Source organism: Tasmannia lanceolata, unplaced genomic scaffold (genome assembly GCF_043159265.1).
Source record: "Tasmannia lanceolata isolate RefF3 unplaced genomic scaffold, GAP_Taslan_0.1 ptg000018l, whole genome shotgun sequence".
NCBI lineage: Eukaryota > Viridiplantae > Streptophyta > Magnoliopsida > Canellales > Winteraceae > Tasmannia > Tasmannia lanceolata.
In genome coordinates, this window is record NW_027518695.1 from 57,132,402 (window position 1) to 57,276,580 (window position 144,179).

Sequence of the window (144,179 nt, forward strand, 5' to 3'; positions counted from 1 at the left end):
AACGATTTCTCACCATGAAATCCTATAAAATGGAAAGAGTGGGTTGGATATGCAATTGTATTGCTCTTAGACGTCCAACCTCCTCTACTACATACACAATTCCCATTTCCCCTCTCTCTCTCTCACTTCTAGTTTTGAGAAAAACAAAAAGGGTGAAAGGATTTCAACATACACTTGGGATTGGATCTCAAGATCGGTTCTCAATATCTTTATCCTTCAATTCGTGCAACTCAAGGAGCCACTACTACAACTTCTAAAGAGCTTGTGTTTCAGAAACACCAAACACCAAGTGGTGAGTGGATCAAGTAGTGCTTATCTTTTCGATAATCTTGGGGTAAATTTCTCTTAAACTTCTGAATTTCAATTTGTCTGGGAAGAAAAAAATTTGTTTTATGTGATCGAAAGATTCTGCCGCGCGTAATTCTTCCCATGCCACCTTCCACCCTCTGCATTGTAGTGAAGAGAAATCAGACAATTTATTATCAGAAAGTAATACAATTCGAAATGATAAGTGAAGTTCAATGAGAATTGTTGTACTGATAGATTTCTTAGCATAGATAGCTTTGAAAGTTTTAATGGCAACTCTCCTATCAATGCATTCGAGGAAAGATGATTGCAAAGAAGTATATCATGGACCGGGTGTTGCATGAGAGAGCGGCCACTTAGGATGAATTAAATGAATAAGAAGAAAACAGAGCCTATGTGGTTGCTCTCTCATGCAACAGCCAGTCCTCGAAATGCCTTTTGTGATGGCCCCTAATAAATTCCTAATAAGATAGATGCATTAATCAATATGTAAAATAACAAATTTTAAACTTAATCATACTAAACATAATTAAAATATTAACTGATTGTTACCCCTAAAATTCAACAGAATGTTTGCCCATTGTTCTTGCATCAATGTGCGCTGCTATTCTATCTCATCTGTCTTTTCAGCTTCTGCAGTCTTTCTCTATCACTCTATAGGGCTCCATTCTCGGCCATGTCTCTCCTCTCCCATAACCTGAGAGAATACATCATCTCTTGTAGTTGCTCGTCGAATAGGCGGGATGATGAGTCTGGAAGTCCATGAACTAAGACTGAAAATGAAGAAACTTGATGTCAAATTTGTCTAGATAAACAAATTAGTGTATGAAACTTAAAATGTATATAGTTTTACTTGCGGGCTCACATGATAGTATAATAGGGCTTTACTTGTGAGTCTATATGATTGTATTAGTGGAGCCTACTTGTGAACGGTCAAATGAGATGGTGAATTAGGCTTACTTGTAAAGGCTACATGAAAGTAAACTAGGGTCAATATGTGAAACCTATTGTAAGTAGAAGTGCATCTGAAATATATAATACACTTTTTTATCGTTTTGTAAATCTCAAATACATAAGTTGAAGGGTCTGATATAAATGCAATATATTAGATTGACAATGATATGTGTAACGACATATGTTTTAACACCTTCATCAATATATCCATATCAAAGGTACGTCGTTGCATATATATGTCAATGCATCAATTGACACACCCCGATTTATAAACTGTGAGGGGCCTACTCTGGATGGGATCTGGCCCTTGTTATGGCTAGGCCATGCAACAAAATCAACTCTCATCGCGATTCTAACCTTCCCATGTGAGAACCTAATTCGTTGCTTCTTTGTTTTTTCATTGCCCACTAACAACCCCATTGGAGTATGAGAATTTTTCGGCGTGAGTAGATTTTGATACATGCTCCATCGTAACTAGGCCTAACAAATAAATTATTTGGATCATTGAACGGGTTCCACTTCACCTGCTCATAATTTTTCTTTAAATGGTTTGTCTGTGCATCATATAGAAACTCTCCAATGTACGGTTTGCAAGTTGTCTCAGGGAAAAAAATGCAAAGAAACCTTAAAATGTGATATTTTACGAGTAGATTTTTTTCAAGGAAAAACACCGGCAGCAAAGGTATATTAAAAGTGGGTGGTCCAACCATTCGGTGATCAAAACAATCTATCTATTGGTGTCGGTTGATGCTGAAATCTGGACTTGAGCCTAGGTTGAGCGTTGTAGATGAGCTTCGCTGTTTAGGATGACTTGCGATCACTGAGAATTCATTAAAGGGCCCGGTGTTTGGACACAGGAGCACGCTCTGATGCTCAAGTCAGAACGGAATACCAAACAGTTTAAATTAAATGCTAAAGCGAGGAGACCTTGAAGAGAAACAAATGGTGTGGTTGTGTGATGCATACTTTGGAGTTTGGTCCCCCTTTGAGAGACTAGTCCCTGGTAATTTGGAAAAATTAGCTTTAATGGAGTCCTTGTGATTGACCGACTTGCCTAAGAAGTCGGTTTCCATACATATCCTTGCCGCGAGCTAGGTTTCCTATTAGGGCACGGGTTCTATGATTTTTTTCTGGAAGAGGTGCGAAATGACTCTTGTGCCCTCGGTTGCCACTATGTGAACCTGAACGATATGTCTAGTTGACCGCATACGCGGTAATAGCCTCATGCTGAACAAACATCCCAATCAACAATTTTTTAGTAGGTCGGATCAATGGATCCTATCATATGAACATTGCACATTAAAAAAGAGCCTAAGAGACACCGTCTAGCAATTTCTTTCTCTTAACTCTAGGTTTGCAAACTACACATCTTGTCCATAAGATTAAAGCCTATGAAATCAATAGTTTAGGCATCTTTTGTTTTGGATTTTGAGAATTGACTGAGTCCAAAATTAATTATCCAACTAAAATTTTAACTCCATTCTGAGTCCAATAATCTGTTTTCGGACTCAACCAATTCTCAAAATCCGAAACAAACAGTCTAAATGAGGCCCAATAAAACGAAGAGGCTAAAGTCATTTGATCAAGGTGGGGTCGGATTGATGGATCCTATTACATGAACACATGTGGTGCTCACTTGGAACCTCCATTGATGAATATATCTTCCTCCTCGTCAATATTTCTAAATACTTCGAAGGGCGATGATAATTTGCACCCCTCTTGGATAATTCACACCCCTTTAACAGGAATCAACGTCAAAAGCCATTAAAGTCTTGCACATAACCTTCTTTTTTACGCTTTTTGATGTCAATTCATAGTAGAGGGGTGCGAATTATCCTAGAGGGGGTACGAATTTATCATCTCCCCACTTTGAATTTTGTACTCTAGTTGAATTAATTAGTTGTTGCAGATTTTGCATCTGTCAATACATTTCTAATGTCAACTTCGCGGTTATCTTATGCCCTGTTTGTGTTCGATTTTGAGTACTGATTGTGGGTCCAAAACTGATTAATGGACTAAAAATTAAACATAAATTTGAGTCCAATAATCAGTTTTGGACTCACAATCGGTTCTCAAAATACAAAATTGAGCCTTAGAGTTCTAATCTTGTTTTGGAGCTTCTCGGTCGATCTATACTTTTTTCCAATGTGTGGTGCCTCGGTGGCTAGAACACGTTAATAAGGAAGAATAATTATCGCTTCTTTGTCTTTTATGTAGTGTGGGCACAATCAAGCGTGCTTTTCATTAAGTCTGCTACTTTAGTGTGATGCTCCTTGTCGGCCATGACCGTAAGTACACAACACTTTACACAAGAAGGGCTCTGTTTGGTTGCAGGCTTACCTATTAGATCAGTGGTGTAAGTAGTCAATAAGGAGGAGAAGAGCGTTGGATTTACCTGGAACTTACCTCGTAGAATATTGGTAGTAGTTTTTGCTTGTCAACCAAGTAGAGTACTGGTAGGAGGTGTCATTACCAATATATAGATAGAGAAGAAAGTAAAAGAGAGAACGAGAGGAAAAACATAATTCCCATGTGATCATCATAGCTTGGAAAACTAAGCTAAGTTAATTGGGAGTGATCGACTAGTCACAATGGGGCCCGCTTCCCTTCATGTTGTACCATAATCCATAAACAAAGATGATCCCATACATCCACAGACTTGACTACACCTCTCTCAATTGTACCCTCGAAAATAAGTTCTCTAACGACTGGCTGACTCTTTTTCCAAGACTTTCTTTTGCAAATTTAATATTTCTTTGTTTTTGAGGAAAATTTAGAACTTGGTTGGTAAGCATGGAAAATTGTTCCTTGGATTGGTTTATTGTTTTTCTTTTATGATACTTATGAGCTTTTCCGTATGTCCCAACTGCCCTTGCAGACTTTGGATACATAAACTATCAAGATCAATCTTCTCATCAAAATCAGGTCACATATGGGGACTTTCGATTTGAAGGGCCACGAGGCTAGGCCAATGGTTATGGTGTCATGCTTATGGATTTAAATTCCGGTTTCAGTCCATTTCGGCCGAAATTTAGTGAAAAAACTTAATTAATCATTTAGGTAATTTCTATAATTTCAACCAAAATTTTGAAAAAATATTAAATTTCTTTTTAAAATATTAAAGTTCTCGAGATTTCAGCTGAAACTTCTGAAATTTCCAAAATTTTGGGAAATTGCGAAATTTCGGTTAAAACTATGCCCATGCCAAACATTAAGATTCATGCCCAAAAATCAACGACTTAGCTTTTCTTGGAAAGCCCTAAACATGATTGATTTAAAAAACAAAAAGAGTGTAAACATTATCAGGTTATAGAGAAGCTATTATCTTAGAGTTCTAATCTTGTTTTTGGAGCTTATCCATTTGATTCCAGTATTGATCCAAGTTTTGCCCAGTTATTTCTTGTGACCAGGGATGAAACTCGTACTAAGATTTTTTCTCTCTTCAAGTGAGCCCTCTACGCTGGCCTTTTTTCTAACGTGTGGTGCTTGTTGGCTTGAGCACGAGAGTGGGGTAAATGAATTATTGCATCTTGACTTTTAATTCAGTGTTGGCACATTCAAACTTTGCTTTTTTAAAGTGGGTTGCTATCGTTTGATTCTCCTTGTCGGCCACACGGGACACTGACATTAACTAATGCTCAAATGGGCCCCATTTGATTGGTAAAAATCTCTCTACTCGTGCTTTACTATTGAATTGAGATGGACGACTGGTATAAATTTGATGGGTCTTGCTATTTTTGACAGTCCATGTGAGGTCAAGATAGAAAGATTTGTATGAGTCTTGGGGCATGTAAAGGAGATCCAAAGCAAGTTCGATCAAGTGAACGGTTCAGATCAATTGACTATGTGGCCTACTATGAGATCCCTAGAGCATTATGGGTCCCATCTTTAACTTATGGGAGCCTGCATCCATTTCATACCAGTCCACGTGATGTCAAGAATCGACGATTTGCAATAATTTTGGGGCATGGAGATCCAAAGCAAGGCCCAACAGTTCAGATCAATCAAACTTACTTTTTCTTCCTATTGTTGGTCATTATTTCTTAGTTTTTGCAAGCAATAAAGAGTATTTTATTTTTCTTACCATGATAAGAACGTGTAGCTAGATTTTTTTTCCTTTGTGTGGTGCTCCATGGCTTGCTACATAAATCTCAAAGATGAATTATTGCATCTTTTTCTTTTTGGTCTGGCAGTCACAATCGAACTTACTTTTCTTCCTGTGTAAAATTTGTTTTACACCCATTTTACGTCAAAATGATGATCCATTACTTGTTTTTCCCCTCTGCAAGAGGTTCTCTATGCTAAATAAAACCAGAGGCTTTCAGAGTTATTATCAGTTCTAGAGAAGCAACCATCTTTGTGCTCTAAACTTGCTTTTTCTGAATCACGATTTGTTAGTTCGTTGCTTCTTTCTCTGGGTCTTGGTTGAACGAACATCCCAATCAACAATTTTTTGGTAGGTCGGATCAATGGATCCTATCATATGAACATTGCACATTAAAAAAGAGCCTAAGAGACACCGTCTAGCAATTTCTTTCTCTTAACTCTAGGTTTGCAAACTACACATCTTTTCCTTAAGATTAAGTCCTATGAAATCAATAGTTTAGGCACCTTTAGTTTTGGATTTTGAGAATTGACCGAGTCCAAAATTAATTATCGAACTAAAATTTTAACTCCATTCTCGGTCCAATAATCAGTTTTCGGACTCAAATCAATTCTCAAAATCTAAAACAAACAGTCTAAATGAGGCCCAATGGAACGAAGAGGCTAAAGTCATTTGATCAAGGTGGGGTCGGATTGACAGATCCTATCAGATGAACACATGTGGTGCTCACTTGGAACCTCCATTGATGAATGTATCTTCATCCTTATCAATATTTCTAAACTTTGAATGGCGATGATAATTTTGCACCCCTCTTGGATAATTCACACCCCTTTAACGGGAATCGATGTCAAAGAGCATTAAAAGTCTTGCACATAACCTTCCTTTTTACGCTTTTTTATGTCAATTCATAGTAGAGGGGTGCGAATTATCCTAGGGGGGTACAAATTTATCATCTCGCTACTTTGAGTCTTATAAGTTGAATTAATTAGTCATTGCAGATTTTGCATCTCTCAATACATATCTAATGTCTGCTTCGCGGTTATCTTATGCCCTGTTTGTGTTGGAGTTTGAGTACTGATTGTGGGTCCAAAATTGATTAATGGACTAAAAATTAAACATAAATTTGAGTCCAATAATCAGTTTTGGACTCACAATCGGTTCTCAAAATACAAAATTGAGCCTTAAAGTTCTAATCTTGTTTTGGAGCTTCTCGATCGATCTATACTTTTTTCTAATGTGTGGTGCCTCGATGGCTAGAACACGTAAATCAGGAAGAATAATTATTGCTTCTTTGTCTTTTATGTAGTGTGGGCACAATGAAGCTTGCTTTTCATTAAGTCGGTTACTATAGTGTGATGCTCCTTGTCGGCCATGACCGTAAGTACACACCACTTTTCAAGTATAAAAGAAGGGCTATGTTTGGTTGCAAGCAATTACCTGGAACTTACCTCGTGGAATATTGGTAGGTAGTTTTTGCTTGTCAACCAAGTAGAGTACTGGTAGGAGGCATCATTACCAATATATAGATAGAGAAAAAAAGTAAGAGAGAGAGAAAGAGAGAACATCATTCCCAAAAAAATCACATTTTTGCAGTCCTTTGCTTGTATTTTGTTAATAGAACTGTAGAAGACATGGGTGACATGTCACTGCACAAGGAGGATTCATTCGTCTAATGCCAACCAAACATAGCATATTGATGATGTGGCACCCAAAACTCAAGTAAAACTGGCTGCTACAAAAGCCAGGCTCTTGTGCAACCAAACAGAGACTTCTTTCCTATTTCACGAGGAGATCACTTGACCACTACTCTACCAAGACACAGGTAATTAAAAAAAACTAAATGGGTTCGTGAGAAAATAGCATTTAATTGATTCTACGTTGAAACATGACACCTGGATGGTCACATGTGATCATCATAGCCTGGAAAACTAAGCTAAGTTAATTGGGCGTGATCGACTAGTCACAATGGGGCCCGCTTCCCGTCCTGTTGTGCCACAATCCATAAACAAAGATGATCCCATACATCCACAGAAATACAGAATTGACTGCACCTTTCTCGATTGTACCCTCGAAAATAAGTTCTCTAAAGACTGGCCAACTCTTTTTCCATAACTTTATTTTGCAAATTTGAATATTTCTTTGTTTTTGAGGAAAATTTAGAACTTGTTTGGTAAGCATGGAAAATTGTTCCTTTGATTGGTTTATTGTTTTTCTTTTATGATATTTATGAGCTTTTCCGTATGTCCTAACTGCCCTTGCAGACTTTGGATACATAAACTATCAAGATCAATCTTCTCATCAAAATCAGGTCACATATTTGGACTTGCATCTACTATCTAGACCTTCGATCTAAAGGGCCATGAGGCTAGGCCAATGGTCATGGTCTCATGCCCATGGATTTAAATTTCGGTTTCGGTCCCAGTTTTGGCCTTCGTTGAAACTGAAATTTCTGCCGAACTTCGGCAAAAAAAAATAAATAAATTAATCGTTTAGGAATTTCGACCGAAATTTCATTATAATATTATTTTTATAAATTTTTTTTTTTTTTCGAAGTTTCCAAAATTTCGGTTAAAAGTTAAAACTATACCCATGCCAAACATTAAGATTAAGAAGGCCTAAATATAATTGATTTTCTGAAAGAAAAAGAGGGTAAACATTATCATGTTGTCGACTAGCTATTATCCAAGTTCTAAACTTCTAATCTTGTTTTTGCTTATTTGGGGCTTATCCATTTGATTCGAGTATTATCTAAGTTTTGCCCAGTCATTTCTTGTTACCAGGGATGAAACTGGTACGAGGATTTTTTCTCTCTTGAAGCCACCTCGGCTGTTTTTCTAACCTGTGGTGCTCGTTGGCTTGAGCACTTGAGTGGGGTAGATGAATTATTCCATCTTTGACTTTAAATGCAGTGTTGGCCACAATCAAACTTTGCTTTTTAAAGTGGGCACACGGAACAATGACATTAGCTAGTGCTCAAATGGGCCCCATTTGATTGGTAAAAATCTCTCCACTCTTGCTTTACTATCGATTCGAGATGGACGACTAGTATGAATTTGATGGATCTTGCTATTGTTGACAAGTCTATGTGAGGTCAAGATGGAAAGATTTGTATGAATTTTGGGGAAAGATTTGTATGAATTTTGGGGCATGTAGAGGAGATCCAAAGCAAGGCCCAACGATTCAGATCAATCTATATCCGATTGTTGGTCATTAATTCTTAGTTTTCTAATCTTCTGACCATGATAAGAACGTGTAGGCGATGTAGCTAGATTTTTTTTCCTTTGTGTGGTGCTCCTTGCTTGCCACATAAATCTCAAATATGAATTATTGCATCTTTTTCTCCTTACTTTTCTTTCTGTGTAAAATTTGTTTTACTCATAAAAAAAAAATTTGTTTTACACCCATTTTACGTCAAAAGAATGATCCATTACTTGTTTTTCCCCACTGCAAGAGGCTCTCTGTGCTAAAAAACAGAGGTGTTTTGAGTTCATAGTGATCTAATCTTGCTTTTTTGGAAGCACAATTTGTTAGTTCGTTGCTGCTTTCTTTGGTTTTTCTCTCCAATACAGGAAGAAGGTATGGCAGATCTATTACTGTTTTTGGAGTTTCTAATCTTGTTTTTGGAGTTTCTCCATTTGATTCCAGTAGTGATCCAAGTTTAGCCTAGTTATTTCTTGTTGCCCGGTATGAAACTCTACTAAGATTTTTTTATCTTTCTTCAACTGAGCCCTCCACCTTAGCTTGTTTCTAATGTACGGTGCTCATTGGCTTGAGCACGTGAATGGGATAGATGAATTATTGCATCTTTGACTATTAATGGCACAATTAAATTTTGCTTTTCTTAACTATTGTTTGATAACATTAACTAGTGCTTAAATGGGCCTCATTTGATTAGTAAAAATCTCCCCACTGGTGCTATGCTAACGATTTGAGATGGACCACTAGTATGATCCCATGAATTACATATTTTGGCAATATGATTGGCAATATGTGTCCCATCATTAACTAATCTGATCCATCCATTTGATGGGCCATGCTATGTGATGTCAAGATGGAAAGATTTGTATGATTTTTGGGGCATATATATAGGAGATCCAGAGCAAGGTCAATCAAGCCAACGTTTCAGATCATCTCACAGATGAATTATTGCATCTTTTTCTTTTTGGTCTTGCCTCACAATCAACTTACTTTTCTTTCCGGGCGGTGATAAATTCACCCCCTTCTATGTATGAATTCACCCCAATTTTTTCAAAATGGAAGGTACAGCCCATATCATAGGATGATCCAAACCGTCCATTTGATGGGCCACATGTAAATAGGTTGTGCCCCAAAAATCATTTCCATAGGATGATCCCAACTGTCCGATCTATAGAATTTTTCACAATTTGAGTCCCTCTTTAGATCTTGACATCACATAGCATGGCCCATCAAATGGATGGATCAGATTAGTTAATGATGGGACACATATTGCCAATCATATTGCCAAAATATGTAATTCATGGGATCATACTAGTGGTCCATCTCAAATAGTTAGTATAGCACCAGTCGGGAGATTTTTACTAATCAAATGAGGCCCATTTAAGCACTAGTTAATGTCATCAAACAATAGTTAAGAAAAGCAAAATTTAATTGTGCCATTAATAGTCAAAGATGCAATAATTCATCTATCCCATTCACGTGCTCAAGAATTAGATATTAATGAGTGTCCACAACTATAGTCATTGCCAAACATCATCGGCCTCCGTAGGATGAGAATTAGAAAGTGCCCTCTAATGCAGCAGTTTCCAGAGGGAATGCTCGACATGCTTACATATCTCTCAGTTGATAATGTTGAGATCTTTTCTAAAAACCTTACATCCCTCCAAACCTTGAAAATTTCTGAATGTTCACAAGTCGAATTCTCTCCAAGCATGCTACTGCCCCCCACGCTTAAAACCCTCAGTATCTTTTCTTGTGATAATCTGAAATCCCTGCCCAAGGGGATGTTGAAGACCCTCACCTCCCTCGAAACATTGACCATTAGTTGGTGTCCTCAACTCCTTTCCTTGCCGGAGGAAGGGCTGCCCACCACGCTTCTGGGATTAGGAATTTATGGCTGTCCGGAAGTATGGAAACAGTGTCAAAGGGACGGAGGCCAATATTGGCCCAATATCTCACACATCCCCAAAATAGAGATAAATCACTCGAGGGTTTGAAGACTACTCTGGAGAAGGTACACGACTGTCTCTCCTCTTGGCTTTTGTTTTATTTATTTTTGGTATGTAAGGTGGGATTGAACCTCCGACCTCCAGGTTGATGAAAAAGCCTTAACCATTGAGCTAGAGGTTCAATCCCAAATTAGGGCTCTTGGATTTTATTAATCATATGAATAGATTTCAATCCATTATTTATTTTAAAGAATAGTAAACCTCAATTTCTCTCTATCTCTCTTCATTTCCTCATTTTCTCTCTTTCACTTTCTTACAAAACAAAGGAAATAATTAATTTTACTGGAATTTCAGGTTCATAAAGAAGGACACTCATCCATGAAAAATTAAAAGAAAAGGCAAGTGAAAATTACCCCACTTTCTTCTCCCCAATCCAATCATTTCTTTAATTTTTTCATTATATCTCAATTTTTTTTGTCTTAGTCTTTGCCTAATATACAGTAGATTATGACTTGTTTGAGACAAAAGGAACCCTAACTGGGATGAATTTATTTTTTATGCTTCATTGAATTTATGCTCTGTTTTGGACCCGTTGATTTATGTGCCTTGGGTGGAGTGTTTGTTGTACTTTTCTTTGTTTTCCTTTTTCAACAAGTTTCAACTAATCCTTGAAAAAGGAAAAAAAAAATCTTTGTATATGTATACATTACTTGAGAATTTGATCAATGTATGAATGTGAGATCTGTGCATAATTAAAATTAACAAAGTCAAACCAGCCACCATGGATTTTTATTTTCCTTGCTACTCATTGGTTGTTCCTTGTCATTATTTCTTGGTATCATTCTATTAATTGATCTTGTGGCTGAAATTTTAGGCATTCAACTCTTCTTCCTTTTTATTAAGTGTTGGTTTGCTTTAAATGTTATTTGATTCGTGATTTCATTTGCAATTGATTACATTCCCTATACTTATAAGAAGATGAAATTGTGTCTACACTCTAAAGGTTTCCCTCTTGAATTTATTATGCCAACTTCTGTTAGAACTGAGCATCAAAACTCTGTTAATTTTTAGGTTGAGAGGTACATGCAAGATGTGATGCTAATAGAATGCTTTCTTTGTTAGTATGTCTAGGTTGAGATATTTTAATCTAAAATCAAATTCCAAATTAGTTGATGTGATGCTAGTAGAATACTTGTGTAAGAGATTTGCCGGACTCTTTGTTCTAGCTCTATAGATTAGAATGGAACAACATGATGCTGGAAAAAACATCTACTCAAAGAAATTCTAGATGCCCATACAAAATTCTGTCTTACATGGTTCAAAGTAGGTTAAATGTTTTTCTTTGTTATATGTCTAGGTTGAATTTTTATTCTCCAAAATCAAATCTGACATTAGTTGATATGATGCTATTAGAGTGGTTCTTACATTTTTCTTCATTTATTTTCGAATTTACTTACCCAGTAGTCTAGAATAAATTGTTACCTTTTTTGTAACAAAAAGAATCCAACTGGGATGAATTTACCGAGTACCCATCGCTGAATTTAAGCACTGTTCAGGCTGCTTTGGTTCTTATGTGTTTTCCTTTTCTTTTTCCTTTATTGGCTTTTTCCCTTGGTGTAGTATATGTTTTATTTTTCTCTGTTCTCCTTTTACAATTAGTTTCAGTTTCTCCAGAAGAAAATAACTGTCTTCATTAAGAATGTGATCAATATGTGTAACTAAGATCTATGCATAGTTAACTTTATTAATGTCAAACAAGCCACCATGGATTTTTATTGAGCTTTCTATTCATTGGTCGTTCCTTGTTATTATTCTTTGTATCTTTTTTATTGGTGATTTGATTTGCAAACAATTACATTCCATATGCTTATAAGAAGATGGAGTGGTGTCTAAAGGTTTCTCTTTTGCATTTATTACAGCAACTTCTATTATAACTTAGCATCAACATTGAATTAATTTTCCAACTTGCCTGTACCTCTGTCTCTATCTCTCCCTCTTTCTCACACGTGTGCACACACATTGAATTTTTTTGCTAAATAAGAAAAATTAAAAACACAGGCGCAAACACACTGGCATATTTACTTCTTTTTTGTTAAATAAGAAAGAGTTAAACACACACACACACACACACATGTTAACTTAAATTGCTTCATTGGACCTTTCTTAGTTGCAACTTTTTATTGCTCTAAACTTTCTCCAATTTCTTTCAAATTCTCATCTACTCTTTTAGCTTAGGGCTACAAAATAAAGAATGATAAAGAAGTTGGAGGTTATATCCTAGCTCACCTACCCAAAAAAAATGAATTATCCCTGCATGTTTCCATATGTTTCCCCTTCTCCGTCATATTTGGATGCCTTTATCCATTCACCGAGGTTAGTCAAAAGTCTCAGTTGGGGCTAAATGTGATTCTAAAGACTGTATCCATGATTTCTTGTACAAGAAAAGATAAATGGGGAACTGTGGTTTCTGCATTCAGAATTAATACAATATAGTAGACAACAAAAAGTTGACCTTTTACTTCTTCTTTGTAAAGAATTTCCTTTTGGGGGTCTATTTATGAAATATATTATGTTAGAATAAGCTTATTATTTCCTTTCATATAAACTCAATCCTATATTAGATAGTTTCTATAGACTGAACATGTTCTCAAGCCAATTTGGTTGGGAAGAGTTCATTTCATTGTCATCCATATTAAGTTTCTATATATGGATTTCAGTCCAATGACCAATTTGCTTTTGTAAAATTACATGCAAGGTTGTTTTGGATTTTTCTTTATCCCAAACTATCAACCACCCTACGCAATAATGTCAACTCATCTTGCTACATCTGGAGAAAATTGTCTTTCTTCCATCATAGTACCTCCATATCCAGTCTAGATTAAATTTCCTTGAAGCAGAGACCAGAAAATTTTCATAAAGAAGGAAATATTCCTTTATTCAAACCTCCAAATGCCTATACTATCTTCTCCAAAGGAGGATTATTGCATGATCCATTCATATTCATAAATAGAGTTCACCTTACATGACAAAATATAAAAATTAAGCTTCATTGGAAGGTACGGATCGTTCCTTTTTCCATATTTGTCTATTGATCTCAGTCTTAATGTATAAAAATTAATCCCAGTTGATTCATGCCAAGCCTCCAGAGCCCAATATGGAACATGATTGCTGAAACTTCAAACAGTGATTAGGAACATGCATATCTAGTAGTCATGATTAATGTATAACTGATGTAAATCAAAAGTAAACACAACATGAATTGGAAGATTTTTTTAATGTATGAAGAGAAACCAATGCTACAGCCATCTATTGTCAAAAAGGTGCTGCCCAAGGGGGTGAACTTCCCTCTCCTCATCATCCCCTCCAACTTGATCGATCAGGAGAGCATTATATACGATTATAATACTTTTCTTTCATTAATTCCCTGGTAGGGGTCCCCCAAACCCCAGCTTACCCACCCAAAAAACTTTAATTCGAACAATGAAGTAGAGAGATAGAAAATTTTAAAAATTCCTATAGAAATTTCCCAACAAATAAAAAAATTCCAAAATCATGAACTGTTTTTTCATAGAAGCAGTAAAAAAGATCCATTAAAATTAGCAATCATGAATTGTTTGTGAATAAAAATATCCATTGAAAGGAATAATCATGAACTGTTCCATTGAAAGGTTACCATGAATTATGTGGAGAGCCCTTGTACAAAAAGCTTCTTCTAATGTCTACACCATAACTTTCTAGTCCTAAACTGATAGTACTTTCTAAATGAACCCAAAAAAATGTCTCCTTGGTACTCTATAACTATTGAAACTTAAGTAAGTAATAATATTCTTTGCCTAGAAAACTCAGAAAAAACAACTTTTAAATTATAAAAACTATCGATTTACCTACTTCCTAGAAACAAACGATGACTATTTCTCCTATTACATGTTTGACGAAAATTCAAAGCTATCCAAATACAAATAGCTAGAACATGGGTACAAAGCACAAAGAAGGATGTGGAGGAGATAAAGATAATTTCAATGCCAACGATAAAATAACATTTAACACTATCCGGAAGTTGAAGGGAAGAAAGGCTGCTCGGCAATTCTATATTCCTCACAATTACCAGCTTTCAATCTTTTAAGTATAAATGTCATATCAATCAAAAGTTCCATACATGAACCATGAACCAACTCCCTTATCTGATATAGGCTATCATTGAAGATTTCGAACAACTTACAAAGAATAGCAAACTATGAAAGGTAAAGTTATGCAACCTACAATGCATGGAAAATTCAAATACTAACTGCATTCATCCTAGAAACAGTCTACAATGCATATAGGTCAACGATTGGCAACTCATAACTACCATTTGGACCCGCAATATGTGGTCACAGTAGATTGACCATCATTCTTTTCTCTATTCAAATTCCTTCTTTTTATGTTTTATTTTTTTGAAAAGGTAACAGATTTTTTTATTGCTGTAAGAGTAAATACAACAGAGGGCACGAGACATCCCACAAGTGTAAAAACCCATAGAGCATGGAGCCTGAAACTTCCAGTCCACCCATAAGCATACCAACTGATAGCAGACTCACCAATATGCCTCCTTTTTATGTTAACTTCCTTTTCGACTCTTTCTTTTATTCTTTTTAATTTCGTCCACTTTTATCATGGCAAAGATGGCCTCCTCCTTGTGAACCATGTGACTTATATTCTTTGGATGACATCATTCTCCCTTGCTTGGAAAGAAAGTCGCCATTGGGTTTCATTCAACTCACCATTTTGGAACTCCACACAAGTGAACATCTTGCCAAAAAACAAAAGTAGCTTGCATCAGAAGCCATCCAATGAGACTATTTTTTGCCTTGAATGTGGTCTTCCCATTCATTACCCGAGTTGACTCGGATTTGATCTAGCCACTTCTTAGTTTGACTTTGTTGAACATTCTATACTAGTGAGCATTTCAAACATGTCATCTATCTACGTCTATCCGTGCTTGTTGATTTCTGTTTATTATGGTATTTTAGTTTTTTGGTAATTTCTTTTATGCAAAATACATTGTCAAGCTCATTAATAGAAAAAAGAAAAACAGATTATTTTCCCCTATGAAGGATTTCTCCTCTCTCTCTCTCTCTCTTACATGATTTTAGAAGATATTACACCATTCCATTCAATAGGGATCAAGTTCCCTTAACAAGGGATTGAGTTTAACCTCCTATTAGATACACAGTTTTCCTTCTTACACCCTTCGAAGCCATAGATCCTTTTTCCTCTTCTATATAGTTCTCAATTCTATCTTCTTTTCAAAACCCTAATCCATCTCTCTCCAAAAATGGAAATCCCACACAGATCATACTCTCCTCTTTAAAAAAATTTACCAAAATATTTATTATTGTCTCACTGTAGACTCTTCCAACAAATTATTTCTAGGAGTACAAGGTCATTCAATTCTTTATTATTCAGTTATGTTTTTCTGAATACCCATTATCGTTTGAATTATCTACTTGTTTAGATGTTGCTTTAGTTGAACATGCAGCGAAAAGAATTTTCATCCTGTAGTTTTTCTACAACTTTACATTCCATGACTTTATTTATCTCAAAATTGTTATGTTTTTGTATTTCATCTAAGCAATAAATCAAAGACGTACCAAATTGACGCGAAGTTCAAGTAATATATATGTCAACTTACATGCTAATCTTTTCATTCAGGTTAAGCGAATTCAGCGGGCACCATTCTCTTATGGAACAATACAGATGGCATATTATCTAAATATGCAGTCTGGAACGGATCTTGAACATCATGTAAGTATAGAATTTAATAACCAATAGGTACCTCCGTACAAAAAAAGTTATGCTTGGTTACTATGCAATTCATGATTTCCTTCTTACCAACCACAAAGATAAATCTGCATACATTTTGATGTTTTCCTTTCCTTTTGTATTGTTATATTGGTCTGATGCTTCAGGACTTCCTAAAGGAGCCTCATGAACTGTCTTTTGACCCAATATGTGTTCGTTTTTTAGAATAGAACAAAAAAGGAAGAAGAAACAAGTTCAGAGAGTTGAATTGCAATATTCTTAATAGCTACCACAAATTCAAATAGCCAATAATGAAATCTCCATTACCAATTCTATGTAAAATGCCTCTAGATGCACAGCCAAAATTGTTTCTTGAAGCTCCGTCTTTGTTAACAATTTTTCTTTGCTTTGCTGGTGTGTATTGTGTGTAACTTTCTACTAAAGCATAAGTGGGCAGGGATTGCAATGCAAAGCCACTGGCTCAATCCCTAAGTCTTGTACAATCATTGAAAAACTGATGGTTCAGATGCAACCGAGCAACTGTAGTATGCTTTTCAACACCAAAACCATGTTTTGTCCGGCCCTAGAAATCTTACTAGTTGAGCTCTTTTGGATTCTTCATCTGTTGATCCTACCACAGATGAATTTAATGTTTGCATCATTTGATTGGAAGCTTTGCCCCCCCTAAATGAATAGGAGTTGTAGTTGTAGAAATCTTTTTTTTTAAGACATAGGATATCCCCACCCCAATTTTTAGGGTGGGACAATTCCCTACAGATACGGGCAATCACCCTACATGAATAGGAGTTGTAGAAATCTGACAGGCCTAATTCAATCTCACGTACAAAAGGAAACAAAAAAACTTATATAATGATAACACGAGTGTTTTATGCGGTTTGAAAATGGTGCCTACATCCATGGGAGAGACGACAATCTTGTATTATATGAAAAACATATGAACAAAAATTACAATAGATTAATGAAGTAGAACTCTTGGCAGCTCTTTGTATCTTCAAGGAAGAACTATTCGAAAATCTTATAGTCAAAGGTGATCCATGCCAATTGATGTAGTAGAAGAATGTCCTATGGACCTTGGAGATTAGCAAAATGGCTGTTAGAATTCTATCTATAAATATTTAGTCCAACATTCTTCAACTAGATTTCGACATCTGCTAAAGATACTGCAAATAGGAACCAAAGGAGAGAGCGTGGAGCGCTCTTCGCAAAGCATTGAGAACACCCTCCCCTTGCAGTAGTTCGTGGTACACGTCAGAGGGGTTGTTGTTCATGTCCGCGTCCTACTACATCTATCCAAGCAGCGAATGTTTCATCCATTTTGTGCTGCTGTTTTGTTTCAGGCACTATTTTCCTGATGGCAGGTTCTTTTAGATTTAGTTTTTTCTTAGGCATAGTGGTTGGGTTATAGAGTTGTTAGTACTTTTTAGTCACCTGCTTGGTACCTTCTTTGTTGGGACATCTCGTTCCATTTTGCTGTACCACATGGTTTTATTTTCAAATGATATATTTTTATCTTTAAAAATAATAATGTAGCCTAGGCATGTGGTTGTATTCAGAAAGATTACCACGTTTTAGTCATGAACTTAAGTTGAGTTGGCATGGCTAGTCACCCTACTGAATAAAATGGTGCACGACATTCTAAAATATTGGATAAAAATTATTTTACTTGGAGTAAAATAGGACAATAAATTCAAATACTCAATAAATTATTTTTTGATTTTTAATTTTGGAAACTTGGGGGGCCGATAACCCCATGTTATCCAAGCCTCAAACAAAGACATGGTTCGGAGCAACTGGCGAAAGTGTTGGGACCACTCTTCACAACCCTATCAGACAATATGTATCCCAATTGTTCCAATACTCAGCCATATGGGTGTGTGGCACTATGAGTGCATGGAGCTGGCATTCACTTTGTAACTTCTAATAATTCTTCGATATTGGCTTTACATTCAAGGAAACATTATTGTACTAACTGAGAATCTGTATGAATATGCTAAAAAAACGCATAATAGTGAGAGACTGCAAATTTTAGCAAATACAAAAATAATTTACTAAATAACAGCGTAAGTAGTGAAACAATTTGATTATGTAGCCTGTAATGTAACACTGAAATGTATTGACAATCCTGTATTCTTGTATATGAGAGCAGAGAAATATATTAAAATGCTGTCATTGATTACTTATTTTATTAGGTTGCATCAGTAAACAGAATTGGAAGTTCAAAAAGTTAAAACCTCTACATATTGGCCCATACCTCCTACTGACAAGTAGAAAAACTAAACTAAAGAAATCTAGATGCCAAACATGTAATCAACAATCCAGAGAGTTGCAAAATAAATGTTTGCATAACTTATTAAATGTCTTTCTCCTAATGATAGTACTTTCAGTACCCAATAGGTTAAGCATTGCTGCTTTAGGCACCTCTCAACTGGTGTGTTCTGTTAGAGCATAAGTTTGGACTTGAAGAGGACCCTATTGGGTTGTTGTACCATGAAAATTGCTTGATTTACGATTTGAAGTGGCTTCTTAGGTAATAATATAAGAGAAATGACTATTTTGTTGTACCCTGAAAATTGCTTGATTTATGATTTGAAATGACAATACTTGCTCTCTACCCCTTATAAGTTAGGCATTTCTCTTAACTCTATCCAAAATCTTGAGTTGTGAGATTAGCTAAATTAAGCTACACTCATCATTTATGATCCACGGCTCACTCAATTAGAGCCCTAACTACTTGAATGAAATGAGTTCCAAAGATGCTATTAATCGTTGCGCTGGAACAATCAGGTCGAGAGTTTGTCCAGTCATCTCCATGAGGAATTTAGCTATGCCACCCGCCGACCTTACACTATGAGTACTGTTGTAGCAAAGCCAACAGGAAGATCAGTCCCCGGGCTCAATCTAGGCTATTAGCCAGGGTCAAGATGGATGAAGGGGTTGTCAGGGAGCTTTATAAGGAATTGTAGGATCCATAGCTGAAAATACTGAATCTTCAAGGCATATACTTTTAGCTGCTCAATTTCATTTTGAAGGATTTCTGTTAAATTTTTTCTATCTTTCGGCCTTCGTTGAGTTCCTCAAGATACAATCTGATGGCTTGGTGATACGTATTCCTTCTTTGGATGCAAAGTTATATTATGGAAGGATTTGCTGCTCCTCATCCTTTTGGAGTTATGGAAGGAGAGGTATACGAGAAGGTTCAAAGAATGTTGCAAGTTATGACAATGGTCTGATGCTCTGATCAAACTTATTAAAGATGATGTCTCAGAAATGTCTACCAATACGAAGAAATTATGAAGATTTTCTAGGCGTTTGTCTTCCATAGAAAAAGCATCCCTTATGCCCTGTTCGGTTGCTCATTTTGGGGGGATTGTAGGAGTTTCAAATGCTTGATATCTTCCAAAGATCTCCCCAAAGCGTGTTCGGTTGTCATTTAGACCTTTGACCACTAGATAACTTCTAGACATCATTCTTGCTTTTTATCCTAGGTGGAGCCTACGTGGCGGAGATGCTCCCCCCATAATCTTCTCCCCAAATTTCACCATTTTGGTGGAATTTGAGGAGAAGATCTCAAGAAGTTCTTGTCTTATTCTCTTTTCTCCCTTTCTCTCTTTTCCACCCTTCATTTTGGTAATGGCACCCTACATCTTTCGCTAAACTTCTCGCGGATTGCCGCGTAACCGAACACCACCGGTCAATCTTCCACTATTCTTCTCCCAATCTAATCTTCTTGTCTTCTTCCCTTTGATTTCTTCTTCTCCTAATCCCCCACGGAACTTCCAGCAACCGAACAGAGCATTAAGATTTAGTTCTTTCGTCGTCAGGGACTGAAAAAAATTAACAAGCTTGCAAAATTTGTATCTATCCTTGAGAGATTGAATCTCTCAGAAATGGGCATAGTGACTAAACAGTACGTGCACCATATTCAAAATATTATGTCATCTTATTATAATTCTCAATATTTCAAGAGAATACGTCATCTTGCTCATATACCACTCATAGTCTAAGATCTGGTTGGATAGATTTGCTCAGCCTTTGTTGGGGACGTCAAGAAAAAGTACAGAAGGTTATATATTGTTTTATTCTTCACTAAATAATAGTGGGGCCAAATAATTTTCTTATCAGCTGCCTAACTGCCTTTGCAAGTGTTCTAGTGTAAAACTTATTTTGAATAGAGATTGGTGGTGATTAAATTCATTTTAATGTTATTTCTCTATTGGATACTTTCTGAAATATTCAGTTAGCTTTCCATTCAATACTCATTACTGTTTGAATTTGTCACTTGTTTAGATTTTGCTTCAGTTGAACATGACTATGTAAAGAACTTGTCGTACTGTAGTTTTTTCTCCACCTTTAGATTCCATGGAGTTATTTCTCTGGATATTCTATGTTTATGTAATATAGCTATGCAGCAAATCAGGGATGTATCAATTTCAGCTAAAATTAAAGTAATATAAATTCAACTTACATGTTAATCTTTCCATTTCAGGTTAGCAAATCTTTCCATTTCAGGTTAGCGAATTTAGTCGGCACCCTTCTCTCGTTGGAAAAAGTACAAAATGTGAGATTATGTGTATCTGCAGCCCTCTGTCCAGGAGATAATAATGTATGGTTATGTTTTCCCCCTACAAACTTAGCTATGATTTGTTTGTATGCAATTCATGATTGCAATATAAATATGTACGTTGTTATTCTTTTTGTACTGTCATATTGGTTTTATACTTAAATGAGACTCATAGATTAGCCTGTGATTGAATTTATGAAAAGAAAGAGCATGTTGTTCTTGTTTTTTAGCATAGGAAAAAGTCTAGACTGTTGCATTACAGTATTCTTAATAGCAACAAAAAAAAATCCAAAGGGCCAACAATGAAAAGGTTCGGATGAATGTATCTTTTGTACTATCATCCGATCAAGGTGGTCTTAACAACAATAGTGTGGATATGTATTCACGGGTCGGATGAATGTATCTTTTCACATCAACGAGGCACATGTAGGGCTCAAAATGTGGTTGTTGGAAATAGAAGAGTCCAATCAATAAACAGTTTTTTATAAAATAAAAAAAAAAGGGTAAGAGTCCAATAGACTGTTTTTAATATAAAAAAAAAAGTCCAACAGACAGTTTTTTGTTTTTTTTTGAACGATAGTCCAAGAAACAGTTATCTTAGCACCTTTCTATCCTGTCATCATAGTTCTATATCACTGTGTCCAATCTATTTGAGAATATTTCAAAATTTCCTGATGGTCGATACATTGGGACCTTCAAATCTTTGTTACAATATAGTGGGGATCAAACCTTTGTTACAATATAGTCGGCCTACCTCCACGTGATGGACATTCTCTCACCTCATTGGATTACTTGAAATGAATGATCGGATGTATCTCCCTTTCGGAAGAAGTTGTTCGAATTGCTCATTCTGTGATAGCTATGCCTATTTAGAGATTTTTTATTTTCTTCCCCATGACTTGGTTATGCTTAGTATTTTTTTATCTTTATTTTGGGGTTTACTCTCATATTCTCAGTCTGTAGGTTTATCCTTTCCCTTTTCTGTTTAATAAAAGTTATCCTGCCATTAAAAAAAACATATGGTGTTAACTATCACACAATAAAAACCAGAGAGAAAACTCGATTCACGGCCTATAATATGGGGAGTAAACTCCATTAGAATCCATTCAAATGGGAACGATCTTGTAGGAGGAAAATAGGAAGGAAAAGACCTAATTGGAAGAGGATTCATAGTCGACAATTATGGATTAGCACATGAAAAGATAAGCTTGGGTGAGAGAAGCAAGGAAAGGAATTGGCCTAACCACGTAAAATCTCAATGTTCATCTTGTGGCTTGTTTTCTTATTTTTACTTTTCTGTTCATTTGTGCACAATCGGATCGGATTTACCTAGCGGATTTTCTCAACATCCTGTTCGTTGAAACCGGGTCTAGCATGTCTTGTCGAAAGATTTTCCATTTATTGCTTCGCAGTTTTGACAGCAAGATTTTACATGTATTGTTGTGCATGTCTTCAAAAAGGATTTCTAACTATTGTGTTATCGAGATTTCTACTATTTAGAAATAACTTTTCTTGAGACCTGGACATTTTATTCATGAAAATACCAAAATATGTTTTATGACAAATTGTTATCTAGATTAAATTCAAGCATGTTTTTTGAGATTCTAATTTCTTATTTATGATAAGCTTCGGATATGTTTTATGACCATGATTGGGGAAAGTATTTAATTTGGATTTCATGTTATATCTCATGGAGGAGGCTATGATCTGATATCCCGCCAATGAGAAGCATATGTTGGCCCTGTCGACTTGTATTCTAAGAAACCGGTTCTTTAACCATCCTATTTATTCCCATTCTTGACATCAGAATCATTTTTTATTCTTTGGAATTCTTTCTAGAATCAGAATCATGCTTCTTAACTCATTTCTGAGAATTATTATTTTAATTCGTTAGAAAAAAATCATCTTCTCTGGTAATGAAAAAAATTTATTCTAGAGTATAATTTGTGACAAACCTAGTTTTATAGAATGAAAACATAAACTTTATAATTATGAAAGGGAAATGTTATCAGCACTACTATAATGATCGGAGGGTTGGGATCAACCTATGGAAATAGTTTTTGGGCACACCCTATTTAGGCTGTGGCCCATCTAATGGACAGTTGGATTATCCTATGGTGCAGACCATAACATACTTTTAATAAAGTGTGGAGTGCCCTCATTAATATATAGTAGTGCTGATAACATTTCCCTTAAGAATATGAGAAAAGGGTTCCTAAGGGTGCCCTCATATAGCTTATATGAGGTGGCTCTTTAAAAACATAGGGGCCCCACATTGTTAGGATGATCCGAAGCATTCATTTGAAAGGCCACATCATAGATATGGTGTGTACAAAAAATCAGCTCCATTGGATCATCCTAACCCCTCCAAAAGTGGGGGCAAAAATGGATAGACACATTTTGTCCACAAATCTGCCCATTTTTGCCCCCACTTTTGGAGGGGTTAGGATGATCCAATGGAGCTGATTTTTTGTACACACCCTATCTATGATGTGGCCTTTCAAATGAATGCTTCAGATCATCCTAACAATGTGGGGCCCCTATGTTTTTAAAGACCCACCGCAGCTAAGCTTAGCTGAGGGCACCCGCAGGAACTGCAAGCTCAAATAGAAAATAGGTGCCAATATCAATTCAAATATTTAGGGAATAATTACAATTGTAGTTATCAAAACATGTGACAATTTATGAGTTTATAAATAAAAAGTGGGTGTTATCAAAACAACATAATGCTAACTTTACCGTGTTGAGTCTAATAGCCCTAAGGCCCTGTTCCTTTCAACATAAAGCTTGAAAACACTTCTGTCTCCCTCCCTCGCATGTCATCAAAGTCCGGACCCAATACCGGAGAAATGATATATTCACCCTGTTTTTTACTAGGGAAATAAAAAAGGGGCGAATATATCACTTCTCAATTTTTCTCTCAAATTTCTTTTGCATTGGAAACAATTATTAGAATAAAACGGGTTTCTACCTTAGGCCCTGTTCATTTTAGATTCTGAAAACCGATTGTGCAAGTCAAACAGATTATTGGACTTAATTTTGAATCCAATAATCGATTTGGAGCCCACAATCGGTTGTCACAATCTCAAACAAACTGGGTGTTAGGGTTTTTATTGAAATATGAATTAATTTCCTTTTTTTCATTTCTATTCCGTTGAGGAATTATAAACTGAAGGGTGACCTTGCAAAAAATCATCTACAAGGGCACTTCCATTGGTCCATTTTAAAAAAAATTTGCACGATTTTTTCTCTCCATGATTTAGAAGGAAATGATACGCTTATGGTTAACTTATGGGGATATCATCATAGACTGAAGGTCCCTCTAAATGAAAATTGAATAGGGCTGGTTCAAGGAGAAATTATATGGTGGGCGACCGTAAAGTCCCGTCAAGATGGTACGTGAGACGTACCACCATATTTTATCCAACAGCGGCCTCTTTAAATTACTTAAAAAGTGTGCTGCTATTGGATCAAATATCAAGGTTGGCGGTACCGTTTTAACAGTACTTGACTGTCGGGCACCATATAAAAACTCAAGTTCAAGGTATCTTCTTTTTTTTCATATGTAAAAGTGGTAGGAAATTTTAGAAATACTTTTCCTTTCCAAACTTTTCCAGAAAAAATCCAAACAGAACCTTAGGGTGCGTTCTTCAACAATTCTGGAGATTTTCTTTCTAAAAATTAGAATTAATCTTTATCTTTTAGAGTCCTTTGGAATCAGAATTGTGTTTTTCTAATTTAGGGATAATTACATTTACACCCCCTCAACTATGGCCCAATTCCACTTCAGACCCCGTGGTATCAACTTCACTAAAGACACCTCCGAGGTTTCAATGGGTTTTTTAATGTGACAGAGTGGACAGAGAGGAGGAAATGACTATAATGCCCTCATCTTCCCAAACAAATAATTAGGGTTTTCATACATGAAAACTGAAAATTAGGTTTTCATTCAAACCCTTATTTATCAATATAAACCCTCGATGTAGGAGTTTTATTTGTCTTCATTCACATTATTATCATGATTTGCACAAAAACCCTAATATTTTAGGGCTTTTTTTGTTTTTATCAGTATTTTTTATGGAAACAATGTTTGATGTAGCCATGGGGTGGAGTTTCATTGTCGATGGTGGATGTGTCTTGTCGCTCTCTCTCTCTCTCTCTCTCTCTCTATATATATATATATATATATATATATATATATATATATATATATATATATATATATACTAGTGGGACACCCGTGCGATGCACGGGGCGACATAGAAAGGTAGGTTTTAGAAGTTTATTTTATAAAAAAGAAAGAGAAGAAATTGCATCTGTAAAGAAGATTACAAATTAGCTATGCTCCATTTAAAATGAGTAGTAAAAATTTTTGAAAAGGTAAAAAATGTAGTAAAACATGAGAGAGAGAGAGAGAGAGAGAGAGAGAGAGAGAGAGAGAGGGGGGGCTGGTAGAAGAAGGGCTTCCTCTTCCTCACATACATGGAAGAAGATCTGCTTCCAAGGAAATAAATAATTGTATCAGATTCTGCAATATAATCATGTCAATAAAGATTGCTAATTGGAGGAAAATAAAATAAAAATAGATACCAAAGATATTTTTTTTTTGAAAAGGTGATACCAAAGATATTTGATCATCTACAATAACCAATACCAAAAAACATTGATAGAGATATGCCTAAATATTACGTACCCAGTTATCATAGTTGTCCATGTCAATTCATCTTTGTCAGGCATTCCATCCATTGAACATTTAACAGACATGATCCATCGACACCACCCATTACGTAACATGAACAAGTGATAGCACTGAAGATGGAAACTATGGATTATGGCCAATTTACAGGAAAATAAAACCAAAACAGAAAAAAAACGAAACTCAATGAACTACTATGCTTAGCCAATATAAAAAAACATTGATAGATTCCATTCCTCACTTCACAACAGCACAATTTATCTAATCCACAAAAAATAAAACAGCTTTCAAATTTTCTTGAGAAGCCTTTAAGTAAATGTCACCGCATAATCTCTTGAACAAGGCTTAATCAAGGGGGTGACATAATGTATCATGATTGACAAACGATGATAGATCAAACTCTTTGTGACCCTAAATAGTGTAGGGAAACTGTCTTGGAATAATCTTTGAATAAATCAGGAGAAAATGCAGACTATTAAATCTGTATGTAAGGATATGACGATCACCAACAATACAATATACGATATGATTTTCTTTTTCTTTATTATCTGGTTTTTGAATCGCCTTTTTATTTCATAATATCATAGCCAAATAAAAAATCTTAAACAAAAGTAGCAATTTATAGCATATCAAGAAATAGCTCTAAAAAAAACTTGAAGAAAGAAGCTCTTTGGAGCCTCTGGGTTCCAATTTCAACATAACCTAAAATCAATCCATATAAAGCTCCAAAAAGACTTGAACAAAGAAGCTCTTTGCATGACTCAGGGTTCCAATTTCAACTTAAACTAAAATCCATCCATATAAGAAATCAATCTATTTGGGATAAAACAAACAAACAAATAAATAACATAAAAGCAAGACCTGAAAAGAAAAAAGAGAAGGTAATAGAGTCATGAGTATAAAAATCCCCAATAAAATCTAGAATCAAAGCTACAGTTCTTTTTGCATTGTATTTCAATTTTTTTTGGTCGGTAAGCTGGGTTTGAACCCCTGACCTCAGGGTGAAATAAGGCCCTGTTTGAACAAAGTTTGCCTCAGAGCTGACCATAAAGTTGTCAGCCCAGTCAATTTGGATTTGAACTGTATGGTAACCAAGTGCCAGATAAAGATTGAGGATTTTGTGAAAAAAAAGTTAAGCAGAACAAATTATAGAGAATAAGTATGAAGCATGTGATAGCAGTTGAATTTAAAATTAAAAGAAACACGAAACAAAAGAAAAAGAAAAGAGAAAATCATGAAAATGCTCAGCAAAAGTAAAAGATCTTATGATTATAATCTACTTTAATAGTAGGAGAGATCCAAAGCAAGGTTCACCAATTGGACGGCTGAAATCAATTATAGTCTAGCACGAAGAACTACAAACTGCCTATTATTTGACTCACCACTGTAAGATATAAAAAACAAGAAAATAATTGGAGGAAACATGATATTCTCAGTTAACAGGCTCTGTTTCGAGGAATTTCTATGCCGCGAGATAACTTTTGACAGGCGATTCCTATGGAGGAGATGGTGTCTAATATTGTGAGTCTGCAAATTTTGAGCTTATAAATTGACTAATAAAAAAAACTGAAAGAAAAAAATTACAAAAACACTTTTTGATTAAAAAACCCAACCAGATATTGATCTCGTTTTCATAAAATCTCTGAAACTTTACCGCAAAGTTCTGAAATTTACCGAAATTTAATATTGAATAAAATACCATTTTCTTTGTGGTACCGGATTTCGACCGAAATTTCAGGGTCCGAAACCGAAATTTGAAACCATGGACATAACAACTTCAAGTTAGTCCCATAAAATGAAAAAAACATTGATGCAGCCACATCATCATAAAATTTAGTGTTATTCATTCAATGTATATGTTTGCACCATTTTCTCATCTTGAATTCTTGATAGGTGGTGAAATTGAGTAGGAACTACCACCATTTTCATTATTACGTACCCAGTTATGATAGTTGTCCATGTCAATTCATCTTTGTCAGGCATTCCATCCATTGAACATTTGACAGACATGATCCATCGACAACACCCATTACATAACTTGAACAAATGATAGCACTGAAGATAGAAACTATGGATTATGGCCAATTTACAGGAAAATAAAACCAAAACAGAAAACAACGAAACTCAATGAACTACTATGGTTAGCCAATATAAAAAAAACATTGATAGATTCCATTCCTCACTTCACAACAGCACAATTTATCTAATCCACAAAAAATAAAACAGCTTTCAAATTTTCTTGAGAAGCTTTAAGTAAATGTCACCGGATAATCTCTTGATCAAGGCTTAATCAAGGGGGTGACATCATGTATCATGATTGACAAACGATGATAGATCAAACTCTTTGTGACCCTAAATAGTGTAGGGAAACTGTCTTGGAATAATCTTTGAATAAATCAGGAGAAACTGCAGACTATTTAAATCTGTATGTAAGGATATGACGATCACCAACAATACAATATACGATATGATTTTCTTTTTCTTTATTATCTGGTTTTTGAATCGCCTTTTTATTTCATAATATCATAGCCAAATAAAAAATCTTAAACAAAAGTACCAATAATTTATAGCATATCAAGAAATAGCTCTAAAAAAAACTTGAAGAAAGAAGCTCTTTGGAGCCTCTGGGTTCCAATTTCAACATAACCTAAAATCAATCCATATAAAGCTCCAAAAAGACTTGAACAAAGAAGCTCTTTGCATGACTCAGGGTTCCAATTTCAACTTAAACTAAAATCCATCCATATAAGAAATCAATCTATTTGGGATAAAACAAACAAACAAATAAATAACATAAAAGCAAGACCTGAAAAGAAAAAGGAGAGGGTAATAGAGTCATGAGTATAAAAATCCCCAATAAAATCTAGAATCAAAGCTACAGTTCTTTTTGCATTGTAATTCAATTTTTTTGGTCGGTAAGCTGGGTTTGAACCCCTGACCTCAGGGTGAAATAAATCAGCAACGTAAAAATGTGAGAAATTGAAAGTCAATAAGGCCCTGTTTGAACAGAGTTTGCCTCAGAGCTGACCATAAAGCTGTCAGCCCAGTCAATTTGGATTTGAATTGTATGGTACCCAAGTGCCAGATAAAGATTGAGGATTTTGTGAAAAAAAAGTTAAACAGAACAAATTATAGAGAATAAGTATGAAGCATGTGATAGCAGTTGAATTTAAAATTGAAAGAAACACGAAACAAAAGAAAAAGAAAAGAGAAAATCATGAAAATGCTCAGCAAAAGTAAAAGATCTTATGATTATAGTCTACTTTAATAGTAGGAGAGATCCAAAGCAAGGTTCACCAATTGGACGGCTGAAATCAATTATAGTCTAGCACGAAGAACTACAAACTGCCTATTATTTGACTCACCACTGTAAGATAAAAAAAACAACAAAATAATTGGAGGAAACATGATATTCTCAGTTAACAGGCTCTGTTTCGAGGAATTTCTATGCCGCGAGATAACTTTTGACAGGCGATTCCTATGGAGGAGATGGTGTCTAATATTGTGAATCTGCAAATTTCAACATGAAAATATATCAAATTTTGAGCTTATAAATTGACTAATAAAAAAAACTGAAAGAAAAAAATTACATAAACACTTTTTGATTAAAAAACCCAACCAGATATTGATCTCGTTTTCATAAAATCTCTGAAACTTTACCGCAAAGTTTTGAATCTTCTTCCGTGCTATTCATGAATTTGCAAGCATATTATTGTGTTAATCCTAGGTTTTACCTACAAAAAAGGAGATTAAAACAGTGAGAAATTCATAAACCCTAAGTTAATGTTATTAGATGGACAATTAAAACAGTGAGAAAAAAATGTAATTAACTGTACAAAACAGAAACTGGTGTTCTTATAACACATGTTCATTCAATCCTCAAAAACCACGCTCTCACTCTTCGTTGTTGCAGCACCTACACGACCGTAGATAAATAGCCGGATGGGGGAGCTGTCCATGTGGGCGTGAACAGTGAAACCCCCATCCTGCTATAATATAATAGATGGGGGCATGGTTTCTAAGCTCTAGCTCAAGCTGACCTAGAGCTTAGAATATACCATCTCCCATAGTAGTTTGACTCATCCCACCCATTCATTTTACACTACCTCACATAGATTGGGTGTTCCTAACAAACCAACTCCATAACATAATCCTAACCATCCGATCTATAGGACCATAACCATAACCTTAGCATAACCTATAAACTAAATGGGTTGGATGACTCAACCAACTATGGGAGTAGTGGTTTTTGTGCTCTAGCTCAGGCTGAGCTCGAGCTCAGAAACCTTTTCCATATATATATATACACTTTTATTTTTGTGTTTCAGAAATGGGTCATGGGTGGAAGAGAGGGTTTCAAAAATGAGCGAGATGGAGATGACGACGGTGGCCGGAGATGGCGACGGCCGCAGTGGCCGTGATGAAGGAAATGGCGTAACCCTAATCCCTCTGTAAATGGCTTAAAACTAGTGACGAAGGTATTTCTGTCTTCAAAATATTAACCATGGTTAATTTAAGTAATTCCGGCAGGTTAAACTAACGGACCGTCAATGGAAGGGGTCTACTTAAAAATGTTAGAAAGATGAGGGGGTGTCTTTGGTGAAGTTGATACCACCGGGTCAAAAGTCGAATTTGGCCAAAGTTGAGGGGGTGTAAATGTAATTATCACCTTAATTTATTTTTTAAAATTCTCAATTTTGTGTGGCAGGTGACGTGGAAAATGTGGTTTCACCTTAAGTGGACATGTTTCACACTAGAAGTTGAGAGTGGAGAGAGAGGGGAAGATCATGACATACAACTTTTGCTCCATAAAATAATTTCTAAAAATTAGGATGAATTCTTAGACGAGTTGTTGAAATTCCAAAAGAACAGAATTCTCATTTTTTAGGCTAAAACAATTGAAAATCGTTCTAAAAGAATGTTAAAGAACGCACCCTTAGTTTCCTCAATTGCATTAGTTAACTATGTTTTCCAATTAGATTCAAATGTGAGATGACGGAATCTTATCGACATGGATTTAAATAGGGGTGAAGCTCGGTTCAATATTTGGGAATTCGGGTTGAGCCTTTATCATAAAGTCGGGTCAAGTTTGGGTTAATTCTCATTCATTTTTTCAAGCAAAACCTCAAATCGACCAATGCAAACTGCACCACTAGATTTAAATAATACTCCAAGTTTCACTACTCCGATAAGAGCATACCGCTTTGCCTAGTAGCACGATGCTTGTATTGCTCTCCCAATGTGACAAAATCATTGATTGGATTGTTTTGTGAAGGAAACCCAAAGATCTCTGATTTTTTTCCTCAATGTTTTGACTCTTTTTAAAGTGACACTATGTGTAACGAACTAGGAAGACTCACCAGTTGTAAGGAGGGTCAGTACTAGAAAGAGGGAAGTGCCAACAAGGCTTAAAGATTAGTTGCAACTAACCGATTCGGTTGGACAGACTGGAAAAGCAGTTAACGACAGTTAGCATCTCAACAGTTGAATAAAATAGACAAGAGGAGGAAATACAGGGCTTGTTTTTTGTGTAGAACAGGAGGTACTGGTTCCTCGAAGCCAGCTAAATTTCAACTTTTCTTTCAGCAATTCAAGATTCTTCTTCTTCTTCTTTAGGTCTGACTTTAATTTCTGAAACTACATCTAAGCTCCTAACAGTGGTGCTTTCATTGACTTCTCACCTTATGGCTGAGAATACAAGATTGAAGAGTTTAGATGATGCAATCAAGAAATTGATTGAGACTACATCTCTCCAAGAAACTCGTTTACAGAATTACCAGGAACTAGCCATGGAGCAAAGAGATTTCTTGCTTAAGATCTCCAATAAAATTACAGTTTTAGATGGCCGGGTAACCAATTTAACAAGAAGGGTTGAACAGGGAGAAACTCTTACTGGAACTGGAACGAGAGATGGTACTCAAGGAGGACTGCGAGATGGTACGAGTCTTGGGGGTTTTCTGCAAGACAATTGCGATTAGAATTTTCCCAATTTGAGGGCACTGATCCAGCAGCTTGGATCTCGAAGGCTGAGCAGCTTTTTCGTTTTCAACACACTTCTGAAGAACTAAAGCTGGAAATAGCTTCTTTCCATCGGCTTTCCATCTTGATGGTAAAGCATATGATTGGTTTCAAGCAATGGAAAGGGAACAACCATTTGATTCATGGGAGAAACTCTCTGTAGCTTTACAAATCAGGTTTGGACCATCCATTTATGATAACCCTCAGGGCAAATTAGCTAAAATGATTCAACACTACTGTTGGCGATTACGAAGCTTAATTTGACGCTTTGGCCAATCGTACCAGTCATCTTCCTTCTCAATTTCTGGTAGATTGTTTTGTTTCTGGTTTAAAACCAGAGATCTGAAATGAGGTACAAATTCACTTACCAAATTCATTATCAAAAGCTGTAGGATTGGCTACAATGATCGAAGACAAGATTGATGATGCAAGAAAAATGACTTACAAAGGCAATTATAAGAATCCATTGCCTTCCATACCACGATATGGAGCTGGAAATTCTTCTGTGGCTTCTTCTTCAATGACTAACAAATTGCCTCAACAGGGCACTCCATTCAAGAAAGATGACCACAGCAGAATTGCAAGCAAAAAGGGATAAATGATTGTGCTATACTTGTGATGAAAAATACAATCCCGATCATAAATATAAAAACAAGCAACTCTTTTTGCTTATTAATGAGGAGGAGTATTAAGATACAGACGTAGAGGCCATGCATCTGATGCAAGAGGAGACATGTTTTCCTCAAGTTCTTGAAAAATCTGACAAGCAACCAAAAATTTCTTATTAGGCCTTATCAGGACAAACTAATCCTAAAACCTTACGAGTTCAGGCCAACATTAGTGGACGGAAAATCATTGTATTAATTGATGGTGGTAGCTCTAATAATTTTGTTCAAGAACGATTAGTACAATAATTACAAATTCCAGTTATTCATGGCATACAAGTTCAAGTTATGGTCAGTAATGGGGAAAGGCTAAAATGCTAAGGAATTTGCAGAAATGTCAGTTTGAGTATGCAAAATCATAAGTTACAAGTTGATCTCTTTGTACTTCCAATCATGGGGGCTGATATTATTCTTGGAGTTCAATGGTTAGAATTGGTGGGCCCAATTATTTTTCATTATAAGCGGCTCACCATGGATTTTCATTGGCAAGCTCAGGCGATTCATTTACAATGTGAAAGCCAAATCACAGAGGAGCCTATGCAATTACACAGTTTCAAACGTCTAGCTATAAAAGATGGGGTGGTTTTTTGTTTAAATTACAACTTCTTCAGTCCAAACTGAATGAAAGTTCTCTTCCAGTTAATACCGAATTGACCAAATTACTCGATGAATTTTCTGAAGTATTTGTAGAGCCCAACTCCCTACCTCCCATCAGATCACATGACCATGCCATTCCCCTAAAATTTGGCATTGGATCTGTTAAAGTAAGCATACAGATATCCTCATTTTCAGAAATCAGAAATTGAGAGATTGGTCAAAGAAATGCTTGACAATGGGGTTATTCAACCAAGCCATAGCCCTTTTCCATCCCCAATTATTTTAGTCAAAAAGAAGGATGGTACATGGCGGTTTTGTGTGGACTACAGAGCCCTAAATACTGTCACAATCCCTGGTCGTTTCCCAATTACAACAGTTGAAGAGCTTCTGGATGAACTACATGGTGCCAAATACTTTTCTAAACTGGATCTCAGATCAGGATACCATCAAATTCGAGTTAAGGTCGAAGATGTACCAAAAACTGCATTTAGGACTCATGATGGCTTATACGAATTCCTAGTTATGCCTTTTTGTCTTACAAATGCCCCATCCACATTTCAATCTTTGATGAATGATGTGTTTCGACCAGTTCTACGAAAATTTATTCTCGTTTTCTTCGATGATATTCTGGTTTATAACAAAACTTGGGAACATCATTTAGAACATCTAAAGATGACACTACACATCTTAAGAACTAATGAATTGTATGCAAAACAATCAAAATGCTCTTTTGGAGCAGCATCAGTGGAATATTTAGGGCATATTGTGTCAGCTGATGGGGTTGTCGTAGACCAATCTAAGATCGACGCTATTCTTCAATGGCCAACTCCTAAATATCTTAAGGAACTTTGAGGATTTTTAGGATTAATAGGGTATTACAGAAGATTCATTAAGCGCTATGCTCATATAGCAGCTCCAACGACAGAATTACTCAAGAAGGGGGCATTTTTATGGAATCCAGAAGCCAAACTTTCAGTTGAAGAACTAAAACAAGCTGCATCTTCAACTCCTGTCCTTGCTCTTCCAAACTTTGCAAAACCATTTGTCTTAGAAACCGCTGCCTCTGGGTATGGTATTGGTGTAGTTCTTTCTCAGGGATGCCATCCTATTGCCTACTACAGTCAAAAGCTTTCTTCCAAAATACAATCATCTTCTACATATGTACGGGAAATGTTTGCAATCACAGAAGCTGTGTGAAAATGGAGGCAATATTTACTGGGACAGAAGTTTATAATTCAAACTGATCAAAAAAGCCTCAAGTCTCTTCTTGACCAAACCATTCAAACACTTGAGCAGCAAAAATGGTTAACAAAACTAATGGGGTTTCAGTATGATATACACTACGGCTAGGAAAAGAAAACTTAGTGGCAGATGCTCTTTCAAGGAACCTACGATGGAGAATCAATACATGACTTTGTCAATACCATTATTTGATATAATGGATCAACTTAAACTGGAACATGCTTCTAATCCTCACATCCGAGAAATTCATGAGGAGATCCAACAAGAAGGAGCTGTTCTTAATACATATACTTGGAGACATGGATTATTGTTATGCAAAGGTAGAATAGTTATTCCAACTAATTCAGGGTTAAAAACATAACTTTTACAAGAATTCCATTCATCACCGATTGGTGGTCATGCCGGTTTGACTCGAACAATGGCTAGGATCGCTCTCAATTTCCATTGGCAAGATTTGAGAAAAGATGTCAATAAATTTCTTGCTGAATGTGTCATTTGCCAGCAAACCAAATGACAACATCTTGCCCCAGCAGGTCTTTTACAACCCCTACCAATACCTGACCAAATATTAGAAGATTGGGCCATGGATTTCATTACAGCCCTTCCAAATTCAGCTGGAAAAACTGTCGTTATAGTAGTCATAGACAGATTGAGCAAATACGCCCATTTTAGTCCCCTACGAAGCCCTATTACAGCCATATCAGTAGCTCAAACCTTTGTGAATGATGTCTGTAAACTCCATGGCATTCCCAAATCAATTGTAATAGAGATATAGTTTTCCTTAGTCGTTTCTGGCAGGAATTGTTTCGTTTGTAGGGTACTACTCTTGCCATGAGTAGTGCTTACCATCCCCAATCTGATGGGCAATCCGAAGCCTTGAATCGTTGTTTAGAAATGTACCTCAGAAGTTATGTGTGTGATTGCCCTTCTCACTGGTCAAAATTTCTGGTACAATACAGCTTTTCATTCAGCTGCTCAGATGACACCGTTTGAAGCAGCTTTTACTAAGAAGCCACTTACAATTCTACGGTATGAATAAGGGACTTCACATTTGGAGGCTCTGGACCAAGAGTTATTGCAACAGGATAGCTCCGACAGTTCAAAACCAATTTACACCAGGCTCAATTGAGGATGCAAAATCAGGCTAATAAGAATCGACGAGAAAAACATTTTGATGTGGGTGATTATGTACTTGTAAGGCAACAACCGTACAAACAAGCTTCAGTAGCACAACGACGCTCACACAAGTTTGGTTGTAGATACTATGGTCCTTACTTGGTAATTGAACGGATTGGATCAGTAGCTTACAAATTACAGCTCCCTGAAGAAGCTAAAATCCATCTAGTTTTCCATGTCACTTAAACAATTTACAGGGAACCTGTCTGTCACACAGGTTGCCTTACCCCAACTATCCACAGAAACACAACCACTTTGCTGACCTTTGGTTGTACTTGATCGGAGAGTTATTCAGTGAAAAGGAGAGGAGGGCATTCACCAACGCCTTATCCAATGGGATGGGTTACCACTCGAAGCTTCATCTTGGGAAGATCTATCTGTCCTCAAGCATAATTATCCTGATTTGAACCTTGAGGACAAGGTTCATTTTCATGGGGAGGCAACTGTAACGAACCAGGAAGACTCACCAGTTGTAAGGAGGGTCAGTACTAGAAAGAGGGAAGTGCCAGCAAGGCTTAAAGATTAGTTGCAACTACCGATTCTGTTGGACAGACTGGAAAAGCAGTTAATGACAGTTAGCATCTCAACAGCTGAATAAAATAGACAAGAGGGGGAAACACAGGGCATGTTTTTTGTGTAGAAATTTCCTTTTTCATTGTAACAGGAGGTACTGGTGCCTCGAACCAGCTAAATTTCAACTTTTCTTTCAGCAATTCAAGATTCTTCTTCTTCAGTTCTAATTTTAATTTCTGCAACTACATCTAAGATCCTAACACTATGACACTGGGTTGAAATTAGAAAAATGAAAACAAGAATACAAAGGTGACCAGCTTTAGCCATAGGAACTCCTCTTTCGTTCAGGTGTATCTCTATTGTCTCTTATTCTTAGGGGTGCAACTCGGGTTGATTTTTGAGAATTCGGCTTGAGCTTTTAGTATACAATCGGGTCGGGTTCAAGTTGATTCCAATCATTTTTAGCAAATCTCAACCCGAACCGACCCGAGTAGCACCCCTATTCATTCTCTCTCCCATAAGTTAACGAGCAAGGTTCAGGAACAGGACTAGAGTAGATAGTCATTGATGGGCAAAATCTCAAGAAGCGTACCAATCTCTTCTCATCTACCTCAAAAAAATCCTAGGGCTTAGCATGGATTGGATTGCCCGACTGAAGCTGTGGGTTAAAAATGCCACTGCCCCATTCTGCTATTACAATGCAATGGCTTCAAACTTTGGGTCTTCTTAAATGCCATCATGGATTGGCCTTTCTTTGAGTGTAGGAAATGAAAGACTGGTTGATTCTTGTTTTAGAACAAAAAAAACTCTTCATTATTCTATTTTAAGTGTTTTTTTTTTTTTCATTTTGTAGATTTATCCTGAAAGACTTAAAATATATACTTTAGATCTCCTTGGTGATAACTTTGTTCTGAAATTATAGTGATAGGCTTTTCATCATTGAAAGCCTCAAAACTTCGGATGCAAAAGAGCAATTAGACATCCCTTTGCAGGAATGTTTCGTATCTAATGTGGACCATTTTACATTTATTAGTGTGCAAGCTATCAATTTAACCGTTAGCATCATTTGTTAGGGAGACTTAAGGCCGTGGTCCACTACAGTAGGGCCCACTTTCGTACTGTGGGCCCTATGCATGTCATGTGGACATGATCGGGGCAGTCAATTCATTCATTTCCGTTGGTCCCACCTTTATCAGGGATTATCCTAACCTCTTGATATGTAGGGTTTCTACAAAACAGTTTTCAGGATATTAAATAATAAAAAAATGTGGCGGTTAAGAAGGGCACTTTTCTAATGAGACAGGCTTATCTCCTAAAGATGGAATTTGCTACTGAGACAAAGCATGTCTCCTAAGAGGGGAAGGGGCTCTAGATGACTCTTTCATTGCCCTGGCAATGAAAGGATCTATGGTTTAAGGTTACATATCTAATAGACTTGAAAAAGTTTTCTAAAGAAAAGGATAATAAGGGGGAAATGCTACAAGGACTATGCTAGTCCCCTAAAAGATGGGTAACTCAAATTTCAAATCTGAGCCATATGAAAATAAGGTATTCAAAATAAAAAAATGAGCAAAGCATTTCATTACACGATAATGGAGAACAGAACTCAAAGCCAAACCGTGTCGAAACTATTACTAAAGTAATATAAGTGAGTAATGTATGTCCTGAAGTGAAAACTTATCAGATAAACAAGATACAAAAACATTTCAGGTTTTTTTTTTTTTAAGATTATGATGTGCATAAGTTGATATTTAAATAAACAATATGACATGATGTTTAACTGTGTAAATCATAAGACATGGGGTTTTTAAAACTAATTCAAAAGGATCAAATATGAATAAGAGTAGGAGCCACGAGAGAATAATTCAGTCGAAAGTATTGCACCAATGACTTATTTGATTACATAAAACTGCTCAAGATGATAACTGAAATGCATATATTAGGGCTCGGCAAATGCTAAAAATTGTCTGAGAAAAGAACTTCATCGATTAGTGCATGCTAGTATGCTACTACTGTTTTGCCCTAACCATTACATTAGCATTTAACCAAAGGATGACTGAACTACTATTAAATTCAGATATGTATAAAAGCATACAGATTTCACAGGATAACACAATCACCTTCAACTAACCATTCATCACTCATAAATGAGCCACAAAAGCTCTTAACTTAACGCAATATAAATGACCTACAAAAGCTCACGCTTTAACACAATGAACATGAACTACATGAACTCTTAATTCAACACAATAACAATGAACTACACTGATTTTCAGTTCAGCTTAACACAATGGCAATAGACTACACTGCCTTTTATAGTTCAGCACAATGACATTTTCTACACTGATTTTCAGATTATTTCAACACAATGGGAATAGACTACACTACTTTCTATTTCGGCGCAATGACATTTTCTACACTAATTTTCAGATTATTTCAGCATAATGGGAATAGACTGCACTGCTTTCTATTTCGGCACACATTTTCTACACTAATTTTCAGATTATTTCAGCAGAATGGGAAAAAAATTTGTATTGAAATGACTAAAGCAAAATCAAACCAGCAGATTTTCTTAAGTAAAAGCTCCAAATCATGCATCAAATATTACTCAAGGACCAAAGTAAAATGGGTTTTGATATATAACAATGTTATGGAGAAACAAATAACTAAAGCCGACTAGGCTCAATGCCTCTATGCATGAGCAGGTTAATCATGTAACTAAGACAAATAGAAATGGAGTTATCTACTCTGTACAGATTCGGATAATACTATTATCAATTCTTGAACACAATAAAAGGAAATTCCTCGATAGTTCAAAGTATGTTATCCACTTACTATTATAAAGTCTTCTTACCTAATAAGCTACTCACTTCACCATATATGGTTTAACATATGATACAGAAACTTAAAGAATCAACTATATATTACATATACATAAGCAACTCTTACAAGGGATGCATACAAGGCTCAAAACTTATATACATCAACCTGAACTATATAAACTGATAACCATAAATGTAAAAAAAAAAAAAAAAAACTCAGCCAATTAATAGAGGCATATGAACACAGTCAATAAAGACGTAATCATAATTTGTAACTCAAGAGAACAAAATATTTGCACTACTATCTCATCTCTATCATCTACTCTTCAATACACATCAAAAGGAAAATACAACCTTTAAACAAAGCATGCTAACCTGTCAGGGTTCAAATATGAACATTTCATAAAAAATGAGAACAGAGAATATTTTCCTAGCTACATTTTGTCCGACTTTCGAGTACATTGCAGGATCAAAAAGTACTCATTGAATTATGCTCCAGACAAGATTCCATTAAATTGTACGGCAATGATATTATTTTTCAAAATTAAATAAATTAATTACTCCTATAAAATATAGAGTTATTTTACTGATGATCATCAATTCTCTTTCCAAAAGTTCTTTCTTCTTCTTCCTCTTCTTTTTAGGAACAAATTAGGAAATTTGTTCAGTTACAAACTACACAACAAATTAAGAGATCATAACATTTCGTAAATCATAGCAAATTAGGAAGTTAGTTCAATTCACAAGCCACAAATTTATAGCTCTTTATCCAATAATTATATATACACAAACAGTATCATGGAGTCAACACTAATTATCATCATACACCAATAGAGATTAACAAGAAGATAAACTTATGTTGCTAATCATCATTTCCTTTTGAAAATAACTGAAATAATACGAAATTTATGAAGTCTAACAGCAGTTTATGAAGCAATGTTTGTAAAATTTGTTCAAACTTTATAATCTAAACAAAAATGACAATATGATCCATGAGTATAACTTACCTGACAGAGTTGCCTACCAAAATTTTTGATAAAGACTCAATTTCAGCAAGAAATATTTAGAATTCTGAAGCACAAATAAACTAACCTGAGATTATGGAACTCGAAACTTCTTCTCTTTTCCTCCTCTTTCTTGTTCCTCTTTGCAGACTCAAACGAAGCTCCTTTCTTTTCTTCTTCTAAAATCTTCACTTGACAATCGAAATTGCTGTCTAAAGACTCGAATCTAAGGTTTAAAGATTCGATCTATCCAAAATAAAAAAAATCCTAGATTTTAAAGATGAGATCTGAGGTTTAAAAGCTAAAGAAGTTGCTGATTTAAGGTTTCATAGTGTGGATTTAGGATTTCTTGTGAGAAAACAAGGTTTGAGAAGACAAACTTAAGGTTTCTAGCAATACTATGGTTTCTAAGCTTGCTTTGTAAGCACTCAAGCAACAAAACACAAGATCTGATTCATCAAGGTCTGAATTTCACTGAAATTTGCAAAGAAAAAGGATCGGATCTACTCACTTTTCTCAAAACCTAAAAAAACCTCTCCCAAATGAAAGTCCAAGCTCTCTATTTATAGAGATTTGGCTTAATTTTTAGGCCCATTCGTTATATCAAGACACCCTTTTTATGTAGGTTTTAACTTGTTTGTGTGGAGAACAGGTGGTCCATGGAAAACTGATTAATGAAAATTAAAAGATTAAAATCCGGGCCCTTTAGTTTCCCAGGACAACCCCTTTGCTGAAATTAATTTAACTAGAACACAACTAAGCGGATAAACCACTCCCTTCTTTCTACACTATACTATGAATTACACTCGTCTTATTAGGCAAACTTTAACGGATTTTGACAAAATTTTAAAGGGATCTAATTGAGATCCTAACCTACCCTAAGGCAAATCTTGGGACTTTAGTTCACTAATTTGATAGGGTTTTAATCAAACGAGGTTATTTGGGGTTCGGTCAAAATGGGGTGTCTACAATCTCCTAAAAACTCTTAAATATAATGAAAAACTGGCGAGGAATAGAATCTTCTACTCCTAGTGAGGTGTTAATTTCTCCTCTAAAGAAGCAATGTCTTAAAGAGCGGGCAGCTGTTCATCAAAGAGTGGGTGTGTCCCCTTCCTAGGTCACCCTGAATAGTGAGGAGGAGCTTCATACGCCCCTCCATTACTTGCCCTTCTTTAACAAGATCCTAGAAAAGGAAAAGCGAATGTGAATGCATCTTTGGGAAGAGGAAAAACACCTGGCGATTGCAAATTTGGAATCTAAGCATGCAACATTGGATGAAGATATGCAGGGTTTAGGGCCAGGCAGCCCTGAGGTGGAACAGGGTCAGTTAGGGTAGCCTAGTGAATTAGATAGGCGAGATAAAGAAAAGGGAGTCTTGTTATTGAATGCTGAGGAAGAATCTGGGCTCCCAGAATTGGAAGGCTTTAATGATTTTCTAGCAATGAGTGATGTATTTGGGATCTCCTATCAGGAGAATCTAGGAAGGACAACAGAAATGTTTCGGGCAATGCAAGTAAGGGCTGCAAATGATACAATAAAGAGAGTTAAAGAGGCTGAACCAAAAGTTGGATTACAGGATTAAAGGACACACTTTGAGAGGTTAAGAGATGTAGGTTTTCGGGAGTTTGGGTTGTCTTCCAATGATTTCAGTTAAGGAGACATTGCAAGTTGTGGGGTAGTACATATGTCTTCTGATTTCAGTCTATTTAGACATAATGCTTTAGAGTTATTTAATTGTGCAGAGACAGGTTGGGAAGAAAATGATTGTAGGAAACTAGGAAGTCGATACCAAGAATGTGGAAATTGTGATGATGGTTTCAGTCCCATAGGTCGAGGTTATGACAATTGTTAGGAAAAATTCTTGAAAAGGTCATTCTTTGTGACAGTAATTCACGATCCTAGTTGCGCTAAAAGAAAGTTGTAGTCTCATGTTAGCTCGAGAGATTATGGTCTTTCGCTAAATGGAGGCATTCTGATATGGGAATCTTCATCATTACCCAATCAAGGAAATGAGGTTCGGAAAAAGATTGTAGGATGAATACCTTTAAATGTGTAATGGATAATATCATAATGATAGGATAGAGAAGGGAGGAAAGGGATAATCTTAACTTTTTATTCGATGTGTATACTTCATTGGCTACAGGTTTACCTGTGCCAATATTCATGTTATTCTCTTGTAATGCAGGCTGGGACCCCTGGTCCCAAATGCTTCTCTGAGAATGAATGAAATATGTCAACTTAAAAAACAAAAACTATCGGCAACTTGAGGGCTTTACAAAATTGGTTTAGAAACTGTTAGTACTCTCTTTAATTCAGAAGGAGACCTAACATGACACCCTACTCAAATGTTCTCCCATTTCCCTTTTTGAAACCTTTTAAAGTGGAAAAGCTCATGATTGTTAGTTTATAAACTTACTGATTTGAGCTTTAAAAAGTATAATCAAAATTAGTGGTAAAGTGTCTTAAAAATTCAGCATATATCAAAGTAGATAGGAATGGTCTAGAATGGAAGTTTTAGTTGTTTGATGTAGTTAACGGTCATTGTTGACATCAACAAGAGACCTTTCGGACCCACATTTCCTACCACACCTTTCTTCATCCTTTGTATGCATGTTTAAACAATTCTTTAGGACTTTTGGGTTTATGATTTGCATCACTAATTTTACATCCAGGCATACAAATGTTTTCTTTTTTCTGCAACTTTTCTAATCTCGGGATGTTAAATTTGTGTTAAAAGCTACTCAATTGGTGCTCATGCCTTCTTTTAAAGGAACGGTAGCATCACCTTAATTAAGATACCTAATTCATTTGGCCACAAGCCAACATCTAAACCATATTCATGTATATGCGCCTTCGCTTGTTACATATACATATATGCACTCTGATCTAGTCAGGGGGAGCAAAATTTTTATAAGACTGATCATGATATGCTTCGAATTGAAATATTGGTATATCTCAATTGACAAAAGGGGAAGATACATTACCAACCTAATTCACCCCACCTTTTTTATATGACAAAAGGGGGAGAAGTTTTGGAAAATTGATTATGAATCCCTGCACACTTATGCACACTTATAGATTCGATTCATTTACTAATGGGGAGTAGTAATCATATTACTAAGGGGGAGAAAATTTGCAAAAAGGAAAAGAGAACTTGAATTTGAATGTTTATATTTCTCTTATCTCATATACTTGTGCTTACATTGTTTATATTTATCATATTCATGATTACATGCTTATCATGCTATATCTTTTTTATATCTTTTCAATAAGCATTAATTATATTGATTAAGGGGGAGCATTAATTGTTTTTATCAACCCTTAAGGGGGAGGTCCTACCTCATAATCAATTTAGGTTTGTCATCATAAAAAAGGGAGAGATTGTTAGCCCAAGGGTTCAACCTTATGTATGTTTTGATGATCAACACACCAAAATCGATTAATTAGGGACTAATGGATATGCATGATATTGTGTATTGGACAGGTACATTTGGAAACCACAACTTGCACAAGAGGCAAAGTCAAAAGCTTGGAGATGAACCAAAGAAGGTGCCTCCTCATGCAACCCAAAGTGAAAGAATTCATCAAGTGGAGGAAATCACATGACCCATTCAAAGCTAAGTGTTCATTGAAGACAAACCAAGCTAAGAAGACCTTGAAGCCAATGCAATCCAAAAATCAATAGTTGTTTACATTTACTAGATTGTATGGAAGATCAATTCAAATGGTTTTGCAATTTCAAAGTGTCTTTGAACTGTTAGGGTATGTAAATGCCTAAGGGCATATTGGTCATATATATATATATATATATATATATATATATATATATATATATATATATTTCTCTCTTTGTATACATATATAAGTGAGGGGGAGTTTTCCTTAAGTCACAGACTCTTCTTCTCATTCTTTCCTCAACATGGTATCAGAGCCCTAGGGTTTTGATCCCCTGGGGACCCCCATAGCAACCCCCCTCCTCTTCCCCTTCTCCTCCCTCTCCTAACCCTAACTCTAACCCCACCCTAAGGCTTTTGATCTTTTAAGCACCTATCTGGCCATGGTGGGTCCCTCTTGCTGGACTATGTGGACATATGGTAGGTCCAACTAATACTCCAATTTGGAACTTGATGGGCACATGGGATCAAGTATACAAGGTAAGGCACGACCAACGTAACATAATGAGTGCTACATTCGGTTGATTCAGATTCTAGCTAGCAGGACAGACCATAGATGGATGATCCTAACCATCTAAGTAGACTGTCATAAAACATACAGGTGATACCCTTATAATTCTGTTTTCCCTAGTAATGATGAACTTCAACTTGAGGTTAGCCCCTCATTTGTTAGATTGTTAGGGAGATGATTAGCATTTTTAATGCATGACTTCCCTGGGAACTTTATGAGTCTAAAAACTTTATCCATCTTTTAGATATTTTGCTCATAATAACTTCAAACTTGATTTTGAAATTTGAGTTTTCTGAAATTAATTTTCCGTTTCAGACGAGGTATTTAATTTTGATCCACTTATCCTTTTGGTCACTGATGAGGTTTTATTTACAACTTAAATCTTTTTATCTTATTATATGTATGTGTCCTTTTGCAGGTTTTCAATGATTTTGTTCTTTGGAAGACCTATTTCCTAGCAAGAGTCTGGCAGATGGTTTCAAGAGGGTTCAGGCCCTCCGTATTCTTTCTCAACAGGTAAAACGTGAAAGCCTTTGGAACTGCATCAGGTTTTATCATGGTTTATTTGACATTCTTCATGCTATTAGCCAATAATGAGAACTATACAGCCGTAGCATATAGCTCTTATTAATTTTCAGTTAACTGGTATTTTTTACATTGTTAAGGACATCAATTCTGCATCTCTGTTTGATATAGTTCACAATGCCTCTTAATGTTGTTTAGAACATTCGCAATGCCATGTCGCCCGCTGGTTTGTGGCATATGAATGATCCGTGTGAGCCGAATAATGTTTTCACAATTATTCTTCTCTTTCATTTTTCTTGACCCTCATAGTTCTTTCTACCAGAATATGTCAAGTTCATGAGGTTTAGGTTTGTGGTTAGTAAAAGTGGCACCGAAATGTCAGCCTTTTGAGAAAAAAATAAAAGGTTTCCTTGTTTCATTACGTATTTATTTCTTGAGTAATCCTCATACTAGAAGGTGATATGAATTATGTTACTATTATAATGCTCGGATATATTGTTTAAGCTAAGAGCTCATCTGACAGACATCTGTTTCTATAACTGAATCTATTCACTCTGGTACTTCACATTCCTCCATTTATAGTTTATGATATAGTGTCTTCTAATATTATTTAGTTATATGTAGTTATTCTACTAGACTCTAGATGATTTTGTGCTTGCAATTACACTTTTTGAAAGCTATGTAACATGCTTGCTGTCATTTCCTATTTCTAACTGAATTGTTATTGTCTTAGACGCTATACAGACTGTATTGTGTCTCCATTGTTGTTGGGAATCCCCCGAGGCCTTATCATATCGACATGGGTCATGGGAGTGATTTAACGTGGATATAGCATGACGCTCCATGCACTAGCTGTGCCAAGGTACTCTCCAATTGGCAGTTCAAGATTCTTATCAAATTCCAATTTCTTCATTTAATTAAAGTTCAAGTGGTCAAACTCGTAAACATTATTTTTTTTGTCCATCTGGACACCATGGTGTCGAATTGTGTCAATGATGAACTAGCACTTAATAGGTGATATCACACTCTCTAAGATTTAATTCCACGATTGCTTTGTTGCAAGCATGATAATCTTTGATAGTGAGAAGAATGATGGCCACATTTGAAGCAATTTATCAGCCTTATCCTCTTTTATAGGTCCCTGTGTACACTCTGGATATGCATGGTCTGTCTTGCTTGTTTTGTTAGGCTTGTACAAGTATTGTTTACTTCGTCTCTCGCTTGTCTGAGTTGACAGGTAAAATGTAGACATGGTCTTCTTGCGATAATTGGTTTCAGGAAAAAAAAAAAAAAACATCACTCATACTCTAATGGAGACAATTTATGTAGGGACCACATCCTCTTTAAAGGCAGAACAAAGGGAAAATAGTGACCGCGAGGGATTCTTTGAGCCTCAAATTTCAAAGAGATCAGAATCATGGATGTTGTCTCTTGTCAAGGCGACTATGCGATGGAATATTCAGGTAATAGCTCCTCCATGGATCATTAAATGAAAGTTAATTCATGTATTAGGTTGCAATATTCATTTATAGGTGTGCATATGGTCAGCAAGGTCAAGTTTTAGTCTCTTCTGCAATGACTGATGCGATTATTGGACTTAGCGGACCAGCACATAGCTTCCCTTCTTAGCTGGCAAGTCAATGTATCATCATCAATATGGGATACTTGGGCATAGCTTAGTTTCAATGTATATTTTGATGTGATATATAAGGGAGATGAATTGAATGAGCCTATTTCTTGACTCTTGCATTACATAAAACAAAATATATAATCTACGCAATGTGTCTCTTTTGTAAATATGGCCATTGATGTTTTTAATATTACTTGTGTTTCTTGTGGTCGTATAAATGTGCAACGCATGCATTTTTTCTACTATATGTTGTAGTTGTTTCCGTATCATTCATTTTGAAGATCATTCATTCTGAAAGCGTAATGTATGCTGTGTATTCTTGTATATATAATTTTTGCGGAGAATCGGCTAAGAACTTCTTCTTTTTAACTTTTTGTTTGGTAGGATATGTCACATACCGTTGCTCCTAAAGAGGTTCAGTGCCTGCAGAGCCATCCATCTCAAAGAGTTCAACATTCAACTGAAAATCACATGGAGTTCTGGAGTAATTGATGATGAGGATCGAGGAGATGATGAGGAGATGATGAAGATGGTGTTATATAAATCATTAGATGATGAATGTTTAACAATGCTGTATTTTGTCAAGTTCAGTTGACGGAACAATATCGAGACTTTTGTTATTAATGAATTTTTGTAATTTTAAAAATATTCAATTAAAATAGTTAAGTTTTTATATATTTGTATATTTTGGGGGAAAATGGATGTTATAACTGTGGAAATTTTGATGTTATATATAATGTGTGTGAATGTACAGATCCACTAGGTCACAAAGAATTGATATTTAATGGATTAAAAAAATAGGAAAGGCTATCCCTACGGATTTATTGTTGAAATTCAGTAGGGAAAAGCACATTTTCCCTACGGCTTTTTTTTTTTTTTTTTTGAAATTCTGTAGGGAAAAGAACATTTCCCTACTGATTATTTTGAAATTCCGTAGAGACAAGGCTGTCCCTACGGATTTTTTTTTGGAAATTTTGTGGGGAAAAACACAATTTTCCCTACGAATGTTTTTGAAATTCCGTAGGGAAATATGATCTATGCCTACGGAAAAAGCCGTATGGAAAAGTACAATTTACCTACAGTATTTATTAACTTCCGCAGGGAAAAGGCTTTCCCTACCCTCACCTAGCCTACGGAAGTTGTGCAAGCTAAAATCCGTAGGGAAAAACCATTGCCTACAGATTTTGGTACTTTTCCCTACGGATTTGTCCGGAAGTTTCAGGTATCATAGGCACAATGCATGTCTATAATTTGGATGGCTTAGCGGAGGATGATAGCTGGTCCTTATTTACACAATGAGCATTCACAGTGGGAAGCTCAGATGTACCTCCAACCTTAATAGCAATTGGTAAAGACATTGCAAAAAAGTGCAAAGGCTTGCCTTTGCCAATGGAAGCTCTGGGAGGTCTCTTACGCACAAACACTAATGAGAACAGGGGGAAGAATATACTTAAAAGTGACATGTGGGAAATATCAGAGATGGAAAAGAATATTATTCCAATTCTAAAAGTTAGATATGATAACTTTCCTGCATGTCGGAAACAATGCTTTGTGTACTGTTCTTTATATCCAAAGGATTATAAGTTTGAGAAGGACACTCTAATCCAGCTATGGATTGCAGAAGGATTTATCCAACCTGAAGGAAGGAAGTGATTGTAAGATTTAGGGTCCGAGTATTTTGATGAATTGACGTGGAGGTCCTTTCAATATTATGATGAAAAGTACGGATCATGTTACAAGATGCATGACTTGATTCATGACCTTGCACAATCCATTTCTGGCAATGAATATGTTAGAATGGAGGACATTAACTCTTGCAATACCCGTGCAAATGTTGCATTCCTTAGTGATGTGGCCCCACGATGACTTCTCACAAATTTTTGAGACCTTTCATGAATCGAAGAGAATGCACACATTTTTATATTGCTTTACAAACCACCACACTTATCTTTCAAGACCATCAGTTGTGGTAATCTCATGTCCCTGTCCAATGATTTGCTCAACCTCACATCCTTCAATCAATTGCATATTGCTGAGTGTTCACAACTGGAGTCATTGGAGAGGCTACCCGCTATGCATACATCTCTCGATATCATCAGTTACGATAATCTCAAATCCCTTGATGAGGCATTGCAAAACTTCACCGATTGAAAATTACAAAGTGTCCTCAAGTAAAGTTGTTGCCAGAGGGGATGCTCAACAAGCTTACACACCTTGTAGTTGAGAATATCGAGATCTTGCCCAACAACCTCACCTCCATCCAGTATTTGAAAATTCATGACTGTCTGCAACTTGTGTCCTTACCAAGAGAACTGCTTCCTACCATGCTTATAGAACTCGCTATCCGCTCATGTCATAATCTCAAATCCCTTCCCAAGGGGATGCTAAGGAACCTCACCTCTTAACATCTCACACAGCACCCAAATATGGATAAATCACAAGCTGATTTAAAGGCTACTCTGCTGAAGGTACATTTCTGTCTCTCCTCTTGGCCTTTAATAATTTTATGAATGGTTTTCACTCCATTATTTATTTTTAAAGAAAAGTAAACTTACACAGTCTCTGTATCTACTTTCACTTCCTCATTTTTTCACTTTCTGTTCTTACAAAACAAAGGAAATAATTAATTTTACTTGAATTTCAGGTGCATAAAGAAAGGATACTTGTCCATGAAAAATGTAAAATATGAGACCAAGCGAAAATTGCACCAATTTCTTCTCTAACCCAAAAATTACCAGATTTTCTCATTAAATCTCAAAAAAAATTATCTGAATCTTGCCTAATCTACCATTGATTATTACTCATTCGAGCAAAAAAGGAACCCTAATTTGGACGAATTTACCTCGTATACTTCGTTGAAGTTATGCTCCGTTTTGGATTCTATGGTTACTTCTTATGAGATTTCTTTTTTTTGTTTTTTACCATTACGAGCTTTTCCGTTGGTAAAGTGTTTGTTTTATTTTTGTTGTTATCTTTTTTCAATAATTTCCAGGTTATCCTGAAAAAAGAAGGAAAAATCTTTGTATAAATTACTTGAGAATTTGATCAATGTATGAAAGTAAGGTCTATGCACAGTTAACTTTAACAAAATTAAACCAGCCACCATGATTTTTATTGACCTTATTAATCACTGGCTGTTCCTTGTCATCATTTCTTGGTGTATTTCATATATTTGATCATGTAGCTGAAATTTCAGACATTCAACTTCTCAGTTCTTCTTCCTTTCTTAGTGTTGGTTTGCGTTAAATGGTATTTGACTGATGATTTCGTTTGCAACTGGTTGCATTCTCTTACTCATAAGTCATAATAAGATGAAATGCTATGAGTGGTTTCTCTGTTGCATGTATTACACAAACTTCTGTTAGAACTTAGCATCGGTAATTTTCCATCTTGCATGCACCTCTCTCCCTTTCTCACACACACATTGCCCTTTTTTGCTAAATAAGCAATAGTAAAAACAGAGGTGCACACATGCATATTGACTTCTTTTCTTTCTAAATAAGTAAGAATTAAAAGCGCACACACATGTTGACTTAAAATGACTTCTTCTCTCATTCTCACACAAACATAGCCTTTTTTGGCTAAATAATCAAGAGTTAAAAACATAGGCACACACAGATATTGACTTCTTTTCTTTCTAAATAAGAACTTAACATGCACACATGTTGACTTAAAATGCTTCTTTGATTCTTTCTTAGTTGCAATTTTTTACTAAACTCAAATTTCTCTATTTTATTACAAAGTCTTGTATACTCTTTTAGTTTAGCTCTACCAAATAAAGAATGATTCCTACGTTTTACTTATGTTTCCCCTTTGCCATCCCTTTTGGAGACCTTTATCCATTCATTGAGGTTATTCAAAATTCTTGCTACTTTGGACTAAATGTGATAAAATTAGGAAAAACTTTTTCAACATCATGTTAGAAAAATTTTACAGAATCAGAATCAATACGACATGAGAGACAACAAGAAGTTAACCTTTTATCTATTCTCTGAAAGCATTTACCGCTGGAAGCCTATTTAAGAAATTGTAATATGTTAGGATCAACGTGTTGTGTAGTTTCATATAAACTCTAACTCATTTTAGATAGTTTCAAGTTTCAACATATTGAATAAGTTTTCAAGCCTCTTGGTTGGAATCACTGCATTTCATATTGGGATCCATAATATGGTTCTATCTTGGTATTTCAGTCCAATGACTAATATGCTTGTGAAATCATGTGCCAAGTTGTTTTGAATTTTGCTTGTGCCTAAACTATCTGCCACCCCATCCGATAATAACCAAACTGATCATCTTGCAGAAGCTGAGGAAAATTGTCATTTTTTATCATGATTCTTCCATATTCAGCCTAGAAAAAATTTCCTTGAAGCAGAGACCACACAATTTCAATAAGAGAAGTTTTCCTTCGTTCAAACCTTTAAATTCCCAGAATTTTTGTTCACGGATATGACTTTCTAGCTTACCCAACAGGGATATCATTGTGGTAGTTTGTTATTTTTGTAGTGTTGGAATCAGAACCTTTGTTTCTAATTATCTAATTTTCCTTTTGGAAGGAAGATTATAACATGATCACTTCATATTCAAAAACAGAATTTATCTTCCATGACAACAGATAAAAATCAAGCTACATTGGAAGGGACTGATCGTCCCATTTTCCACATTTGTTCACTGATCTCAACCCTTGTGTAGATATTTGAAAGTTTGCTTTATTTGATTCCCAAAATCATAGAAATTCATGCAGGAATTTAAAATAAAAATTCCAAAAATCATTAACTACATTTTTTAGCTGCAAGAAAACATGTTCAATAAAATAGGTAATCAAGAACTGTTCCATTCAACCCTACCGGTGAAATATGTAAAATCCTGGCACAAGAAGCTTCTTCTAAAGTGTAAGCTATAATTGTCTAATCCTAGACCAATAGTACTTTCTAAATAAACCCAAAACACATTTCCTTTGTGCTCTAGATTTCTAAAGTTTAGTAACTAGTAGTTGCTTTGGCCTAGGAAACTCAAAAGAGAAAAGCAATTTCTAAACTCTTGAAACGATTAGATTTAGACTTCCTACTTCCGAAAAACAAACAACGACTGTTTCTCCTATTGCAAGTTATGAATCTCATCATACATACAGTACTTCCCAATTAAGTAAAAATTCCAATTTAGAAAGAACAGAGATTTTATGCAAGTAGTTCGTAGACTATTAGCAACTTTAGGGCCTTATAGAAATGGTTTAGAAACTATTAGAAGTCCCTCTAACTCAAAAGGAGATCAACATGAAGCCCTACTCAACCCAATTGAATTTATTATCTCCAAATTTTCTTTTTGGAACCTTTCAAACTGGAAAAGTTCATGATTGCCAGTTCAAAAACTTACTAATTTGAGCATTTTTAAAAAATATTCAAAATTGGTTTTAAAATGTTTTGAAAATTTAGCATACATCAAAGTAGATAGGAATGATGAGGAATGGAAAGTTTTAGTTGTTTGATGAGGTTGGGAGTTATTACTGACATCAACAAGACAACATAATGTTTCATCAGTAACGTTCGCTTCTGGATCCATGTTTCCTACGACACATTTCTTCATAATTTGTATGGAAGTTTAAACAATTCCTTGGGACTGTTGAGCTTTACGTTTGAATATCACTATCATACATCTTGTCATATAAATGTTTTGTATTTCTTGAACTTGCTGAATCTTCTATTGTTTAATTTGCATTTGAGTGTTACTTGATTATATATTTATGTAATGTACTAAGTCTCTACATCCCATTGTTATAGATTAATATACCTCATTGAAGTGCTATCTTCAAGTTCTATGTATGTTTGCGACTGGTGACTATACTAGCCTAGTCTTCTCTATATTTTCAGGCTAGGAGCCTCATGTCTTAAGTAACCAACTTCTTGAAGATGTTCATGGGTAATTCTTGCAGCCCGGTATCGAAAACTTTATGGTAAGTCTTTTCTCTTTATATTTTATGCCTAAAAACCACTTCATGCCTTAATTCAACAAGTATTCAAAAACTTGACTACCATATCCTCCCATAACATAATAGTATGGAAGAACTAGCACCATTGTCATAAAACCCTTGTATTTGTAAAGACTTCTTAGAGTGAACAGCTTCTTTGGCGAAGCTTTAGATTTAGCATAAAATTTTTCTTCAATCCAGCAGAACCAGTAAGCCGCTTTGGTTCTACTTCCTATAAGGAGAAGGTTATAATAGTGGCAGTATTTAAAGTCGTTTGCTAATTGTGTAAGTTGAAGATAGGGAAGAAGTGCTTCATTTCCTGCGCATCCATAAAAAATTCATTAAGACATCCTCTTGGCCAAGAATTTTGTTTCACTAAAAAGTTTAGAGAAACAGGCATATGAGTTTTATTTTATTTTGAATGATAAAATAGGCATATGGATATTGTGTTCATCTATGAGTTTCACATTGATATTACTTCCATTTTTTCCCTTATGAAGATCTCTGCTTTAATCAAAGCATTTAAATAGGTTTTAATGTGAATTTGCCACTGGAATAACAAATGCAGCTACCGCCACCTTTTGTTTTACTCTCTCAATAGACAAATATGAGTTAAATATATGGATTGTTGATTTTTCCTTACCTAATAATAAGACATTAATATTATTTTGGTTCTTCTAGAAATCTTATGTAGAAATGAATTTATGGCAGCTTGTAATTACCTGTAGTTTGTGAAAACATGTTGTTCAACAATGTATCATATCCTTCAAATCTCAAACTTGTGCTTGGGAGGTGGAACTTAGATTTTAACTTGAATACATTTCAATGTTACCAATGCCTCTCTATGTGTTCCATACATCAGTTGTTAAATTGCTTGAAAATAAATGGATTTGTCCATGACCTTTGCCCATTCATAGGTGACATTAGAACAACAAGCTAGATTCAGACAAGAACGGTAGGTTTATTCTATCACCATCCCTTATGGGCTATCTGCGAACATTTGTAATAGGGATTTTTGCATATTGGCACCTGTACTATGACATCCTCGATGTCATTACAAGTACATTAACCAAATTTGATAATTAAAAGATCAAATACACTTTAAGATAGCAAAAAGGAGCCAACTTAAAACTTTTCACATTTTTATACAAAAACATGTCCAAGTAAGAACTATACAAGTCATGCTTTTACATCCCACATAAGTTTCATTCTTTTACTTTATGCAATAGTCCTTCAACATAAGGATTTTACAAAAAAAAAAAAAAAAAACTACAAATCCTAAGAAAACACAAACAACCTGACTTGTCCTTGTAATTCCCAAAAACGGCTCTCACGTGCAATGGTCTTCAGTATCACTGACCTGTAAAATAGTCATAAGACGTGAGATGGGCGACACAGCTCAATAGATGCTCAACTTAGTCAAAGAGCGAAGTACACTTTAACGACTCAGATTTTTGGATAGCTCTAAACCCGGACTGTTAACAAAAGACAACAATTTTTTTTTTTTTTTACAAATTTGAAAACTCATTTAAAAGCTTACTAAAGAGTATTTAACATAATTACCAAAAACAGAAATAAACTAAGAATAAGACGAATAGCCGCCAAGGCCACACGGCCACACCGATTACTCTATCCTCGCTCTTGTTGGAAATAATCTTGGGGTCAAATAGATTAGTTCAACAAAACTAGTGATATATTTAATTGAAATAAATATATAGAAAGGGTTACCTTTGATGATCCCGAATGTAAACTGCAAATCCGTAACCAAAGATCAAAGCATATATGTGAGAAATTGAGAAGAATTTAGTGGTAGAGGCACGTTACGGAATAACGTTACCCTTAAGATAGATAATCGCCCCCACCACGCTTGGTATGCAATCGGGTTCTCTTGCGACCTATCTCCAGGATACAACACCACTTTCTTTATCGTTGACGGTGTGCACGCACAGGCTCAGACCTTGTGAACAACGATTTATGCCGAAAATTTGCCCAAATAAAATATAGTTTTACAAAGGCTTGCAAAGAAAGTTTTAAACTTGTAAAAATCACAAGTATATAAAAATGAATAGATAGAGCAAGAGAGAAGAAGTTCTGTTTTGTGCATGTGTATATGCACAAGAGGAATCACACGGATGAATTATTGTATACACAAAGGAAGTATATATAGCCAACTATTCTTCCATCCCCAACGTCTCTCTCTTCATGGCAAAAAGGTTACAAAAAAGAAACATTAAAAATATTAAAGAGTGAATAAATTAGCAATTCAAATTATGCAAAACGTATATAATATTAAAATATAATAAATGCTAGTGAAAAGTTTGGGTTTTGATTCAAACGGTCAAGGCTTTTAAAGCTTTAAAATATTAAAATATCCAACAATCCCCCACATGAATCAAAATTCAAATCAAATATATTAAATCAAATATGGGCAACTTTGAAATATCATGCAATGGGTGAAGGTGTCTTGTGGACTTGAACCTCCACTTAGTGTTTATATATTTGAGTCTATTAAAGTTCTAAGTGAACTACGTCTTGAACTAAGAACCTTGAGTAATAGACCTTACACACGATATCGGCAATGTAATCATGTTCTATCGGGGTAGCACATTTCGGCCATGCGCTGATCCTGTTTCATGAGCGCTCTAGAGAACAAGCCTTAATTCTCATAGGAAGCGGCCCCACTTCCACACTCATATAGGTGAGTCCATCAAGGGTACCTGTAACCACGCACTCCGCTTATAAACAGCTATAGACCCATTCAGAGCAAAGCTCTTCTTCCATATTGTTACAGTTAGTACTATTTACATCTTAAGGATAGGCCAAGAGAAGTCTTTCATTCTCTTGAAAATTTAAGTATTGTGCTTTCACCGATCACTCGAATAACTTGTTTTTCCCATTGAACTTAGTTCTTGGGATCTCCAGTCATATAGGTTGGGTTGCCGTTATTGGTGATTATATTTGATAGGCTTTAGCCCCATCCCTCTTGATGTTTCAGCCACTAGCTTTTTAGCTAGTCCTTTGGTCAGTGGATCTGCCAAGTTTCTCTTTGACCTTATAACGTCAATTGCAATCACTCCATCTAAAAGCAATTGCCTCACATTATTATGCCTCAGACGACATGTCTGGATTTACCATTATATGTTCTACTCTTAGCCCTTGCTATTGTAGCTTGGCTATCACAATGAATAGATATAGCTGGAATTGGCTTGCACCATAGAGGAATATCTGCTAACAAATTCCTAATCCATTCCGCTTCTTAACCTGCTTTATCTAAAGCAATAAATTTAGATTCCATGGTGGAACGTGCTCTACAGGTCTGCTTGGTAGATTTCCAAGCGATAGCACCACCACCCAAAGTGAAAACATATCCACTTGTGAATTTAGTTTCTTCTGAATCTGAAATCCAATTTGCATCGCTATATGCTTCTAATACAGCGGGATAACAACCATAGTAGAGTCCAAACTCCATTGTGCCTTTCATATATCTTAAAATTCTGATAAGTGCATTCCAGTGTTCTTGACTAGGGTTACTAATGTATCTACTTAGCCTACCAACTGCGTAAGCTATATATGGTCTAGTGCAATTCATTAGATACATTAAACTTCCTATAATTCTGGAGTATTCTAATTGGGATATACTTTTTCCAGTATTTTTCTTAAGTTTTGAACTAGGATCATATGGTACACTCAAGGGAGTACAATCAAATTTGTTAAATTTTCTAAGGATCTTTTCAACATAATGAGATTGTGTTAAAACAATTCCTTCTGAATTTCTAATTATCTTAATCCCTAGGATTACATCTGCCAATCCAAGATCTTTCAGGTCAAAGTTCTCTGACAAAAGATTCTTGGTGTCATTTATAACATCTAGACTCGTACCGATGATTAACATATCATCGACATACATGCAGATCAAAACTCCAGAATTACCTTCAAATCTACTGTATACACATTTATCAGAACCATATATGGTAAAACCATTTGATAACACTACTTTATCAAATTTCTCATGCCATTGTTTTGGTGCTTGTTTTAAACCATAAAGAGATTTTATAAGTTTACACACTTTATGTTCTTGACCAGGGACTGCAAATCCCTCAAGTTGTTCCACATAAATTTCTTCTTCTAATTCTCCATTTAGGAAAGCGGTTTTAACATCCATTTGATGGATTTCTAAGTTATAGATAGCTGATATAGCTATCAACATTCTTATTGTTGCAATCCTAGTTACAGGAGAATAGGTGTCAAAAAAATCTATCCCTTTTTTCTGTTTAAAACCTTTGGCTACTAATCTAGCCTTAAATTTTTCTATAGATCCATCGGTTCTAAGTTTCTTTTTAAAAATCCATTTACAACCTATTGGTTTGCACCCATGAGGTAAATCCGTTAACTCACATGTGTTATTTGACATAATGGATTCTATTTCACTATTTATAGCTTCTTTCAAGAAGTTTGCATCCAAAGAAGACATAGCTTCCTTAAAAGTAGATGGATCATCCTCTACCAAGAAGGTATAAAAGTCATAGCCAAAGTTAGTAGCTTTCTTTGCTCTTAGACTTCTTCTAGGTTCTATCTCTATGTTACCTTCTTCTCTACCTCTTTTTCTTCCTTTAGGTTCTTGGTTTTTTTATATGAGGAATACCACGACTACTAGATGCAACTTCTGTTTGAGGTATTAGAGATTGACTCACACTAGTTTGTTTCAGAGGAAACACCTCCTCAAAAAATTCTGCATCTCTGGATTCTAATATAGTGTTTACATCTATGGAATTATGTTCAGATTTTACCACCAGAAATCTATAAGCTGCACTATTTTGTGCATACCCTATCAATACACAATCCACTGTTTTAGATCCTAACTTTGTTTTCTTAGGGGGAGGTAAGCTTACTTTAGCTAAACACCCCCACACTTTAAGGTATTTAAGACTTGGTTTTCTACCTTTCCATAACTCGAATGGAGTTCCATTTTTATTTTTATAGGGTATTTTGTTTAGTATATGACAAGCCGATAATAAGGCTTCCCCCCACATGTTAAGTGGTAACCCTGAACTAGTTAACATGGCATTTACCATGTCAATTAGAATCCTATTTTTTCTTTCTGCAACTCCATTTTGTTGTGGAGAATACGGTGCCGTCACCTCATGAATAATTCCATATTTTCTACAATATTCAGAAAATTCATTTGAGGTGTATTCACCACCTCGATCTGATCTAAGTATTTTAATTCTTTTTTCTAACTGATTTTCCACTTCAGTTTTATAGGTTATAAATTTTTCTAAAGCTTCATCTTTAGATTTAAGAAGATATACCATTGTAAATTTTGATTTATCATCTATGAAGGTAATAAAATATTTATTTCCTCCTCTAATAATAGTGTTCTTTAGGTCGCAAACATCACTATGTACTAGTCCTAGAATTTCTGAATTTCTTTCTATTGATTTAAATGGTTTTTTGCTAAATTTTGATTGAACACATATTTGACACTTTGGTTTTTGTTCAATAGAAACATTTGGAATCATACTTAAGTTCACCATTCTTTTTATAGATTGTGAATTTACATGTCCTAATCTACCATGCCACATATCATACGATTCAATAATATAAGCAGAAAAATAAGAAATTTTATTGAGTTCATTCATGGATACATTGAGCTTGAATAAACCTCCACAAGCATAACACTTTCCCACAAACATCCCACCCTTGGTGAGAATAAACTTATTAGATTCGAAGACGAGCTTGTAACCGTGCTTGTTCGACAAATAGCCAGAAATTAAGTTCTTCCTGACTTCTGGAACATAGAGAACTTGGTGCAGTGTGAGAACCTTACCGAAAGTGAGTTTGAGATCAACCTTCCCTTTCCCCATGACCTTAGCCGTTGAGGAGTTACCCATGAAAAGCATTTCGCTTTCATCTACTTGATGATAGGTGACGAACGCACTTCTGTCACAACAGACATGTACAGTGGCTCTAGTGTCTACCCACCAATTACTCACATTGAACACCATGTTCACTTCAAAGTCTACGGTTATAAGCTTCTTCACTTCGGTTCCGTGAATAACAGTTCCGAATTCCACCATATTGGCTTGAGGAGCGGGTTTCGCTTGAGAGTTTTCGATATTTTGGGAAGTGTCTTTACCCTTTCTATGTTGACATTGTCTAGCATAGTGTCCAAGTTTTCTGCAATTGAAACAACCCTCTTTCTTCTTATTGTAGACACCCCCATTTTGCTAGGCTTTAAAAAGCCAAAAGATTCGGTAGTATCATCAATTTTTATATCCGTATTCAGCATTAGATTAGGCATCCATGCATTTTAGGGTAGATTTCATTTCATTATGAGAGTTTTGAAGTTGATTCGCAATCCTGAAGGTCTCTAGGGGGGTCCTTTGGCCTCTGTAAGAAGAAATTTCAAGTTTCCAAGCAAATGAAAAAACCTGCTATTTTTAGAATTTTCAGGGTTTCCCTCATTTTTGCCTATTTTGCACTGCAGGGGTATTTTGGTCATTCCTGATGTGTCTCGTGATTTTACAAATTTTGAAAAAGCTGCTATTTTTAGAAACTCATGGAGCTTCCACATTTTCATCATCTTATTGATATTTCAATCATTTCTCATATGTCCAAAACCATCTCGAAGGTACGGCTGATGGATTATGAGTAATTTCGTAAGTTTTGGGAAACCTGCTAAATTTAGATCTCTCAAGATTTCTCTTAGTCTTGCACTTCGGGGGTATTTTAGACATTTCCAAACATATCATATTTGGTCCCTAAGTTGTGTCTAAGAAATCTTGAGTCCGTTCATAAATTTTTGAAAATCTGCTATTTTTAGAATTTCTCAGGGTTTTCCCTAGTCTCGCCAAATTCTAGCACCTCGGGGTAATTTGGTCTTTTCCTGTGTAATTCTTTTGATCCCCGAAATATGTCTGAGAGATTATGAATGATTTCCTGAATTTTGGAAAACCTGCTAAATTTAGAATTTCTCAGGAGTTTCGCTTAATTTGGAAATTTTAAGTGTTGAGGGCATTTTGGGTATTTTCAGGGGATACCAAATGATTCTGTTTAATATTGCTCACCGAAAGGACCCAATTTTAAAAGTTTTTATTTTTGAAGTTTGACCACAAAGACTTTCCATTTTTAATTTTTTCCTTTAGGGGTGAACCAATCTGAGGGTATTTTGGTCGCATTTGGATGTCTAACAGTCAAGTAGGGGCATTTTGGTCCGAAAAGTTATTTTCCAAACAAGATGGTCCGATCATGTTTGAGGGATGCACCATAAATGTCAAATGAGTTGGGTCCATATATAGAATGTTGAATTTAGAAAGATTTTATTGATTTTTTACGGAAAAACCCGAAACCCGTGTGAAATGGCCCATTGGGCTAAAGCCCGCAAAGATGGAGCTCATGTGGGTTCACCCATATGGGTCAACCACCATGGTGGGCGGCCCACATGGTTGACCCACATGAGTTGAGCACCCACCTTGATGATGTCACAATGGTGACATCGTATTTGTTAAAAGAAAAATAAAAAGAATAAAAAATGAAAAGAAGGAAAGAAGGAAAAGAGGAATGATTGCTTAAAAAGGTTTTCTTCCAAAGAAGCAATGTGGAATGAGAATAACATATCTTGATTGACAAGAAATTAAGATTGGAATCAAATCCAATTTGGAAACAAGAAAGAAAGAAAGCAAGAGGGGAAAATTGGAACAAGCCAAAAAGGGAGCTCTCACATTGAAAATTGCTATTTCTCTCTTAACCCTAACTTTTTTTTATATAAAAATCAAAGCAAACAATCCAAAAAAGAGGGAAAAAAATCCAAATTCGTCCTTTTTCTCTCTCCTCCCAAGAATTTTTTTTTCTCTCTTGAAGTGTGTTCATATCTCCTAAGGGTTCTTCACAAAAGGGATTCTTAAAATCCCTTTCCTTCTTCAACAAATCACACATCAAGGATCTTGGGGGTATTCTCTGGGTCTTCTTCATCATATAAAAGGGTGCGACAAAGCGTATACCTCGGATCTACGCACCCTAGAGACAAGGATCGCGATCAACGGTAAGGATTCCTCATCTTTGTGAAGTAGAAAAAGCATGCTAGGGTTTTAACTTTGATGGATCAAATTAACGAGTTTTTCTTTGAAATTCCAGTATGTTATAATATAGATTATGAGTTTTCAAAATCCAAAATTTGATAAAAAAATTAATTTTCCTCCATTTAAAAATGGTTTTCTTTCGTTTTTATTCAATATGGATTTAAATTAGATTATCAAAGCAAGTGTTTGAAAACATGGTTCTTTTTAAAAACTGATATTTTCTGGGTGTTATATAAAATACAAAACTACTGGAAACTTAATTTCCAATCGCGGTTCGGCCGTTTTATTTTTCATTATATTTTTTAAAGAATAACCCCGAAAAGGGTTATTTCTTGATGATTGGAGCCAAAAGTATATCAAATCATGTACAAATTTAGTGAAAGTTTGTTTCCAGTAGTTTTACAATGTTTTTAGATCACCCAAAAATTTTCATATTTCTTGGAGTTTATTTAATCGGATTATTAATTATTTTAAATTTTGGCTATTTTTAATAAATACCAAATCGTTTCAAAAATTGATGAAACTTTCCAGAATTAAAGCCTAATAATAAATGGAAGTTTCCATTGAAAAATATTTTAAAAAATATGGTTTTTACTGTTTTCTAATCGCTTCCCCGTTTTACGTGCCATAATTCTTTTTCTTATTAAATTAATATATTTTCAAAATTTTTCTGTACAAACCAGTAACTTTGGTTACTGGAATGTTAGAGAAATATTTTCAATTAATTTTACAAAGATTTGATAAGGTTTTACAATTTATTTTAATAAACGGGATTTAACGCCTAGGAAACAAATTGATCTCTTATATTTAAAAACCAAATTTATGGAGGAGATTTAAGTTTTAAGTTTTGAAATTTTGATAATAAATTCTATAATCTATTATTTATCTACTGGAATTTTTCATTTGATTTTAGAATACCATTAGATTTGCTTTTTAAGTAATTCTTTGGTTTCATCTGATTTTTGTGTGAATTTAAATGGGCATCAAATCGTCATAAAATTCATGAAAGTTAGACAGTAGTCTAATCGCATGATTATCTTTATACTGGAAGAGTTTAAGTTGATTTGAAATTGATATGCTATAGTTTACTGTGTTAATCTATAATCTGATTTGAATTTTCAAAAATCGGACATTGATATCTAATTTTAATGATAATTCATGCAAATTTTTCAGTAAGCTTTAATCATTTATATCTTTATTCTGTAAAATTTTGGCATAATTTAAAAGTGATATGATATAGGTTACTGTGTTAATCCATAATCTGATTTGGATTTTGAAAAATCAGAAATTAATAGCAGCTTAATATAAAAATCTATGAAAGATTTCTAGTAAGCTATATTCATTCCTATCTTGTTACTGTAGAAATTTCAATTTATTTCAAATTTGTTTGCAATGAGTTCATTTGTAAAATCATTCATGTGATCTGAAATTGATAAAATCTATTAAAAATTGAAATGAACCAAAATCATTATGAAAACTTTCATGGAACCTTAAATTTCTGTCACGTATTCATTCCTTAAGCCGCTGAAACAGAAATCTTAGGAGTCTTAGATTTCCCTTGTAAAATGGCCATGCTAAGATAATTTAGATGCCGAGATCGCATCCATAATCGTATCCCAATTGCAATTGATCCTTGACAATTTGAGTATTTAAATTATAGCATGTTATTGGCTCCAAGGTCTACTGTCCATGGAAATCCTGAGAAATATGCCAGGCAATAAGGTGCTATAACTTAAGTATTAAATTGCGCAAGGGAAGAACGCACGATTCCCTTCCATGGATGCGATTCAAGGCTGAAGCTTGCGAACCATAGAGCCTTTGGTATTCCTTAGATGTCTAGGAACCGAAAATCCTTGAAATCTGGAAATCATTAACTTCAACAAATTGAATCAATTTACCTCATGTCTTTCAGAACCGTTGGATTGCGGTTTCCATCATAAGAACCATTAGAGCCCAATTTAGGAACACTTACGTCATGTCGTGTTCTAGGTTTTAGGGAGTCCTAGAGTTAGGAGTCCAGCCTCATCACGGGCGTTTGCTATGGATAGCAACCATGCCATAGATCTAGTTACACTAGTCACCCAATTTTTCCCTACGACAAGCCTAGTTACCTAGGATGTAGGTTAACCTGCATTAGTCTAAGGGACAACTTGCATTTAGATAGGATCATATAGCATCTTAGATGAAGTCCTAGGATAATAAAATCTTCAACTTCAACTAAATAATCTCTCTTAAACTGTTGAAACAGTCCATCCAGTCTAGATCGGTGTCTTAGATGAGTTAGGCATAAGTAGCTTAGCTTAGGTGCACCGAACTACGTCGACTCTGATCCCAGTGAGGCTTGGGTACGTAAGCAGCTTGGATGCTTGATGGCATACCAATCACGAGTCGGCTCCACACATAAGTGGGGTTTTGTACATTAATCCTTAAATTAAAAGTAATTAAATCACTTAGGACTTTTCATGAAATTAGAATTTTAGGAGAATTTTCACTTAGATTGAATTCAAACAAATTAAGAAAATCAAGATACACATTTAGGAATTACATTGAAATTAGATCTTAGGATGCATGTCACATAGTTCGCACATTAATATAGAGTTAAATGAGCCATTTAAAAGAAATTCAAAAGAGTTAACTTTTGGAATTGAAGACCGATTATCGGGCAGGAATGGTGCATGTGGTGGTAACTCCCCATACCTTCCATTCTTGTAACCAGGTAACGAGTCTAGATTTCTGGTCAATTATGAGTCCTAGATCCCTCATCTAGGTGGCGACTCTGTCACTCTCTTTTGTGTGGAATTCGGATTGCCTTAGTGATCCCAAGTTCACGGAAAAAATGAATTAAATCACACCTTGCTATGCTCGGCGGCTTGCCCCTGCCCTTATGGGTACTGGGTTGCACGTTTCTTTGCACCCTATGGCTTGGTTGCTGCCTGCTTGGTTGGGTAATTAAAATCAATAATAAAAATCACACGCCATTCGCGTGGGTACGAGAGACCGAGAGAGAGCGTGGCGCCTCGCGCGCCCCACCCCTCTCGCGGGATCCGGTCCCACACTTATTTTTGTCTATCTTTTTGTCACTTTTAAAGTGGTTTCGGTTCTTCACCTTCTTATTGTTTTGATGAGACCCAAAGTTTTTATTTGTTTTCTTCTCACTAGTCTCAACAAGATTGGCCTTAGAAAGGAGTTCCGATTCTTTGTCATTTTGATCACGATTCCTATGTTCTTCTTCTATTCGGAGTATTACTAGGAGATCTTCTAAAGATAATTCATCTTTTCTATGTTTAAGACTTTTTCCGAATTCCTTCCATGAAAGTGGAAGTTTATCAATAATGGCCGCCGAATGGAAACGGTCATCCATTTTGATTCCTTCCGCTAGGATCTCATTCAATAGGAGTTGGAATTCATGAACTTGTCCTAAGATGGGTTTTTCATCTACCATCTCAAATCTAAGATAGTTTCCAACTACATATTTTTTCACTCCGGCATCCTCGGTCTTATACTTTTTATCTAAAGCTTCCCACATTTCTTTGGCGGTCTTCATTCCAATATACACGTCATACAAGGAATTCGTCATGGCACTAAGTATATAACCACGACACAAAAAGTCATCATTTTCCCATTTTTGAGTAACCTCGGATTGAACGGGCTCATGCTCTTTGGGACTAGGCTTGGGTGTGGTCAAAACATAGGCAATTTTAAGAGTTGAAAGCCAAAAGAATAAGCGTTGTTGTCAACGCTTGCAACAACGCTTGAAATTCAATCCGTTAAACTTCTCTGGACGAGTGTCATCTTCACCGGCCTTGTTGAACTAATCCAATAATCTATCTTAAGATTGATGGAAATAATCTTGGGGTCAAATAGATTAGTTCAACAAAACTAGTGATATATTTAATTGAAATAAATATATAGAAAGGGTTAACTTTGATGATCCCGAATGTAAACCGCAAATCCGTAACCAAAGATCAAAGCATATATGTGAGAAATTGAGAGGAATTTAGTGGTAGAGGCACGTTACGGAATAACGCTACCCTTAAGATAGATTATTGCCCCCACCACGCTTGGTATGCAATCGGGTTCTCTTGCGACCTATCTCCAGGATACAACACCACTTTCTTTGTCGTTGACGGTGTGCACACACCGGCTCAGACCTTGTGAACAACGATTTATGCCGAAAATTTGCCCAAATAAAATATAGTTTTACAAAGGCTTGCAAAGAAAGCTTTAAAGTTGTAAAAATCACAAGTATATAAAAATGGATAGATAGAACAAGAGAGAAGAAGTTCTGTTTTGTGCATATGTATATGCACAAGAGGAATCACACGGATGAATTGTTGTATACACAAAGGAAGTATATATAGCCAACTATTCTTCCATCCCCAACGTCTCTCTCTTCATGGCAAAAAGGTTACAAAAAAGAAACATTAAAAATATTAAAGAGCGAATAAATTAGCAATTCAAATTATGCAAAACTTATATAATATTAAAATATGATAAATGCTAGCGAAACGTTTGGGTTTTGATTCAAACGGTCAAGGCTTTTAAAGCTTTAAAATATTAAAATATCCAACAGCTCTTGCACACCTCCTTTTTTTCTCGATTTCCTCATTAGCATTTGTCTCAATGTGATCAATTGTAGCAAAACCTGTGGGGGATTTTTTGTGTTAGTTCAAAGAACTATGTAGATTCATTCGGTACCTAAACAAATATAATTAAACAACTCTTGAATTTAAAAGCATACAAATCAATTCAATAGTGAACATGTGATAACAATTATTTCAAATTGAAACTTGAAATATTAATAAAAGAACACGTCAAAATATCCATTGAATGTGAATCTACTGATCTCATATAACATACAACATTTTACAATTAAGTGGTTTATGTTTTATTATTAATTTAGTGCATGAGACGACTCCCCAAGGCAATCCAGGTCCTCATGGCTTGTTGTCTTGCCTCCAATACGTTCCACTAGCCTTGCCTGCAGGTAGTGGGCATGAAGGACCTTTTACGGCGTGCTTAATAGCTACTCTGCCTCCTGACATCATGGTCTAAGAGGATGCAATTACCGCCAAGGGGGTGCGCTAAAACCCAAGGTCTCTTGGAATTTCATTATTCCTGGACGACTCATTCTACCGCCCAATCCATAAAATTATTTTCCCAATACCTTTGTTTCTTACCAGTTTTTCGGGCATATCATCCATATCTTTTTTTTTCAATATCTTAAAGATATTTTTAGCAATTTTCTTGCTTCACACATTTTTCTTTTTCCTTTAATAAGAAATCATAACATTCATATTTTGTAAGCTACCGGCATAGCATCATTGTTCAATATTTGCATGCTACTAATATAACCAAACACGAGACCGAGATGCATATTAATAAGAAACAATCATCTTAACTACATCATTAGCATAAACAATTCTATGTCTACTAAGAATTATCATTGCATGCATATAAATCAATCATTGCTTAAGAGTACAAGTTTAGGGCACCGTCACCTACCTTAATTACTTGTGGTGTGAGAGAGTGAGAAATCCTTAATGTCAGAGTCGAATGTGCTACAAACCTAAAACAAAAATCATGTACACACACTAAGTTTCCCGTTAAATTATACTTTAACTCTGACCCTAGGATATTTGGAGAGTCATAAGTTTTTAGGTTTTGTTATTTAAATTCTATTCCCAAAGATTTCATTGTCATACATCCAAAAGATATACTCATGGGTATTAATAGCTATGCGTAATTCATATACTGATCAGATTCTTAATTATTTGTATCATATATAATATATATGTACGTATGTATGTACTTGGGCAAAATCATGTTAGGGGCTGTTTTTAACAAAAAGACAAGTACAAACAATTTATACAAACACTAGGTCTTTCTCCGAAAGAAAAATAATTATATGATTTATCAAGCATATCACCTATGGGCTGATTTTTGAAGGACATGATTTTTACATCAAATAAATCACACTGTTTGGAAGAAAAACAGTTGTTATTTCACATTCAAATCACACACTTGCTTTGATATATCTAGGAAACAATTCTTTAGTGTGTGTGTGTGTGTGTGTGTGTGTGTATATATATATATATAGAATGCGCATGATGAAATTTGTGGAAAACCAAAGCTTCTATTATATTTATATCATATATGTATGTATAAATCTGATTTTAAAATAACATCTTTTCGACATGATACTAATTATAAGCATGTTGATTTTATGGAAAAACAGCCATAGGGCTTAATATAGGACACATTATCTGATTTTTATAAAAAAATCACATATATATACACACTACGGATCATGCACATGAATTGTCTTCCAAGAAAATCATCTTTTACATATAAAGATCATAAGAAAATCTTGATTCGAAGGAAAAACAGCTTTGAACCCTAAGCAAAAACACATAGAGAAAGATTTTAGGCACTTACTCGAAACAAGATTAGGGTTTGAAGATCAATCCCTCTTCTCCTTTTCCTTCTTTTTTCTTCTTTTTTCTCTTCTCTCTCTCTCTCTCTCTCGGTTTTTGGACTTGCACAAGTAGGGTTCCAAAAGCCCATATTTTGGATTTTTAATAGCTAATGAGTTTTGTGCTTAAAGTGGGTTTCCCAATTAGATTTAATATTAAAGGTTATTTCTTAATCCAAGTCTTCCACAATTAGCAAGAGTCCATCTTTATTAAACTCCATACATGTGTACTTATCAAATTTAACAACTAAACTAAAGGTTTTAAATAAAAATAGAAACTCCAAAGTTGTCTAATAAGATAAAACTCGTAACTTTGCCTAACCCTGACAGAAAAAGGGTCATAACTTGCTCAAATGATATCTGAATCGCTAAATCTTAGGTCCGTTGTATATGTTTCGAAATACCCATCTACTGGGACCAAAACCATGTCGAATGGACTAGATTTGATGTCCTAAAAATTGGTTATAATAAAAAAATGAAAATACACTGTGATTTTTAGTCTGGGGATCTGCGGTCCAGATTTAATTAAAGTTATTAACTTTCTAGGCCCGTGTGGGGCCGGGTCTTTACATACACCTTTAAGGTTGAGTGAAAAATCAATATTACACGATCAAAAGCATGAATTCTATTAATCAATAACAATCCAAAAGTTCAATGATAAGATACTAGGCGGTAAGTACGATATGATATTAATGACAATGAGTGGAAGCTTATTAAGCAATTCACTTAGCAATCATAGTCATCGATTCACTTTTGAGTCACAAGACAATACACTTCGAGTACAATTCAAGGGTTTAAACACTTTCATATTTATCCTGACAATACTTCAGTATTTTATCCTCCTATACACCCGCCAGCCAACACTCCAAGCAATTAGGCAAAGCCCCTTTTTCCATACATAAACCTGTAACACTTCATAATAAGCACTTCAATATTTCTATCCTCCTACTCACCCGCCAGCCAACACTCCAGTAAACACTTCAATATTGATATGCTCCTACACACCCGCCAGCCAACACTCCATGCAATCAAGATTTCTGCAACCAGGATCCCCACTATCTGATGATGCCAAAATTCGTACCTGAGAATCGGGTGAGCGTTGTGGGCTCATCTGTCCGTTGGATTGGTAGAGCTCCGATCCGTGGGTGCCTACACTCATAGAAAACAATGTTAGAAGGGCCCCCAGAGGGGGACTCTTGGCACAACCTCCGACGCTCAAGTCAGAAATCAGCATCAACAATATCTAAGCAAGATTAATTCCTTGAAAAAGAGAGAGCGTTTATGGGGTGGGGGAAGATGCGACTGAACTTGGTTGTTGCCAACCTGCCTACGTACCCCTTCTTTGAGGATCAAGTGTAACGTAGTTCCATTATGAAGGTAAGGATCCCTTTTATAGAGAATAGAGTCCACAATAGTTAGAATCTTACTGTTTTAGGAGTCTTTCCTCATTGGTCGACTTCCACGGGAGATAAGTTTATATCTATTTTTAATAGATATCATATTTCCCTTAACGAGCAAGTTACTTTTTAATAAACTTCTCATAGATAGAAAGTTACCACCTTAGAGCTCATTGTTTCTATGAAAGGCGGTTTCCTAGTTTGGACGTTACTATTTACAAGGAGAGGATAATTTCTTGTTACCCTTCTTCCTAAAAACTCTTGAGTTGGTTCCTAATTATTCGGAAATGCCACGTGTCACTAATCAACTGTTGGTGCCGATTTTACCCCCAACACTATGAAGTTCAAAAGAACCCCAGGATTAAGGAAGGGAATACTCATCTACGACCCAACTATCAAGTTCTAAAGAACCCCGGGATTGAGAAGAGTCCAACACTTCAATAAACACTTCAATATATATAACTAACAAACCAATAAACACATCAATATTTACACAATGAAATTTCAACATTTCAACCCAAGTCACTTTAATTTGATACACTCCAATTTCAAGAGAGAATAACAAAAAAGATTTTTATCACTAAGCTTGATCCTAAACAAATATATAGCAAATGACATTCAAAATTTATGAAACCAGGTCCATCTGAAAGATAATTGGGTGTACATTAAAATATATGAAGACATCATTCTCATATAAGAACTACATAAGTAGCAATAAGGGCAGCCTATACAAAGGTCGAATTCAAGCTCCGCACAAGGGTTTTCTGACCATTCGCTACATTAGAAAATTTTTAGAAAAATATAAAAGTCCAAATGCACTCAAATTTTAACTACATGTAGATTACATATTGATAATCAACACATAAAAATTTTGGATTCAAATTCAGTGCACAAAAATACCAGAAATTCAAGGAATACGGACCGGATTTAAGATTCTGTCCTTAAACTTGAGTTGAGTCAAAACTATAGTAAATGGTGTTAAACATTTATGAAATTTGTGCCTTTCAAAGATATTTTCATGTACTAAAATCTTGTAAAGACATGATTTCAATTTGATAATCATAGAGTTAACTATAATAGAATTACTACACTGGCGTCAGATTTCAATGAATTCTGATGATCACAACAAAAATTCTACAGACAAATCCTGTGATCCAAATATTCTAAAACTTTTACCACATCTCTAAATATCACATATGATTTTCTGTTAAAATTTTCAGAGTAAAATTCAAACGAAAACTATTTTTCCAGTATTTACTAAAAACGGGTAAAAACAGGAATCTTTGTAAACTAGATTTATAGCAAAGAAAACCGTAGGACTTTAAGAACAAAATCATACCAAGTTTTCACTTTAAATAAAAAGTACACTCCAATCTAAGAGGAAGTTATGAACTACCTTATTTCTAGAAAATTCCTCTCCCTTTTCTCTTCTCTCTCTCTCTCTCTCTCTCTCTCTCTTTTCCTCACTTCTTTTTCTTTCTTTTCTTTTAGTCTCTTGTTTTCTCTTTAGCTAAGCTCTAGCACAAAATTTCTTTCTATTTCTATCATGTTCTACTCCCTTCTAGTCTCTTCTTATTGTTTCTATAATTTTCATTAGCTTTAGAAGTAGTTATTTGTAATAAACTAGTTAATTAGGTCATTAGTACTAATAATGGTGAGGTGTTGGGGATTGACTTCATTAATGTGTGATGGAATTATCTTGGCAAAGACACCTATTTATTAAAGGATTAGCTTCATGTTATGTGGACATGTGGCAAGGAAACATCTAAGTAGACTTTTGCCCTCCATTTCCACACGATTTTACAACTTTGCCACCTCAAATGAAAAGTCTATTCTATCCTTTCTTCAAATAAAATTTACAACTATTTAATAACACATCCCTAACTATATTTAAAGGTTAAATCATCCTCTAATCCTAGGCTAATAGGTTGGGCCTTTAGCCTTGTGTATCTCCATCAAAGCCAAGTTTAACATAATTCCAAATGGAGTCTAATTAAGAGTCCTAGGATGTTCTTACATTTTTAATCTTAATCATCCTTTATCCAATGTAGTGTTACAAAATTTATACACAATACTATTTTATATATTATAGATATACGGTATGCTATACAAGGAGGTCACTTCATCATAAAGTTATAATTCATTAGTATAATTTATAATTTAATTAAGAGTGACACAATATAGTTATGGTAATATAACTAAAAGTATGAAAATATGTAATTAATAATGCATGCTAAATGACAATTAAAATCCTAGGTTCTCACATGTACTTAGATCTTTTCTTAGAAAAACTCCTCAACTATCAATTTTTACATAATGACACCTACTATTTGTGTTTACTTTGCAGAGAAACCATCTTAAATTAATAATCATACCAAATTTTAAATAGATCATTGGTTTTTGATAGAGAAAGAATAGATTTTCCATGTTCTTAAACTTAATTTTCTTTTCCCGTTGTTTACTTATTTTCATTGTAGATGATCCTAAACTAACAAACCTCTTTCCTCTTTCATCCTCATCTTTCCTTCATCTCTTTTGTTGCAAGTTGAATGGTTGTCTCTCTCTTTATTTCTCACAAAGAATTAAACAGCCATTTTTTTGGAGATGTAGTTCTAATTTCATTGCCATAATCAGTTCATATGCCTTTTCTTTGGTTTGATATTGATTCATCAGTTGACTGGATGATACGAAAAAAGGATATATGGTTTCTGTTAAAGGCTATTTTTGTCTTTGTAATATATGCATCATATAAATATGAAATTGTGTGGAAGAGAACTCTAACTCTCTCTCACGCCATTCTCCTTTTCTTTTCTTCTCTACCTCATCATCATGTAAGAACTTAACAGTTTCCATGGTAGTAGTTTAGTAATACATTTGAAGCACCAAGATGTTTACTTTTCATTATTTTCATCACGAGGAAACCCCCTTGGGGATGCAACTCAATTGATTTTATAAAACTAGTTGTTCTTAATTTGCTAAGTTGAATTAGAATCCCCAACATAAGAACCAATCTCCTAGAGTGTAAGATCTTCAACATTATTCACGATTTCAAGAACAATATCCAACAAAGATGCATCAATCAAAAAATATATCCAACAAAGATATTATTAGTGGTATCCTAAACTCCATGAGTGAAACAAAGAGAAGAGAAAAGAGAGAAGAGATGGGGTGGAAAGAGATGAGAGAGTTCAATGTATTTCCCTCTCAAAACATGTATTATATATGTGTAACTGGGATTCATGAACAGTGCCTAAAAATGTTAAGTCTATGTCACTAACAATGTCTTGGGGCACTCTCCCTGACGGAAGAATAGTCTGGATGCCTCTTTTGCACCGTAGTATAGGCATAGTATAGGCATATTGGGATGAAAGACTCATACTTACAAAATTTGTCCACTACCACCAAGATAGAGCCAAACTCCCCCACCTTGGAAAAATTCACAATAGAGTCATTAGAGTGTCTCAGGGTCCCTTCGACACTAGAAATGGTTCTAGAAGTCCCAATTATTTATCCATTTTCATATTATCTTGTTGGCATGTGGGCTAGTAATAGCCATGTTCGAACAAGGTGAGAATGCAGTGCATTCTAGGGTGCTCTGCCCATAGTTTATTGTGGCACTCATTGAGAAGCACTTTCCATAGATCCCCGATCATGAGATGTACAATTGACTCTTTTTGGTGACCGAGAGGCCCTCTCTGATCCAAAACTGCCATGTCTTTCCTTCCTTCAGAACTTGCATCAGGGTTTGGGGGCAAATGGATCCTGCTCAAGTCCTTTGCAGACATAGTCGTGCAGGTCTCTCTTCAATCGGCTCACTGCGGCTTGCTCTTCCAGTCTCAAGGTGGCTAACTCGGCTTTTTGACTTAGTGCGTCTGCCACTTGGTTGTTTTTCCCGTCTTGTACTCGAGCACCATGTAAAAGTTTGCTAGAGAGTCTTGCCAGCGAGCTTATTTAGGAGATAACTTCCTTTGTGTTTGAAAATAACTTGTGCCCACATTGTCACTCTTCACACTAAACTTGGAGCCAAGAAGGTAGTGTCTCCAAACTCGCAAGCAATGCACTATCACGATCATCTCCTTTTCTTGCACTTATATCTTTGTTTTGTGCCATTGAGCTTGCGGCTCTCATAAGAAGTCATGTACCCCTCTTGCATGAGCACACCCCCCCAATGACATAACCTGAGGCATTCTTATGGACCTCCAAATGTAAAGAATAATTTAGCAATTGCAACGCTGGTTCATCTATTATCGGGAAATTAAGCTAATGAATCACACCATGAAGCTTTGGGAGAGGGCAATTGAGCATAGAGTAAGAAAAGAGACTAAGATTTTAGAGAATCAGTTTGGCTTCATGACCAGACAATCGACTATGGAAGCTATCTTCTTGATTAGGTGGTTAATGGAGAGATTTAGAGAAAATAAAAAGGACCTTCATATGGTTTTCATTGATTTGGAGAAAGCGTATTATAAGGTTCCCAAGAGTGTTATGTGGTGGGTCCTTGAGAGGAAAAAGATGCCTACTAAATATGTTGATGTGATTAAGGAAATGTACGATGGAGCAGTAACTAGTGCGAGAACTACAGATGGCACGTCGACTGAATTTCCAATTACAATAGGACTGTAACAAGGATCAGCTCTAAGCCTTACACTAGTTATGGATGAGCTTACGAAGGGTATTCAGGATGAGGTGACGTGGTGTATGTTATTTGCAGATGATATAGTATTAGATTTGAATTGATTCTCAATCAAATTCCTATTTTATCTCCTTCTCTCTTTATCTCCCAATTCAATCTCCACTTTTCCTATTTTATCGCTAAAGAGACATTATTCAAGATCTATTCTCAATTTTCGAAACAAAATAAAAGCAATTGGGATGTGGATGTTTTTAGCTAGTGGGGTCCACCCCATTTAAGCCAAAATGTTTTATTATTTATTTCCTTTTTCTTTCGTAATTTGAATAAAACAAATATTTATTAAATTACAAAATTACTTTCCATCCAATGGGATAAAAGCTCCATCCTATATTTTCTAAAATTCTCAATTAACCTTTTAGTTAAGATTTAACGAAAATAATTTGCCATACATGTCCTAGTAGTGTATACACTAAAAACCAAGTATATTTTTTCCCTTGCATCAAATGCAACATATCCAATCCGTCCGTGCATTCTAGTAAATGCGGGACCCAGATCCAAAAGGATATAATGGGTCATTCGAGTTGTGAGTTGGGTCGTAGCAGGGTTCCGAAGGTCAACCTTACAAAACCCAATGATGGGCCCCACTGCGATCTTGCTCCGCAGTTAAGAGTACAATTGTATTGGATTAGTGGCCTCCATCGAGACGTAACCATGTAGATGACCATCAAATCATCATACCCCTAATCACAACTAATATGTACAAGTTCCGCAGTTAAGAGTACAATTGTATTGGATTAGTGGCCTCCATCGAGACGTAACCATGTAGATGACCATCAAATCATCATACCCCTAATCACAACAAATATGTACAAGTCCCTTCTCCTTCCCACATCTACTGAGTTGGGTCCTATGGGGGGTGGACATATACTACCCCCTAGGCCCACTCATGGTATACCTTCTAGTCAAGCACTTTGGGCCCGCAAATGCATTTGAGAAATCATTTCAAAAATATGCAAGCATTTTAGGAAAAAATTGATAAACTATTTATCAAATCCGCCTGGCTAGGCTATTTTATAGGCCTATTTCTCTAACCAAAACTGTAGGTGATATCCCCACAATTAGGGACGGAGAATTCCATGTTGGGTATCCTTATTAGCCTCGTGGGTTTATCCTAGGTTCCAGTAATACCCTGAGGTGATCCATAGAAGTACCACTATTAGATAGGCTAAGAATCTAGAACGAGCCCATAGGCCAATATGACCCCTAAAGTAAAAGGACATGTAAAGGGTCCTGTCTGGTAGAATAACCTTGTTAACTCTTGTCCACCGACTATTATAATGTGATCATATTAAGAGCACGATCCTAACGACACGCCCACTCTTCTTGCTTAGGGTCCACTACCCAAGTGACTAAGATAAGCCAATTCACGACTGGTGCGTGTATGCAAGACTGGTGCTGGTTGTGTACATGAGGAGATGTCCAATCTTGACCATAACCAGGAACTTTTAAGGTCTACAAGGAACCGAGATGCCATATCTTCTTGCTCCTTAGGATCTATGAATCCTTGAGCATAGTATTCCTACATTGCTACCTAGGGATGAATATGTGTCAAATAATAAGCACATCACACTTATTCAATTAGATAATAGCCAATATATGTCATGAAATGAAACCTCTATAAATACTTAAATGACAATGTACTGGCTTTTAAGGCACTAACTCTAACAATCGTGTACAGTTATAGCAAGATTTCTGGGATACGGCGGAGCTTTTGTTCGTTAGGGTATGGTGGAGTCTCTCACGTGGTGACAATATTGAGATTTGTCTCTTGCGAAATCTCCCATGAACCGATGGAATACAAATTTTCTTGCCACCTTCGGATATTTCTCGATCTTGTGCCACGTGTAGCGATCTTGGGTGATCAAATCCCACCCTCATCAGTCATCTTGATTGACCTCGAGATTAATTTCAAGTGAGAATTTATTTCAACTCCACACCTGTTTTTAAGGAGACTTGCCAAAAGAAAAATTGTAGTATGCGAACCTGAGAAGTAAGATTTTTGGGCCACTTCTTGAGAATTAAATTGGTTTTACCTTCTCCAACTCTGCTACCTTAAATAACTGAGAAGATAACGCTTCATCATATAAGATGTAAAGAACAGATGTAAAGAAGAGAAGGAATCCCCTTCTAAGAGTCATTTGCGTTTGGATAATTTTACCAAGAGGGGTTCCTCGGGCGTGTTCAGTAACACTTCCCATTCTCTCCCGAAAAATCAGGTGGAAACAGATCAATGAGAATCTTCGAAGTGGTTCTGACTCGCTCCAAAAAATTCCATTATTTTGTCACCAGAAAAAAAAAGAGAAAAGAAGGAAATCAACTCTGTGGACGGAATGAGATTCACATGATTTTTTTTGCCTTGCCGAACACGTCCTTAGGGAGCGTTTGGATGATTGGAATGAGGAATCAAAATTAGCATCATATTTTGATTCCTATCCTAATTTGCCCGAAAATGAAATGAAAAAAATAGAATAAAAAATTTAATTCGAAATATTTAAATACAAAGTATAACCTCTTGGGACAGGAAACATATTCCAAGCATTCCCCCATTTAATTCCCCCTCAATGTCATTTTTGCCGCCCTGTTTTTTTGTTCAGGTTTTTAAACCAAATGCCCTGCAGAATTGGAATGGGGTGCCAATTCCAACCTTGATTCCTGCAATCCAACCAGGGTCCTGCTGCAAGAATTTTCAGGAAAAAGTTTGGAAAAGAATTTTCAGGAAAAAGTTTGGAAAAAGTTTGGAAAAGTTTGGAAAAGTCCTCCTGCATTCCAACCTTGATTCCAACCTCTTTATGTGCCACGTGTAGTCCAACCCTAGAAAAGAGGGGGCCACATGGAGGGGAGTGTTAAAGTATAAAAGAATAAATAACACCATCTACAACAGCTTAAGCTTTTGGAGTAATTGGTTGTTTCACATGATCATGATGATATGCTCCAATCACAAACCGATACACTTCGAAGGAACACCATCTCTAGATCCTCCATGCTATAGAAGTGATCTCTATGACAGTGATCAATGGAAGCCTCGTTCCTCTCAATACTTGGTCGCAAACTCTCTAACATCTCTCGATTTACCTCGTTGATGTAGTGGACGAAGGCGTCGGCCTTAGTGATGCACTTCCCAGTATAGAGCACATGTGTATGATCTAGAAGGTGTGGAAGGAGATGGCCACGAATGGTCTCAAAAGAACGAACCAAATTATGTAAACTCGTTCTATTCATGATGGTCCTCTCTAGCTAAGCATTTCAGCAAATGCCCTAAGCTATAATTGATCACTTATATCTGTCCATATGCTCGAGAGTGGTATGTGCGGCTGGATTAAAGCATAATCCTATTTTACTCCATAAAATATGTGCTATGTGGACAATCAGATGATCTATGACCCCATTCATTACTGTTGGAACATTTGAAGGTAGTGGTACTATGCAATTTGGGTCGTAGAAGTCCATGATCCAACTTCTCACCCACATGTGGTCTGTTAGCAATGTTATTAGGAGGAAAAGTGGAGCTCAAATGACTAGGCACGTAATCTCTAATAACTGAACTAGTTGAGTCTCAGTCAATGCCCTTTTGCCTCGCCTCACCTTGCCTCGCCTTGCCTTGCTTAGCTAGGCAGGGTGTGCATTCCAAGGGACCACGACATTTCCGATAATCCCAAGCCTAATGCGTTTGCTAATGCGATTCAAGGCAACTCTGATCTCGGCTAAGATTTCCGAGTGATGGTCCAACGTAGCTTGAGTACGATGTCTCTAGGCCTCTCGGGACTGGGCTCGTTCTTGCCCTTGATGTGGTGCATTGGCCATATTAGTCATAGTTTGTACATGTGTGATCGATGTGCAAGATAACCCTACAGAATGGTGGGGTGTACTAAGACGCATTAAAAGAAAATAGATGGGCTAAGACTAGGAAGTTGACACCTAACTGATCTGAAGTAGACGCTAAGATATAGGGTAGCCCTAAGAAACTCAAATATTATCCAAGGATCCATAAAAGACAATTTTAATGAACCTAGACTCTAAAGGAGAATTTTAGAGTCCAATGCATATAACTAAGAGAGACTCCATCAGGACTTTACCCAACAATTTGAGGGCGAGAGACGAACTACCCAAGGCTAGAACTGAGGAAGAGTCTATCGGTCATTATCGAACACCTAGGTGTCTTTAATTGAAGGGACCCTACAAGTGTTTGAGCTCCGAGTTCTGATACCAAATTGGTGCAAACCTTGGGGTCCGCAGGTTGATTTTTGAGAATTTAGGTGCACGAATAAGGTGTTCTAATTTAATATGGCAGCAAATTATATATTCAAAAATAGGTGAAACATCATATAAAATCTAATTCCAACTAGGTATTGTAGGAAAGTAGAGCCTTTGAACTTCTTTCATCAAATAGTAAATAATTCAGCCCCATGCAGGTTCTGTACATCAAATCCATAAACAAAACAACTAGCGACCGGAAATATGGAAATAATGTATGATAAGATTCAGATATATGAAATAATCTATTTTTTTAAAATGAATATGAAATAATCCAATATATGGCTCAAATAATACCTAAGGGTGGCTAGGGTGTGGTAATACTGTAATAGGCAATGACTCAAGGCAAGGTGATGGGAAAAGTAATAGGATTTGGGAGGGGAATGCAAGAAAAAGATGAGAAAGGTTCAAGGGGTAGAGAATATGGGGTTAGTTTATTGAAAATAAAGTGAATGTGATCTGTACCTTAGAGTGACATGTCGGTCTTCATGCCTTAATCGTTCGCTGGAAGTAATGTCCAAGAGGAAGAGGAGAAAGAGAGAAAGCGAGAGAGAGAGAGAAGGTAAGAAGAGAAAGAGAAGAGGCAGTTGCACAAGGCCGATAGGGATAGAAAGAGGAGAGGAGGAAACAAAGAAAAAAAGGGCAATAAAGAGGGAGGCACTCTATGCAAGTGTGCGTTTTCTTTCTCGTCGGTTCAAAATTAGGGTTTATAGAAGGGTGTTGGTTTTTAAAGAGAGCGGTATGGATAAGTGTTGGGCCATAAGGAGGCTGGCCTATAGAAAATAAGAAGAGGGGCTTAAGGGGTTAAGTAGTGGGCCATAGGGGGGTTAGCGAATAGGATATAAGAAAGGGGTTGGAGGTTTAAGACGTGGGTCATGGTAGGGAGGCTAATAGGGTTATAAGCAGGGAAGCAGGATTCGTACCTGAGGGTGGGGATTCACGATTCCCCGAATCGCAAATCGGAATCGTGATTCGATTCGATTCCCTGATTCTGGGGAATCCCGAATCGATTCCGTCGGAACCTCGATTCCCAATTTTGGGAATTCCGATTCCCAATTTATGGAAACCCCGATTCCCACTTTATAGGAACCTCGATTCCCAGGCGATTCCCTGCGAATCCCCAGCGAATCCCAACTCCCCAGCGACTCCCGGCGAATCCCCAGCGAATCTCCGTTGACTCTCTGGCAAACCCACGATTCCCGCTTCCAACCATCCCAAGAGCCTTCGATTCCCGCTTTCGAATCCCGCTTTCAATTCCCACCCTGGCAACCTTGGTTATAAGACCTTTTATGTGAGTTTGAGAATGGGTTTATAGTGGTGGGTCATGGTTAATTAATAGGCAAGTAAAGTGAGCCATAGGTTGATGTGGACATCCTACCACGTCTAGGACTAATAAAATATGAATTAAAATATTAAATAAAATTTAAATAAAGAAAAGATAAAGGTATTAAGGTGTATTACTACTCTAAATCACATCACTTAGACTTGAAATAATTAAAATAGAACAATAAATGGACATGATACCTTGGGCCCTCTACCTAAAAAATAACTAAATACCACCCAGGGGAATGTGGGGCCAAATCCCTCTCCTTTTGAATGCTGACTTAGCTCCCTCTTTTCTTCCACCTGTTTTTTTAACTATTTTGGTAGAATGAACAGCATCACACAGTGACCCTCTTTCTCCATTTTGCTTAAAATCGGGCTAAGTCTTTAAGTTGAATCGTGGATAAAGTTAGGAGTGCGGATTTAATTAAAGGTTCTGTGATTTCTGTCTGTTCGCAACAAATTTCACATGCATGAAAAAGAGCATCACACACATAAAATGTATTGGTATCAAATTTCCCTCTTGCGAGAAGAGGTTTTATTAATTTTGGTGGGGATCGTACACTTTCCACTTAGCCGTTAATTACATTTCTTGAAGAAAAAGAAAATACCTCTGATTATCCATGAAGATGTTCCCTATCTAAGTACAAATTTTTAATTATTTTATCCTCCAGAAAGATTTGATTTTTGTTTACAGATCTTCTCGGAGGAAATTTCATCTTCTCAAACTTTCATCATTTTTTTCCTTTGGAGAAACGTCATCTTTATCGTCTTTCTCCGTTTAGAAAGTCCCTGGAAGAGATTTTAAAAGGAGTCTTCTGATTTGATTTGGTAGGGCCAGCCATTATACTCTTATTTTGATAGAATAGGTCCCACCTACTATGCACCGAGTAGGCCTTACCATCACCAAAGGCTATGCTTAAGGTGGGGCCACTATTCCAGAACAAATGCTGACATTCTTTTTTTTCATCGGATGCTTTGATGAGGGCATTATTTTACACTTGTTCCTATGAAGTGGGCCATCTGAATACATGCAGAATCGTAGTTTCACTAGGGTAATGGAGATATGATAAGCATGGAAGGATTATATCATGAAATATAATTGGATGAAAATCAGGGGTCGTAAGAGGCGTGTGATACTCTCTTAAGAATTCATTCGGGAAAGGAGATAAGTATGCACAGATCATATGATAATCCTTGTTTCATAGGGAAGGGAAGTTAAATACGAAAGACTCATGTAATTGGATAAGACTCACATAAGGATTGATAATTTTCTCCCTGTTCTTGTATATAAAGACTGGGGGCTCTTTTTTTTGTTTTTTTTATGTAAACAGCCTAACGGCAAGGAGACGCAGAGTGAGAGAGGAAAGAAAAGCTTTGCCTTCCCCTCATCAGCATGGGCTTCATGGACTCCCGCAAGTTACTCCTTTTCCCATGTTTAGTTTTTTTGTTCTCTCCTCTGGAAAAGATGACATATGTATGGATTTGTGGGATGTTTTCCCTCATCTTCATGATTGCACTGCAAGAACTCTACTACTTGAAGGAGTAAATTCTGGAGCCTTTTCTGCTGCGTTCATGTCTTCACAGATCTTTTTTTTATTTTTTATTTTTTATTTTTTTAACTCTTTTCCAAGTACAAACCAGCACATGGAAGTTTCAAAGATTTCGTTGGGAACTATCTTTGCTCGCGATATGTTTGACACAACTCCCCACTGGTTTGACCACTGCGGGTGTAATTTTTTGTTTGAGGGAATGCTTGATCTTAAGTTTTCTCTGCATCTTGGTCTTTATATGTTGCTGTTACAACATTAAGGGCTCCATTGTATCTGAGATCTGATCCCATCTTTACTCTTTTTCTGTTGTTGTTTTAACATTAACGGTTCCATGGTTCCGTTGTATTTGATCACATCTCTGCATGCAACTTGGATGCTCTTAAAGCTCTTGACATGCCGGAGGACCAATGTAGTCCTAGTCTTCCAAATCATAATCAAAATCTCCATGTATGTCCAACTTTGAATGAGATTCTCGAGGCCTTCTCTGAAGAGGCATCCTTCTTATTGAGACCGCCATCATCGGTTCTCCCTCGATATACATTCCAATATTATTATTTTTTTTGCTGATTCTTTCCTGACTTCCAAGAGTCTAACCTCAGATCATTACGTATATGTAAATGCTTACATTGCAAGTTCAAATCACCTTGTTCAACAAAAGAGTTTTCCTTTCCAAGTGTTCCTTTTGATGGTGCTAACCCCTTGCTAGTGACAACCAATTTATTCAGGAAGGAGCGCAAATCTTTGACATTCTTAGATTGCAACATCAAGCAACCTTGTTCAACAGAAGGATTCTCCTTTCCAAGCTTTCTTTTTGAAGGTAATAATCTCTTGCAAGAAACAACTAATTTAATCGGCGAGTGAGAGTTTTCCTTTCTATGCTTTCTTTTTTAAAGTGCTAATTTCTCTTGAAGAACAAGGGTTCATCATCATCACCACCACCATTATCAACAAGGCTCTGATTGATACACTTATGAACTGAAATAATTTATCAACAAGAGAGACTGATTTTTTTATTTTTACGGCTAGACTTGTCTGATTTTCCGACTTTTCTTCTTTGCTGCGGTATTATCCATGTTTGCTTTTTTATTTGAATGTTTTACTCTGGTTAACTCTTTGATGATTTTCTTCATCTCAGGCTTTTAAACTTTAGTTGCTTGGAGAACAGGAAGCTCACCGCGTTTTCTTTTCTCTGTCTTATTTTCAGCACCCACTTCTGCCTCACTATCAGCAAAACAAGTCTCTGAATGTGACTTCTTTGGGTTCAATTGCCTGGAATCCGTTGAGTTTTCATTAGCACTACAAATGAATTTCAACCTCAATGGCTTCCTGAGCTACAACTCTATTAGGATGTGCAGCGAGTAGAAGCATATCAACCTTTTTGGTGGAGTTTACCTGCCCATTGATTCCCACTTCCAAAGGTGTTTTTAGTATTTGTTTCAAGTATTTTAAATGCAGTACTGTCTTCAAAGACTTGAACATCATTTATTTCGCATGGTTGTGCTGTAGCACAATTTTTTTCTTTGGAGACTGACGTTCTTGTTTTCAGTAGTCGAAACAGTGATAGGGGCATTGCTCTTTAGTCTGTAAATACTGTGCTAGAGAATGATGTAATGTGGTTCTTTCACTAAAGGCCCCACTCCTTTCCGTTGCAACAAACACGTCACCTTCCACACACCAAATACATTACCTTCATATCAGTAACTTCAACACTGGCCATTTGAGCATCTTGGTAAACACTGTCTTGAAGGTTGCATTGAACTATTGATTCCTCCCAACTATGGTAGCAGAGCATGTACTATTACTGTTTCTCTCAGCTCCCATCAAGTTTCAATACCACAGTACTTTTGGTACAGTTGGTTCTAAGGCCAATGTTCTGTTCATCAAAATTGCTAACCCATCAGTCTTCCCGCTTGTTTTAAGCTTTTCAGTGCCCATCCAACCTCGGTTATTCGGTTTGATATTGACGGGATTGTTTGGATGTAATGAGTCACCCTTGCATTGATTAGGGTATGAAGGAAACTTCACTAACCCTTGGCTAAAACGGTGTCTGTTGGGAAACCAGACCCATATTGAGAAACCTTGCTTGCAGGCTTTAGAGATTGGTTATGAATCCCTAAAATGAATGTAATATATATTATATCATTTTATCACTCTCCCTTTTTTTGTGCGGGGCGAATAGAGCATTCCTCCCACGTCCTCATCTTTTGGAGGAGCTGAGACCTCATTTTTCCAATTAAGCAACTTTACAGGGGATTTTTAAGTTGCAAAGCAGGCAAATTTGCAAGTGGTCTTTTATCATGACTTTGTGAGGCCTTTCGAAAGGTACCATCTCGCATCGGCAGGGGAGTCCTCTGGGGCAAGCTGCGCTTTGTTTCCACGGGTGTCATATCGCATCAGCAGGAGAGTCCTCTGGGGCAAACTGCGCTGATTTTTTCTTTTCCATGGGTGCCATACCTTACTGGCTGGGGAGTCCTCTTTTTCTTTTCCACGAGTGCCATACCACATCGGCAAGGGAGTCCTATGGGGCGAACTGCGCTGATTCCTCCTTTTCCATGGGTGCCATATCACATCGGCAGGGGAGTCCTCTAGGCGAACTGCACTGATTTTTTCTTTTTCCATGAGTACTAAACCACATCGGCAGAGGAGTCATCTGGGCGAACTGCGCTGATTTTTCCTTTTTCTACGGGTGTCATACCATACCGGCAGGGGAGTCCCCTGGGCGAATTGCGCTGATGTTTCCTTTTTTCCATGGGTGCCATACCACATCGGTAGGGAGTCCTTTGGGGCGAACTGTGCTGATTTTTCCTTTACCATGGGTGCCATATCACATCGACGAACTACGCTGATTTTTTCTTTTTCCATGGGTGCCATATCACATCGGCAGGGGAGTCCTCTGGGCGAACTGCGCTGATTTTTTCTTTTTCTATGCGTGCCATACCACATCGGCAGGGGAGTCCTCTGGGCGAACTGCCCTGATTTTTCCTTTTTCCTTGGGTGCCATACCACATCGGCAGGGGAGTCCTCTGGCCGAACTGCGCTGATTTTTTCTTTTTCCATGGGTGCCATACCACATCGGCAGGGGAATCCTCTGGGTGAACTGTGCTGATTTTTCCTTTTTAATGGGTGCCATATCACATCGGTAGGGTAGTCCTCTGGGCGAACTGCGCTGATTTTTCCTGTTTCCATGGGTGCCATACCACAGCGCCATACCACATCGGCAGGGGAGTCCTCTGGGCGAATTGTGCTGATTTTTCCTTTTTTCCATGGGTTTCATACCACATTGGCAGGGGAGTCCTCAGGGGCGAACTACGAAATGTTTCGGCAGGGGAGTCCTCAGGGGTGAACTGAGCTGCTTTTTCGGCAGGAGAGTCCTCCGGCCCCTTTTTTGGGCGACTGTGCTATTTGGATTTATAAATTTGGATTAATTTAATATGGTGGGTTGTTATACTGATTTCATATTTTCTCTTTCTTGTTTTATTTCAGGATGATTAAAGAAAATCTAAAGATCAAGAGATGATCCTGGAGGTATATATACCGGAGTGGTGTTACCACGGAAACCAGCTTGATTCGGGAAATTCGCTTTTCAATGGATATGCGGATGCATTCTTGATTTTGATCCCTCCTTTGATGGCACCAAGCCTTTCCCGTCTTTCAAGATCAGGAAGTCTCTTGAAGATATTATGCTATAAGTAATGATGTTTTAGGATGCTTCATTAGTTACATTGAGCTCGTCGTCGATTTCACCCGTGGCGGATCCAGCACAGCTATCGAAATCTTTATGTAGTGTACCAAATAGACCACCATCAGGATTATTACTTAAGATCTTTAAATTTACTTAAGCTTGACCGTCCATACTTGGCAAATTTTATTTTATTTTTTGATAGACTCCATGACACCATCGAGGGCAGAAGCCTAAGAACTGCAAGTCCCTTTACAACATTCTTTGGACTGTACCAGTTTTCTAACTTCAAAAGCATTGGCAAAATATGTCCCCGGGAGTGCAGGATTCATTTGGAATGTAGCAAGCTTCTGAAGCATACTTTTTGAATGCATTGTGATCTTCCTTTGGTGAACACTTGCCCCAGCAAGGCCCCAAGCTCCGCAGAAGCAGAATCATCACGGATAGAGCCGACCCAAAATCTCTCTTCAGAAGCAGCTTCATTAGCATCATGAAGTGCTTAATGGACAATTTCAGCATCTAGTTTTACGATCTAGTTCTGCTTGAGAATCAAATCATGCGACAAAACTCATATTCATGTCATCAGTTTCCACACATACTGTTCCTTTTTGGTGGTGTCATATCCCTAGGCTTCGCATTTGAGTTCACGGGAAGAACATAAGATGCAATGTATTCTTTCTTGGTAGAATTATAAAAAATGATTATTGAAACCGCAAGGTTTTCATTTGTCCTTTAGAAGTTCTGAGGTAAAGTTTGTAGGGGACAATTGAACATTTCTAAGCTCATGGTTGAATGTTTATATTGCCTCCATTTACGAGCATGCCATCTGATTGATAGCCAATATAACTTCCTCACAATGTGTTGCAAATGATGGAATCATTAGCTTACATGCTTGAAGTGCTATCAATGCAGCCTTTTCTTCCTAATGTAAAATCTGTAAAATCTGTGCATGGAAGCAAAGCTGTGTTTGTACATGCTTTGTGTGACAAATTCGTGTTTTCATTGTACTTGGGTTAGGCATGCATGTGCAACTTGCATTTAGGGTTTCCTCACAATGCCTTACTGATTTCATTTCATTTCGGGTCATGGAATTTGATGGCTCACAATTTAATTCTAATCTCTATGAAATCTTCAAGCTCGAGTTAGCTATATCAGAGGAGAAATTTTGTGCTTCTCAGCTGAAGTAATGGGAGTTTATTGCAAGCGAGATGCACAAAATTAGAAGTTTAGGATTGTTACTCTTTGGAGAGCCTGGTGGTGTCATTTAGTGAAAGAAACTTGAAAACCAAGTGCGTTGTGATTTTTATCATTCTTTTCATTTCTCAGGGTAGCAGCTGTGCCTTTTTGTTGTAGACCTTGAAATACCAACCCCTTCTTTTTAGGTCACAGCTTGTGCTGAGCCTCTCCCAAATTCTTGGTTCTTTTCATCAACAGAGACTAAATGCACTATTCCCATCTTTTCCAATGTGGGCATACAGTTTCTTTGAATCTGATGCAAAATTCACTTGAGATTCTATATCATATGGTTTTTTGAGAAACCGTGTATAAGAACAGCCCTTTTTCTGTATATTATCATGAGCTTATCAGCCATGGGTTGCCTTTGAAACCAAGTGGTGGTTAAAGAACCTTTGAAACTATGGTATGATTTTCTTCCAGTATCCTTAGTAACATGCATTTTTCTTATGATTTTTTTCATATCAGCAGCTGCAACATATGTATTACCTTGGGCTGATTCATTCCTAGGTGAACCTATCTGGTTTTCCATCATGTCGTTATGGGATTGCTTTGTTTCCACATCTTTCCTTGGGCTTCTAAGCTTCTCTGCGTGAACTAGAGAAATCCAAGTCTGATAAGGTTCATTCCAGTTTCATCATTAGTGACATTTTTGTTCAAGCAACAGTTGAGGTAACTCCTTCCTGTGATTGTTTGTTTTTAGAGGAACAATCACTAAACTCGCTTGATGTATTTGAAAGGCGATTACATTACAACCCGTGCAAGAGCTTCTACTTTGGATTTTAAAGGTATTTCTTCATCTTCAAGTGGTTTTTAGGATGACTTTGCACGCTTAGATTCATATGCCAAAGAAGCCATCCAGATCATGTTGAAGAGCATTGTAAGCTTGACAGTCCCCATTGGTTCTTATGATATCCAAAATTGCATCTTCCCATGATATTTTGGTAGAGCCCCAAGCTAACACCAAGGTGGGAGAATGCACATGATGTGCTTTGCCAAAGTTTTTGGAAACCTTGGGCTTCTGTTCTCTGAAAGTCGAAGAGGCCTCGCATGTTTAATGCAAAGTGTGTCAAAGGATGCATCATCAACCAAAATGGATGCCTTTTTTTCGCAACGTGTAGACACCCCATTTTTCCTCCGCTTTAATCAATAAAGAAGTTAGTGTTTTGCTATCGGTCTTTTTCGGTGTTTTCCATTCCCGTGTCCGTCCCTTATGCTTTCTCGATCTTTTCAATCATTTCCGCCATGTTTCGCATTTTTCCGCCAAGTGTTGAGGAGGGTTATTTACAAAAACCTAAGCGAGAGAGAATTTGGACCCATTTGCTTGGCCCGCATTGAGCATTTCTTATTAAAGTGAGATCCCGTATTGTGTCTTACATTGATATTAACAAAGAATATAGGTTTTGAATTTATTTGGATCCATTGAATAAGATCAATTTCCGTGGTGGGCGTAGCGTATTTTTGCCAATCTGGTATGGGCCCATTATTGTGAAAAGTTAAAATTTAAAGTTATGGCTCGTCAAATTGGACAATTTAGATCATCCAATGGGAGTGACTTAGGGGGCTCACATTATGAGTGATCCAAGCCAATCACTTGCTAGCCGGTTATTTGAGCGGCTCGGATCAGCCCATTGATGTCTCATTCCTTGGAATTCGTATAAATACGATATTCCATTGTCCTTGAGTTATCTTTGAGCATCATATGAATATGGTGTCTCATTTCCTTGAAATCCGTATAAATACGTCATTTCATTTTCTCTGAGTCCATTTGAAAATGGTATTTTCTCTTTGAACATCATACGAATATGATGTCTCATTTTCTTGGAATTCGTATAAATACGATATTCCATTATCTCTGAGCTATCTTTGAGCATCATATAAATATGATGACTCGTTTCCATGAGGTCCGTATAAATACGTTATTTCATTCTCTCCGAGTCCATACAACTATGGTCTTTTATTCTCTTTGAACATCATACAAATATGATGTCTCGTCTCCTTGGAAACCGTAAAATACGGTATTTCATTCTCTCTGAGTTCATTCAAAAATGATTCCTTAATTTTCTTTGAGCATCATACAAATGTGATGTCCCATTTCCTTGGAATTCATATAAATATGTTGATTCATTCTATCCAGGTCCATTCGAAAATGATCTCTTGCTCTCTTTTGAGCACCGTACAAATGCGGTATCTCATCCTTCCTCAATCTATTCGAAAATAGTCTCTTATTCCTCTTTGGGATCCATACAAATATGGTTCCTCATTCTTGTTGAATCCATTCGACATGATATCCCGGGTCCTTTGAATCCATATAAATATGTCTGAGCCCATTAAAAAATGATGCTTCATTTTCATTAAAAATCTTTCGAAAGTCATCTGTTATTCTCTCTAAGACCATTTGAAAATGGCGTCTCATTTCCTCTGAAACCGTTCAAAAACGGTATTCCTTTCCCTCCGAAAATCCGTTTGAAGATGGTATCCCATTCCTTCATTGCCCGTTCGAAAACGGCGCCGCATCATAATCATCTTTTGTTCTGGATTGCAAGATTTTTTTGCACCGAGAGTAAATCCGATTCTCCGTTATTCTAAACTGTCATCTCGTAGTGTTTAGAGTAAATGATTGTGATATATGTCCAAATTCTAGGATTTCATCTAGGGTCTTGCATTATGTTAGGTTGCATTGTGTCTAGGGAATCCTTTGTCGATTAAAGCTACGCAAAATGGTTCCGTCACTTTTGCTTTGGTATTCAATGACTACGTCATCTCTACCAAAGAGGGGCATCTGTAGACACCCCATTTTTGCTCCGCTTTAATCAACAAAGAAGTTAGTGTTTTGCTATCGGTCTTTTTCGGTGTTTTCCATTCCCGTGTCCGTCCCTTATGCTTTCTCGATCTTTTCAATCATTTCCGCCATGTTTCGCATTTTTTCGCCAAGTGTTGAGGAGGGTTATTTACAAAAACCTAAGCGAGAGAGAATTTGGACCCATTTGTTGGGCCCGCATTGAGCATTTCTTATTAAAGTGAGATCCCGTATTGTGTCTTACATTGATATTAACAAAGAATATGGGTTTTGAATTTATTTGGATCCAATGAATAAGATCAATTTCCGTGGTGGGCATAGCGTATTTTTGCCAATCTGGTATGGGCCCATTATTGTGAAAAGTTAAAATTTAAAGTTGTGGCTCGTCAAATTGGACAATTTAGATCATCCAATGGGAGTGACTTAGGGGGCTCACATTATGAGTGATCCAAGCCAATCACTTGCTAGCCGGTTATTTGAGCGGCTCGGATCAGCCCATTGAATTGGTTTAGGAGGGAGTAACTCGTTTATGCCCTAGCTCATTCAAATGAATAAGTTCAGATTATCCTATAGAAAAGATTAAGGGCGTGACCAATTTACAATTAAACCCATTTATGTTTTAACCCATCTAATGAGCAATTAGGATCGTCTCAGGGAGTTCAATTTGTGAGCCAAATATTAATTTATTGAAACCTGTGAATAGACCAAACAATGGGGATGATCCGCACCACCCATTTGATAGACCTTTCCCACCGACCTTTTCTTTCTTGCATGCGATTTTGGGGGGTCTCACTGGAGTGATTTTATAAAAAAAAGAAACCTAATATTGGAATCTCATCTTTAGAAAAGAGGTTTTTGAGCAGACGTGAGAAAAAGAATTTTTTTTTAAGCAATTCTATTTTCAGATCGAGACGAATATAGCACAATGAAAGAAAAAAAGAAAGAAAGGATGAGGAAAGAATCTGTTTTAAGGAAGTGGAATATAATTCATGAAAGAAAAAAATCGGCAACTTTCCCACGACAGATCTGTTATAAAGGAAAAAAGAAAAAAAAGAAAAAGGAAAAAGACAGCAGCTCTCTCCATTGGTTTTCTTCTCCCTCCCTCGGTGCTCTCTCTGGGATCCCACCACTCTCTGCCTTCGCTGTTCTTCCACCATCTCTGCATCTCCCTCACCTAGCCGCAACCTTCCCTTTGCAGCAGACAAAGCAAAAAAAAAAAAAAAGAAAAAAAGAAGAGAAGAAACGAAAAAAACAGAGCATAGTTTATACGTTGTCAGCCGACTCTCGGCTTCTCATTCCTCCTCCTCCCATCCTCTGTTTTTTAAGTTTTCACTATCCCCCTATCTCCCTTGGTGCATCCATATCCCTCTCTCCCTCTGTGTTCCCCATCTCTCTCACCCACATTCCCTCTAACAGGAGAGAACGAAAAACAGAGTATCTGTTTTTTGTTTGTTTTTTTCTTTTTTTTCTTTTTTCTACACAAATCAGCCATCTCACACTCCCTCACGATCCCTCCCTCGGTTTCTCACATTCCATCTCTCTTGCTCACCCTTTCTCAATCCCCTTATCACTCTCTCTGTGTCTGTATCTCTCTCTCACTCTCTATCTGTAAATCTCTCTCTCACTATATCTCTATCCCTCGGTCTCTCTGTAACTCTCTCTCTCTCTCACTATAACTCTATCCCTCGAACTCTCTCTATCTCTCTTGAACCCTCTCTATCTCTATATCTCTCTTGAACCCTCTCTATCTCTATATCTCTCTCTATCTCTCCGTATATCTCTCATTTTAAGCTCTCTCTTTATCTCTCTCTCAGTAAAAAAGAAGAATATAATAAATAAGAAAGAAAGAGAAAGCGGAGCAGATCGAGCGTCGGCGGGATTTCTCGGATTTTTCGACTCTTGGATTCGGCAGGGATCTCCACCACAGGTAGGTACACTATTCTCAGATTTTTCCAGGATTATTTGGCATTTTTTATATATATTTGCATGATTTTTAGCATTTAATTATATTTAATTCCAAATTATATGTGTGTGCTAAAAATCATGATCTGCATGAGGGTTTCAATTCCGATTCGTCTCGAAATTTAATACAATGATCTATTTAAATAGAGTAAAATAACCATTGGATCGGATTGGACATTCAATCAAAGGGTTTCAAAAATTTGAGTGAAGAGTGAAATTTCATTTAAAATAATGGCTGAGATATTACAAAATTCGAAAAAATAGCTATCTCAGGATGATCTATTTTTTGGAATTTTCAATTTTTCTTGTGTTCATCATATCAGAACAAGATTAAAGGACATTTCCCGAAGTCGTAATTTTCTCGAAAATCGTGTTTTAAAAATAGAAAACTCTTCAAAAATATCTTTTTTGACGAAGAAAAATAAAATATATACTAAACAGATTCCAAAATTAATGATATTTCGTGAGAAAATAATATGATGCTGATACATTCTACCATAAATTTTTAAGAATTTTTGGATTTTGTTTGGTATATTATTTGATGCTTTCTTTAAAAATTATCCGATTTTGGGAGATTTTTTACTGACATCAGATCACAGTTAAAATTCTCAATATTTTTACAGTAGTCTTAGATTCCATATTTCTTACTTCTGTAAAATGTTCAACTGGTTTTGATCTCGATTCTTAAGGGATTTAGTGTAAGTTCATAATCTGGTCTTAAAATTAACAAATCCGAAATTTCTAGTAAATAGTCTCTAAAATTTATGAAAACCTCACAGCATGCAATTTTTACTCATATCTTACTACTGTAGAAATTTCAATGAATTTAGATTTCTATTTCTAGTAGTTTCTGTGTTATTTTTGCAATCTGGTCTCATTATTGTTAAATCAAAATTAAATAGGAGCTTAATGTAAAAATCTGTAAATTTCTTCCAATAAGCTACATTCCATCACATCTTGTTGCTGTAGGAATTTCAATTTGTTTCAAATTTTTTTGCAATAATTTCACTTGTAAAATCACTCATATGGTTTGAAAATTGATAAAATCCATTGAAAAATTGAAATTAATTAAAAATCATCATAAAGTTTCTAAAAAACCTTGAATTTTTGTCACATGTTCACTCCTTAATCCATTGAAACAGAAATCTTAGGATCTTTAGATTTCCCTGGTAAAATGGCCAGTGCATCCATAATCGTATCCCAATTGCAATCGATCTTTGACAATTTGAATATTTAAGCTATAGCATGTTATTGGCTCCGAGGTTACTGTCCACGGAAATCCTGAGATATGCCAGGCAATAAGGTGCTATAACCTAAGTATTAAATTGCGTAAGGAAAGAGCCCACGATTCCGTTCCGTGGATGCCATTCTAGGCCGAAATTCGTGAACCGTAGAACCTTTGGTATTCCTAAAATGTTCAAAAACCGAAAATCCTTGAAATCTGAAATTCACTAACTTCAAGAACTTAAATCGATTCATCTCGTGTCTTTCGGGACCATTGGATTATGGTTTCCGTCATAAGAACCATTAGAGCCCAATTTAGGAACACTTGCGTCAGGTCGTGTCCTAGGTTTTAGGGAGTCCTAGAGTTAGGAGTCCAGCCTCATCACGTGCGTTTGCTATGGATAGCAACCGTGCCATAGGTCTAGTTACACTAGTCACCCAATATTTCCCTAGGACGAGCCTAGTGACTTAGGATGTAGGTTAACCTGCATTAGTCTAAGGAACAACTTGCATTTAGATATGATCATGTAGCATCTTAGATGAAATCTTAAGATAATAAAACCCTCAACTTGAATTAAATAATTTCTCTTAAAACTGTTGGAACAGTCAATCCAGTCTAGGTCGGTGTCTTAGTTGAGTTAGGCATAAGTGGCTTAGCTTAGGTGCACCGAACTACGTCGACTCTGATCCCAGTGAGGCTTGGGTACGTAGGCAGCTTGGATGCTTGATGGCATACCAACCGCGAGTTGGCTTCACAACAAATTGTGGGGTTTTGTATATTAATTTTCTTGTAAATGCTTAATTAAATCACTTAGGATTTTTCCATTAAATTAGAATTTTAGGAGAACTCTCACTTAGATTGAATTCAAACAAATTAAGAAATCAAGGTACACACTTAGGATTTACATTGAAATTAGATCATAGGATGCATGTCACTTAGTTCGCACCTTAACAGAGAGTTGAATGAGCCATTTAAAATAAATTTAAAAGAGTTAACTTTTGGAATTGAAGACTGATTATCGGGCAGGAATGGTGCATGTGGTGGATAATTCCCCATACCTTCCATTCTTGTAACCAGGTAACGAGTCTAGATTTCTGGTTAATTATGGGTCCTAGATCCCACATCTAGGTGGCGACTCTGTCAGTCTCTTTTGTGTGGAATTCGGATTGCCTTAGTGATCCCAAGTTCACATAAAAGATGAATTAAAATCAATAATTAAAATGCACACGCCATTCGCGTGGGTACGAGAGACCAAGAGAGAGCGTGGCGGCTTGCGCCCCACCCCTCTCGCGGGATTTGGTCCCACAGTTTGGCGACTCTGCTGGGGAACACCTAACTTCATCAAAACTTCAAAGGATAACTCATTTGAATTTAATTTAACTGGCTCATAAAAACTCTATCTCTTATATACTTGTTAGATTAGTTTGTATGCTTTATTTTCTCATCACATTTTACTCGAACTTAATCTAACAAAACCTGAAGGCATCATAGATTGCGCGAACTTATTGCACACACTTCATCACTTGCATCTAAACCCTTGCATCTCACCTGCACACACGTCCTATTTTAGGAACCCGGAGTGTTATCTAGCATGATTGACTGGGGTTCATCACCTGGTGCCTCTGTGCTAGAGAAGCATTCCACCCTTAGCCTAACACCTTTATGGTGCGTAAACGGATCTCTTGTTCACGTACTGATACGCCGGACACTGGTACAGTATATCGAACATGGATTCACGCTAAGGAAACTCTTGGCCTTACCCCTAGATTAACCCACACATGCATGTAGTATACGAGCACATGTGCATCACGTGTGTGAGCCTAGCTTAGGATATCGTACCCATTTGTGTCTAGATTAGGCCGTGGTCCATCTTCCAATGGCTACGATCGGTCCTTAGGTACACAAACAGAGTCATGAGTCGATATCCTCTCTCCACTCCGCTAGATTAGGATTAGGGTTTGATGCCTTCAGGTAACACTGTTAAAATGTACGAAGATTAAAAACTTTCCCTTTGGGGTTAGGATATAAATCCCATCATTTCCAAAGATCTAATAGGATTAGTCATTCATGATCTATCCGTTGAAAGCAATCTTATGCTATCTCATCTCATCTTTGATCGTACGCCTTTCATTCTTCTATCATGTAATTCGATCATGTATTCATACTTTCTTGGTACTGGCAGAAACTTATCCCAATCTCGTGTTCATGTAATCTTGATCATTCTTGTATCCCTTCTCTTGGCTTACAGGCACCATGTCTACTCGTACAAGTCTTGATTGGATCCGTGGTACATTAAGAGAATCCCACATCTATGCCATAAGTGAGCAAGAGAAAAATCTCTTCGGCTATATGGCGACCATCATGTCTTCCGTTTTGGCAACCAAGAGATGTGTCCCACCTTTGAAGAATGGTGTGCCTTATTGGAATATCCTGTGGATGGCCCTCTAGTGAAGCCATCCTGTGTTCCAGATTATCGTCCTTTGTTCTTTCGCTTGATGAATAATCCAGATGAATCCATGAACTCTTTCCTGAAAGGCCAAGAAGTGTCCATGCAACAACTGATTGACATTTACCCTCCTGTTGGACACATTGGTGCTGTTGATATTCAGAAAGCCCGACGTCGTGCTCTGAGATTCTGCTCCTCTGCTAGGTTCCTCACTGTCCAGCCTTCTCGCTTTGCGTCAGCTGTTCTCTTGGACCTTGTTGATCAAATGGATCGTGGCGCCAATCCAATTCCTACTATGCTTGCAGAAACCTTCAATGGATTGGATGATATGGCTCGTCTTCGTGCCAGCTCAGGTCCAGGTTTTTATGTTCGCTCTTTCATTGGTTCTTTCTCAGGATGTCCTGCATTACTTCAAGTGCGGTTATGCCACAAGCTAAAAATTGCAGCTCCTATCCATTTTAATCATACGTTATACACCTTCAGTGAATGGCGTCATGATGTTTCTTTTGATCATAAAAGCGGGTTGAATGGTTAAATTCTCGCCAACAAGATCAGATTTATTGGCAAATTCCTGGAATCCAAGAAGTCGTCTTCAACACTGGAGAAGCTAACTATGTTCGCCTTCTTGGCCTAAAAAAGACTTCCTTCTATGTTCCTGCCAGGATTCAGCGTCAGTATGGAAGGGAGCAATCCATTGTGCCTCCCCTTCGTCATTTCTACCCGCTTGAGGATCTCAAGCCCAAGATTTTCAAAGCCGTTTCGTCTGCTTGGGATGTCAAAATCATCAAACCTTTAAAAGAGTCAGCTGAGCAAGATTGTCGTCCGAAGAAGAAGTCTAAAAAGAATGCTTAGTTCCATGTTTAATCTTATCCGTTTATCTTTGAAAGAATGAATCATGTACTCAAACTTTAATGATTGATCAATAAAGTTCATCTTTCTTTCTCATTATCTTGGTCTATGCGTACATCATCATCTACTTCTTTCTGATTTTAAAATATGTCTTTCGAATATTTCAGGGCAGTAAACATCATAGCTAACCCTACTACTCCTTGGGTTCGGGTCTCTTCGCGATTGGAGAGGAAATCTGTATCCCCGCCACCTTCTCTGAGAACCCCAGCATCTCCTTCTTTCCCGTCCTCATCCTCACTAATGGCAGACAACCAAGACGGTCTTCCACCCGCTGCTATTACCGATACTCTTACATTGATTCTCCAGCAGCTTCAAGAACTCAAAGAAGAGAACCGAGTTATCAAGGCTCAGCTTTCTGAGAAGATGGGACCGTCGTTGTCCAAAGATAAAGGGCCCATGCACCATACAGCTACTTCAGCCGCACCTGCCCAGCCAGTGTTCATCCCTATCCCTGACAAAACTGAAGAAGATTTGGAAAAAGAGCAGTACAGCGAGGATCGCAGTAGGCCTTCTCAGTCCATGGTTGATAAAACTGTTATGGAGAAATTAGAAACTCTTACTAGGAAGGTTCAAGACATCCAGTTCCAAGACCAGGGTGGTTTCAATCCAAGTGACCTTACACTGTTTCCTGAAATCCGCCTTCCTGCTAATTTTCAAATGTCAGATTTTGACAAATATGATGGTGTGGGTTGTCCAATCACACATTTGCAAATGTTCACCATCCTGTGTCAGGCTCAAGGCTTATCTCCTGAGCAAATGGCTCAATTGTTCCCAGTTTCCTTAACCAAGGTTGCTAGGAGATGGTTCATGGTCCTAGACAAGACTCGTTATAGGACATGGAAGGATATCGGTGAGCAATTCATCAGGCAATTCAAATATGATGATGGGACAGAAATCAATAGAAAGGATTTAGAGAGAACCAAGCAAGACTCGAGGGAATCCTTTCTGATTTTTGTGAAAAGATGGAGGAGACTAGCAGCTCAGATGATGGAGCGCCCGTCTGAGGAAGAGCAGGTTCAAATAATCATGAAAAATATTTCCCCCCAACTCCAGTATTACATGTCATTGCAATATTATCCAGACTTCAAGCACTTCATTGTGGCAGGCACCCAGATAGAGGAGGCTATGGCTCAAGGTGTATTCAACCGTAGCAACCCAAACCCCAGAGATTTCAAAAAATCCCCGCCAGCCCAAGTCAGTAGTATCTCTCGTTCCAATGCTCAGCCCTCTAAATCCCAAGAACCTTTAGTGATGGACTATGCTCAACCCGCGACCGCACCTCGGCAACAAACCCGGGTAGAATTTACCCCTCTTCCCATTCCATCTTCAGAGGTGCTTAAGCAGTGTCTTGCTTCAGGTCGCATAACCCTACCTGCCATCCGGCCTTCCCCCAATCCTCTACCTGCAAATTGGCGAGCCGACCTACAGTGTGAGTATCACAGAGGTCCTGGTCATCTTACTGACAACTGCATTGCCTTGAAATTTAGAATCCAGAAACTCATTGATGAGAAAGTCATTGCATTCCAACCAAGACCTAATGTCACCCAAAACCCGCTACCTGGTCATGCTAACCCTCCTGCTGCCGTTAATGCCATAACCATAGGAGATTCTAAGTTTGACCCTCTCACCTTCATATGTGCCTTAGAACCCATTTCTGAACCCCAAATCATCTTTTGTGATGAATCATACCTAAGAGAGTCAGTACCTCCCTTGGTAATCACCTATGAGCCACAGGTCCCTCAAGTCATCACTTATGATGAGCCAGAATTAGATGAAGTCAGACATGTTACAAGGGGTGGAAGAATTTTCAAGCCTGCTGAATTGAGAGTCGAAAATCCAGGGACATTGGCTCGAGGAGAGGAGCCGCAATATGTGAAGGACCCAGATGATGAAGTTGTGCAACAGCTGAAGAAAACTCAGGCCATTATATCTGTTTGGGGATTGTTGATAGCATCAAAGAAACACAGAGAGGCTGTGTTAAAAGAATTGAATACAACACAGGTATCCTCAGAAATATCTCCCGAGCAGCTGGCTGAAGTTGTTGCTCTAACCCAGGCCACCAGGGCCATTAGTTTCTCAGATCAGGAGCTGCCTCCTCAAGGACAGAATCATGCTAGAGCTCTTCATGTCACTATTGTCTGTGGAGGCAAGAAAGTACCATCTGTGTTGGTAGATAACGGATCCGCGTTGAATGTGTGTCCATTGAGAACTGCCATTACCATGGGTTTCGGTCCCACTGATTTTGCCGAATCAACCCTTGGTATCCTCGCATATGACAACACCCGCAGAAATGTGGTCGGAGTCCTTACCACCAAGATTGTTGTAGGCGGTCAAGAATTTGAGGTTGAGTTTCAAGTTATTGATATCAAGGCCTCGTTTAATATGCTTCTGGAACGTCCCTGGTTGCATAAGGAAAGTGCTGTTGCTTCAACCCTTCACAAAAAATTGAAGTTCATCAAAGATGGGAAGTTGTTCACTGTCAGAGGTGATGAAGAGCCAGAAATAGGACAAATAACAGGAGAAACTATGATCCTTCCAGTTGCAAGAGCAGAAGACTACAACTTGAATGGTTTCGCGTTCGACGTTGCTGCTATTTCCTATGAAGAGGCCTCTCGGGAGGAGTTGTATTTACCTTTTGCTATCAGTCCTGTGGTTGCCAAGATGATGAGAAAAATGAATTACTTTCCTGGTATGAATTTGGGCCGTGATCCAAGCAAGGCATCTCACTGGCGCCCAATCAAAGCAAACCATGGAGTTTTCGGTCGTGGATATGTACCTACTGAGGAGGAGGAAGAAGCCATGGAAGAGTTGTTGAAATTGAAGGAATAAATCCGCCGCACCGGAAGGGTACTCCCAATGGCTCCATATTCCTTATCGATGAACGGTCACTTTGTCAAAGAAGGCAAGACTTCACCATACTATGGGTTTTCCGAACCATGGTATGACTCGGTGACAGGAATCATGATACCTGGTTTTGAAATATTTAGCGGCCTTGCTCTCCCAGAAAAAGGACCGCCAGTATATTATGTTGAGAAAACTGTTGAGGGTTGGTTAGTCTACCTTGAGCCAGATATGTTGGTGTCCTTGTTTGAAGAAGATGAGCCTGATGTTGCTTGGCAGGAGTTGCCAATTTTAGACCATTCTGAAGAACAAGAAGAGGCAGACCGTGAAGATGTGCTAGTAGCGGTTATTCAGAGCGATTCTACCTTTACTGAACCTCAGAGTCAGATTGCACCTGTAACAAAAAATCTTTCAAACTGGAGTTCTAATGTTTTTCCTACTTATCTTATTGCTAAGTCGAGTCCAGTCAAGTCTGTTAAGTCTGTGTCGATGCCTAGTCCAGGCGAGTCATTTTCTGATTTTATTTTCAATGTGAATCCTGAGCCTGTTCAGGATGAGTCCAATGATAATGATGTAATTCCTTTCAATTCAATGAAATCTGATTCTCAGTATGTCTCTGTGTTTGCTTCTGACTTTAATAATGATAACACTCCCTCCTCAGACGAGGAAGAAGGGATCGACGAAACTCCCCTTGAATTGCAGCATATGCTCAAACAAGAGGAGGAGCGCCGAGCCCAGCCTCTTAAAGATGAAATCGAAATTATAAACATCGGAACAGAAGATTTAATACAGGAAATACGAATTGGAAATACTCTATCCTCTGAAGAGCGCGATGAATTAATAAACCTACTTAAGGAATATAAAGAAGTTTTTGCCTGGTCCTACAAAGAGATGCCCGGGTTGAGCGAAGACATTGTTCAGCACAAGCTACCTTTGTTACCGGGAATTAAACCTAAAAAGCAGAAGCGAAGGAGAATGAAGCCCGAGTGGGTCTTGAAAGTAGAAGAAGAGGTTACTAAGCAGTTGAATGCTGAGTTTCTGCAAGTAGTGGAATATCCAGAATGGCTCGCAAATATAGTACCTGTACCGAAGAAAGATGGAAAGGTGAGAATGTGTGTAGATTTCAGGGATTTGAACAAGGCAAGTCCAAAAGATGATTTCCCTCTACCACATATCGATATCCTGGTAGACAATACGGTCGGGCATGAATTACTATCTTTCATGGATGGTTTCTCGGGCTACAATCAAATTAAGATGGCACCCGAGGACATGGCTAAAACCTCGTTCATTACACAATGGGGGACATATTGCTATCGGGTAATTCCATTTGGTCTTAAGAATGCCGGTGCGACATATCAAAGAGCAGCTACAGCCTTACTCCATGACATGATACATAGAGAAGTCGAAGTTTATGTTGATGATATGATTGTAAAAGCTAAGGAAAGGAGAGATCACATCCCGAACCTTAAGAAGTTCTTTGAAAGAATTCTCAAATACCAGCTTCGCCTGAATCCTAGCAAGTGTGTATTCGGGGTTACCTCTGGTAAATTGCTAGGGTTCATGGTGAGCCAAAGGGGCATAGAGGTAGATCCTCAGAAGATTAAGGCTATCCAGGAGATGCCGCCACCTAAAACTGAGAAGGAAATTCGGGGATTCCTAGGAAGGATACAGTTTCTAAGGCGATTCATCGCTCATCTGACATCAACTTGTGAACCTATCTTTAAGCTCCTAAAGAAAAGTACTTCCAAAGAATGGACGAAGGAATGTCAACAGGCCTTTGAGAAAATAAAACAAAGTTTGGCTGAACCACCGATAGTAGCACCGGTAATACCGGGGCATCCATTGCTGCTTTACTTGTCAGTAACAGAAACCACCATGGGTTATATGTTAGCACAGCAAGATCCAGAAACCAAGCATGAAAAGGCTGTATATTATCTTAGTAAGAAGATGTTGGAGTATGAACAGAAGTATATTGTCCTAGAAAAAACCTGCTTAGCCTTGGTTTGGGCTACTCAGCGACTCAGGCATTACCTTTTATCACATAAGGTCTTGCTCTTGTCAAGGATGGATCCTCTGAAGTATCTCTTTGAAAAACCAGCCCTGACAGGCAGGACCGCCAGATGGTTATTGTTGTTAACTGAGTTTGACATCAGCCATGTAACCCAAAAATCAGTAAAGGGTCGAGCCATTGCTGAACAATTGGCAGAAGCACCCTGAGAAGAAAGTCAGCCTTTCAAGCCGATGTTCCCAGATGAAGAGATCATGATAATAGAAGATGAATATCCGGAAACTGGATGGACCCTCTATTTTGATGGAGCAGCAAACCAAACAGGGCAAGGAGTAGGGGCATTGCTTGTGTCACCTCGAAATGAGCATGTTCCCCTTGCCGTTAAGTTGCAATTTAATTGCACCAACAATATGGCAGAGTATGAAGCATGCATTGTTGGGCTTGAGGCCGCATTGGCCTTAGGCATAGAGAATCTTGACGTATATGGAGATTCGAAGCTAATCATTTGCCAAACTCAAGGAGAGTGGAGAACCAAAGAAGAAAAGCTACAGCCATATCATGAATACTTGGATGTTCTTGCTTGACAATTTTGGTGCATCACTTTCAGTTATTTACCAAGGTTGAAAAATAGATTCGCCGATGCCTTAGCGACATTAGCTTCTATGATTGACATACCTCACAATATGAAGATGAGGCCCATCACGGTTCAGGAGCAATGGGCTCCTACATATGTTGATGCTATAGAAATAACTGCAAGATGTCCCGATGGTAAGCCATGGTATACGGACATAAAGAACTACATCTCAGGCCAGGGGCATCCCAATGAGGTGTCGAATAAAGAAATAAGGACTTTGCAGAGATTGGCAGCTAATTTTGTCATTTGTGGAGGGGAGTTGTATCGACGGTCTTTCGACGGAATTCAACTCTTATGTGTCACTGAAGATCAGGCAGAAGAAATTCTCGCAGATATTCATGAAGGGGTGTGTGGACCTCATATGAATGAAAGATGTTGGCAAAAAAGATCCTACGTCTGGGGTACTATTGGCCAACATTGGAAGCAGATTGTCACACATTTGTGAAGAAATGCTATAAATGTCAGATATATGCGAATCTCATCCATGTACCACCCACCGAATTGCATTCTCTTACCTCTCCTTGGCCGTTTTCGATATGGGGAATTGACATTATTGGCAAGATTTCACCTAAGTCGTCTAATGGTCACGAGTACATACTCGTTGCGATTGACTACTTCACCAAGTGGGTTGAGGCCGCTTCTTATGCAAAGCTTACATCCGCATCAGTTGCTAAATTCATACGCACCAACATCATTTGCAGATATGGAATTCCCCATGAACTTATCTCAGATAACGGATCTCATTTCAAGAAGGAAGTAATCACTCTATGCGAAGAGTTCAAGATTAAGCATCATAAATCCTCGCCTTTTTGTCCGCAGACAAATGGAGCTGTAGAAGCTGCAAACAAAAATGTCAAGACTATCATTAGCAAAATGTCAAAAACTTATAAAGATTGGTCGAATAAGTTGCCGTACGCCTTGTGGGCTTACAGAACATCAATTAGATCTTCGACTGGGGCAACCCCTTACTCTCTTGTTTATGGGATGGAAGCAGTGCTACCTGTTGAGATCCGTGTACCTTCGCTCCGAATATTGACTGAAGTCAAGTTGCCAGAAAATGAATGGGCAGATGCCAGATATAAAGAGCTGAACATGCTAGATGAGAAGAGGTTAAAGGCGCTTTACCATGTGCAAGGTTATCAGCGCAGAATAGCCAGGGCTTTTAATAAAAAGGTTAAAATCAGAGATCTAGAAGAAGGCAATCTTGCTTTGAAAGAGAATCGAGCACCAGTGTTTGACCCAAGAGGCAAGTTCAAACCAAATTGGTCAGGACCATACATTGTGGACCAAATCTTACCAGAAAAAGCTGTCAAGATCCGTAATTTAAATGGAGAAATATTACCGGAACCAACAAATCTTGATCAACTCAAGAGGTTCTATGCTTGAACATCGGAAGGCCGTCTTTTGGCCGAGTAAATCCCAAATTCATAACCCAAAATTAAAAAATATATAACCTTTTGCAAACCCTTTTGAGCCTAAATAAAAATTTCCTTCAAAACCCAATATACTAGGGGCATTCGCCCTGAACTACGCATGACCTGATCCCTACACTGGGGTACGTAGGCAGCTCGGTCAAACCAAGTTCGGTGGTATCAAAAGAAGAAAATCGATCATTCCAAAAAGAAGTTGAAAAGAAAAAAAAGAAAATAAAAAAATAAAAAAAAAAGAAGAAAAGAAAAAGGAAAAATCCATGCTATCTGAAAAGGAAAGAAAATTAAAATACCTTCAAACTAGGGGCATTCGCCCTGAACTACGCATGACCTGATTCCTACACTGGGATACGTAGGCAACCTGTTCATAGGTTCGGTCGAAATTCTTGCAAAATCTTAAGCCATTCTTTGAAAAGCCCTACCGCACCTATAAAGTCCTTTTGGTGTTCAAGTAAAAAGAAAAAGAAAATGAAAAAAGAAAAAAAAAAGAAAAAAGAAATGGAGCTTGAAGATCCGCTAGATTGAAAACCTGAAAAAGGCGATCTAGGCAAAATTTAGGATCATTCCCCTGCTAAGTTGAAAACCTGAAAGGGCGACTTAGGCAAAAGTTAAGGGGGTGGTCTGCTGAGTTGAAAACCTGAAAAGGCGATTCAGGCAAAAGTTAAGGCTGAGCGGTCCGCCAAGTTGAAAATCCAAAAAGAAGACTTGGTCGTGGTAAGATTGGGTTCACGCCCGAAGAATTACATCGATCTCTGAAATCACAGTAGGTCAAGCAAAAATAACAACGATTCTCGAAACTAGGGGCATTAATTTCAAAGCAATCCGAAAGTTGATAGAAATATATATGAAGTATCACTGTCTTAAAAATAAGTGAAGATGTTTGTCATTTGAGAAATATTCTTTAAAAGAGGCCAGCTTAACCCGAAAGAAAATACTGATAAGTCAGAAGCATCTCGAGATTACTTGAGTAATCTTTCTTATTTTGTCTTTTTTTTATTACCAATGTCTGTGGTTCAATTTTGTAGAAAAAATTTATGAATGCTATTTTAAAAATTGTTGTAGGGTGCGTATATTCCATTATCTCTGAGCTATCTTTGAGCATCATATAAATATGATGACTCGTTTCCATGAGCTCCGTATAAATACGGTATTTCATTCTCTTCAAGTCCATACAACTATGGTCTTTTATTCTCTTTGAGCATCATACAAATGTGTTGTCTCATTTCCTTCGAATCCGTATAAATACGGTATTTCATTCTCTCCGAGTTCATACAACTATGGTCTTTTATTCTCTTTGAACATCATACAAATATGATGTCTCGTCTCCTTGGAAACCGTAAAAATACGGTATTTCATTCTCTCTAAGTTCATTCAAAAATGATCTCTTAATTTTCTTTGAGCATCATACAAATGTGATGTCCCATTTCCTTGGAATTCATATAAATATGTTGATTCATTCTATCCAGGTCCATTCGAAAATGATCTCTTGCTCTCTTTTGAGCACCGTACAAATGCGGTATCTCATCCTTCCTCAATCTATTCGAAAATAGTCTCTTATTCCTCTTTGGGATTCATACAAATATGGTTCCTCATTCTTGTTGAATCCATTCGACATGATATCCCGTGTCCTTTGAATCCATATAAATATGTCTGAGCCCATTCAAAAATGATGCTTCGTTTTCATAAATCTTTCGAAAGTTATCTGTAATTCTCTCTAAGACCATTTGATAATGGCGTCTCATTTCCTCTGAAACCGTTCAAAAACGGTATTCCTTTCCCTCCGAAAATCCGTTTGAAAATGGTATCCCATTCCTTCATTGCCCGTTCAAAAACGGCGCCGCATCATAATCATCTTTTGTTCTGGATTGCAAGATTTTTTTGCATCGAGAGTAAATCCGATTCTCCGTTATTCTAAACTGTCATCTCGTAGTGTTTAGAGTAAATGATTGTGATATATGTCCAAATTCTAGGATTTCATCTAGGGTCTTGCATTATGTTAGGTTGCTTTCTGTCTAGGGAGTCATTTGTCGATTAAAGCTATGCAAAATGGTTCCGTCACTTTTGTTTTGGTATTCAATGACTACGTCATCTCTACCAAAGAGGGGCATCTGTAGACACCCCATTTTTGCTCCGCTTTAATCAACAAAGAAGTTAGTGTTTTGCTATCGGTCTTTTTCGGTGTTTTCCATTCCCGTGTCCGTCCCTTATGCTTTCTCGATCTTTTCAATCATTTCCGCCAAGTGTTGAGGAGGGTTATTTACAAAAACCTAAGCGAGAGAGAATTTGGACCCATTTGCTGGGCCCGCATTGAGCATTTCTTATTAAAGTGAGATCCCGTATTGTGTCTTACATTGATATTAACAAAGAATATGGGTTTTGAATTTATTTGGATCCAATGAATAAGATCAATTTCCGTGGTGGGCGTAGCGTATTTTGCCAATCTGGTATGGGCCCATTATTGTGAAAAGTTAAAATTTAAAGTTGTGGCTCGTCAAATTGGACAATTTAGATCATCCAATGGGAGTGACTTAGGGGGCTCACATTATGAGTGATCCAAGCCAACACTTGCTAGCCGGTTATTTGAGCGGCTCGGATCAGCCCATTGAATTGGTTTAGGAGGGAGTAACTCGTTTATGCCCTAGCTCATTCAAATGAATAAGTTCAGATTATCCTATAGAAAAGATTAAGGGCGTGACCAATTTACATTTAAAATGTCGTTCTGATGCAGTCGAATCTGATGGTAGCCTGAACGAAGGTCAAGGTTGGAGAAGATTGTGGCACCATGCAACTCATCCAATAATTCTTCGACTACAGGGATTGGGAACTTGTCTTTCACAGTAGCCTGATTGAGAGAACGACAATCCACGCACATACGCTAGCTTCCGTCACTATTTCTCACTAGCAAGACAGGTGAGGAAAAGGGGCTTTCGCTTGATCGAACTATACCATGCTGTATCATCTCTCTTTCTAACTTCTCAATTTCTAATTTTTGACAATGACGGTATCTATATGGCCTAACACTGATTGGCTGAGTTCCATTAAGCAAAGGAAATCTGTGGTCATTTGGCGTTGAGGTGGTAGTCCTTTTGGTTCTCGAAAGACATCTTGAAATTCAGCCAGCAATGTCATGAGATATGAGTTGGGATTTACTTGCGGCAGACTCCCCTCCACACTAAATAATTGGAGAAGTACTCCTCTTGTTTCAGTTTTAGAAGCCTTCTTGATGCCATCCCCACTAGTGACAGTTACCTCTTTTGTCACCTCACCCTTAAATTGGTGAGTCTTACCATCAATTGTAAATTGCATAGAGAGATTAGCAAAATCCCACAAGATTGGGCCAAGGGTCCTCAACCAATGGGCTCCAAGAAGCACATCACAACCTCGTAATTGTAATAAATAAAAATCAGTGGTTATGGGAAAACCTTGTATGATTATAGTAACTCCCAAACAACAGCCTTCACTTGCAAGCTTTTCTCCATTCCCCACCATCACCCTTAAGGCCACCAATGAAGCAAGTTATGATAAATGACTCGTTCAAACCTTCGGTGCGGTTCACGAGCGCTTCAAATTCTGTTTTGTACTCAGATACGCAGATACGTTTGTGGTCTGAAGCAATTTAGCAAGCGCTGTTGTAGGATCTTCAAACTCTGTCGGCCCAATTCGAACCTAAAGAGCTTTGGAGAAAGAGTCACAATCTGTAAGAGCTCTACTTTTTTCCATCCATCGGAACCATTGTAGCCCCTTTCCTTCTAAATGGGAAGAAGGTAGTTGCAACTTTTGATTGGGAGGTGTTTGATTATAACGGAAGAACTGTTCCGCATGATAAACCCACCCTCATGGATCCGCGCCTTCGAACCGACGAAAGTCCAGGCTGGTAGACCGCGTTTCGATCCCCCCCACTCCCATCAGTTGGTGAACTCGCGGGTTGCCTATTCACGGATTGGCGATTTGAATCCTCCGCTCTATCTTGAAAAGGCTGTCATGTAAGCTGTTCGTAGTTGGAGTCTAGTGTGGAAAATCTTTGAAGGAAATCATTCATCAGTTGAAGCTGTAGAGTCCCCACTGTATTCTCATGGTGGTCTCCTTCAATTCTGTGACTGGCTCATCCAATTTCGTTAAGCGGGTTCCGTCCGCCAGACCAGAACCGTTTAGCTCTGATACCAAATCTGTTACGTTCTTTCTGTTGGATTATCCTATCCTCAAATATGGCTGCTTCGAGGGAGCCAACCTGCAGGAAAGAGTATACTTTTTAGGAGAAGAAAGTTGTCTGCCTTTCATTCATGAGAAAAGAGTTTAAGTACAATACAATTCTCCAAATGACAACTACCATAACTCCACAACTGACTCCACGTACTAGTAACAGGACTCCATAACTGACACCACAATCACTCAAAACCAACTCCATTACATACATGGGAGTGACCCTACATACACTTAACATAAAAGAAAATAACTAAATAACTGCTATAGATTCTGCACGTAACAAGGATCCTCTATTTCAGCATTTTTCAATAGGTTCATCTTTGGTTTCTTTTTTGTATATAGTTGGAACCAATTTTGGTTCCAAAGGGTTTCAATAGTTTAATTTTTGGTTTAAAAGGGTTTCAATGGTTTAGGCTCACATTTATGGTTTCAATGGTTTGGCTGGTTTCATTTAGGGTTTCAATGGTTGCATATAGGTTTTCAATGGTTTGAAGGGTTTCATTTGGGGTTTCCATGGTTTTCAATGCTTTTCAATGGTTGCAATGTTTTGAATTTGTTTGAAGGGTTTCAATTAGGGGTTTGAAAGTTAGAACCGTTATTCCATGGAAGTTGGATCCATGAAACCACATATTTTGCCCAAGTTGGAACCAGTATTCCATGGACCCTGTATCCAGTATTACTGGTTCAAACTGTGTAATTTGTGGTTCCGTAGTTCCTCTATCCAGTTATTGTGGTTTGAACTTTCTAATATGTGGTTCCACTAATCGTATTTGTGAACTTTCTAATATGTGGTTCCGTAGTTCCTCCATCCTAACATTGGTTTCAAGTGGTTCGAGGTCTCTAAATAGTGGGTTTTGTACGAACTATCTGAAACATGGTTTTCTTCGAAGTATCTTTATTTTCAACTTTTCAACTATCTTCTACTTGAAGTATCTTCCCCTCCAAGTTTATTCTCCTGCTTTCTGCAGATAAGGACCGGAAGCGGCTCCCTTTTTACTTTGTGAACCCCACTAACCACCTAACCCAAAACCCCTATAGTCATGCAGCTCGCGAAGCAAAGAAAGAAGAATGTGAATGTAGATGAAGGGTCTTCCACTCTCAAACGGCGTGGGAAGGCTATCCGTGAGCCCTCCCCTAGTCCTCCTGCCTCTGACGAGGATATGGGCAATGAGGATGCAGATGTAAAGGTTGGGTCCCTCGGTCGTATAGAAACGAAGGGCATACTCCGAGGTAGGAAAGTCATTTTTAAAGATGTCGAAGTTTTTAATGTGAAACCCTTATTTCTGGCCTTTGGATGGGTCAATTTTCTCGAAATTCACTGTGACTCATACCCAACTCTCGTCAAGCAATTCTATGCCAATTACAGATTCAACAGAGATTTGAAGGTGTTCCAATCCAGAGTAAACAATAAAACCATCCATATTACAGTTGAAAAGTTTTGTGAAGTTGTCTTTCTTCCCACCACAGGCGACGAAATCTACTTTTGGCCCGGTAATATGGATGACATTAGTGCCTGTATACATGATCCGGTCGCCGCCTATGGGGAGCTTGGTTGCGAAGGCCCACCTACTGACGGGTCACCCAACGTATCGTACAATTCCCTCAGCCCTATGTGCAAAGTCCTACACAAGATTCTGACGAGCAATATCACGCCTCGCGGAGGCAATGCTGATATGGTCCGGCCTTTTGAGGCTTTTATTATGCACCGACTTCTTCGCGGCACGCCCCTTCACCTTGGCTATATCCTCCTTAGGTTCATGGAGGACACGAGGACGAAGGCCTTGGCTAGTCTACCATTCAGGATGCTTCTCACGCATGTCTTCAACCATGAGAAGTTAATACAAGGTGGTGAAGAACGCCTTAGTCCCTCTACTATGTTCAATGCTAAAACTATAAAGGCCATGCAGCTTGATATACAGGGCCCTGCTCCCCCTCCTCATCAGCCGGCTCAGCGTTTTGCATCACAGGAGTTTGTTGCGCAGGAGCTTCGTGCACATCGTCAGTACCTTGACGGGCAGTTTACCGCGGTTCATCAGCTTCTAGAATCCCATCATCAGGACCAATTGGCAACTCAGCAATCTTTGACTGGGCTACGCACCGAGGTCTCCACCCTCCGCCAGGACTACGCCACGGCAGTGACCTCCCTCCGCCAGGACTACGGCACAGCGGTCACCTCACTCACGGAGCAGGTTTCTTCACTCACCAACTTGGTCCGCCGTCTGTTGCCCCCAGATCATTAGACCGTTGTTGTGCAATTTTTTTTTCCTTTACTGTTTTTGGCATGTATATGGATCGTATGTTATTATGGTTGTTGTGGTTGATTTATGGATTGATGGATGTTATGTTATATACGGGTTTCATATGTTATTATGGATGGATGGATGAAATGTTAGTATGGTTCTATTTCTGTGTCTTGCTTGCATGGTATGTTTATGATGGTTCTTATGAATTTGATTCAAGTATCTATATAGCTATGGTTGTTTTAAGTGATTTTTGGTGGTTTAAGTTTGAATGGTTTAGCTTGAGTCTCGTACGGTTTGTTATGGTTGCTATTAGTTGGGGAGCCATATGTTGTTTGAAGCGATGTTTGATTGTTTAAATTTGAAGGGATTAGCTACGGTTGTCATATTTGGTGTTGATGATCTTTACGTATGGTTGGAAATAGACTAATATTCTGTTTGAAGTGATTGTTGCTGGTTTCGACAGATACAGACGAAGTGAAGAAAATTGTTGATCTTTCCCATCAATTATTTCCATCTTCGTCATGGTGAGTAACTGTTCTATTTTCCGTCTGCATCTCCTCGTGTTTCTACCTCAACTGTTTAATAGTGCCATTTTTTGCAGGCAAAATATGTCTTATCTAGATGCTGTCTGTCATGCTTTCACGAGTCCCTACAAAATATTCGGTTACGGGATGTGCATAGGGATTTCATAAAGGAGACCCCATTTACAGATTTGATTCTGCATGAGGGCCTCGAAGATGTGGAGTTGCGGAAGAAGATTTTGACGACAATGGTAAATAAATGGGATCCCAAACGGAAAGCATTTTGTTTGGGCGGCATCGTACTCCCATTTCTAGTTAGTGATGTAGTGAAAATATTAGGTTTAAGTATGATTGGGGAAAGGCCGCAATTTGATTGGTCTAGCAGGGATACTGTGGATGGTTGGAGGTTTGGGGCTCCAACCGCCACCTTTGACGAGGTGGTGAAGGTTATTCATGCCGATATGGATTCAGACGAAGAAGACTTCGTGAAGTCGACTGTGAAGCATTTGATATTGTTATTCTGCAGCACTGTCTTGTTTGCGTAGAGGGACCAGAAGGCTTGTTCTTGCCTCTTCCCGTATATTGATTTGCAGACTATAGGAAATGTTGCATGGGCTTATCCCGTTCATGAGTTCTTGGTCAGATCATTAGATTCACATGCTGCACTCCGTGGAAAGGGACATATATTGGGTTGCTCTATCCTTTTACAAGTAATTTTCCATTCATTGCATATAGTTTTTTTCTTTCTATCTTATGCGGATCTAATCTAGTTTCATATCAGGTATGGCTTTTTGAGCATACCACGTTATGGGCACCTAATTCTCCTCATGCGTATCCGCGTCTATTTAAGTGGACCGCTCAGATGAATACGAAGAAGATGGAGCATCAACAGTTGATTAACTGTATTCTTCATGGGACGGTGAAAGCCTCAGAGGTGAGAGTATAATGCATGTTGGTCGTTGTATATCTTTCGTATTATTTTTACAATCATATTTGTAATTAATAATATGGAATGTATTCCATGTGGTTAGGAGGGTCGAAGCTATGGCAAGGGAAGAATCTCTACTTCGAGTCGATGATCAACACGACGATGCTAGTATTTCTTGCGATTCAGTCGATTCAATTGTGGTTGCAGTGGGGGATTGCATGGGTCCAACTGTGCCTGTACTGAGGGATCCAACGAGGCCAATTGCGACATATCAGAGGAGGGAACGAAGGAGGAGAAGTAGCAGAAGAAGAGGGGAACATGGGAAGTCTGAGGTACATGAGTCCGTTACAAAGAGGTCAGTGGGGGATGGCATGGGTCCAATTGTGGCTGTAGTGGGGGATTCAATGGCGCCAACAGCAGCAGAGCAGGGGATGGAAAGAAGGAGGAGGAGTAGGAGAGGAAGTGGGGCACATGAGAAGTCCGAAGTAGATGAATCTGTTACAAAGAGTTCATTGTTGGAGAGGATAACCAAAGTTGAACGTGAAATGAGGGAGATAAAAACTCATTTGTTCGGGAGAGATTCCAGAAAGAGGGAAGGTTTGTAGTCAGGGAATAATATCCCAACGAAGATAACGAGAAAGAGGGAATGAGAGGCCAACAATATGGATGGGGAAGCCGAGATAGTGACTACGAAGGGGGAAGTAGGGGATGGTGTTTTTGTAGATGATATGGGGAAAAATTTAGTTGATGATAGCGTAGAACATATCTCTATTGATAGCCTAATTACTCGGGATGTCAGGGATGCTGCAGCTAATATGGTTATCTTGCTTGACAGTCCTGATTTGAACCTCAGTCAGAGTAAGAAATCAAATAAGAAAGAAGATGAAATCTGATTGGGAGCATTGAAAAAAATGTGAAGCAACGTCGAAGGAAGTTACAACCTAGTAGAGCACTCAGTTCGCCTTATGTCATAAGCAACCGGAAAAGCATTTATGCTCTTTGCAATGTCACCGGGCCTGCAGCGATGAAGGTGGATGCATTGGCAGCGCTAGAACCTAGGTAAATTTTCGTACAACCTACATTGTTTTTGAATTCTAATTTCTCCGATTAATTTCATAGATAGGTTGTTTCAGTACAATTATATGACCAAAGGTCCATAGAGGTAGGTGACTTTTTACTGGATTTGCAGTGAAAAAGTCATTCACAGTGATGGGACCACATCTGTAAAGAAGACTTGCTTATACTAACCGATCGTAGAGGGTGGTTATCATCTCCGGTAAGATATTATATGGTTCAGTTAGTAACGTAAAGAGTGAATAATGCGTTGCTACACATATCTTCTTAAATTCCTTCTCGTTGACCTATGGTCTGTTCTGTAGATTGTTAATGTATATACTGATTACTTGTACTTGCGGGACGAATGTTTGCGAACAACAGAAAAGGGATCATGCATTTGCCTTACTACCCATCTAGCTGTGAGATTAAATTCACTTATAAGTAATAGTTTTTGTTTTTGAAGCTGCGGGCAATTCTAATATTTCTTTTTCTGGTTGCAGCAACTTATTCTTGACGAAAGATGTGAACGTCCTGATGCATGTTCCAAATTCGTAAATCGTCTACAGAACATCCCTCTTCAAGAGATACGAAAAGTACTCATTCCAATTAACATAGATATGGTTCATTGGGTTCTTCTAGTGTGGGATATGGGGCATCGTACCTTCCTTCTTTACGATTCTCTTTACAGTCGCACGGATTCTAGGAGGGTGCAACCCCTTGTGAGTACTACTCTTAACTTGATTCGTAGGCCAATTATTAATTAATTTTATTCTGACTACTGCCCTAACGTACGGAAATTTTGATTTGTAGGTCGATTACCTTGTTAAATGGTTCAGAAGGGTCAAAGACATTGATATAAGTGCATTCCCCATTGATGTAGTGGTCGATCGGCCCATACAAGGTAATAGGTACGTTACGTGCAATTACTTCAGTTTACGAAACCTCCGTAAACGATTAATTCTTCTTGTTGCATATATTCTTCATTTTTTGCAGCCACAACTGTGGGCTGTTCGTTTTGAAAGAGATGGAATACATTACCCGTGACGCTAGCCTCGATTTCACCCAGAAAGATATTACGGCTATGCGAGCTTCTCGCTACTTTCGGAAATGTTGAATGGGGTCTATGGGACAGTATCCCTATAAGTTGTTGACATTCTTACCTGGGAGACATTGTTGTTGGTTGTACATGTATTAGACTTCAATTGCTTGGCAGCTGATCCGATACTTGCTCTCTTCGTTCCAGAAGTAGGTGGAGGAAATCAACCTGCTAGGGTGAGTGGACATTTTTCAAACAATTGGGAAACATGAAAATGTTGTAGTTATTCATTATGATAATTGTGCTTGTTTGCAGGTAAGCCTTGTTCCAAATCTTGGCTCTCTTCAGCGTTAGTGGCAACTTGAAGTAGTGGATGAGGAATGGCTTCAACATCTGCTCCTTCAATAGCAAGCTTCTGAGTGACCAGGATCGGGAGAAGCGGAAGAAGTTGCAGGAAGAATGGGAGAGATGGGAGAAGCACTGGAGACAGTTGCATGAGATGCCGAAGCTAGTGATGAAGAGGAAGAATATGAAGCCAAAGAAGTGGAAGTTGAAGAAGTCGTGGATGTTACAGAACAGATTGTCTCATATGATTTTTTTAGTAGTAGTACTCATTGTTCACACTGAAATTTTTTATTTGTTTTAACTTCTAAATGTTGATTGTATCTTTATTTTCAACCCATAACTGACACAGCTGGGACTTTCTGTTTCAGTCCCTATGTTGAATGAAACCAAGAGGCAGGTGTTAATTTTTCTTTCCGCCATTGGTCTCTCACTATTTATAAATGTAATCTGCAATTTATTATTTTCGCTGATATTGGCACTACAATGTTTTGATATTAGGGCGAACTCCTCTTAAAGGTTTCATTTTGTATAAGGTAGCCCCCTCTTTCAAACACAAGCAATGGTAATGAAGACCCCATACACCCCTCCGAACCCCATTCCCATTTCGAAACACTGGGATTTGAATTGGTGTTAGATCGGAATGAAGTCCACTGAAATGGAAGAAATGGCCTTTCCATTGTACTGGTCTGCAGTCGGAAGTCCGAAACTATGTTCGGACGTCCGAAACGGACATCCGAATAACCTTTCGGATTTCCGAATGAAGTCCAGTGGAATGGCAACTCTACTGGACTTCCTTCGGATGTCCGGATGTTTTATCGGAATTCCGAAACGGAAGTCCGAACCCAGCGTCGGACTTCCGAATGAGTTCCAGTAGAAGCGCAATTCCACTGGAACTCATTCGGAAGTCCGATTCTGCTTTCGGACTTCCGACTCGGAATTCCGACAAAACGTCAGGACATCTGAAGGAAGTCCAGTAGATTTTCCATTCCACTGGACTTCATTCGGAAATCCGAACAGTTGTTCGGAATGCCGAGTCGGAATTCCGACCAATTTATCGGACTTCCGACGGTTGTCCAGTGGAATTGCACTTCTGCTGGAACTCATTCGGAAGTCCGACGATGGTTTCGAAATTCCGACCAATTTATCGGACTTCCGAACGAAGTCCAGTAGAGTTGCCATTCCACTGGACTTAATTCGGAAGTCCGAACAGTTGTTCGGAATTCCGCGTCGGAATTTCGACCAATTTATCGGACTTCCGAACGAAGTCCAGTAGAGTTGCCATTCCACTGGACTTCATTCGGAATTCCGAACAACTCCGAGTCGGAATTCCGACCATTTAATCGGGCTTCCGACGGAAGTCTAGTGGAATTGCGCTTCTACTGGAATTCATTCGGAAGTCCGACGCGGGGTTCGAACTTTCGAGTAATCGTACGTACACTTTGTTCATCCACAGATGGAAGGATTACGATGATCCGATGGACCTGATTATTTGAGCACACCCTATATATGTGACGGCCCATCAAATGAACGCTTTGGATGATCCAAACAATGTGGGGCGACTGACTCGGGAATGTTTCGAACCAATGATATTTCCAATACCAATGATACATTAATGATCACTTTTACAACAGTCACGATCAGCTGTACAACCAATGTAATACTATAAGTCTATAATAACGTTTAATTTATACAAATTCTGTGTGAGTAAATATCATGTGCAGTATGAAGTGTCCCAAAATCAATGCCACTTTGTACAAACAAACCAACAACTCCATCCCTAAGCAAAGAAAGGAGGTGCGAATGAGACACCGGACCTACAAGAAAAACTTGCAACAATCAATAAAATGATGGGTTTGATAGAGAAATCGTATCGAGTGAGTAATAATGGAACATACCTATTTTTTGTAGGTGCGGATGGACCGATGGGCGTCATATTTAACTGACGATTTACAAGGGGGGGATTTTTGCACGTTCTTTTGTTGTGTCCAGGTTCCCCACATGATTTGCAGTTGTGATGTCGTCCAAATTGCAGCCCTCTTTCCATTCGTACTTTTTTGGGTCGTCCAGGCTGTCTTCTTACTCGTGGTGGCAACACTACTTCTAAAACATGGGATGGCTCAGGCCATTGTGTGCGATCTAAAGTAGGGTGAATCACGTCGTCATATGTAGTCCGATAAGTTGAAGCCAAAAACCAATCCTAGCAGGACCTATATTTGTCCAGCTTGTTTACTCCCATGGCTGCTATGGCATGCCCACACGGCAATCCCATAATTTGGAAAAGACCACACGTACATGCTCTCTTCTCTAAGTCCACACGATCCGTATTAGTTGACGATATCACTTCATATTCATTCCAACTACACGGCCGGGGTGTAAACTTACTGCCATACAGACATGATCTGGCTAACCATTTTTCTGCATTATGGGTCAAATGCGTTTTCCATTCAGAAGCAGCCTTGCGGCGAAGGTGGAAGTACTCTTGTACTTTCCATCTAGTGTGATCGACTAGAGCCGCGATCGGTAACTCCCGTGCGCCCTTTAATACGTTGTTGAAGGACTCCGCGGCATTAGTTGTCAACATATTCCACCTGGACCCTTTAAAGTATACATTAGCCCACTTTTCTTTAGGAATCTCAGATATCCATTTCTCTGCTTTTGCATTTTTCGCTTTAATACATTCCATCGTCTCCTTATAGTCTCTCTCCCTTAAAGCATATGCGGCTCTCGAAAAAAGTTTGCAAAGTATTTGGCTCTTAAAGGTCTTCAGGAAATTGGCATTGAGGTGACGAATACAGTAGCTATGGTATGATCCCGGCAATGCTTCGTCTATAGCTCTAGGCAAACCCTTCATCCTACCAGAGGAAATAGTGAATTCGTTGTTGTTTTTTTCTGCTGGTATCACCCTTAGGCGGAGTAAACGAAGAAACCATAGACAGCTCTCATACATCTCATTCTCAACCACTGCATATGCTAACGGAAATAATCCACCGTCACCATCTACTGCAGTGGCAGCCAATAAAACTCCTTTATACTTGCCTCGCAAATGTGTCCCATCAATTAGTATCAGTGGTCTAATTGTTCGACTGAAGGCGCGTATGCTAGGGCCGAATGACCAAAATAAACGACAAAATGTATTATCTCCACCCGTCCATAGCTCCCGACTTCGATATACACACATAATGGTGCCAGGATTGCATCTCTCCATCTCTTCAGCATATGCAGGAAGGATGCGGTAAGACGCTTCGGCATTTCCACACATTTTTTCCTGTATAATGACCTTCGCATTGAAAGCCTTCACATAGCTTATGGTTATACCCCACTTATCCTTGATGTATGCTCTTATCAAAGTAGGCCTCACGTCTCCTGGGCAGGGAAATAACCCAAGGCAGGTGTCTGCTGCCCAAGCTGCTGTGACAAGGGGATGGTCATTACCCCTCAAAGTACATGAGCATGTATGCTCTGGCACAAACCTTTTTACCATAACATGATCCAAAGAAATTCTCCCACTGATTCTGAAGGGGCAACTTTTATCCTTGCATCTAACATCATACTTTGTAGGCTTTGAATCTACTGGGACGAATACAAACTTCCGTTCAATTGCGTACTCTTTCACTTTGTTCTTAAATACTTTCAAATTCGGGAAGATTCCCCCCACCTTGATCTCCTCAAGACCTATACGTCCCTCATTTAATTCATCTACAACCATCTCATCTACTTCCAACCGCTCCCTTCTATACGTATTACACAACGGGTCGCCCACAACGTTCTGTAGACCAACGAGGGGGCATACAGCTTCGCATTGCCATTCCTTACCAAAGTCACCTTCGCGCACACTGTCCTCAACAAAGTCATCATCACCAAATGAATCATCACCCTTTATACTGTTACCATCCTCGCATTCAATGCCATCACTAACATGCATATCACTATGGAAATCCCTGCTGAACTCTGCATCGTGCCTGCACAGTAGGGAGTACGTTAGAATGAATATTGTATGAGAGAAACATAGAACTGGCGAAGTAAATGTAATTAGTAATTAGAAGATTACATGGCAGTGCTCATATGTTGAGTTGTATTTTCCTCAGTCTCATTAAAAATAGGGTCCTCATAGTCTTGGTTCAAGTCCACTGAATATCTTTTCGGATTCCGAGGAATATTGGTATCTTCTCGGATTCTGCCTAATATTTGTATGTTTTTCAGACCACCAACGTCATTTCGATTAGGTGTTGCTGACGCTGCACGGATGGATTTATTTATGAGGTTCAATGGCGGTTCAAGAGGACGAGAAGAAGGTTCACAAATATTTCCATATAAAATAGGATCTTCATAATGTTGAATTCCATCCCTCATATTCCTGAGTAATGACAAATTTCACATCACCTAATAGTGTAATCGAATGAGAGTTCAAAGAATGAAAATTTCCACCTGACTGAATATTTTACCTCCGGATGGGGATGGGTGCAGAACTAATTCCTCCTACTCTGTACTCTTTGGTTATGTACAGGCTCATACAATTGAAGAGGCTATTCTCAAAAAGCATCATCACCATAGCTAGGTCATCATCATTTCGAATCTCGTACAACACGATTTGATATGGATCCACGACATATCGACATTTTATAGATTGTGAGATACCGGTTGCTGTGGTCTGAATTTTTTTGTGAACTAGAGACTCAAATTCTGAAAATTTTATATGCCGATTCACAATTAAAGACATCTTCGTCCCGCCAATATACACAAATGATACTTTATCCTTCAAGTACCCATCAACGTGTAACATAAAAGAAGCCCTTCTTTCCACCATTTTCGCAAACCTTATTAGGATAAGAACCATTATTAAACCCTCATAAAATTTGAATACAAACTAATATATGAACAACCATTTACAATGATACAACCACTTTAGAATGTTAGAACCACAATTGGAACAATAAGTTAGACTCTTCGAACCACATTTTATTCCTTCGAACCACTGCGGATCCACATTTATACCTCGAAACCACTAGGGAACCACATTTTATACCTCGGAACCACTACGGAACCACATTTTATACCCCGGAACCATTACGGAACCACATTTTATACCTCCGAACCACTAACGAACCACATTTTGTACTCCGGAAGCACTAGGGAACCAGATTTTCTACTCCAGGACCACTAGGGGACCACATTTTCTATCCCGGAACCACTAATGAACCACATTTTATACACCGGAACCACTAGGGAACCACATCTTATATGCCGGAACGACTTGAAAACCACATTTTATACGCCGGAACCACTAGGGAAGAACATTTCATACCCCGGAACCACTAGAGAGCGATATTTTATACCCCAGGACCCCTACGAAACCACATTTTATACCCGGGAACCACTACGGAACCACATTTTATACCCCAGAACCATTACGAAACCACATTTTATACCTCCTAACCACTAGGGAAACACATTTTATACCTCGGAACCACTAGGGAACCACATTTTATACACCGGAACCACTAGGGAACAACATCTTATACCCCGGAACAACTTGAAAACCACATTTTATACGCCGGAACCCCTACGGCACCACATTTCATACCACGTAACCACTAGGGAACCATATTTTATACTCCTGAACCACTACAGAACCACATTTTATACATCGGAACCACTAAGGAACCACATTTTATACCCCAGAACCACTACGGAACCACATTTTATACCCCGCAACCACTATGGAACCACATTTTATACATCGTAACCACTACGGACCCACATTTTCTACCCCGCAACCAGTCTGGAACCACATTTTATACCTCCGAACCACGAGGGAACCACATTTTCTACCCCGGAACCACAAGGGAAGCACACTTCATACCCCGAAACCACTAGGGAACCACATTTTCTACCCCGTGACCACTCCGGAACCACATTTTCTACCCCGGAACCACTAGGGAACTACATTTTCTATCCCGGAACCACTAGGGAACCACATTTATTACCCCGGGACCACTCGGGAACCACATTTCATACCCCGGATCCACTAGGGAACCGCATTTTATACCCCGGGACCACTACGGAACCACATTTTATACCTCAGAACCACTGCGGAACCACATTTTGTACACCGGAACCACTAGGGAACCATATTTTCTACCCCGGAACCACTACGGAACAACACTTTGTACACCGGAACCACTAGGGAACAACATCTTATAACCCAAAACCACTTGAAAACCACATTTTATACGCCGGAACTCCTACGGCACGACATTTCATACCCCGTAACCACTAGGGAACCATATTTTATACCTCTGAACCACTACGGAACCACATTTTATACATAGGAACCACTAGGGAACCAAATTTTATACCTCAGAACCACTACGGAACCACATTTTATACCCCGCAACCACTATGGAACCACATTTTATACCTCGTAACCACTATGGAACCACATTTTCTACCCCGCAACCAGTCCGGAACCACATTTTATACCTCGGAACCACTCGGGAACCACATTTTCTACCCCGGAACCAGTGGGGAAGCACACTTCATACCCCGGAACAACTAGGGAACCACATTTTCTACCCCGAAACCACTAGGGAAGCACACTTCTTACCCCGGAACCACTAAGGAACCACATTTTATACCCCGCAACCACTATGGAACCACATTTTATACCTCGGAACCACTAGGGAACCACATTTTCTACCCCGGAACCACTAGGGAACCACATTTTTTACTCCGGGACCACTCGGGAACCACATTTCATACCCCGGAACCACTAGGGAACCGCATTTTATACCCCGGGACCACTACGGAACCGCATTTTATACCTCAGAACCATTAGGTAACCACATTTTCTACCCCAGAACCACTAGGGAACTACATTTTATACCCTGTGACCACTCGGGAACCATATTTTCTACCCCATAACCACTAGGGAACCATATTTTCTACCCCGAAACCACTAGGGAACCACATTTATTACCCCGGGACCACTCGGGAACCATATTTCATACCCCGGAACCACTAGGGAACCGCATTTTATACCCCGGGACCACTACAGAACCACATTTTATACCTCAGAATCATTAGGGAATCACATTTTCTACCCCGGAACCACTAGGGAACCACATTTTATACACCGGAACCACTAGGGAACAACATCTTATACCCCGGAACCACTTGAAACCACATTTTATACGTCGGAACCCCTACGGCACCACATTTCATACCACGTAACCACTAGGGAACCATATTTTATACCTCTGAACCACTACGGAACCACATTTTATACATCGGAACCACTAGGGAACCACATTTTATACCCCAGAACCACTACGGAACCACATTTTATACCCCGCAACCACTATGGAACCACATTTTATACATCGTAACCACTACGGAACAACATTTTCTACCCCGCAACCAGTCCGGAACCACATTTTATACCTCGGAACCACTAGGGAAGCACATTTTCTACCCCGGAACCAGTAGGGAAGCACACTTCATACCCCGGAACCACTAGGGAACCACATTTTCTACCCCGGAACCACTAGGGAAGCACACTTCATACCCCAGAACCACTAGGGAACCACATTTTATACCCCGCAACCACTAGGGAACCGCATCTTATACCCCGGGACCACTACGAAACCACATTTTATACCTCAGAACCATTAGGGAACCACATTTTCTACCCCGGAACCACTACGGAACCACATTTTGTACACCGGAACCACTAGGGAACAACATCTTATACCCCGGAACCACTTGAAAACCACATTTTATACGCCGGAACCATTACGGCACGACATTTCATACCCCGTAACCACTAGGGAACCATATTTTATACCCCTGAACCACTACGGAACCACATTTTATACATCGGAACCACTAGGGAACCACATTTTATACCCCAGAACCACTACGGAACCACATTTTATACCCCGCAACCACTATGGAACCACATTTTATACCTCGTAACCACTACGGAACCACATTTTCTACCCCGCAACCAGTCTGGAACCACATTTTATACCTCAGAACCACTAGGGAAGCACATTTTCTACCCCGGAACCAGTAGGGAAGCACACTTCATACCCCGGAACCACTAAGGAACCACATTTTCTACCCCGGAACCACTAGGGAAGCACACTTCATACCCCGGAACCACTAGGGAACCACATTTTATACCCCGCAACCACTACGGAACCACATTTTACACCTCGGAACCACTAGGGAACCACATTTTCTACCCCGGAACCACTAGGGAACCACATTTATTACCCCGGGACGACTCGGGAACCACATTTCATACCCCGGACCCACTAGGGAACCGCATTTTATACCCCGGGACCACTACAAAACCACATTTTATACCTCAGAACTATTAGGGAACCACATTTTCTACCCCGGAACCACTAGGGAACCACATTTTATACCCCATGACCACTCGGGAACCACATTTTCTACCCCGGAACCACTAGGGAACCACATTTTCGGAACCACTTTTATTACCCCGGGACCACTCGGGAACCACATTTCATACCCTGGAACCACTAAAGAACTGCATTTTATACCTCGGGACCACTACGGAACCACATTTTATACCTCAGAACCATTAGGGAACCACATTTTCTACCCCGGAACCACTAGGGAACCACATTTTATACCCCGTGACCACTCGGGAACCACATTTTATACCCCGGAACCACTAGGGAAACACATTTTATACCTCGGAACCAGTGGGGAAACATATTTTCTAGCCTAGAACCACTAGGGAACCACATTTTATACACCGGAACCACTAGGTGTAGACACCCCATTTTGACCGAACCCTAATAAGCGTCGGTAGGATGAAAACCCTATCAAACTAGTGTTTTAGTGTCCCAAATTTGTTCCCAAGCTAGGTTAGGGTCCCACTAGAAGCCCCATAAAATTTCATCAAAATCCGCCGTGATCTGCCTAGCAAGCGAATGACATTTGTAGAGCAGTGTAGTGTAGGAATAAGGGTGGCGATTCATCCAGAAGCGGGGGTGCGCAAGAATCTAGAAAACCAGTTCAAATTTTCCATAATTGGTTGTCCAGGGAGAAACACGGGGTATGCGAATTAGTGTGCAACAGAATTAGTTATGGGAGAATCTTATGAAGCTTCCTAGGTGGTTAGAGAGCTCCAAATCCCCACCATTGAATAAAAAGGTGATTTGGATGGTTGAGATCATTTTTCAAAAGAAGATATTTTTGCAAATTTTTTCCCCCTGTTTTCTACTTGGGCCGCCTCTTAAAGAATAATAGTTGACCTAAATTTGCCAAATGGGCTGTCCTAGAAGGTTTGGGGGTATCAAATATATCATTTCTCGTTTTCTTCATGGGCACCCCCCCTGTGTGTTAAAACGTATTAAAAATGCGCTAAAGGTGGTTGTCTCAGAGGAAAAAAGGGGGGTCGAATTTTTGGTAGTTTCACCTAATAAAACCCTAACCGATTAGGGTTTTAAAAAAAAATCATTTTTGCAAAGGAGATACAGAGAGGGAGAGAGATACAGAGAGATTTTCTCCCCCACCTCCGACCACCTTCTTTCCCAGCATCACCTCCGGCCGAAAACCCGATCGGCCCGCACCACCACCACAATCCGCCACCATCTCCGGCCAGCTCCCCCCACCACCTTCTTCTTCTACTCTTCCTCCACCTCCATACCCATTTCCCCTAATATCCAAACCCACCTCTACCCACCACCATTAAATCCGACCACCCCCTATCGGAATCCGACAACCCCCATCCCTCTACCTCCGATCATCTTCTCCGACCCCACCCTTTTCTCTATCTTCATCTTCATCTCCCATCATCCATACCCCCATCTCCATTAATTCCGGCCGGCCGCCATTAAATCCGGCAAGCCCCATCCAACCTCTCCTTTCTCCCACCATCTCAGCCATTTTCTCCAAACCCCATCCCCATCAAATCCACTCCAATAACCACCTCCATCACCCCAAACCCATTTCACCATCAACACCTCCACCTCCCAAACCCATTTCAAGTCTCATCAAACCCTCTTCAGCTTTATTTTTTTTTTAGCAAAAATCTGCAGAAAAAAAGGAGAAACACAGAGAGAAATAGAGAGAGAGGGATTTTGGCCGGCCATCTTCTCCGACATCATCTTCGGCCGGATCCATCTTTCAACCGCCACTCTACACCACCTTCTTTTTCTTCTTCCACTTCCTCAGCCACCAACACCACCATAACCCATCCACATCCTCCATCTCTCTTACCATCAAACCCATTTTCCTAACCCCAACCCAGCCACCAAGACCATCTTCCACCTCCATAGAAACCCATTTCGATCTCTTAAACCCATCTCCACCCCATTCCGGCCACGATCTTCAACTCCGGCCAATACTCCATCCCCGACCACCGCCACCAAGATCCAACATCTACCACCGACCCCATCTCCTGCTGCATCTTCCCCGATTATTTCTTCTTCTCCGGCCATCTCATCGGCAAATTCAAGATCGGATTTAGCTATTCCCAGCCCTCAAATCTCAGATTTCTGCTTTCGAACCCTTCTTAAATCCGAACCTCATCTTCTCATTTGGATCTTACTGGAATTCTAGAAATCTAACACAAGTTTCTTTGGGGAGGCCGGTTTCAGAGATCGAGTTTTTCCTTATAATTTGGGCTCTGATTCGACCTTTGGTGCTTTGACATTTCTATTCTCAAATTGCTGAAGGAGGCAGAGAATAAGTCATCAAGTGGTTTGATTTGCTGTCTTTGGGCATCATCATCACCTCCCAGGTAATTTTATTTGATATGTTTCGGTAGTTTATAGTATAAATGAATTCTTAATCACCAAAGTAACATTAAGCCTGTGATTTATAGTTTTGATATCATTGATGTGATTTTCTGTGAGTTAAAAGGTAAATTTGCAAAGCTCTGGAAACAAAAGTTTATGTAATGCTTTTATTTCTGTAATTTTTACATTTATATGGATCATGTTCACATTCTTTTATTTACCTGATTAATTGCATTGATTTATTTATTTATTGTTATTTATTTGTTTTTCTCTTTAGCTAAGATTTGAGTTCACAAGTGGATGCATGATTAATAAATAAACATGTTGGGCATTTTGGGAGTTAAGGTGAGAGAGTCCTATATCTGTTTTAGTGTATGTGCTACCATAAATCATGAGATTAAATGCTTTTGTTAGATTGAGTATCGGCATTGTAATAGTAGTAGGTCAGCTGTTTGAGTATGTGCGTATATGTAACTCATGACAGGATATTCACTCCTTTATGAGGCTATTGATGTTTCGGTTATAATATTTAATGATGATAGTTTTTTTTGTTCCAAAAATGTTTTCCTTGAAATTGAATCTTGTGCTGAAATTCATCTTGGTTATTAAGGAAATGAAAATCACTCAGGGAGGCTGTAAAATATTTTGGTTTTGATTTTATCAAAGGTGTTTAGAAATATGGCTATAGGTATTCTTTTGTAGTGTATCTCTGTTCAGGAATTAAAAAATATATATGGTTATTTGTATACTAGTTCAAGGGTATTAAAAAATGTGGTCGGTTATGCTCTTTTGGGTGGTACATTCTGATCCATAGGTGTTTGGAAATTTGGATAGACATTGTTAATGCATTACATTAATGGTTGAAGCATCAAGGCGTGTAAGTATTGTCCTTTTCATTCAGTGGGGTCACCCATGGTATAAACTCTACTGGGATAATGGAATATCTCGTGGGCACTTCAAATAGTAGGGGTAGATAATGATATTGGAATGATCCATAGTCATCTTGCTTTGGTAGCCAGCATTCTTTCATGAGTCAAGTATCTCGTATAATTCATCTTGTTGATAAGGCAATATCTTCTCTATATCTTTTGCTCACTTGTTTATCTGATAGCTTTAAATGGAATAGAAATTAGCAGCTCAAGTGATCCCTGAAATAAATGTCCTATTTTTTTTCCCTCAAAGTATCATGGATGATAACTGCATAAACAAGCTTTGTTAAATATTTGACTCTAGATGTTTCTCATGTTTCATGGGTATGATGTGACATCAATGCAGTCTTGTTTGACAAATCAAATAACTATAGGAGCAGATGATAAATAGTTGATTGTTGCATACGTTTTATTATTGTGCTTATGAGAATGCATGTGGCTGTGAGTGAATATATGTGAGGGTGTGAAACACTCGAAGGTTTATCTCACCGCTGTTTTCACGAGAGAACATGTTGGTTGTGTCTTTTGAGGAACTTCTAGTACTTGAATAATTACATGAGCTCTGTGAATATTCTCGAAGTAGTTTAGTACTCGCGTGTAATCATTTTATGATAGATTGCCTTGGATCCTTTGATAGGTTTTTAAATGCAAGAGAATTCTGGATAAGATTTTGCCACTGGTGGGCATTAAGTTTATCATATTCTAGGAAGCAAGCCCATTTCTTTAGGGGGACTTGCTTAGTCCTAGTAGCGTCCCCCTCTTTATTTGGCGAGACTTTTTAAGTCTTTTGGATATCCTTTTAATTTTTAGATTTCCTCGTCATTGCAAGACCAGGGCGATGAAGGCGCTAGCACAAGCCCATCCTTAGGGGACTTGCTCAGTCCAAGTTGCATACCCCTCCTCTGTATATAGGAGACTTGCCCAGTCTCATCAGATGTTTACGTCATTTATGTCTCGGAGACAAGCCTTGTCTGATATAGAGAGTTTCCCCTTTAGGAGGCTTACTTAGCCTCATGTTAGAGTGGCCTCCTCTTTTAGAGCGAGTCTGTGACTTGGTAGTGTTATTAGAGAGTCTCTGACTCATTTGTACTCCCTCCCTAGTGTTATTAGTTACGAGTTTTTCCATTAGAGACTAACTCAGTTATATAGAGCCTTCCCTGCTTGGGATCTTAGATTGTTTTCTCTGTTCTTGGGGCACTTCTTTGCGTGTTGTGGTTCGTCTCTTTGAGACGCTAGTTGCTTGTTCGGGGTTTCCCCTTTAGATTTAGGGCTTTGTCCTAGTTTGTGGTATTAGTTGCGTGTTCCCTTTAAGATTGAAAGCATTTAAAGGTCCTAAAACATTGGAAAAGCTTTAAAATCCAAAAAACATTAGAAATTTGAAACTCAAAAATATTTGAAAAACGTTAAAATCGTTAAATCATTTGAAGTGTTAGGTTTTAGTTAGGAGAGTTCGTTTCGAACTACGTTGGCTTGATCCTCTTCCACGAGGTACGTAGTGCAGCTTGGGATACATATCCCAGGTCCAGCCAAACTTTGTAAATAAATCATTTAACCCTTTTTCTTCAAAACCTTGTTTTCCAAAGATCTTCCTCTAGAGTTAGGAGTTTGTCCTAGATAGAGAGTTTTAGAGTTAGGAGTTTGTCTTTTGTTGTGTGCTTATTGTGTGTTTGTGTTAGAGTTAGGAGTTTGTTCTAGCTAGGAGCGCCTCCGTCCGGTCAGTTGGCGATTCACATCGCCGACTGATGACTAGGTCTAAGATGCGTTAGTGATCCAATTGTTTTCCTTAGGACGCACAGCTTAGTTACACATAGGTTGTAGGAACCACCTGCATTAGCTTAGGGCTAATCTGCATTTAGTTAGGGCATATAGGGTGTCCTAAAATCCACAATTCACTGGAATTTAAATAATCGTACAAGAAACTTTAATAACTAGTCCGGTCGTTTAGATCGAGTCTAAGATAGAGGTTTAGTTGTCTTAGGCATCATAGCTTAGAATAGGCGCGAAGAACTACGTTGCCTTGATTCTCGTGGAGGCGGGGATATGTAGGCTTCTTTGGATGAACATCAGACCATCCGAGGACTCGGGCTTAAGCATTAGAGTCTTAAGGTCTGTTGTTAGCGCTTGGGATTTATGTTTGTATATCGATTTTTACATAGGATCATGATAGTGTGTGTTCATTTCTTGGCTTTCTTACATGCTTATTCTTTTATCTGCCTGCATTGCTGCTTATTCTTTACTTCGTTCACATGTTTCTTCTTTTATCTGCCTGGATTTCTGTTTATTCTTTACTTCGTTTATTGTATCTTAATTCATTTCATGATTAGCTGCTAGTTCTAGATTTTTTATCCTGTGCAGACTTTATACCTTTAGCTGTAGCATGCATGTGTTTGCCCACAAGAACTTAGACACCTATTAGCATGTCACTCATAACCTAGTTATCATTAGGTGACATTTATTTATGTTCTTTTGTGTGCTTATTTTCATCTCCGAGACATGCATGATTAGACAGACGTTTTCTCGGAGATGCGTGTTCCCATTTCATATGATTTTCGCTTGAAACTCTTCAAGGTTAATAATAAATGGCATAGGAGACCAAGTGTTCGCACTCGGACGAATTGGGGGCGCTCTTCGGACCTTCTGCATTCGTCATCAGGCACGGACCTTTTGTATCTCTGATTATCCATTGCAAACAGAACATTTGTTTTGGTTCCATGGCGTGTCCATGGATGGCGACTCTGAGTTATTTTTAGATATATCTTGGTTTCGAGCCCTGGCTCCGGATCAGGATGTATCTCTTTCTTTTTATATCGCCACTCATGCTATGCTGTGAGGGTGGCATCCGTTTCGAGAGTTCCTTGGCATAGCTCTCCTTCACGTTGTGGAGATCTTAGAGGATGTATGGATCCGTTCCCTCACCGTCCTCGGATCGGAGTCCACAGGCTGGCGACTCTGCTGGGGATTTCTTGAAACATTGCCTAACTCTATATAAATGCCATTTGTACTAACTTTGGGGAAGTTTGGGCTAAAATCATTTTAAATGGGAACTCTATCGTTAGATTCCAGGGGCACCAGATAGGTTGCAAAAATAAAACGAGGAATTCACACACTGCACATCATATGTTATCATATTGTTTATTCTTTATTTCTTTCATTGTTTTTCATTATTATTGGCTCTACGAAAATAGATACAGTGCGTACCAGACTGGGAGATCTTTACCCTGACGGAACTGCTGGATCTATTTTCAAGCTATGCGCCGGTGCTGCAGCCCTAGACATTGGGCGTACTTTTGTCTACAGCAGCCGATGAGCAATGAAGCATACTATGTATAACATGGGGCGTACTTGTGTTATACATATTAAGTATGGTTGATACGCATAGTACCCGATAGATTGAGTCTGGAGCCCTACTTTGTTTTATATATTATGTATATACTTACTGACCTAGTGAAACCCAACTAGGAAGTACCCGTGTTTATATAAGTATATTGCATTCATATGCATTCATATAAGGGTCGAACGTGTGTTGCTTACACATGTGGAGCCTAGAGTTAGGAGCTTTGTTCTACTTGTAGACTAGAGTAGCTCATTTTACATGGCTACAGGGCGGTCCTAGTACACTCATCAGTCTGTCTTGAGTCGAGACTTTTCTTGACTCTGTTAGATTAGATTAGGGCTGGTGCCCCTGGTTAGGATATATGTATATGTGTATATATATGTACTGATTATATATATTAGGGTTCTCCTCTTAGTTAGAGTTCCCTATTCTTTTCAATCAGTTATATCCATTTGTTATTCAGATCTAGATCTAGTCAGTGGTTTTTGATCGCCATTACCCTGGCCATGATCTGTCCTTCGATCTGTTGGTTATAGGATCTGACCCGCTGCTATATGTTCTCACCTATGGTCAGTCCTTCATTTGCTTACCTTTCTTTGGTAACCTATTTCGTTTACCGATTATGAGTCGATTTTACCACCGTTATTCATATACCTTCGGTTGAGTTGTGGGAATCCTTTCTAGCATCGTCATGTTGTCAAACTTTATCCAGAATATTTCGAGCATGATCGCTATTCTTTAGAGTTAGTTAAACCATGAGTTTACCTTACCTTGACTTTCTTATCTAGCCGTCATGCCGCCGAATTTTTCGCAGAACATATTAAGCATGATTGCTATTATTTAGAGTTAGTTAAACCATGAGTTTACCTTATCTTGACTTCCTTGTCTAGCCGTTATGCTGTTGAATTTTTCGCAACACATTTTGAGCATGATGGCTATTCTTTAGAGTCAGTTTTCCTTGTCTTGATTCGCTTGTATAGCCTTGATTTAGCTTAGAACCCATTTTTAGTGAGAACTTCTGGTTTGATCAGTCGTATTTGTTTCCTTTCAGTTTCACTAGGTTAGTGGCCTGTACATGTCGTTCTCGTGGCCACAGTTTTATTTGCTACCCTTTGATTGTATATCTATTCTTTTGTTGTGTCATAGATTCAATTTGTAAATCTATTGTTCATTAGGGTATGTGCTCGTTTGTCTACCTATTTTGTCTTGAGATTTGGCCGATAGCTCGTTCGCTGTCCTTATGACCATGGTCTATCATGTTGATCCTCTTGATCGTACAGTTGTTGGTATTCATCACCAGATTTAGATCCGGTTTATGACCTACTTTTGTCATCTTATGGCCGTGGTCTATTTTTCTGATCTATTGGATACCTCTCATCTTTGATGAAAAATTCATTATCACAGATTTTATCCTTTTCATGTAATTGATTTTCAGATTATCCTGGTAGTTTGTCTATGCAAGGTTATCCCCATTCTCTCATGATCTTTGTCCTATCTGAATTTTAGGTCTGATCATGGCGAATAATTTGTTAGACAAATGGATAGCTGAGACTGTTAAATCTTTTCCGTTAAGATGTGAAGAAAGGAGTGTGGCTGAGCATTTCATCAGTTCTTTTACCCATCTGAATAGTCACGGTATAAATTGGGAGTTTCTTCAAGCAGCTGCGGGATTTTGGGACCCTGTTTTCCATGTCTTTCGATTTGGGTCTTTTGAACTTTGTCCTACATTTGAAGATTGGTGTGCCTTGTTAGAGCTTCCTCCTGAGGGACTTTGGATCCGACCTTCGAGCATAGACTCCCCTCATGATCTTTTTTGCAAATTATTCGAAAATAAGATTGTGAAAACTCTGCATTGCTTAACAGAGAAAAATGTGCAATTTCAGACCCTCATTGAGTTGTTTTCCAAAAACGTCGATCCTACTGACACCCATTTTCAGTAATGTCGGCGTAATGCCTTAGTCTTTGCAGTCTTTGCACGCTATGTCCTTCGCAGAGACTCTAGCGCCGCCCCTTTCACTTTGTTGACGATAGTAGATCAGATAAATGAGGGGAGAAATCCTGTCCCTACAATCCTAGCCGAAACCTTTTATGGCTTAGACCTTATTGCTAGTAAAAAGGTGCAGGATAATTTTTTCGGATGTGCTAAGCTGTTATATGTGTGGCTATGTGAGAAACTCACTATCCTTCAGCCACAAAACAGAATTGAGTACACTCTTAAGAGTTTTCATTCTTGGAAGACAAAGATTAAGCAACCTCAGCTTAATGAATGGCACCATTGGCTGCAGAATGTAAGGGAAGACCAATTTCATTGGGTGAGTCAATCCTGTCCACAAATTATCACCAGCACCTACCCATACTCATTTGTTTATCTTATGGGTTTAGAAAAATCATCTTTCTATGCACCTTTGTGTTTCCCTTCTCAGATTACTGCAAACTCTTGTACTCCTAAGGTTATCACACCACCTAGCTGTGAAGACCTTACTCCTGATCTCATTGCATCCATAGTAGCTGCTTGGAGAGACAAAATCACGGAGAGGAGATCTGCTTTCGCGTCTAAACTTCGGAAGGGAGGAATATCTAGAGGGCCTGCAAACCGAAGAGCTCGGATTGGTGAACCATGAGGATCTTTGGCATGAGATTATCATTTCTTTACTGTCTTCATTTGTTTTACTTGAGCATAATCAAAGTCAAAGATTATAATCCGGTCTCATTATAGATGAAAATATAAAGAAAATAGTTTTAATTGATACATGTTATCAACAGTTGGCGATTCAAAATTTCATCAATTTTTATGTTGCCAATCGCTGTCGTTGTAACTTGTCTTGATATAATCAATGCAAAATGTGTTTCTTTTCTTTTCTCTCTACTTGTGGAAGCTACCGGATTTCATTTGTCAATCATTTAATCTAGTTTGTTAACTTCCAATCAGGATTCTGAAAGATAGCAACCATCGCTTCAAAAAAGGACACCCAAGCTAAACCTACCTGTTCTAGACCTACCTCAGTGTCTAGACTTGTTCGTCACTTCGATCCCACCGCGTCACCAACGACACCTTTACCATCTTCACCAGAGTCGTCAGGTTCTTTTGAAGTCAATCAAATGGCTACTGACCCGGTGGACCCCATGATAACTATACAAGAAATGTTGAGAAATATGTGCCGAGATATAGTGGGACTGAAAGATGAAGTGACTCATCTGAAAAACCAGAATACTGAAAAGGTCTCTACTTCTAGAGATCCCGCCATTCAGCCTCCTCCGGCCATATCTCCTAAGCTCACCAGACCAGTCATCTCTCTCGTAGAGATCGATCTAGAAGAGGAGCAATATGCTGGAGAATATTATGTCCCTCCGGTTAACAAGGAAAATGAGTTGTTCGATAAGTATGAGAAGATGGCTCGTGACATTGAGAGCATGAAGGTTCAAGCGTCCAAGGGATTTGATATTTCTGAATTTCTGATGTCCCCTAATGCCATATTCCCGCCTAAGTTCAAGGCACCAGACTATGACAAATATGATGGAACTGGGCGTCCGAGAAACCACGTCAGATGGTTCATCACTCTTTCCCAGCAGCATGGCCTAAGTCGAGAGCAGATGGCTCATTTGTTTCCCATGTCTCTTATAGGGGTAGCCAAAAGATGGTTTTTGAGGTTGAAACCAGAAGAGATTAGGACATTGGAAGAAATCTCTAACCGATTCGTAGAGCAATTCTCCATGGAGGAAGGGATCGAGGTCACTAAAAGAGATCTGAAGCTGTTGAAGCAGAATCCTCAGGAGACATTCACATCTTTCATTAGGCGCTGGAGGCGCAAGTCTGCCCAACTGAGCCATAGAATGTCAGAGGAAGACCAGATAAAGTTGGTCCTCAAGATCTTGTTTCCGCAGTACTTTCACTTCATGGCACCGCAGCACTATCAGAATTTCGATCATTTGATTAAGACTAGCACCCAGATCGAGGATGCTATTGCTAAGGGCCTCAGAGCCAAGACTCTATCTGATGTCCGAGAAGGGAAGAGGCCTATGATCCAACCAAACGAAGTACAAGCAGTCAGTTATACCAGACCAGTGGCCAAGCCTGTTGCGGAAGTTGCTGGACCGGCGATAAGGAGGCAGTTCAGACAGTTTGACCCATTACCGTATCCACTGCTCATGATACTTAAGAAGTTGATCAGAGACAAGAAGATCAGACTTCCAGATGTCAAACCTGTACCTAATCCACTGCCTGTAAACTGGAGAAGGGATCAATACTGTGAATATCACAGGGGCTCGGGGCACATGACTGAGAACTGTTTGGCCTTGAAGCACGCGATTCAGAACATGATAGATAAAGATGAGCTTGCAGTTGAAAGGCCGAATATCACTCAGAACCCTCTCCCCAACCACCGTGTTGTTGCTCCTCCCACCACAAACACCATCTTTGTAGATGAGCCCATCCTCGATCCCTCTGCTCTCATTTGCGCTATTACATCTGACAAAACATATGTTTTGAAGTTTGACGATGAAGAGCTCAGAGAATTCAGAGAAAAAAGAACCTTATGTGCTGTCGTTTGACGATGCTGAACTCGCTGAGTCATCTTCATCCCATTCATATGCGCTTCAAAGTGTTGATATGGAAAAAACAAAGGAAGCCACCTATGTTCTAAGGATGTAGGACTTTGAAGAGGATGTCAGTAATGCACCTTATGTTTTCAGAACGGAGGAAGACGAACTGCTGTTGCTGGATGATCAGTGTGACGAGATGCGTCACATGACCAGAGGTGGGCGAGTATTCAAACCACCAGAATTGAGTGTAGAAAACCCGGCAGGGGTTGCAAGAAACTCAGAAAATCAGAGGCAGAATAAAGTGAGCGCAAACGAAGAAGATGAGAGCCTGTTAAAGTAGCTGAAGAAGACTCAGGCTAATATCTCGGTATGGGGTTTACTCATGGCCTCATCAAAGCACAGAAAGCTAGTCCTTCAAGAGCTTAATGCAGCACAAGTTTCTGTTAATACCTCGCCCGATGAGCTTGTCAGTCTCGTAGCCATGGTCAGAGCAGCGAAAACATTGTCATTCGCTGATGACGACTTACCTCCTGAGGGCCGAGACCATACTAAGCCTCTTAAAATCACAGTCATCTGTAACAAGAAGAAGGTGCCAGAGGTGTTGGTTGACAACGGCTCTGCGCTGAATGTTTGCCCGTTAAGCACCGCAGCAACCCTGGGGTTCAGTCCTGAGAATTTTATTCCATCCGAGCAGGGTATTCTAACATATGATGGCACTCGCCGAGATGTAATCGGGACTCTGGTCACTGAGATACAGATTGGCGGAGAGGACTTTGAGGTAGAATTCCAAGTCATAGATATTAAGGCTTCATTTTTACTGTTGATTGGCCGTCCGTGGATGCACAAGGTCGGTGTTGTTCGGTCTACTCTTCACCAAAAACTGAAGTTCATTCGCAGGAACAGAGTGATAACGGTAAAGGGGGATCCTGATCTCGAGATAGGGCAGATCACTCCAGACCTAGCTGAGGAAAGATCCGAAGATGTCAGTTTGACGGGGTTTTCATTAGAGGTGACTGTGATCACTTTCAAAGAGGCTATGAATGAGGAAATTTATTTCCTAACCAGCACGAATTCAAATGTCATCAGGATGATTCGCCGGCAGGGGTATATACCAGGTGCTGGATTAGGCAAATACCATCAGGGTTTGACTGAGTTTCCGGTATTCAAAGCGTTCAATGGTTTGTTCGGGCTGGGGTACAAGCCTACAAAGAAAGAAATTGTAGAGATGAAGCAATTAATGCTGAAATGGGCAGAAAACCGTCACCGTGGGTTGGGATTACCAATGGCACCTATTGATTTGAAAATGAACGGCCGATTCCGAAAAGAAGGCGCAACCTTTCCTTTCTGTGGCTTTGCAGAGTTTTGGTTGGATGAGAGCACAGGGCAGATGCTTCCGGGGTTTGAGATTTTCTTCGATCTTGAGCTAGAAGATGAGCCAGTGGGTATGCAGATTGTAGAGGCAGAGTCCGAGACTGATTGGGCAGAGCACATAGAGCCGAGCCTTCTGAATTCGCTTTTCCAAGAAGGGTCAAAGACTGTGGCCGTGATTGGCAGGAGCCCGCTGATACTGGACCCAACTGGTCTTATCACCCCGGCTGAGGAACCTCTGACTAACTGGACTTCTCAAGTCCTACCCTAGGTTATTTTCCAGTACAATCGAATCCCTTCAGAAGAGTCAGTCGTCCGTAAGTACGTGTCAGTCTCCGAGTTTGATTCAGAGTCTATTTCTTCTAATAAGTCTTTTGATGCAGGTACCATAGAAGACTATTCTCCTAAGGTCGGTGGCGGTTCTTCTTTTTCTGGCAAGATTGAGTTGAAGATTGTTCCCAATAAAGCACCTGATGCTGTTTCCTCATATAGTTCTGAGTCAGTTGACGCAGGTGTCAACATATCCATCGAGTCTGTAACAACGAGTCCAAAGTTCATTGTACACCTCGATGAGGGTAATTCATCTGTTGATGTATTTGATTCAAATTTCAATGAAATAAAGGATTCTTCTTCTGAGTACATTCCTGTCTCTATTTGATCTACTGAATCTGCTTTAAAATCTGATAATCTTAATAATAACAATCAAGACTCCCCCTCTGATGAGGATGCCGACGAAACTCCCCCTGAAATCAGACATATGATCCAACAGGAGGAGAGTTACCGAGCAAAACCACTTGACGAGGAAGTTGAAACTGTGAACATTGGTGATGAAACCTCAATTCAGGAAATAAAGATTGGCAAAACTTTATCTCCTGAAGAACGCGAGGAATTGATCACTCTGCTTAAAGAGTTCAAAGAAGTTTTTGCTTGGTCTTACGATGATATGCCAGGAATAAGTGAGGAAATCGTCCAGCACAGATTACCCTTAATCCTTGGTGCTAAACCAAAGAAGCAAAAACTCCGAAAGCTCAAAATAGAATGGGAGTTGAAAGCCTATGAAGAAGTGAAGAAATTGTTAGAAGTAAAATTCATTCAGGTGGTGGAATATCCTGAATGGCTCGCGAACATAGTACCGGTGCCCAAAAAGGACGGAAAAGTCAGAATGTGTGTTGATTTTAGAGATTTAAACAAAGCAAGTCCTAAAGATGACTTTCCTCTTCCAAGCATTGATCTCCTGGTGGATAACACCGCCGGGCATGCTCTTTTATCCTTTATGGACGGATTCTCGGGGTACAATCAGATTAAAATGGCACCTGAAGACATGTTGAAGACAGCGTTCATCACTCAGTGGGGTACATATTGCTACAGAGTGATGCCGTTTGGTCTGAAAAATGCTGGTGCTACATATCAGAGAGCCGCCACGACTCTTCTTCATGATATGATTCACAAAGAGGTTGAGGTTTACATTGATGACATGATCGTAAAGGGGAAGACTCGGCCTGAGCACACTGTTGCCCTGAGAAAGTTCTTTGAGCGGATCAGGAAGTATCAGCTTCGTCTGAACCCGAGTAAATGTGTATTTGGCGTTACGTCAGGGAAACTCTTGGGGTTTATGGTTAGCAAAAGAGGGATCGAAGTGGACCCGTAAAAGATCAAGGCGATTCAAGAAATGCAGCCGCCGAAGACAGAAAGGCAGATCCGAGGTTTCCTTGGCAAAGTTCAGTATCTGAGACGGTTCATAGCACATCTGACAATGACGTGTGAACCCATTTTCAAGCTTCTGAAGAAGAATTCCTCGAAGAAATGGAATGAAGAATGTCAGGAGGCTTTTGAAAAGGTTAAACAATGCCTATCCTTGCCCCCTGTTCTATCGCCAGTTATTTCAGGCCAGCCGTTGCTGTTGTACTTATCTTTCACAGATACAGCGATGGGTTGCATGCTTGCTCAGCAGGATCTTGAGTCTAAGAAAGAAAGGCCCATTTACTACATCAGCAAGAAGATGCTAGAGTATGAATTAAAATACACTGTTTTGGAGAAGACTTGTCTCGCATTAGTTTGAGCAACCCAGAGGCTTAGACATTATTTGCTTTCGAACAAGGTTCTTCTGCTTTCGCGAATGGACCCTCTAAAGTACTTGTTTGAGAAACCTGCCCTTACAGGAAGGACTGCAAGGTGGTTATTGTTATTGTCTGAGTTCGACATCACTTATGTCACTCAAAAATCAGTTAAGGGGCGGGTTATAGCGAAACAATTGGCTGATGCTCCAGTTGAGGAGAATGCTGTTCTAAAAGCCGAATTCCCTGATGAAGAGATTATGGATATCAAAGAAGAAGAGGTTCTCAGCACCAAGTGGTTAATGTACTTCAATGGAGCCGTAAACAGTCGGGGTCAAGGAGTGGGTGCAGTCTTGGTATCTCCAAAGAAAGAGTACATTCCTATCTCCATCAAGTTGCAGTTCGAGTGCACCAACAACATGGCAGAGTACGAAGCTTGTATTACCGGACTCGAAGCAGCCTTAGCTTTGCAGATTCAAGATATTGATGTGTTCGGGGATTCCATCCTGATCATTTACCAGATTAATGGGCAATGGAAAAGTCGAGAAGATAGATTGATCCCTTATAATATGTATTTGGAATCTCTAGTCCAGAAATTCAGGAGCGTCACATTTACTCACTTGTCAAGGACCAGAAATCATTTTGCTGATGCTTTGGCTACTTTGGCCTCGATGTTAGATATCTCTTCTATAATGGAAGTTCAACCGCTGGCCATCAGACTGCAATAGGCTCCTGCACACGTAAATGCTATAGAGATTTCAGCTAGATGTCCAGATGGGAAACCTTGGTACACAGATATCAGAAACCTCATTTCGGGCAAGGGTCATCCTCCAGAAGCTTCAAGCAAGGAAAGGAAAACTCTTCAGAAGTTAGCTGCTAATTTCATCATTTGCAGTGAAGAGCTGTATAGAAGGTCATTTGATGGCATACAACTCCTTTGTGTTGATGAAGATAAAGCTGTAGAGCTTATTGGGCAGACTCATGAGGGTGTTTGTGGACCTCATATGAACGGGAAGATGCTATCTAGAAAGATCCTTAAACTTGGATTCTATTGGCCTACAATGGAAGCAGACTGGTTCGCATTTGTAAAGAAATGCCATAAGTGTCAAGTATATGCGAATCTTATTCATGTTCCTCCTTCAGAGTTGCACTCCCTGACTTCGCCGTGGCCGTTTTCAGTATGGGGAATAGACATCATTGGGAAGATTTATCCGAGATCCTCGAGCGGACATGAGTACATTCTGGTGGCTATTGATTATTTCACAAAGTGGATAGAGGCTGCATCTTATGCTTCCATCACTTCGAACACAGTTGCGAAGTTCATCCGTACCAATATAATTTGCAGATACGGAGTACCTCACGAGTTGATTTCAGATAATGGATCACATTTCAAGAAAAAGGTGTTACACCTGTGTGAAGAGTTCAAGATAAAGCATCACAAGTCGTCTCCTTACAGGCCGCAGACGAATGGAGCCGTTGAAGCAGCAAATAAGAACATCAAAGTCATTATCAGTAAGATGACTGAGACATATAAGGACTGGTCGAACAAACTCCCTTATGCCTTATGGGCTTATAGGACATCGATCAGGTCTTCAATGGGTGTAACTCCGTATTCTCTGGTGTACGGAATGTAAGCTGTTCTCCCTGTTGAGTTAAGAATACCCTCTTTGAGAGTGATGGTAGAGGCCGATCTGCCAGAGTCAGAATGGGCGAAGGCCAGGCACAATGAGCTGCAGATGATAGATGAGAAGAGGCTGAGAGCCTTGTATCATATCCAGGGATATCAGAGACGGATTGAGAGAGATTTCAATAAGAAGGTTCGTGTCCGAGATTTGAAGCCTGGAGATCTTGTATTGAAGTCCTACAGGGCACCGGTATTTGACCCAAGAGGAAAGTTCAGGCCAAACTGGTCTGGTCCTTACATTGTTGATGAAGTCCTGCCTGGAAAAGCCGTAAGACTCCTCAATGAAAATGGAGAAAAATTAAATGAACCTACAAACCTGGATCAATTAAAAAAATATTATGCTTAAGTACACCAGGAGGCCATCCTTGGACGATTTGAGCTTCAAGCCAATACCCAAATGTTTTAAACTATTTGCAAACCCTTTGGGCCTAGAAAAAAATGAATGATGAAACCCCTTTCTGCTAAAAGAACCTTTGAGCCGAAAGCAAAAATCAAAATTTCTTTGTTAAACTTAAACCAGGGGCATCTTTTATGACTTTCGTCATAAAAGATTTTAAACCCGAACTACGCGTGACCTGATTCCCAATTTCCTTGGGGATACGTAGGCAGTCTGGAGGATCCAGATTCGGTCCAGATACATGCAAACATACCAAAGTCTAACCGGTTTGAACCAAAGCCTACCTGAAAGTCCTTCTGGTGTATTTTAGGCCCCAGTTTGTAGAGAAACAGAAATAAAGAAAAGTGATGGAGTCTAGACCCGCTAGACTGAAAACCCGCAAGGGCGGTCTAGGCAAAAGTTAGGGTCATTCACCCGCTAAGCTGAAACCCAAAAAGGCGGCTTAGGCAAAAATCAGGGTGCGGAGCCTGCTGGATGGAAAATCTACAAGGGCAGACAGTCCAGGCAAAAATTAAGGCATGCGGTCCGCCGAATCGAAAACCTGAAAAGGCGATTTGGTCATAGCAGCGACTTCATGAGGACAGGGCAGGGCTTTAAAAGCCAGCTAAGCTTTCAGTTTTCTTTGGCACCTTCTCAAAGTCTGAGTAAGCGCCATCAAGACTTCTTTTGGTACTCTTTGAGCTAGAGAGGTTGAAATTGAGCAATCTGAAGGGATAATAACCATGACGAAAATACCGAAAGGGGGGTTGAAGCACCTTTAAACACGGTATTCAAAAGATTCTAAAAGTGGTTGACTTTTACCATTTTAAAAAATCTTATCAGACTAAGAAGCAGATTTCAGTCTATCTTGGTATTTGAGTCAGGTGTCCGTCAGCGTCCTCGTTTGTTGTTCGTCAAAATCATTCCTTTGTCGAGTTGAGGTCAGTTTTTTGGGGTCCTGTTTAGTTGAAATTCCTCCCCAAGCCGGGGTGGCAAAAAAAAAGGAAAGAAAGGAGGGAAAGCAGAACTCTCAGAGAAGCAGAGAATCTATGGCTCCTGTGAACAGGTGCAAAGCAGAGCAGAATTCAGAGGTTGATAGGCTTTTAGCCCAGTTCCAGCGTTAGCAGATGACAGTGATGAAGCAAGATTTTGAGCAGAACCATGTTTTTGTGTTTTTGAGGAGCTTTATAAGCCCAAGTATTTATCAGAAAAGTTTGTAACCCCAAGTGTGCATTAATGAAAGCCTTTGGCCCGTTTTTCTTGTGTTGCTCTCCAACGAATGTTGTTATGGAAGTAATCATACTAGGGGCATAAAAGATGTCAAAAATGCATTGATATTTGAAATGGACATTCTCCTCAAATAGAGACCAGAGAAGTTTGAACACGCTCTTTTGGTTCAAGCTCTCCCGTCGAGTTGTTTTCTTTTAGATTAAGATTTTCAAAAAAATCTTATCCCCAATAAAAAGGGCTTTTTGATTGATTAATGTGCTTGTTTAATTCTTACTTTCAAGTATTTGGTTGGTGTTGCTTTGGTAAAGCTTCGATTTCAAAAAAAGAAGAAGGGAGGAGACTCATTGAGTGTTGCAGACTCTTTGAGTGTTTGTATTTGAGACTCTTTGAGTAGTTGAGACCCTTCGAGTGTTACAGACTCTTCGGGTAGTTGAGACTTTTTGAGTATAAATGTTTTTGTGTTTGAGACTCTTTGAGTAGTTGAGGCCCTTCGAGTGTTACAGACTCTTCGGGTAGTTGAGACTCTTTAGGTATAAATGGTTTTTGTGTTTGAGACTCTTTGAGTAGTTGAGGCCCTTTGAGTGTTACCGACTCTTCGGGTAGTTGAGACTTTTTGAGTATAAATGTTTTTGTGATTTGAGACTCTTTGAGTAGTTGAGGCCCTTTGAGTGTTACAGACTCTTCGGGTAGTTGAGACTTTTTGAGTATAAAGGTTTTTGTGTTTGAGACTCTTTGAGTAGTTGAGCCCCTTTGAGTGTTACAGACTCTTCGGGTAGTTGAGACTTTTTGAGTATAATTGTTTTTGTGATTTGAGACTCTTTGAGTAGTTGAGACCCTCAGAGTGTTACAGACTCTTCGGGTAGTTGAGACTTTTTGAGTATAAATGTTTTTGTGTTTGAGACTCTTTGAGTAGTTGAGACCCTCAGAGTGTTACAGACTCTTCAGGTAGTTGAGACTCTTTGAGTATAAAGGTTTCTGTATGTGTTTGAAGCCCTCAGAGTGTTACAGACTCTTTGAGTGATCGATTTGATATTCCTCAAGTGATTGATTTACATCTGCATTGATAATGGTTTACATTCTCTGAAGTAATTCCATTGTGTTCGTTTTCATAAGACTACGTCTTAAAGATAAAGAGTATGTTTGTGTTTTGTGTTTGCTTCCCTTAATAAAGTCTTTGCGTTTTGGTTTAGATAGTTGAGTCGTGAGTATTAGAGAGAGACTATCTCATTGAGATATCGTAATTGCCGAGTTAAGGGTCGGTGAGAGGTTATCTCCCTTTTGCTTGCAGTCTTTGACTCTCGTAGTGTTATTTTGTAGTCTTACCTTTGTGAGTACCGTTTTAGAACCTAAAACCCAAAAATTTGCTTTGCTTTCGGGTCAACCAAAATGTGTCGTCTGTTCAGCTTTGGCATTCGCGTGTTACACACATTCTGCCAAAGAGGGGCATTTGTAGACACCCCATTTTGACCGAACCCTAATAAGCGTTGGTAGGATGAAAACCCTATCAAACTAGTGTTTTAGTGTCCCAATTTGTTCCCAAGCTAGGTTAGGGTCCCACTAGAATCCCCATAAAATTTCATCAAAATCTGTCGTGATCTGCCTAGCAAGCGGACGACATTTGTAGAGTAGTGTAGTGTAGGAATAAGGGTGGCGATTCAGCCAGAAGCGGGGGTGCACAGGAATCTAGAAAACCAGTTCAAATTTTCCGTAATGGGTTGTCCAGGGAGAAACAGGGGGTATGCGGATTAGTGTGCAACAGAATTAGTTATGGGTGAATCTTAGGAAACTTCCTGGAAGCTTCCTAGGTGGTTAGAGAGCTCCAAATCCCCACCATTGAATTAAAAGGTGATTTGGATGGTTGAGATCATTTTTCAAAAGAAGATATTTTTGCAAATTTTTTCCCCCTGTTTTCTACTTGGGCCGCCTCTTATAGAATAATAAATTTGCCAAATGGGCTGTCCTGGAAGGTTTGGGGGTATCAAATATATCATTTCTCGTTTTCTTCATGGGCACCCCCCTGTGTGTTAAAAGGTATTAAAAATGCGCTGAAGGTGGTTGTCTCAGAGGAAAAAGGAGGGTCGAATTTTTGGTAGTTTCACCTAATAAAACCCCAACCGATTAGGGTTTTAAAAAAAAAATCATTTTTGCAAAGGAGATACAGAGAGGGAGAGAGATACAGAGAGATTTTCTCCCCCACCTCCAACCACCTTCTTTCCCGGCATCACCTCCGGTCGGCCCGCACCACCACCACAATCCGCCACCATCTCCGGTCAGCTCCCCCCCACCACCTTCTTCTTCTACTCTTCCTCCACCTCCATACCCATTCCCCTAATATCCAAACCCACCTCTACCCACCACCATTAAATCCGACCACCCCCTATCGGAATTCGACAACCCCCATCCCTCTACCTCTGATCATCTTCTCCGACCCCACCCTTTTCTCTATCTTCATCTTCATCTCCCATCATCCATACCCCCATCTCCATTAATTCCGGCCGGCCGCCATTAAATCCGGCAAGCCCCATCCAACCTCTCCTTTCTCCCACCATCTCAGCCATTTTCTCCAAACCCCATCCCCATCAAATCCACTCCAATAACCACCTCCATCACCCCAAACCCATTTCGCCATCAACACCTCCACCTCCCAAAACCCAAACCCATTTCAAGTCTCATCAAACCCTCTTCAGCTTTATTTTTTATTTTTAGCAAAAATCTGCAGAAAAAAAGGGAGAAACACAGAGAGAAACAGAGAGAGAGAGAGGGATTTTGGCCGGCCAACTTCTCCGGCATCATCTTCAGCCGGGTCCATCTTTCAACCGCCACTCTACACCACCTTCTTTTTCTTCTTCCACTTCCTCAGCCACCAACACCACCATAACCCATCCACATCCTCCATCTCTCTTACCATCAAACCCATTTTCCTAACCCCAACCCAGCCACCAAGACCATCTTCCACCTCCATAGAAACCCATTTCGATCTCTTAAACCCATCTCCACCCCATTCCGGCCACGATCTTCAACTCCGGCCAATACTCCATCCCCGACCACCGCCACCAAGATCCAACATCTACCACCGACCCCATCTCCTGCTGCATCTTCCCCGATTATTTCTTCTTCTCCGGCCATCTCATCGGCAAATTCAAGATCGGATTTAGTTATTCCCAGCCCTCAAATCTCAGATTTCTGCTTTCGAACCCTTCTTAAATCCGAACCTCATCTTCTCATTTGGATCTTACTGGAATTCTAGAAGTCTAACACAAGTTTCTTTGGGGAGGCCGGTTTCAGAGATCGAGTTTTTCCTTATAATTTGGGCTCTGATTCGACCTTTGGTCCTTTGACATTTCTATTCTCAAATTGCTGAAGGAGGCAGAGAATAAGTCATCAAGTGGTTTGATTTGCTGTCTTTGGGCATCATCATCACCTCTCAAGTAATTTTATTTGATATGTTTCGGTAGTTTATAGTATAAATGAATTCTTAATCACCAAAGTAATATTAAGCCTGTGATTTATAGTTTTGATATCATTGATGTGATTTTCCGTGTGTTAAAAGGTAAATTTGCAAAGCTCTGGAAACAAAAGTTTATGTAATGCCTTTATTTCTGTGATTTTTACATTTATATGGATCATGTTCACATTCTTTTATTTACCTGATTACTTGCATTGATTTATTTATTTATTGTTATTTATTTGTTTTTCTCTTTAGCTAAGATTTGAGTTCACAAGTGGATGCATGATTAATAAATAAACATGTTGGGCATTTTGGGAGTTAAGGTGAGGGAGTCCTATATCTGTTTTAGTGTATGTGCTACCATAAATCATGAGATTAAATGCTTTTGTTGGATTGAGTATCGGCATTGTAATAGTAGTAGGTCAGCTGTTTGAGTATGTGCGTATATGTAACTCATGACAGGATATTCACTCCTTTATGAGGCTATTGATGTTTCGGTTATAATATTTAATGATGATAGTTTTTTTTGTTCCAAAAATGTTTTCCTTGAAATTGAATCTTGTGCTGAAAGTCATCTTGGTTATTAAGGAAATGAAAATCACTCAGGGAGGCTGTAAAATATTTTGGTTTTGATTTTGTGAAAGGTGTTTAGAAATATGGCTATAGGTATTCTTTTGTAGTGTATCTCTGTTCAGGAATTAAAAAAAATATATGGTTATTTGTATACTAGTTCAAGGGTATTAAAAAATGTGGTCGGTTATGCTCTTTTGGGTGGTACATTCTGATCCATAGGTGTTTGGAAATTTGGATAGACATTGTTAATGCATTACATTAATGGTTGAAGCATCAAGGCGTGTAAGTATTGTCCTTTTCATTCAGTGGGGTCACCCATGGTATAAACTCTACTGGGATAATGGAATATCTCGTGGGCACTTCAAATAGCAGGGGTAGATAATGATATTGGAATGATCCATAGTCATCTTGCTTTGGTAGCCAGCATTCTTTCATGAGTCAAGTATCTCTTATAATTCATCTTGTTGATTAGGCAATATCTTCTCTATATCTTTTGCTCACTTGTTTATCTGATAGCTTTAAATGGAATAGAAATTAGCAGCTCAAGTGATCCCTGAAATAAATGTCCTATTTTTTTTTCCCTCAAAGTATCATGGATGATAACTGCATAAACAGGCTTTGTTAAATATTTGACTCTAGATGTTTCTCATGTTTCATGGGTATGATTTGACATCAATGCAGTCTTGTTTGACAAATCAAATAACTATAGGAGCAGATGATACATAGTTGATTGTTGCATTTGTTTTATTATTGTGCTTATGAGAATGGATGTGGCTGTGAGTGAATATATGTGAGGGTGTGAAGCACTCGAAGGTTTATCTCACCACTGTTTTCACGAGAGAACATGTTGGTTGTGTCTTTTGAGGATCTTCTAGTACTTGAATAATTACATGAGCTCCGTGAATATTCTCGAAGTAGTTTAGTACTCGCGTGTAATCATTTTATGATAGATTGCCTTGGATCCTTTGATAGGTTTTTAAATGCAAGAGAATTCTGGATAAGATTTTGCCACTGGTGGGCATTAACTTTATCATATTCTAGGAAGCAAGCCAATTTCTTTAGGGGGACTTGCTTAGTCCTAGTAGCGTCCCCCTCTTTATTTAGCGAGACTTTTTAAGTCTTTTGGATATCCTTTTAATTTTTAGATTCCCTCGTCGTTGCAAGACCAGGGCGATGAAGGCGCTAGCACAAGCCCATCCTTAGGGGACTTGCTCAGTCCAAGTAGCATACCCCTCCTTTGTATACAGGAGACTTGCCCAGTCTCATCAGATGTTGACGTCATTTATGTCTCGGAGACAAGCCTTGTCTCATATAGAGAGTTTTCCCTTTAGGAGGCTTACTTAGCCTCATGTTAGAGTGGCCTCCTCTTTTAGAGCGAGTCTGTGACTTGGTAGTGTTATTAGAGAGTCTCTGACTCATTTGTACTCCCTCCCCAGTGTTATTAGTTACGAGTTTTTCCATTAGAGACTAACTCAGTTATATAGAGCCTTCCCTGCTTGGGATCTTAGATTGTTTTCTCTGTTCTTGGGGCACTTCTTTGCGTGTTGTGGTTCGTCTCTTTGAGACGCTAGTTGCTTGTTCGGGGTTTCCCCTTTAGATTTAGGGCTTTGCCCTAGTTTCTGGTATTACTTGCGTGTTCCCTTTAAGATTGAAAGCATTTAAAGGTCCTAAAACATTGGAAAAGCTTTAAAATCCAAAAAACATTAGAAATTTGAAACTCAAAAACATTTGAAAAACATTAAAACCGTTAAATCATTTGAAGTGTTAGGTTTTAGTTAGGAGAGTTCGTTTCGAACTACGTTGGCTTGATCCTCTTCCACGAGGTACGTAATGCAGCTTGGGATACATATCCCAGGTCTAGCTAAATAAATCATTTAACCCTTTTTCTTCAAAACCTTATTTTCCAAAGATCTTCCTCTAGAGTTAGGAGTTTGTCCTAGATAGAGAGTTTTAGAGTTAGGAGTTTGTCTTTTGTTGTGTGCTTGTTGTGTGTTTGTGTTAGAGTTAGGAGTTTGTCCTAGCTAAGAGCGCCTCCGTCCGGTCAGTTGGCGATTCACATCGCCGACTGATGACTAGGTCTAAGATGCGTTAGTGATCCCATTGTTTTCCTTAGGACGCACAGCCTAGTTACACATAGGTTGTAGGAACCACCTGCATTAGCTTAAGGCTAATCTGCATTAAGTTAGGGCATATAAGGTGTTCTAAAATCCATAATTCACTGGAATTTAAATAATCGTACAAGAAACTTTAATAACTATTCCGGTCTTTTAGATCGAGTCTAAGATAGAGGTTTAGGTGTCTTAGGCATCATAACTTAGAATAGGCGCGAAGAACTACGTTGCCTTGATTCTCGTGGAGGCGGGGATACGTAGGCTTCTTTGGATGAACATCAGACCATCCGAGGACTCAGGCTTAAGCATTAAAGTCTTAAGGTCTGTTGTTAGCGCTTGGGATTTATGTTTGTATATCGATTTTTACATAGGATCATGATAGTGTGTGTTCATTTCTTGGCTTTCTTACATGCTTATTCTTTTATCTGCCTGCATTGCTGCTTATTCTTTACTTCGTTCACATGTTTCTTCTTTTATCTGCCTGCATTTCTGTTTATTCTTTACTTCGTTTATTGTATCTTAATTCATTTCATGATTAGCTGCTAGTTCTAGATTTTTTATCCTGTGCAGACTTTA

The 144,179-nt window shown here is 38.4% G+C and overlaps 1 protein-coding gene and 5 long non-coding RNA genes across 8 annotated transcripts; 4 read left to right on the forward strand and 2 right to left on the reverse strand.

The window, feature by feature from the left end:
- The first annotated feature begins 9,644 nt into the window (after window positions 1-9,644).
- Window positions 9,645-21,081, forward strand: LOC143851778 (uncharacterized). The gene is made up of 4 exons (XR_013236503.1): window positions 9,645-10,577; window positions 10,867-10,910; window positions 16,204-16,296; window positions 20,801-21,081. It is a non-coding gene; the product is annotated as an uncharacterized LOC143851778 (long non-coding RNA).
- A 4,073-nt stretch (window positions 21,082-25,154) lies between these two features.
- LOC143851886 (uncharacterized) lies at window positions 25,155-27,239 on the reverse strand. 2 transcript variants are annotated; one of them, XR_013236541.1, is made up of 4 exons: window positions 27,185-27,239; window positions 26,954-27,098; window positions 25,569-25,684; window positions 25,155-25,369 (listed from the first exon to the last, which is right to left on the reverse strand). It is a non-coding gene; the product is annotated as an uncharacterized LOC143851886 (long non-coding RNA). The 2 variants fall into 2 exon arrangements; XR_013236540.1 differs by having other exon boundaries at window positions 27,164-27,239.
- Window positions 27,240-28,816: 1,577 nt separating this feature from the next.
- Window positions 28,817-40,140, reverse strand: LOC143851498 (uncharacterized). 2 transcript variants are annotated; one of them, XR_013236363.1, is made up of 4 exons: window positions 39,697-40,140; window positions 29,403-29,487; window positions 29,191-29,305; window positions 28,817-29,081 (listed from the first exon to the last, which is right to left on the reverse strand). It is a non-coding gene; the product is annotated as an uncharacterized LOC143851498 (long non-coding RNA). The 2 variants fall into 2 exon arrangements; XR_013236362.1 differs by having other exon boundaries at window positions 28,819-29,081; window positions 29,232-29,305.
- Window positions 40,141-43,878: 3,738 nt separating this feature from the next.
- Window positions 43,879-46,750, forward strand: LOC143851973 (uncharacterized). Its single transcript, XR_013236572.1, has 3 exons — window positions 43,879-44,309; window positions 45,052-45,180; window positions 46,333-46,750. It is a non-coding gene; the product is annotated as an uncharacterized LOC143851973 (long non-coding RNA).
- A 32,549-nt stretch (window positions 46,751-79,299) lies between these two features.
- LOC143849610 (uncharacterized) lies at window positions 79,300-80,992 on the forward strand. Its single transcript, XR_013235731.1, has 3 exons — window positions 79,300-79,672; window positions 80,406-80,497; window positions 80,885-80,992. It is a non-coding gene; the product is annotated as an uncharacterized LOC143849610 (long non-coding RNA).
- Window positions 80,993-109,766: 28,774 nt separating this feature from the next.
- Window positions 109,767-111,188, forward strand: LOC143850512 (uncharacterized). The gene is made up of 8 exons (XM_077359754.1): window positions 109,767-109,801; window positions 109,932-109,965; window positions 110,122-110,217; window positions 110,299-110,517; window positions 110,609-110,706; window positions 110,792-110,907; window positions 110,994-111,070; window positions 111,150-111,188. The coding sequence occupies exons 1-8, from the start codon at window positions 109,767-109,769 to the stop codon at window positions 111,186-111,188; spliced, it is 714 nt and encodes a 237-aa protein (XP_077215869.1).
- Window positions 111,189-144,179: the final 32,991 nt, after the last annotated feature.

Bases quoted from the DNA above. Each gene is read 5' to 3' on its own strand.
- LOC143850512 (XM_077359754.1), top strand. From the start codon at position 109,767: ATGAAGGTGGATGCATTGGCAGCGCTAGAACCTAG. The intron at 110,707-110,791 runs GTACGTTACGTG...CATTTTTTGCAG, and splicing joins CGGCCCATACAAGGTAATAG to CCACAACTGTGGGCTGTTCG. The intron at 110,908-110,993 runs GTTGAATGGGGT...TACATGTATTAG, and splicing joins TTCTCGCTACTTTCGGAAAT to ACTTCAATTGCTTGGCAGCT.